The 144179-nt window shown below is 37.6% G+C and overlaps 1 protein-coding gene and 1 pseudogene across 1 annotated transcript; one reads left to right on the top strand and one right to left on the bottom strand.

Moving 5' to 3' along the window:
• Positions 1-20947: 20947 nt before the first annotated feature.
• On the bottom strand, positions 20948-107254 carry KITLG (KIT ligand). Its single transcript, XM_049783968.1, has 10 exons — positions 107086-107254; positions 67499-67612; positions 56609-56671; positions 43584-43754; positions 40283-40442; positions 39518-39601; positions 30581-30690; positions 29218-29285; positions 28118-28194; positions 20948-21284 (listed from the first exon to the last, which is right to left on the bottom strand). The coding sequence occupies exons 1-9, from the start codon at positions 107098-107100 to the stop codon at positions 28155-28157; spliced, it is 825 nt and encodes a 274-aa protein (XP_049639925.1). The 5' UTR covers positions 107101-107254; the 3' UTR covers positions 20948-21284; positions 28118-28154.
• LOC126022956 (reactive oxygen species modulator 1-like) lies at positions 32335-32573 on the top strand (annotated as a pseudogene).
• Positions 107255-144179: the final 36925 nt, after the last annotated feature.

Raw genomic sequence — 144179 nt, forward strand, 5'->3', positions numbered from 1 at the left:
ATGTTCTAAAAGAAACAAGCCCCCAACGTGCCCCCCAATAATCCCTCTGCCTCATTGCAATTGGATGACCTTCCTGGGAACTCTTTGCTGTGGTCTCTCTGGACGCCAAAAGCTGGAGAAAGCTTGCTGGGTTGTTCTCATTCAAATATTGAGCTTGCTGGGTTCTTATTCAGGCATCTTTAGACACACTTCCTTCTTGCTCAGTGAAACTGCTAATTGGCACAGGAAACATCCCTTCTTTGTCCATTTTCTATAGCAGTTGGAAATGCTTCTATCTGACTGCTGCTAGAATTATATTTTCAATGCTAAGAAGGCCCCAGACATTTCAATAACTTTGGGGGTAAAATAATGCAGAGAATGCACTTGGTTAGTCTTAAACAGAAGCAGTTCCAGGCAAGAATGTTCTAAACATGGGGGAAGGATGGGGATGAAGAAATAAAAATGGGTACTTGGAATATAGACATTTAAATTCGATTTAAAAAAAAAAAGCCTTCCTGTTCCTGTGCTCTTTGCCTTTAATGGTCCACTTGCACTATTTGTGTTTACTCTGTTTGCTTCTAGTTATAAATAAAAGGGACTATGCTGTGGGTTTCCAAGGAATATTTTTCTGTTAGTTCAAGAAAACATACTGCATTGCCTAGAAGAAAACATAGCCTTTGTACATGTTGTTGTCCAACAGCTGAAGTTTCTGAAAATGTTTGAGGTAGGAAAAAATACAGGATTTCTCTAAGTCTGCTCTCTTCTCATCAACTAATGCAGAGTCATTGACCAAAACGATTACTCATCAAAACTCATGGCTGCATATTGAAATGATTGAACAGGTTTAAGTCAGTTTTAAAACTTTAAATGGTTACTTATATAAGATTTCCAAAAGCAACCTTCACTTTTTTTTTTACCTATGAAGATGCATTAATTTTCTTTAAATTTAAGTAAAAGAATGCAAAATTCTTTTGTTGAGCCACTTGAGAATAATGATACTTTTTAACTATGATGTTCCTTGCTTTCACTGATAATTGACATGAAATGTAAAACCAAGTGCATATTTCATTCAAAGAGTATCAGTACAAGTGAGGTATTATGCTTTTAATTGAGTATTATGAAGGGAATATTCACTGAGAATAAAGGACAGTTTTGACTTCATTGTCCTGGAATTTAAAATTCACAATAGGATAATTCACTAGGTTGTCGGTGATATACTGAAAAATCCAGTAACATCTATTTGCTATTTAATGTACATGGAGATCATTCATGCTACTCTTTTCTCAGTATTAGGTCTTAAATTAATTAAAATTCAGTGTTCATAATATGTCCGGAACTGTGAGAAATAGTTGAATGAAGAAAATGGAAGTTTCCTGGAGAACTATTGTGTAGATTCTCTTTGAATTGTGATTTCTAGTTCTTGCCAAGTAGTTTTGTTGGAATTAACCTTTCAATGACAATTTCAAAGGTTAGTATTTTATGCCTCCCTAAATTAAAGGCCCATTAGTTTGTGAAACCAAACTAAAAGCAACTTTCAAGATCATAGCGTGTCAAAGAGGTTGGTGCTGACAATGAACAAAATGGCAAATTAAACAGAATTGACAGTTCTAGAAATAGAGCCAAAATACACATGGGAATTTAGTGTAGTAAAAACTGTTAGTTCAAAGCAATGCAGAAAGATCAATTATTTAATAGGCAGTGCAGAGAGAGTCGATTAACTACTTGGATGAAAATCAAGTTGGATCTTTCTATTAGAGTCCTAATAAATTGTTGACAAATAATAGTAGTTAATAGGAACCCTAAAATAATAAAATAGCTTATGGATATATATTTAACATCAAGTGAACAAATTTGTTTGCATGTAAAATATCATGGATTGACTATAAAGAGAAAATTGGCTATTATTGGAAAATTGGCTTTAAAAATTTTAAATACCTAAATACATAAAATACATAAAAAAGAAGAAAATGAGGAAAAACATTTGCTGCACATTTATAAAATGGTCTAATTTCTTAGGTACATAAAATTGGCTATCAACGAAAAATTGACTTAAAAATTTTTTTTGGTTTTTCAGGCCACACCTTTTGATGCTCAGTTGTTATTCCTGGCTAAGTGCTCAGAAATGGTCCCTGGCTTGGGGGGGAGGCCATATGGGACACCGGGGGATCCAACCGCGGTTCTTTCTTGGCTATCACTTGCAAGGCAGACAGACACCTTACCTCTAGCGCCACCTCGCCGGCCCCAACTTTAAAAACTTTTAAGCTATAAGCAAAAGTACACAAAATATAAAAATGCACATCTAATAAAAATACTCTAATTTCTTATGTACATAAAAGATCATTTCTTGCCAATTTGTAGAAGATGTTGGTGATGAAGATACCAGGTGATTTTGAGAAGACATCCAAGTTGGCTTAGGGTGGGGTGAAAAGTGGAGAACTGGAGTGTAAGGAATCAAATGTCAAACCTCTGTGAGGAACTGCATGAGATGACTCTTTTATTTTTAATGAGTGAATAAATTTTATTTGAATAACAGTAAGATATAAAGTTTTCATGATGGAACTTCAGTCATACAATGTTCTGACAGCTATTCCTTTACCAGTGTAAATTTAGAGCAAGGCAACTCTTTATTACCATGGGGGAAGCATATTTAAACAGTTATGCAGACAAAAGGGAAAGCAGAGTTTACCTGTGTCAAAGACTTTAATTGTGTGTAGATAATAATATTTTTCTTTTTAAAAATAATATATTTATTTAATCACCATCATTACAAACATGTTTGTAGTTGGGCTTCAGTGATAAAAAAAAAAAGACACCCCCTTCATCAGTGCAATCTTACCACCACCAGTGGCCCCATCTTCTGCCTCCCCACCCTTTGCCTTTCTTTAAGATAGGCATTCTATTTCATTCACTACCAATGTCATGATATTTGTTAGTGTAGTTTTTTCTCTAACGGAACTCACCACTCTTTGTGGTAAGCTTGATATCACAGGCTTGACATTCTAGCCCACATTTCTATAGTCTCTGGGTATTATTATAATGTCTTTTATTTTTCTAAAATCCCACAGTAGAGTATGGCTATTCTATGTCTTTCTCTCTCCTTCTGACTTACTTCACACAGCATTATAGTTTCCATGTCCATTCATATATATGAAAATTTCATGACTTCAATTTTCCCGATGAACTGCATAGTATTCCACTATGTAGATATACCTCAGTTTCTTTAGCCACTCATCTGTTGTTGGGCATCTGGGTTGTATACTGATTCTGGCTATTGCAACTAGCATTATAATGAATATAGGTGTGCAGAAGGCAATTTTGTATTGAGCTTTTGTGTTCCGAGAGTATATACCTAGGAGTGATATAGCTGGATCATATGGGAGCTCAATTTCCATTTTTGAAGAATATCCATATTGCTTATCATAATGGCTGGATTAGATGGCATTCCCATAAGCAGTAAATCAAAGTTCCATTTTTCCTACATTTCTGCCAGCACTGATTGTCCTTGTTTTTTGGTGTGATGTGTGCCAGTCTCTGAGGCATGAGATGGCCCCTCACTGTTGTATTGATTTGCCTCTCTCTGATGTTTAGTGATGTGGAGCATTTTTTTCACGTGCATGTGCCTTTTGGCCATTTGTATTTTATCTTTGAGGAAGCATCTGTTCATTTCTTCTCCCCATTTTTTGATGGGGTTAGATGCTTGGTTTGTTGTTAAGTTCTGTCAGCACCTTGTATATCTTAGATGTTAGCACCTTTTCTGATGGATATTGGGTGAATATTTTCTCCCATTCTCTGGATGGCTTTTGTATCCTAGTCACTATTTCCTTTGAAGTGCAGAAGCTTCTCAGCTTAATATAATCCCATTCGTTTATCTCTGCTTCCACTGTTAGGACTGTGATGTTTCCTCCCTGATGATGCCTTTAGTCTCAAAGTCATAAACTATTTCATCTATGTGTTCTTCTATATAACTTATGATTCAGGATCTGATATCAAGGTATTTCATTCATTTGGATTTCAACTTTGTGCAGGATGTTAGATGAAGGTCTGAGTTTGCTTTTTTGCATGTGGCTGACCAGCTGTGCCTGGACCACTTGTTGAAGAGGCCTTCCTTGCTCCATTTTGTGTTTCTTGCCCCTTTATCAAGAATTAACTGATTGTCTGGGAAACATTCTCTGAATACTCGTCTATTTCATTGATCTGAGGGTCTGTACTTATTCCAATGCCATGCTGTTTTTTCTTATTTTTTTTTGTTTTGCTTTTTGGCCACACCCGGTGATGCTCAGGGGTTACTCCTGGCTACGTGCTCAGAAACCACTCCTGGTTTGTAGGCCAATGGGACATCAGGGGATCAAAACACAGTCTGTCCTAGGTCAGCCACATGCAAGACAAATGCCCCACTGCTGTGCTACTACTACAGCCACTATTTTTTTCTTTAAAATTTTATTTTGTTGAAAAAATTGTGATCTAGAGTCCTTCATAGTTGAATTTCTAATATACAGTAAGTCAGGGCCCATCCCACCACTAGTGTCAACCTTCCTTTACAAATGGACTCAGTCTGCATCTTATCCCACCACCCTTTGCCCTCTGACCTGCCAATGTAACAGGCCCTTTGATTTTAAATTTTTAAAGTTTAATAACTTAATTGATTTTATTATTATTGATTTCTGCTTGGATATTTAGTTCTGTCCTTATTTATTTCCTAGTCAACGCATCCAGACCACTGGCCCCTAGCCTTTCTTTATTCCTTTCCTCTTAGTTTTATAGAAAAATGTGGGAATAAGTGGTAAAATTAAGCAATCTGTGTCCCAAGGGTCTATAAAACAGTGGGAGTCCTGATTTAAAGGATAGGAGATTTAAAATTATACAATAAATAATAAAGAAGGTGTGTGTGTGGCAGTGTTTTTTTTTTGCATAGGTGTTGTTTTAATTATAAAATATAAAGTCTAATGTCCATGTATATATATGGGGCCTTTCTCAGCATGGTGCATTTAACAACCTTCTGCTGGTGGGTCTGGAGAAGGGTAGTAGCGTCAAAATAATTTCACATGCAGTCAGTTAAAGTTTCCTTGGAGTCAGTTTGCTTTATTATCTCACAGCCTTTTCTCTGCCATGTGCAGACTCTGTGCCATTTCTGCCTAATTCATCTCTTTCTCTCAGTAGTTCTCGTTGTCTCCTTTTATGCTGCTCTCCATGCTACCTTGCTTGCTCAGGCAACACCTTTTATTTTTTATTCAAAACTACAGAACCCTCCAAGGTGTGTGTGTGGATCTGACCATTCAGGTGAGATTAACATGGGATATTGTAAGATGGGTTCCTTATACATAGGCATAGCAAAATATGGGGGAAAGAGAAAGGAAAAACCTTTGGTATAAAAACAGGAAAATATTAACCATGAAACATCCTGGCATAAGACCAACTACAGGCTTTGGGCATATTAAGTTGTCTAGCCTCAAATTCTTTCTCTGTGGTCACAGTAAAAGCTCTTCACAATCACGTTTGTTGTGGTCAGATTTCTGGAGATTCTGGTTTTGTACTGATCCTATATCGAAGTAAGGGTGACATGGAGCATCTTCTAGTCTTACCTCACAATCAGGTGGCAATGCAGAGAACCCTGCTCTGCATGCAGGTTGTTGCTGTTACCAAGTCATCAGTGTGTCATATAAAGCCACTCTGGAGCAAACTAATGCCAGGGCAGCAGTAGGGCCTTCCTTGGGAGTAGTCGGATTCCTGGTGCTGGTGTTGAAAACCGTGCTTTTTCCATAGATGGGGTCCAAGGTTCTGGGGTGGTCAAAGTTTGATCTTCTGAAGCCAAAGCCAAGTCACTATGACAAGTGTTCAGGGTGTAAGGCCACCCCCTCCAATATAAAATTTATGTATGCCTATCTTTGTTAGATAAGAACTTGTTTGCACATGTAAGATTTCCCCATTTTTTTTTTTTTTTTGGGTTTTGGGCCACACCCGGTGACGCTCAGGGGTTACTCCTGGCTATGCGCTCAGAAGTCGCTCCTGGCTTGGGGGACCATATGGGAAACCGGGGGATTGAACCACGGTCCATCCAAGGCTTTCGCAGGCAAGGCAGGTACCTTACCTCTAGCGCCACTGCCCGGCCCAGATTTCCCCATTTTAATGAGCCTATGCAAAACCAAAACCAAAACCAAAAAAACCCAAAAAAACAATGCCACATGGTACTACTGGTGCATAAGGGGTAAAATGACAAGCTAGACAATCCTTATAACCTAGTTTGGCCATGAACTCAGAACACTAGAGAAACATATCTATTAAAATTATTAGAATTATTTAGAATATCAACCAAATAGATTTTTAAAAAGGAATGGTAGAAAACTGCTGCTACCTAAGAAAATAGACAATAAGGGTTATACCTATTAAGGAAATATATCTAAATAAATATTCGAAGGATATATACATGTCCCCTTTAAGTCTTTTGAAATATGCTGGGGTGGGGTATAAAATCCATATCAGCCATGATATGGTCTTCTCTAATCTGAAAAATGGCTCCCAGCAGTCACATATCAGAAAATGTCCTAGAATGAGGGGCTTCTCAGAAACCAAATATGGTATTGAACAACAGTTCACAATGAGGAGATGTGGGGGAAAAAAGGTCATCAAAAGCAAATCAGCTTCAGCAGCAGTAGCAGCTTCATTTTGGGCTGAGGCAAGGCAGGCTGGGAATCTATCTTTTCACTTTGGGAGCTGTTTGGCAGCTGTTTGTGGTATGGGAATGTTCCACTTTCTGAGGAGTTAAGAACTGAAAGTAATATATGTTAAGTGAAGGAAAATAACAGATCTGGGCTGAGAGAGAGATGGGATAAAAAAGAATTTGTAAAATGGTAAGTGAAGGAGGTTTAAAGGAGTTATATTTAGGTTAGTAGGTGGAAAAAATAAAAAGGAGTTATATTTAATAGGGGGAAGGACAGTATATAACATAAACATCATTATGTATATTACAGATAGATATTAGAAAGGCATTGAGGTGGCCAATACATACACTCATGCACATACATAGACAGACACTGGGGAATGATCCACAGGTAAAAGTTGAAATACCCACATGAAATGGGTCAGAATGCTTAAAAAAATTAAGTTAACATGTCAGGTGTAAAGGTTCTCCTTTTTCTATGCTAATCAACATTGATGAGCTTAAACTTTACTGAAGAAAAACTGCATGGTTAGATTGCTTATAGAGCATTCTTAAAAACAATCATGATTTTCCAGAGGTGCTTGGCAAAGAGGTGACTCTTTGTCTGTGAATGCATGAGGAGTCTGCCCCTGCTGTGAGGTTGGCGACTGGGAGAGACTGAGGAAACCTGTCGGCTTTGCGTGTTTCTATTCTCTTCTATCTCCTGAAGCTCTCCTGAGAGGGAGACAGCAAAAACTGTCTCCTAGAGGCTCCAGAAGAGCACAGCCACTTGGATTTGCTTCACAGCCGTGCACTCTTTCTAACTAATGAGCCCCACCATAACACGCAGAAAAAAAATCACACTACAAATGTAACAATGGGGAAATTTCACAGGCAAACACTATGCACAGAAAATGAAGATGATAGCTCTGATGACCCAAAAAGAAAAACCAACTATCTGATTAATCTCTCAGATAAGGAGGTTAAATGGAAATATGGAGATCCTCAGGGAAATCAAAGAAAACATTGCTCTAGCTGAACAGAACACAAGAATAGAAATCAGAAAACTCCAAACTGAAATAACATATCTGAAAAATATGGTAGCTGAACTGAAAACCTCAATGGACAGCCTCTTCAGCAGGGTAACAGCAATCAAGAACAGAATCAGTGAACTGGAAGATGAAATGCAGAACAACTTCATACAGCAGAAGAGAAAAGAACCTTAAGGGAAATGATCAGACAATGGAAAAATTACTCAAGGAATGTGAACAGATGAACATAGAAGTTTTTGATAAACTCAACAGAAACAACATAAGAATCATAGAAGTCCCAGAGGCCCAGAAAGGAGATCCCCAGGAAGAATCAACAGTCAAAGACATCATCATAGAGAAACTCCCAGAGCTAAAGATTGCATGCAATCAAATCCTGCATGCCTGAAGAGTACCAGATAAAAGAGACTCGAAGAAAAACACCCCAAGACACATCCGAGTCACAATGATGAATCCCACAAATAGAGATAGAATACTGAAAGCAGCAATATTAAAAAGGGAAATTACATTCAAATGACCATCGTTAAGATTTATAGCAGACATGTAACAAGAAACTTTCAAGGCCAGAAGTGGCCAGAAGACAGTGGTGAGATATTGTGACAAGACTGAATGAAATGGAAGTTTCACCTAGAATACTGCACCCAGCTTGACTCACGTTTAGGTTTGAAGGAAGGATACATAGCTTCACTGATAAGCAACAGCTCAGAAATTTTACAGATGAAAAACCAGCCTTAAAAGAAAAACTGAAATGTCTACTTTAAGAAAAGACAGACCAACAGACACACCAAACTTATACAAAAAGATGACATTAAATCCCATGACAATCATCTCCCTCAATGCCAAAGGACTAAATGCACCAATTAAGAGACACAGAGTGGCTAAGTGGATCAAAAAGATAGATCCAACCTTCTTCTGCCTACAAGAAACACACCTGAATAGTCAGAACAAACATAGACAAATCAAAGGCTGGAAGAAAATCATCCAAGCAAACAACACCCTTATAAAAGCTGGGGTGGCCATAATAATATCAGACGACACAGACTTTAGTCTTAGAAAAGTTGTAAGGGACAAAGATGGACACTTAGTACTAATGAAGAGATATGTGCAACAGGAAGAAATCACACTACTAAACATATACAGACACAATGAGAGACCAATAAAATATCTAATACCTTAGCTGACCACAAGGCTCTGAAATTAGATGTGAACTATTGTTGAAATTAAGAATTTAAGAAGAACTTAAACATCTGGAAATTAAAGAGCCTGCTACTGAACAAACAGTGGGTCTGTGATGAAATCAAAGAGGAAATCAAAACTTTCCTGGAAATAAATGACAATAAAGACACAAACTATCAGAATTTATGGGACACAGCAAAAGTGGTACTGAGAGCAAAATTTATAGCTTTGCAAGTACACATCAGGAAGGAGAAGGGGCATACCTGAATAGCTTAATGATGCAGGTTATAAAATTATAAAATGATCAATAAAAGGAAACGAAAGTAGGGAGACAAAAGGAAAAAAAATGCTCAGAGCAGAAATCAATGAAGTGGATCTCCAAAAAGCAATTCAAAAGATCAACGAAAGCAGAAGTTGGTTCTTTGGGAAAAATAAAAACAAGTTTGATAGACCATTGGCAAAACTCACAAAGAAAGAGAGAGAGAGAGAAATTGATAACCCATTATAAAAACGAAAAGAGGGAGATCATTGCAGATATTGCAGAGATTTAAAGGGTAATTAGCGACTATTTTGAGAAACTATATGCCACTAAACATGAGAACCTGGAAGAAATGGATAAATTCTTGGACTCTTATAACCTTCCACAGTTGAATAAGGAGTATGTAGTATATCTAAACACCCTCATCACTATTGAGGAAATTAAAATGTTAATAAATGTCTATCCCCATATGAAAGTCCAGGCCCAGATGGATTTACTAATGAATTCTTTCAAACATTTCAAGAGGAACTACTACCAATCCTGGCCAGGCCTTTTCATGAAATTGAAACAACGGGTAAAATTCCAAATAGCTTTTATGAAGCCAACATCAACTTGACACCAAAGCAGACAGAGATGCTGCAAAAAAGAAATTTACAGACCGATATCCCTGATGAACACAAATGCAATGATCCTCAACAAAATCCTGGCAAACAGGATCCAATGCCTCATCAAGAAGATCATTCACTACAATCAAATAAGTTTCTTCTCATGAATGCAAGGATGGTTTAATATTCATAAATATATCAATATAATACACAAATCAACAACAAGAAAAATAAAAATCACATGATCATATCAATAAACACAGAGAAAGCATTTGATAGGTCCAGCACCCATTCTTGATCAAAACTCTCAGCAACATGGCAATGAAAGGAACCTTTCTCAATATAGTTAAGGCCATCTATCACAAGCCAATGGCAAATATTATCCTCAATGGAGAAAAACTAAAAGCCTTCCTTCTAAATTCTGGTATAAGACAAGACTGTCCTCTCTCACCACTCCTATTCAACATAGCACTGGAATCACTTTAGCGATTAGGCAAGAAAAAGATATCAAGGGAATCCAGATAGGAAAGGAAGAAGTCAACCTCTCACTGTTTCCAGGCTTGTGGGATGTGAGAGATCAAAACTGGGTCATCTGAGTGCAAAACAATCATATAACCAGTTGTATTATTGCTCTGGTTCCATATGTTTAACATTTTTAAGTAAAAATGTTTTATTTCATGAGAAATAAATGTCTTAAGAGTTTATTTAGATAATAGCAACAAAGGACTTAATTCTTTTTTAAAAAGAAAAGAAATAGTACAATAGATACGGTACTTGCTTTGCATGTGGCTAACTTGGCTTTGATCCAATTACTCCATATGGACCCTCGAGCCTCTCCAAGAGTAATCACTCCTAGGAATATACCCAAGGAACACAAAAATACAATACAAAAATCCCTTCCTTACTCCTATATTCATTGCAGTGCTATTTACAATAGCCCGACTCTGGAAACAACCAAGATGCCCTTCAACAGATGAGTGGCTAAAGAAACTGTGGTACATATACACAATGGAATAATATGCAGCCATCAGGAGAGATGAAATCATGAAATTTTCCTATACATGGATGCACATGGAATCTATTATGCTGAGTGAAGTAAGTCAGAGGGAGAGAGAAAGATGCAGAATGGTTTCACTCATCTATGGGCTTTAAGAAAAATGAAAGACATTTTTAACTGTATCTCAGAGACAAGAGAGATGAGGGCTGGTAGGTGCAGCTCATGACATGAAACTCATTACATAGTGTGATGAGTGCAGTTGGAGAGATGACTACACTGAAAACTATCATAACAATGTGAATGAATGAGGGAAGTAGAAAGCCTGTCTCGAGGACGGGTGTGGGGAGGTGGGGAGGAGGGAGATCTGGGAAATTGTGGTGGGAATGTTGCACTGGTGAAGGGGGGTGTTCTTTACATGACTGTAATCATACAACTATAATCATGTTTGTAATCATGGTGTTTAAATAAAGACAATTATAAAAAAATAAGGTAAAAAAAAGTAATCGCTGAGCACAGAGCCAGGAATAAATCTTGAACATAGCCACATGTGTTCTCTAATCAAAACAAACAAAATAAAGTGAAATAGGACTCCTTCCTCCATTTTGTGTAAGATTAGACGTTCAGTTTCAGACCCTATGACTGAATTGACAGCCATCCAAGAGGAAAGTTATCTGGACTTCATAAATTACTTGGTTATATTCACGATACTTTTGTTTTGTTAAGATAGTAGACTAAGATAGCCTAAAATTAGTATTTTTATTTTTTGTGGGGTGGAGGTAGTGTCCACATTTTGAGATGCTTAGAACTTAATTCTGGCTCTGCACACAGGGTTCACTGGTGGGTGCCTCAGTGGATCATCTGGAGTGCTAGGGATATAACTCAGTTTTGCTTTGTGCAAGATCTTTTGCAAGCCTATATGATATACTATTTCTACAGCCCATTTTTGGCAGCTGAGAGCTTAAGACTGACACATGGAAGTTAAAATGACAAGAGACTTATAAGTATATTAGGGGAAGTAGACCAAATGAAGACTCTAAGCTAGTTATTAAATTTTATAAGGTAGAAAGTTTATTTTCATTGGAGAAATAGAAATAGAACTCTAACTTTAACAAAGAATAAAAGATGGAGAGAATTTTGACTTTAATGATCTTATAGATAAATTAGACAAATCTATTTTTTAAGGAAAACAAGCTACTGTAAATAAATGGTCAAAAATCAAAATACTGGTGTATTTTTATGAAATAATGAAAATGAATTAGGTGAGATCCATAGTGAGTCTATATCTATATATGAGACTTTGAAAAATGTTTTCAGGTACCCTGAAAAAAGCATTAATAGGAGAAAAGCTTACGAACTGATAGATATCTGCACAAAACACATATCTAGCAGAGAATTTATATCTAAAGTAGTTAAAAATATCCTTCAAATATAGAATGAAAAAAATCATATAAATCAATTGAAACTGAAAAAACTCAAATAGATGCATACCCCAAAGAAGTCATACAGATGCACATAAGCATATGAAAAGATGTTCAACATCATTTGACATAGAAAATTACAAATCAAAGTAATAATGATATATTATTATCATCCTATTAGATTGGCTAAAAGCCAAAAACCTGACACTAGCAATTGCTGGCAACTATTTGGAACAGCAGGACTTCGTACTCAGAGCTTCTGGGAATGCAATGTGGTGTAGCCTGTATATACGTTCTTACAAACGTAATAAACATACAGTTTGGCAGTCACATGCCTGGGAATTTACACAACTCTTTTGTAAGCCTATGTCCACACATACGCATGCAAGGAAATGATTATATCAGCTTTCTTTATGATTACCAAGAATGTGGAAACAAAATATATGTATTAGGTCAGTGCGTCCACAGTTTTGTCAAGCTGATACATTCATATAGTGGAATATTATCAGTAATAAAAATAAGGACATCAAACTATAACTTGATAAAATCAGATTATCAAGCCTTGAGAAGTGAGAGAAACATTTTGGGGAGTAAAGAGGGTCTCTCAGAATGTGCTCAAATGGCCCAATGGCCTCTCCTGGATGGGGTGGTCTACTTAAGCCCTGTAATACCAGGGAATTCCTTGGTTGCCTCAATTACACTTAAGGACCACAAGAAGTTTTGAGGATCAAATCCAGGAGGGCTGCATGCATTGCAAGTGTCTTCAAGCCAGTACTCTTTCTTCAGCATAGCATAGGTGACTTAATGCATATTGATAAGTGAAATAAGCCAGTCTGTGAAAGCTAAATACAGTAGGGTTTCCAATTTTATGACATTCTAGAAAAGGTGAGCATTATAAAGGCAATAAAAATGAGCAGTTTCCAGAGAAATGTGAAAGAATAGGAACCTAGGGTATGTAAATAACAAGAGGGTTTATTTTTTTTTGGTTAGGTTTTCTTTTTTTTTGGCTATGCACAGAGACATTGCTCTTGACTCTGCACTAAATCATTCTTGGAGGTGCTTGTAGGACTGGATGGTAAGCTGGAAAATGAAGTTGGGTCAACTATGTGCAAGATAAGTGCTCTGCCCACTCTATTGTGCTATTATTATATTATATATCATATTATATAAACCACTCTATTATATTGTGCACCTGTATATTCTTCTTTGGAGTATGCATCTATTTGAATTTTTGTTCAGTTTCAATTGATTTATATGATTTCTTCATTCTATATTTGAAGGATATCTTTAACTACTTTAGATATAAATTCTCTGCTAGATATATGTTTTGTGCAGATATCTATCAGTTCGTAGCTTTTCTCCTATTAATGCTTTTTCCAGGGTACCTGAAAACATTTTTCAAAGTCTCATATATAGATATAGACTTTGTATCTCACCTAATTCATTTTCATTATTTCACTCTGGCTTGTGCTTCTATTTTTAATTTATATACAATTTTTGTTGTTTTTGTTTGCTTGTTTGTTTTTGAGGGAATAGAATGATTCTAAAATATGATAGTGGTTATACTATACATTTGCCAAAGTCATAGCACTGGGAAGAATAAAACAAATTTGCACATACTGGATTTTAGTGCTGTAACAGAGTTTTTGTAAAATTTTATTATTATACTATCATTAAGAAGAAAAAGTTGCGATTTGTTTATTAAGACATACTCCAAATTACTTTTTTTCTGATCAGGGAAAAATACTGTTAAGGTTATGCAATAATAAAACCTAAGGTTTCTATTTATAATGTTGCATACTAGATGACTGATGATTGTAAGAATTTTTTCAAAGTCTGGCTTTTGGACTCCTTTATTTCAAAACTTGTTTCTCCTTAATCATTGGCACCTGAATGATAATGACAAATTCAAAAAATGACAACATGTACCTTGGTTCATATACCTTGGGTCTTGAGGCCCTGGTGAATAAACACAGTGTTGTTGGAAGTTATTTTATACCATAACCAGTACTAATACCATAAAGATAAATATAAATGGTTTCCTGTTTTGCAAAACTCCATGATCTTCTGAATCATATTGCAAGCATCCCTCTTGAATCTTATACAGAACCTCTACCCATGAATCCCTATACTTAATCTTCAAATAACATCATGGAAAACCTGTCCATGTTATTTGTTCAATGGACAGTGGGGTGAAAGGGTAGGATTTAGGCAAGGTATGTTAATCTTTTCATTTTCATCCTGTGATGTTCAAGGTTTCTTCCTGGTTCAGTGAATGGAGGACTAGATGTGGTGCCAGGGAGCAAATCAGGGTAAGCCATAAAAGAGACATCTTAAACTCTGTATTGTTTCTCTGACCTGATTTTTCTTAAGTGAAAGAGCAAATAAGAAAATAAGATATCCAGCTAAAAATAAAAATGGGAAGGTTATATCTGAGAGAGAAAGCCATGTATGAAATACTTATCTAGACAATGCACAGCAAGTAGAATAGGGAAATATATAGCATAGTTGTTGAGATGCTTTAGGACTTACTTGTAACTCAGGGGAAGGAATTATTGAGAAACCAATAGGGAGGATGATATATTCTACTCCAGTTATGTTTAGCCAAGTAAATGTAGAGGAAAAGTGGATGGAAATTGGATTTGAGGAGGAGTGCTATTTACCATGCAAATACTAGGAAATGAGAAGATTCAAGGAAAAGATGTTTATAAGAGCATGATTATAATACTGGACCATGGATTTGAACCTTTGTAGATGAGATGAAAGAACATCAAAAGTTGCTACGGGTCAAGTGATAAATGATAGTCAATAGCATGAAAAGCTCATTAGGTTGAAGGGCTGTTAGGATTGGGACCATGAGGAAATTAACTACAAAGATACAAAAAGGTAAGAAATTATTAGATAAATTGGAGGCAGTTAATAGCAATCATTTCTTTTAGAACTTATTATTAGACTAATTGGTTGAATGGTATTGAGAATTGGGTCAGTAAGAGAAAAGTCCTGTCCAAATCTGAAGTGCTGAGAGGAATAGTGAATTGAGTGACTATGAACTAAGTGATAATATCATTAAGAAGTGAGGAACACATTTACGGATCAAATATATTTAGGCAATAATATGAGAAGACAAATAAATAAAAAGGTAACATATAAAACTGGGGACAAGAAAGATAATGTAGTGGGCAAACTATGTGTTTTTCTCACAGAGAACATGGGTTCAATCCCCAGCACTTCCTATGACTACATAAGTTCTTCCAGGAGTGATTCCTGAGCACAGAGCCAGAAGCCCTGCTGGGTGTGTCGATCCCAAAACAAAGAAAGCAAAAACAATTTCATATAGGAATTGAATAAGGTTGTGTGGTACACATGTAGGCATTTATTATATATTGCATATATTTTAAATTGCCCATAATTACCCATAATAAAATACTTTTCATAAATTATATATAATTACTTATTCATTTTGAAGGAAGGATTGGTTGGGCCATATTTGGCAGCACTGGGGCTACCAGGAATCCAACTGGGGTTGGGGTATTCAAGGCAAATATCTTAGCTCCTGTATTATCTCTTTTGTCATATACTTTAAAATATAATAATATAAAATACGCTAGTGAAGAAAAGTAAAAGAATACATTCATATAATATACTTTATCACTACCATCAATTGAAATTTATGTGAAAAACGTGCATAAGTGAATCTATGCAGTTCAAGTATTGGCTGTTCAAGGGTCAACTTGAATTTGATATAGTGGAATAAAAATTATATAACTTCCAGATTTGAAAAATGCTGCTCAAATGCCATAAACTTTCTCTGTTTTAATTTTGTCTTAGCCTTATAATTTGAAGTCTATAACTCTTCCATCATCCTCCCTGGTTGTATCAATGATCAATTTCTCCTTCCTGTATCACATGTTTTAAAAAACTTAAATACTTCTCAGTTTTGCATTTGGATAGTTAATTTTGTGAATCAATAGATATTAGAGTAGTTTTCATATCTTCTGAAGTAAACTCTTGAGCACAATCTATTAGTTTATCTTTATATTCTTGATTACATTATCAATTTTAGTAATTTATAAATATAAATAGAAACAACATGACTTTACATTCCCTATATTTAATTCCACAAAATATACATGAATTATAAAAGTTTCTTTTTTTATTCCCCTCCCCATAGATTATAAAAGTTTCTAAAGAAAAGCTTTATTTTACTTTAGAAAATGCTCAACACAGATATCTGGAAGATATCAAATAACAGAGCCAGCTGGTGAGAGTGCATAAAATTCTTTATTTAGAACAATAAAGTATATGTATATATAATGTAATTTAAAATTCAAACCTGTATAAAAAAAGGGTCAGGACATATACCTATTTTAAAAAGTACACGAACAGTATATACAATCCACATCACATTTTACAACCCTTTTTATTTAATTAAATTTCAGTCATAATAAAACTATTTAGAATAGTGTTGACATACATTTACATGACAATATGCAAACTCCAATCTATGACTGAACTAGGAATATATTTGTGCATTCATCTAAATGTCTGAATATTTCTCAAGTCCACTGATTTAAAAATTAGTGGCAAGGGACACTATCATCACACATTAATCCTTAGCATATAGGAGTTCTTCTTATATATTATTGATATTTCCATTAGAAATTTTAATTTAGAAGGCCTGATAGCTCAGACAATGGGTATTTAAAAATATTGTGGTATTTTGTTTAAACAATTTTACTTTTAAAACCATCATAAAGATGTTATTGGAGATGACAATCATACACTTACAACACTTAGAAAAATGTTTTAGGATCCTGAATGCTCATTTTAATATGGATCATTTCTAAAAGCTCATCTTGTTAGGAAAGAAAAGTACCATTATCTTCCCTTTATAAACCAAAGGGTTTCCAAACTTGTCAAAGCAAGGTAGCAACGTTGTCAAATGTCTGATCAAATACCACAGATGAAGAAGTTCAGGTTTTCAATCAAATATTCTACCAGGTAAGTATGAATGTTTATAGTTTAATGTGAAATATAATTATAATAGTTTTACAATAGTTTTAAAGAACAGCAGCTTCTTCAAGACTCACATCCCACTTTACAATTTTGAATATAATGTATGGATGAGCCCTTTCCAAATGGATTCTAAACGATCTTTTGGCATTCAAAAATACTCTGAGTACTTTTACATTTTTCTGCTTTAAGCTTTTAATAAAATGAGAACATTTAAGTGCTTAATTTGGTGCATTTCCAAATGTTACACATATCTTACAGCATCTCTTCCTGACTAAAATGTACTTGTAGTTTTCATTTTTGGGAGGTAATCCAAAACATTTACTCACGCAAAGGAAAAGCCATCTCCTGTATAAATATATCCAATTCACCTTACATTACTGTATTTTACTTTTACTAATGGACTATTTACATTAGAAACAACACCAGCAACAACTTTGATGTTCAAATTACTTATAAAGTGTTCAGAGAGTTCATTTTGTGTTGAATAGTTTGGGCTCGATTTTGCTTTTTCTGCTACTCATTCAGCAATAGGCTTCATACCTAAGGTGTGACCTCTGAGTTCACAATATAAGCTAAAAATGAAGATCCATGGGGCCAGAGAGGTGGTGCAAGCAGTAGGGCATCTGCCTTGTGTGCAGTAGCCTAGGACAGACTGTGGTTTGATCTCCCAGCATTCTATATGGTCCCCTAAGCCAAAAGTGATTTCTGAGCGCATAGCCAGGAGTAATCCCTGAGCGTCACCGGGTGTGGCCCCAAAACAAAACAAAAGAAAAAAAATGAAGACCCATAAGGTTTAATGACTGACCAGGAACAATCAAATGGTAGAATGGGGTCTTCTGATCATTTTTACATCCTAGTTTTATATCCCATTATGCCAAACTATCCCTTTGAAAATATAACTCTTTGCTTAGAAGGATATGGAATGAATAAGCCTTGTGTGGGAATAATTTTTTTTACCCAAAGCTGACAGGAAAACCTTAATATCTATGAAGTTTTCATAATATTTTTGTTAATTTAACTTAAGAGAACCAAAACATGCTACTGTTTCTTCTAGTCAAAGTGATTAATTCTAACCAAAGCAAACACTCCATAATTGACACCTTCTTTTCCACACATTTTTATTTTTCATAGGCCCAATCCTTTTTAAGAGGCCATTTTCTTAGGGCATTAAAAATTACATTGTTATAGGCTCATTAATAAAATGGCAGAGAAGGGCCAGAAAGATAGCCCAACAGGTTGGGTACCTACATTTTATGTGAGAGGCCCAGGTTTAATCCCTGGCACTACATAGTTCCCCAAAGCAGCACCAGGATTCACTACCAAACACAGAACCAGGAGGAACCCCTGAGCAATGCCATGTGTGGTCCCCAAACAAAACAAACTCCCCAAGATGGCAGTGTGGTGGTAATCATAGCAGTCATTTTTTTGGGGGGTTGTTTTTCGGGCAACACCCGGTGATGCTCAGGATAACTCCTGGCTTTGATCTCAGAAATCTCTCCTGGCTTGGAGAACCATATGGGATGCCAGGGATCAAACCCAGGTCCTTCTTGGGCCATCTGCATGCAAGGCAAATGCCCTGCCACTGTGCTATCACTCTGGCCCTCATGGGAGATAATTTATAAAAAAAAATTCAGGATCACTTTTCTATTGCTGTTTGCAAGCATTGTTCATCACAGGGCCTTTTGAAGATATGGTTTCTACCAAAGGGTGCAGAACTCTGAGTATACTTATTATATGAAGATTTCTGAGATCATCATAAAAGGAATTTTTGAAAAAGCAAAAGAGAACCATCAGATACATGGCACCAAATGAAAAGATAATTTTATGGTTTATGATGTACTAAGATGTTTTCCATGAGTTACGAAGGATATTCAGAACACATTTCAGATAAAATAAGCAAAGATATATATATGTGTGTATATAAATTTAATCTGCAAGCAGATATGACAGTTAATGCCCAAGCACCAGCATTCAAAATAATGTTCAGCTTTTTTTTATTATTTGTGCACTTTATTGAACTTCAGTGTTTTAAAAAACTGATAATCCAAGTAACTCTCAAGAAATGAATACATTTAGTTAGGCAAAACACCATGCCAGATTCATAACTTGCTGAATTTAAGTCTATTGATTAGGATCATGTCCTTGAGTGTTAAGACCCAGCATTGAGAACAAAAGTACATTTATTGTACTTTAAATTCAAGCTTCTAAAACAGCATTTCCACATGCCTAAGAAAATTTAAACCACTAGCTAAATAAAGCAAACTATTAGACTGAGAAGTACCAATCTTCTTAGTCTACACACACAACTCATATTCATTAATCTATATCTACTTCCCTCACAGCCATCAGTGTTACACATTCAGACATGTTCTTTTCACACTTAAAATGACCTCTAGTTTGATTAGGGAATATCCAAGGGCCTCGTTAATGTAGCTTCCCATTGTATCTTAGAGAAATCACTAGAAGTTGGAGACTCACAGTACATCAGAGAAGGAAGTGGTGGTAGAAATCATGTGGGCTCTTTAGTACAAAAAGAGAGCAAAGGCCACTTATGTATTTGCATTAGCTTTGAGCATACGCTAAAAGCTAACAATTCTAGAAATTGTTGGACTTTTGAAATCAAAGGAAAGGTCTCAGTTTTTCATGTCCCTTTGTATCACATTGAAATGGTCATCTAATAATATAAATGGAAATATTGTTGACACAAATAGTAAGATAGAATGAACAGGAATTTCTTTATGTGTATGATGATTGAGTGAAAAAACCTTCATCAAAATACAAGCCATAAAAAATCATTTTCTGTGTTTAGTCAAATGTTTCTTTGACTCTTGAAAATAATTGGCAAAGGGAACTCACATAATATCTGACATGTTCTAGTTTCCAAAGCTTAATGTCCACCTTGAGAATTCTTTTCAAGTTCACTCAGCACATGACAAACGCTGTGAGACATCTTAAATAACGAACTGACATGCACAACTACATAAAGCTCTCTTTTTATTCTTAATTCATAGACCTTAATTAATATAGAGTGCCTGATTTTTTAAATAAATGGATTCTTTAAACAGATATTGATGAATACACTATAAATAGTTTCCGATTCTTTGCATTCTTGTAAAAAGCCAAGTAACCTAGTTCTCAATACCCCTTTTACCATGGTTTGGTTCACTAACCTTAGTTATTAAATATAATTTATTTTGACTTTCTCCCATGGAAATGAAAAAGGGACTTTCAGATATTCCAAAATTTCTCCAAAGTCCCTTTATTTCACTCTGTAAGAACAGCTGTAGAATATACATATTTCATAATAGTGTTTTTTGCAAGCAGGAGTTATACACTCTATAGAGGTCAAAGGAAAAGGCTGACTTTGCCAGGGATGCCACATCTTTGCCTCAGTGGCTTGTCCTGCAGTTTAAGGGCCAGAACATCTTCCTGGGATTAATCTTTCAGAAAGACTTTCCACTTGGCAAAGTCATCCCTATTCTAATACTGGCTCCCTTGTAAGGACAGATAGAGCCATCACATCCATTTGTTTCATAAGAAATAGGGAAAATGAGAAGAGTTCAATATCACATCCAGATTATCCATCAGCTGCTTTAGGCTGATGAATCTACTCCAATCATATTGACCTCACTGCTCTATGGACAGTGGTTGATGCTATGGAGTTTCTGTGTTTATTTTTTTTTTAAACTAGATCCCTTTGAGAAAACTGTATTACCCACCCTCCCCACTATTCAGGCTGAAATCTAATTTGCAGAGATCCAAAGACCTAGATACTGCAATGTTAACTGAAAAATAAAGCTATGTGTTTGTTTGTTGTTGTTTGTTTTGTTTTTCAGCAATTAGACATTTCTGGAGGCATGCAAAATGGTGCGTGCAGTCAGCAACACAGGCTTTCTCTACCAGCATCAGTGGCAACTTGGAAATGACACAAGTTCCCCAGATCCTTAAAACAGAGTCTGCTCCATGCAAAGTCTTCTTTTTAGATGATGAATTCAGTGCCAGTTTCACAGTAAAACACTTGGTTCCAATTTCTGAATCATCCAAATACAGTCATGGGTAGCACGAAGAGAAGATGTGGTCTGTCACTCCAGACAGAATATGAATTGGTTTAAAGCGGCTTCATTTATGAAGCAAACATGAACTGTTACTGCCTAGAGACAAGAGAAAGCAAAAAAAGAGAGAAGAAATTATGGCCTAGTTACTTTGGGATCTGCCCTTTCATTCTCCAAAGCTAATTCATAAGACCAGAGAAGCACTAATAGACTTACCACGTAGGATGCAGCAGGCTTAAAGGAACAAAATAAATGTTTTCCTACATTCTACATGCAATCTCTTTGTGAGCTCTCTGGTAACACATAACATGATCTTAGATAACTATACTACTTATGGATCACTTCCTTCTATTAGAATATAAGCTCCATGAAGACACCAAGCCTTGCCTACCTTTTCTACCTTTTCTACTGCCATAGACAGTCTTCACAACAAGGTCTGGCACAAAATAAACACATAGCAAAGAGTTTCTTGAACATCAGAACTAGAGTACTGTGGCTGTCACACCTCTGGGTACACTAGATGATTTGTTGGTGCTAGAGGGTTCTAGTACCTTGTTGGGTTTTCCCTAAGAAGCATGAAAGATTTAAAAGACAAAGGCAGTTTCTAGCAAGTGTAGAAGACCAGGAAGTTGGAGGGGGCGAAGAGGTGGGAGGTAGAGGAACCTGGGACCATTAGGGAAGTTGGTTAGGGATCACCAAGAACTTTTGATCATTGAACAGTACTAGTGTCTTGGTAGGGGTAGAAATTGCTTCTCTCAACTGCAGATCAGCAATAGGAAGATCTCATTGGATACTGTCAGGCAGAAAAAGGAAAGACAAATGTTGGCACAACACCCCAATAGAGCCTCTGGGGAACTGCAGTTGGCCTCCTCACAGCTTATGCTTGTTGAAGCATGAGCAAACACAGACTTCACTGGAGCCCTTTGTCAATGGAATTATACCACTGAACTTTTAGATAAAAACTTTTAGGTTTCACATTTTTCAACTTTCAAGTAAAGCTGACATATTGCCATGTCTATTATTATTATTGATAATACCTTTACACATTTTCTTTAATCACAAGTCCTAAAAGATATGCTGATTTAGTGTTTCTTTCCAATCTCTTTCCTTTGCTCCCTAGCTTTGTCTTTATTAATCAATCCCAGATTCATCTATCACTGGTTATAAAAGATTTCAGGTTGTTGTATAATCATATAAAATCCCACAGTATGAGCAAACAGAGCTACAATATTTCTTTTGTCTTTCTAAATAGAATGTACTGAAAACTGCATCATGTAGCAACCTAAAATAGACCTCAAGAAATTAAGAAAATCTGTGTTTAGGAAGCAGATTAAATTCTGAAAGAAAAATAGACAGTTTCCGAAAATTTAAAATACAAGTCAGATATTCTGCAAATTAAGCTTGGTTAGAAAAGTAAAAAGAAATGCCAAAAAAAAAAAGTTTTTTTTTTCATTAAAAGCTATGAATAAGTTGAAGTTCTAAATTTAATGGTGGAAATTTAAACTTATAATTTTATATTTGGTTTGTCTCTGGTCATAGGTATTATAATAAAAATGCCTATACTTAAAAGCTGACTACTATTTTTCACAGAACTGATTTTTTTAAACAATAATAACCTACATTGTATTCTTACAACTTTATGAACTAATCAGGATATTATTTCCTCATTAGAATTAAAAAAAATTAAGGCCTGACAAAGACCTGTCTCATACAAGAACCTACAATTAATTAATTTGTAAAGCCAATGATTGAGCCTAAATCTCATTCATTAGATCAAAACATATTTTTCAAGAAGAAATCACTAAAACGAAACTTCCAAAATTCCAGAAATGCTAAAATCCAATCCTTAGTTTCTCCATTCTTAAATCTATTAGAAACTTCCAGACTATGGTGCCTTTTTTATTGTTATTGTTTGTCTGTTTTTTGTTTTATTTGTTTTGTTTTGTTTTTCAGGCCACTCCTGGCAGTGCTCAAGGGTTACTCTTGGCCCTGCCCCCAGAAATTACTTCCACTAGTGCTTGGGTGACCATATAGGATGTGGAGGAGGATAGAACATAAGTTGTCAATGTGCAAGGCAAATGCCCGACCAGCTGTTCTATAGCTCTAGCCCTTGAATGTGTTTCTTTTCTGAATTTCTTTACTAGTCTATCTTGTTAAGAATTATTTCTGAGACTGTAGAAATACTACAGAGGTTAGGCACTTCTCTTGCACTTGGCTGAGCCAGGCTTGGGCCTTGGCACCCTATATGGTCTCTCGAGTCCTGCCAGGAGTGATCCCTAAACATAGAACCAGAGATAAGTCTTGAGTACCACCAGATGTGGCCCAATACAAACAAAATATGTTTTACGATTCTGGGCTAACTCAATGCACACTGATAGGTATCTACAAACTCAAACTGTCCTTCAGACAAGACCTTTTCCATGACTAACTAGTCTTTTTCCTTATGGTTAAATCAAAATTCTTTGTAGCTGACTCCCAAATAGAACTTTATTATTTCTAACCATGATATTTCTCTGAAGATCTAGTCTTGGCCACTCATCAGTATTTCTTCCACCTTCCACCATTCACTGCACTGCTGATGAGTCCCTAGACTCCAAATCATCTTTGAATTCTGCTGGTGATGATAACCTCACATCCCATGAGTAATTTGGGCTATTGATTCATTTCCAAGTAGCGTTTCCAAAATGGCACATGATTTCCTGTTTATATGCTCCTGACCCTAGTTCAAGTCATCATTTTCTCTCATTTGTTGGAAAATTGGCTTCTAAGTCGACTTTCTGACTCCAGTACACCACTCCCCACCATCTGGCCATACCACAATCTGATCACTTTCCTAAACCTTTGCTTTTATTGTCTCATTCTCACTTTTTCAGAACCCTCCAGTGACTCCTTATAGTACTAGAGTGTAAATCCTAGTCCTGGAATTCAGTCCCTTTTATAAATAGATACCAGCTCTTTGCTCTCATCATTCTAACCCTTCTGTGTCAATAATGCAGAACGCCAATGGTCTAAACCAATTCTTGTAGCTGGATAATTCCTTCAATATTTTTTAATAACATTTACCAACCACCCAATACTTAGTTCAGTACAAAACCTACACCCTTCTTCTGTTGGTAGTGATTTCTCTCTTCAAACAAGTCTGAATGGCCAGCATCAGTATGTGAGATCTGTGTAGATGCACTTTGTTCAACCAGAGACCTATTCAACCTTCTCTTTGATCTTTTATTGTAGACAATTTTGGTTGCTTCTTAAATATTGTAAGCTTTAAGTTTCCTTATAAAAAGATTCTTAAGGCATATATCTTATTTATTTTTGTAGGTTATGTTATTTGGGAACATAACTAGTTTTCCATTCAACAATGTATTTGTTAGAATGCTATTTATGGGAAGAACAAAATGCTAAATTTCCTGATTTAGTATACTCAATTTCTTTCTCTAAAAAGATTAGGGGAGAGAGCAGATCACTGGGTCACACCTGGCAGAACATACTCCTTGCTCTATGCTCAGGATTACTCCTAGAAGTGCCTAAGGAAATATATGTGTTGCTGGGTCTTTGAAACATGTCAGCCATAGGGAAGGCAAGATCTGATCTCCTGTCTGGTATGACAACTTTTGATGGTATGACACAATGACTACTTGACATACATTAAGCTACTAGACTAAGTGGTTTCTGCACCTTGTATATGCGTACTTTTTTTTTTGTTCTCTACCAAATATAATAATTTCTTTTGGAATAAACAAAAAAAACCTTCCATTAATTTTATTCTAACATCATTCTAATTCTGAAAGACTCATAAAAGTATAGGTCCAAAATATAACCTATAAAATGTATTTGAATTCTTAAAAAAGAGAGAGATAAACACACTCTCTCCCCTATTAGCTTATGGTTTAAAGGAAGAGAGAAAGTGTGCTGTGTATATCTATCCTACTAAGAGTTATATGGCAGGTAAGCAGAGGGACATGAAGACATTGCCTTCATTTGGAAAATCAGATTTTGAAATATGGCAATATTAGAAAAAGCTTTGTAGAGATGAAAATTATGTAGACTTAGGAAAGAGAAAATCCCAATTTCATTTGTTCTTTCATTTATTTTGCACCTACTCCTTGTTTTCAAATAAGGCAGGGTTTCTTTAACTTGTAATATATTCATATTGTTCATAAATAGTACTTAATATTTTAAAAATAAATTGGTTATTTCTGATATGATCATAATGCCCCTTGCTATTGATCCAAGTATGCAAAAATAAGAAAAAAACAAATCCTATTGTTAAAGATATTTTAAAATTGCTTTATTGTGATAAAAACTTTTAACATGACCTTTACCCTCAACACTCTTTTCATTTTTATTGGAGGAGTGGAGCCCAATTATTTCTCCTGACTCATCACTGAGATTGACCTCAAGCCTCCAACATGTAAAACACACAGCCTATTGAATGATCTCTTGGCCCCATTCAACACGTTTTAAAGATAATACATAACATAGCATAATAACTATGGGCCTAATGTATATAGGTTTCTAAAATCTATGCATTTTTGGAAAAAAACCTACATCAAAGTGATTATCTTCCTATAATTTAATTATACTTTAATTTCAGATTTATTCATTCACTCAGTCAATGATTACTGATTGCCTATGAGACATAAACAACAAGGAACATGCTTAGGAGGAGATTTAGCAAGAACCAGAAGGGCTGAGGTTTGGTCCTGACTGTAGCCCAACTAGTACACATCAAGTGTAAGCCACCTGACTGTGGTGACATTAAAATACCACAAGGAAAAAAACCACATGATTAAAGAGCTGTGTGGCCAAACAGGAACCCAGTCATACAATCCAAAACCAAATACCAAAAGACATTACATTTTCCTTTAATACTCAATTAACCATTATATGTGTGGTTTGTAATGTCTGGCTTAGGGATACCAAGAAAACCAATAGCAAAGAAATAGTGAGGCTTGTATTTCAGCAAAAAGGCAAAGACCTAGAAATAAATTTCTAGGTAAAATTATTTCAGCTTGAGCAATGTTGCTCAAGATGAAGAAAGAAATGACCACATGGTCTTTTCATTTACATATTTTTTAAGGAAAGATGATCTTACAGCCTAGCGTAGGAAAAAGAGAGATGCAAGCTTTGGAGACAGAGGCAAAGGGCATGACCAAAGGACAAAAAGTTCTAAATTGAAGCATTAGAAAAATGGGAGGCATTGTTACTACAATGTTTTACCATGGAATGTTGAAAATTGTGTTCTATAAATAAAGGGAGCTCCTAAGGGAGGTAAGACCTTAATGACTCAGTTCTTCTACAAGAGTTTCTATCTGAAAATCAGAATTTGGAATATAGGATAGAAGTGAAAAGCAGAAGGATGCACAAGGAAAGAAAGGCAGGTTCAGCACAGGTCATGTGTGGAACTAGCTAAGAGGGACCATAATCTGTGATACATCATGGTCAAAAACGTGAAGATTTGGCGGAGGAGAACATTCCTGACCATCATTGTAAAAATGTGTGCTTGGGATACCAAGGGGGAGTTAGACCACTAACTTCTATTTAGCAGCCACTAACTCTTATTTAGCAGAAGTGATAAGAGCAGATTTCAATGTTGTTTGAGGTTAGCAGCTCTAGAGAGCCCCACAACAGTATTCAGATGTGGAAGTGGAAAATGATTGGAGATGAGGTATAAACATCCATGATGAAGACTGTAGTCCTTACTCTCTTTCATGAAACACATACTCCAAGTCAGTTCCCTTTTTGTTTTGTTTTGTAGTCCCTCCTGGAAGTGCTTAGGGTTTCCTCCTGGCTTTCATTATTGGAGGGCTTCAAGGGTTAGAACTCTGGTCAACTTTGTGCAAGGCCAAGTAAGTGCTCTACCAGCTGTAGACTCACTCAAGTACCCATCAGTGCTTTACATCCAGTGTGACCCACGCTCTGGAATGTGATGACACTAATTTGCTACCTGTTCCATGGCAAGTAGTACTTTTATCTTAGCAGTTTTTTTAAGATTTGTTTTGGGGTCATACCCAGAGATGTTCAGGGGATACTCCTGGCTTTACACTCAAAAATGACTCCTAACAGTGCTTGGAGGTCCACATGGGATGTCTAATCTAGACACCTGCTGTGTCTCAGACTCCAAGTGTGTTTTTCTTTCTGTTTCTTTCATCAGTCATACCCAAATGTGCTTAGGATCCTGGCTCTATGCTCAGCAATCACTCCCAGTGGGACCTAGGAACTGTATGTGATGTTGGAGATGGAACTTGGGTTCTCTACATGCAAGGTAAGCACATTACCCACTGTCCTATGTCTCCAACTTCTGCTAAGACACTTTGATTTCTTTATCTATTAGTTTATTGGCTCAACCTAGTGATACTCAGGGCTTATACTTGGCTCTGGGGTTACTCCTGCCTGTGCTTGAGGAACAAAATACAGTGTGGTACAAGGGACTTAAGTAGGGTAATCCTACTTAGGTAAATGCCTTAGCAAGTGTACATCACTCTGGCTCCCTTTTTTCCTTTTATAAAAAAAGAAGATAAGTAGTGTTGGTTTTCATTCAATTCAATATAAAACAAGTGGTATATAATTTCTATAATCTTAGTCATGTCGAATTAATATTTATTTTATCATGGTATTATTTTAGCTATAATTTTCTTTAGTCCCCTTGTCTAATTTGGGTTTCTCACTCCAAAATTAGTTAACACTCAGCAGTTAATTTTTTGTGTATTTCCCATAGAAGATAAATCCACTTGGTCAGGTCTAAACTGGCTTGCCTTTCAAAACTTGAAAAAAACACAATGAATTATACATGCACCATCTAGTTAGTTATGGAACAGCTTCAGTTAGCACACTGCCATCAACCTCATAGACTTCACAACTGCTCTTTCTAAATTTCTGTGCATATGATGCTGTTGTATTTCACTTTTTTGGCTTAAATCCTGAAAACTTACCAATGCACGAAAGCAACAGTGTTGATAAAAGCCACAATTACACTTCTTGAAACTCTCTCTCTTTTTCTTGCAACATACTGAAAAACAAGAGAAAAATCAGCTTATTTGCTTTTGGACAGAAGTACACCATGATCTGGGCATATCAAAGGGAGCTTTTCTGTAAATACAATAGCTAAAGATTGCAAAATTGAGTGGGAAGGTGAGAATACTTCCAATAAGTATTGCTATAGGAAAGTGGGAGCTACTTTCTGCAAGAGTTTGCCCAAGTATTAAGAACAAATTATCCTTCTACATGCAAAAACAAATACTAAGATGCTAACATATCTCTATAATATGCATATGTGTACAAACAGATATGATATGAAAAGAGCATTATAAATGAAAATAATCAATGAGTGGAAATCAAAGTACTAATGATAAGGTAATACAGGGCTAGGGAAAGTTACCAAAGATGGCTATAGTACATGGCAAGACATCCTAAGCAATTTTTTGTCCTTAGCTTTGAGGACAATATTGAATATGTTGAGCTGATTTTAGGTTAACATAATTTTATTACATTATATTAACTACACAAAGGAAAATCACTGAAAGTATCTTGGAGAAATCACTTCCATCATAATGTGTGAGCCAGGGTTCATACTGAAATAAAAGGAACCAGTGGAAAAAAGAGCAAGCAAAGTTTTGAAGGCTAGAGAAAAGCCCAACCCCATTTCTGCAATGCAGTCAAGTGCCAACAGGGACATGGATGAAGATAACTAAAAACTGCCAAAGAAAGAGGTAAATCTGGAAAGAAAGCCAACAGAGGAAGAAGGAAAATTAAACCAATACTCCTGCCATAGCTTTGCCACCAGGCATTTCTGCCAAATTCTATAAGTAGAACAATGAAGAAAACAATGATGATGAATTGGATACCTAGAAGGGACTATAAAAACAATTATGTAAAGGTCATCTGCAAGGAAATAGACAAGTAGGATGGAAGGAAGAATGAGTTCAGAAACTCAGACACACACAGAGTAGGTAAATGCTGCCTGGGAACTGAGAAGGTACTATGAGAAATGGTATCAAGCTAACATAGGCGGCCAATTAGCTAAACGAAATACCTTATCTCATTATCCTCTTCGTGAATCTGTATATTCTCAACTGTCCTTGTAAGATTTGGTTGTTTCTTCTAAAAAAAAGAACAATAAGAGCATCTGTAAACATATCAATGAATGGTGTAATAGTTAACATGTCTAATCTCTACCTTTTTGTGCTGATTTGGGGTCACACTCAGAAGTAACTTGGAGATTACTGCCACTCTATGTGTTGGGGAATGATTCTCAGTGGTGCTGGGGCAGACCAAGTGATAGGTACCTAGAATAGAATCTGGGGCTCTCATATGCGAAGCTGAACTCTAGCCCTCTGAATCATTTCCTGGCCTATTATGCTTTTCATTTTAGGTAAATAACTACAAAAATATTTCAGTAGACAGCAAATAAAATACTCTTAGAATTCAAAAATGGGGCCCGGAGAGATAGCACAGCAGCGTTTGCCTTGCAAGCAGCCGATCCAGGACCAAAGGTGGTTGGTTCGAATCCCGGTGCCCCCTACGGTCCCCCGTGCCTGCCAGGAGCTATTTCTGAGCAGACAGCCAGGAGTAGCCCCTGAGCACTGCCGGGTGTGGCCCAAAAACCAAAAAAAAAAAAAAAGAATTAAAAAATGATTAAAAATTGTACAGTATTACTAAGCTGACATTTGGGAGATGTGAAGCTGAGAGAATACTAAAGAAATAAAAGATTTAAAATTGAAGGGACATTTCCAAAAGTTGAGTCACAATGACTTAGCACATTGAAAAATTTTAGACAGGCTTTTAATGGGAAGAGTAGATATCCCAAATAGCAAGATAATGAAAAAGTCAACTCTATTTTATTTTAAGCACAGGATACAACTTTCAGCACATGTGCTTCCCCTTAATGTTCAGTTCATTCTATTAAAACCAATTTCCCAACCTTAAAGAATGCATTCTCAGCAGTAAAGTTATCTTTAGAGTGTTAACAAGAAATTGAGAGAACTTTCAAAAACCTAAAATTTTGGAGACTTAAATTTAGGTAGGTCTTAATATTTCTTATCATTTTTTTTGAAAATTATTTATCAGAACTGATATGTAAAGATAGTAAGAACACAACAGGTTAGACACAGAAAGGACCACTTTTACTAGCAGTCTAGGGGCAAAGTAGGGTCGATATGGGATGCATGCTGGGAACAAGGATGGAGGGAGGACAACATTGGTGGTGGGAATGCCCCTGATTCAATGTCACTATGTACCTGAAATACTACTGTGAATGATTTGTAATCCATTTTGGTCAAAATAAAAATTATTAATAAAAACAAAAGTAAATGAAATAAACAAACCAACAAAAACAGATAGTTAGAACAAAAAATTTCAGAATTATTGATCAAAGGAAGAGAAGAAGGGATACTTACCTTCCAGTATAAAGCTCCAAAAGCAAAGCCAATCAGAAGAGAAAAGAATGCTGGCAAAACCATGGTTGCCCATTGTAGGTTGGAGTCTTCTGAGAAATTTGATCCCTGCCCTATAATTTAAAGAAGATGGCACTGAGCACAGTTAACACAGCATATTTAGTGTTGCTTTTACTCTGTGGTTATTCCCAACTGTCTTCGCAATGAACTTGATCTATGTCTGAATAAAATATGTGAAATGCCGATTTTTCTGATTAGTACTGTTTTAGGGATGGCAATACAAATCGATGTAGTCTCAAAAAGATAAAAGGGGAGGCTGTGGGGGAGGAGCAAGAGGAGGAGGAAAGAGAGGGGGAGGAGGAGGAGAAGTATGGGCACAAAAGATAGAAGGATATTGGTCTTAGTTAAATGTTCAGACACAATGTCCAGAGACTTAACATATTCTTGGAAGAAAAATTATTAATGCCATCTTAAGAAAAGAGGTAGACTATGTCATGTCTTTTAATATGTTCTTACTTTATCTTGGTGAGAAATTTTAAAGATAGGGTTTTGAAACAACAGTGAAGGGTTTGTATATAGTAAAGTGATGTTTGGCTTGCCACAGTATATAGTTCTATATGGTAGTGAGGGTAATTGTAGGTAATCATGCTTAGAACTGTGACATTTCTTCATCACATCTTCAGTCCACATTGATTGGATGGCCAGTGGTATTTGATACTGTAATATGAACTAAAGGTTTGAATTTTTGACTTTCCAAGTTAGAAAGAAGAGGTCTGAGTATAATTTTGGGCACCTCTGATCCTGCTTTGCTCTTCCCTGAAAAGCAGAATGATTAGTGAATTAAAACAGGGTCTCTGACTCCCAACACAAAGCTTAACATTTAGAGAGCTTTTTCCCGCTCTATTTTTTTTTTACAAGGAACAACTTAGATACTGGAAAATGTCGACGCACATTGTAAAAATCTGCAAGAACTAAACCATCTGTTTTCTTCTGAAGATGTAATAAACTTAGGAATTATCCATTTTCAACAACTATGCAATTGAAAAGTAAACTCAGAGAAGATGACCATGTTGGCTGTATTTTACGGTGCTATTTGAGTTACCAAGTCAACCGTGAATAAAATAGTCGCTTCTTTTTAATGGCGGAGCCATACCCATAAAGCTTCAGGGGTCACTGCACTCAGGAATCAATTCTGGCAGTTCTTGGGGGATCATATGGGATACTGGGAATGGAACCCAGGTTGGTCAAATGCAAACCAAATGCCCCACCCTCTGTACTATCTCTCCAGCCCCAAATAGACACCTATTTAACATTTAAGTACCTAACGTACATAATATAAAAACATATTACTGTCTGTATAAACACTGACAAAGGATTTAATCTGAGGGGTCAAAACCAAGTCTATCTATGGTAAAAAGAATAAGAATGATCTATTTCCTAAAAAGTGATCAGACCTAAATAGCAAACCCAAAGTTAATGACAACATAATCAAAATACCCAATCTATAACAAGCTATACACAAACGGGACCTGTTACACTAGCAGTCCAGGGGCCAAAGCAGGGAGTTATGGGATGCATACCAGGAACAGGGGTGGAAGGAGGACAACACAAGTGGTGGGAATGGCCCCAATTCACTGTTACTATGAACCTTAACTATAACTGTGAAAGACTTGTAATTCACATTGGTCACAATAAAAATTATTTTTTTAAAAAAGAATTATCCGACGTCAAGCGGAGCCACCGAGGCCGAGAACAAGATGCTGGTGGCCATGGGACCCTATGGACAGTCCCAGCCGAGCTGCTTCGACTGCTTCAAGATGGCTTCGTGATGGGCTGCGCTGTGGGTATGGCGGCCGGGGTGCTCTTCGGCAACTTGTCCTGTGTTAGGATTGGAATGCGGGGTTGGGAGCAAATGGGCGGCATCGGGAAAACGATGATGCAGAGTGGAGGCACCTTTGGCACATTCATGGCTATCGGGATGGGCATTCAATGCTAATGGTTGCCTGTTACAACAATCCCCTTCCATCATTCCCAACCCATGTACTATAATAAAAAATGTGGGTATTAGAAAAATAGAATTATCCATTTCCCACATAGTTTTTAAAATAATTGTTTTGGCTTTGGAGCCACACCTGGTGGCACTCAGGGAGCTATACCTGGCTCTTTGCTCAGAAAATACTCCTGGCAGGCTTAGGGGACCATATGGAATGTCAGGAATTGGACCCTGATTGGCTACATACAAGGCAAATGCCCCAAGTGCTGTGCTATCGCTCCACCCTCCTGTTTCCCACATCTTATACTTTGGAGTAGAAATTCCATTAATTTTATGATTCCTGTATTTCAAAAGAAGCTCTAATAATAGGGACATGTGGGGTGTGTGTGAGAGAGAGAGAAAAAGAGAGAGCAGGAGAGGGATAGAGATAGAGAGAGTAACAGAGAGAGACAGAGAGAGAGAAGAGAATGAAGATCTGGGTCAATAAATGGTGCATGTATAATGTAAAGGCAATAGAACCAGGTCTTTAAATAGAGTTTTCCACTCACATAACCATGATTTAAATCCTTAAGACCAATAGTTTCATGGCCCACTCCATAGTCTACATTTCCAGAGTAAGTTTTAAGCATCATAAATTGGAGCTCACCATTAATTCTCTCACTGAAAGGAGACTGAGTTAAAAGTTAGATTTAGCAAAATAAAAATAATGCTAGTCTTACAATGAAATGATTGTTTTAAGTTTATATGAGATTATATATAGTCTAGCATAGAGCTACCAGTTGTAGTATAATATATATATAGCATACTATAAGAAAATGGGTTCAGAGATACAAGCAATTCCTATTATTTTAGGCATCTTTATAACACCATCTATAAATAATTTGTCTATTAAAGTTTAAATGTTCCTTGTCAGTCAATCTGCTTGGTTCTATCATGTCTATTGAGATTGATGACATGTAATTCAAATAAGATCTCCTTTGGGTCCTCAAATATATATAGAAAACACAGGGGGTCGGAGAGATAGCACAGCGGTAAGGCTTTTGTCTTGTATGGAGAAGGACGGTGGTTTGAATCCCGGCATCCCATATGGTCCCACGAGCCTGCTGGGGGCAATTTCTGAGTGTGGAGCCAGGAGTAACCCCTGAGTGCTGCTAGGTGTGACCCAAAAGTCAAAAACAAACAAACAAACAAAAAAAGAAAAGAAAAGAGAAAACACAGGAACTCAATGGATATTATGTCCTCAAACTCTAGAAGCAAGCTAATAAGCTGGGAGAGAGCTGTGGAGAATCCCATCACCTATGCGTTGGTAACCAAATAACTGAGATTCAAAATATCCAAATATCTTGTTCTGTTGGTCCTCTTCAGAAGCAAGATGGTGATTTGTTCTGATCAGAGAAAAAAACCACAACCACTAGCAACAAGTAGAAGGTGCCCACCAGAGCAATAGTTTTTGACCACAGGTCTTTAGACGTAAACTGATCTGTAAGATAAAAAGGTCCAAAAGCACTGGACCAGAGAGGCATTCTGGGATTTTCCAACTCGATATCTTTCTCATATAGGGAAACATTCCCCAAGAAAAGCTCTCAAACTAAGTGAAGGATTAGCCCTCTGTGCTGAAGGGCAGATTCAAGGAAAGCTCATCTTTCTCTCCCTTTTAAACTTTCTAAGCACTACCTTAGCCCAGAATATTGGGAACTAGACTAACAACTACAATTTCCCACGCACCCATGATATGTCCATTCATTTAGAGAAAAAAAGAAAAATAGTGCCATCAGGAAAGAACTGTAACACCAAGCCTGATCAATAATATTTAATACTGCTGCCTCCAGGAGGTATTGAACCATATTTCTTAAGGTTTGTATGAATACAACATAGTACTTTAGACCAAAGCAGAAAAGAAGTTTTAATTTAATGTAAGATATTACCCACAGTATTCTTACATGGTGGGAGAGCTCATCTGGAGATTTGAGTTAATCCCAAATTCCTTAGTTTTTATTTTAACTATACCTTATTATTACAAAGTATGTAGTAAGAACTGACTTGTTTAGCTTTACTAATACCCAACATCTGTACAAATACAGGACAAACACAATGTTATGATTTCTTGGCTACTATTCAGACTAAATTTTCTGGATATCATATCTATCAAATGGAATCTATCTAGGAATATGAATCCAGATAGTTTGGAGAGGGATTGGATCACAGTTGGTATTACTTCTGGCTCTGCACTCAGGTATCACTCCTGGCAGGTTTAGGGGACTATATGGTGTGCTGGGGATTGAACCTGGGTCGACCATTTGTAAGAAAAAGTGCCCTATCCTTTGTACTATAACTCTAGCCCCTCTAATAAAACGCTACTGTATTTTAGAAGATATATAAGGTTATAGCTAAGTGAGGACTTCTTTCCATATGTTTTCAATGCCATTTGTAAGAATACCAAACTTAAGCTTTTTCAATATATCCTAGTAGCACAGTATGAAGGACACTGCTTTGAAAGTATAACTTCCTTTTGACAATGTGTATGCTTTAATATTATCCTATAAATCTCCTATCTGTAATCCAGGAAGTAGGATATTCATATCTCTGAAATACTCTACACATACGCCAACCCTTTGGCTAGAAATAGTTACTTTTATAATCTTATCTCCGATAACTTACATGTTTTCTTTTTAATTTCCTTGATTTACTTTAAAGGAGCCTCCATAATTATGTTTCCAAGATCATCAACAGGATCATGCAATCTCACTTAAAGCATAAGAAATGGAACTGAGGGGCCGGGCGGTGGCGCTGGAGGTAAGGTGCCTGCCTTACCTGCGCTAGCCTAGGAGACGGACCGCGGTTCGATCCCCCGGCGTCCCATATGGTCCCCCAAGCCAGGAGCGACTTCTGAGCGCATAGCCAGGAGTAACCCCTGAGCGTTACCGGGTGTGGCCCAAAAACCAAAAAAAAAAAAAAAAAAAGAAATGGAACTGAGGGAGACAGAGCTGGAGCTCATGCCTTGCACTCTCAGATTCTGACTTGATCCTTAACACTATATAATCCAAATTTAGAAGCAATGAATGTAGCTTTTAAGTCCTTGAGCATCTCTGGATGTTTTTTCCCCAGGAAACTTAACTCAGAGTTCAATTTCCCCACCTCAACAAAAAAGGAATCAGACATTGAATTTCTAGACTTTTGACAGGAAAAGGGTGTATGGACAGGACAGGATTATTTTACTGTGGGGTGAAATTTGTATAGAGAGGAAGAACTTTAATTCACTGGAGAAATCTTCATAAGTCAGTGGTTGAATAAAGTTTATACACACATGGACAAACTTCAATAAATAGACTGTCTGATTCTAGAAAGAGACCTTGGCCATTTTTCAGAGTCAAAGGAGTTCTGACAAGCAAAACCGAGGGACTAGGGTTAGGGATAGAGTTCAGTGAAAGAGTTCATGCTTTGCATGAGGCTCTGAGTTAGCTTCACACACAGGCAAACTCTCTCTCTCTTTCTCTCTCTTTCTCTCTCTCTCTCTCTCTCTCTCTCTCACACACACACACACACACACACACACACACACACAGAATGGAGAGACTTCTTTTTTTTTTTTTTTTTTTTTTTTTTTTGGTTTTTCGGGCCACACCCGTTTGATGCTCAGGGGTTACTCCTGGCTACGCGCTCAGAAATTGCCCCTGGCTTGGGGGGACCATATGGGACGCCGGGGGATTGAACCGAGGTCCTTCCTTGGCTAGCGCTTGCAAGGCAGACACCTTACCTCTAGCGCCACCTCACCGGCCCATGGAGAGACTTCTTAAGCATTCAAGAGTTAGTTTCATTTCATCTATAACTTAGGAAAAAAAACTACTATTCTCTCCAAGAAGGCAAAACAAACTTGTACTGGGAGATTCTGATCTATCAATAATTAATTTGACTATAAGAAAAAAATTCAAAAATCTAGATACTTAACAGCATAGTATTTGTACTATCTAGCACCGAGTCACAAAAAATCAGTTATCAAAAGGGAGATATAGTTCATAATCAAAAACAAACAAAACCAGACAATATAAGCCAACCCTAAAATGAACTACATATTTAAATTAGGAAACAAAATCTTTAGAACAGCTATCCAAGAGATGAAAACAAAATATGGTCACAAAAGGTATGTGATAGGAGATTTCAACAGAAAAAAATGTATAAAGAATAAAATGGAAAGCTGATAATGCACAGCATCCAAGCCATAAACTGTATTCTATCAAGAGAAAATTCTAGATCATCTATGGGTTTTCGGTAATAATTTTATGTCCTTGTATATTCAGAAGTTGTACTAAATTAGCTATCCATGTTGGGCATGCAGGAATTTATACATGCATAGGGAGAATGTGTAGGAAAAATCTCAGTAGCTATTTCTATCAATCTTTTTTTTGGGGGGGTGGGGCCACACCCGTTTAATGCTCAGGGGTTACTCCTGGCTATACGCTCAGAAGTCGCTCCTGGCTTGGGGGAACCATATGGGATGCCGGGGATCGAACCGTGGTCCATCCTACGCTAGCGCTTGCAAGGCAGACACCTTACCTCTAGCGCCACCTTCCCGGCCCCTATTTCTATCAATCTTGCTGTGAATTTAAGTGCTCTAAAGGATGTTTAATTAAAAAAAAATGGTTAGAAAAATGGATGAAAATTATGAATTAGAGAAAGCAGAAGAGTATCAAAGAAAACAGAGCCTGATAGATAGCATAAAGGTTAGGACACTTTCATATGTTCAGCCACTGTTAGATCTCAGCCACTGCATATGGTGTCCCCAAAAATGCCAGAAGTGATCACATTGTATAGTCCAAAAACAATAACAATTTGAAAAAAGAATTAAGGAAGAATATAAAAAAATTCAGTTTTTTGTTTTGAGGAACACATAAGATAGATTATCTTAAGAAAGATAAAAAATATGAACATGACCTCTGTGATCTATGATACACTACTAAACAGCTAAATATAAGTGTTTTGGGTGTCACAAAAGAAGAGAGAAAACGAAGAAAAAATACTGAAAAAGTTATAGCCAATATCATTTCAAATTTGAAGTAAATTGAACTGAGAAATCATCCCAAATGTGACAAGGGACAAGAAAGAAAATTGCAAAGATAACCACTCCTAGGTGGATCTAAGTTCAACTGCTTAACAGAAGGAAATGTTCAAAGAAGGCAGGAGGAAAAGTGAGCCAACACACAGTAGAAAAAAAACAAAATACAAACATTAGCTGCCTTTCTGTCCCAAATAGAAAAAGGAAGGCGATGACTGAAAGAAAAAAAACCTTACTACCTCAGAATTGCATATCTAGTAAAAGTATCTATAAGACTAAAGACAAAGATAATATTTTGTAATTAAAAGATCAACCATTGGGGCCGGTGAGGTGGTGCTAGAGGTAAGGTGTCTGCCTTGCAAGCGCTAGCCGAGGAACGACGGCGGTTTGATCCCCTGGCATCCCATATGGTCCCCCAAGTCAGGGGCAATTTCTGAGCGCTTAGCCAGGAGTAACCCCTGAGCATCAAACGGGTGTGGCCCCCCCCCAAAAAAAAAGGAAAAAGAAAAGATCAACCATTTTGATCAATATAATAATTGCATATACATAAGTCTCAAAAATTTATAAAAGATTACAATTCATGCTCCTTGACAAAAACAGAATTTAGAACCAAGATATCTAGAAAAGCCACATTGTATCATGGATGTCAGTCCAATTTTATTGATTAATCCTAGAAATTACAAAGAGATTTTTAAAGAAATGGTAAGGGAAACACATAAAAATGTGTGCGATGTAGCTAACTATATACTTTTAAATTCTTCTATCAGAAAAGAATACTTTAAAGTCAGTCAGCTATTTTCCTATTTAATAACATAGAAAACAAGAAAATGTATAGCTAATTAAATCCAAAGTAGGAGAGAAGAAATTAAAAAAAAATCAATAAACTATAAGTAATTTAAGAAGCTGCAAGTTGTTTCTTTCAACATGTTAATAAACTTTGGAGTTAGAAGAAACTCAATTGGCTAACATTTTTATAGTCCTTTTTCAAAACTTTATGAATCTGATATGTCATGTAATTAGGAATTTGAGATTATAGTTGTCATGAGACTTGAGGATCAGAATATTTATCAATCCAATGACCTCATAGTCTACTTTGAAAAGAGGATAAAAATATTCCTAAAAATCATTTATTGAGAAGAAAACAGAATTCAGGAAATAAACCATTTTTTCTGAAATATATAATTTTGTAGTAAAAAACAAAAATATATTTTCAAGCAAACAATAGTAAATAATGAAATATTACAAAATGGAGAACATCTTTAGAATTGTGTGCAACCAACATGTGTTCTTTGTCCATTTTGAAAGTGCCATATTTTTGTTAAGAAAATTTTACTTAAATTTTCATTTAGCAAAACAAAACAAAACAAAAAAAAACAAAACATGGGCCCGGGGAGATAGCACAGCGGCCTTTGCCTTGCAAGCGGCTGATCCAGGACCAAAGGTGGTTGGTTCGAATCCCGGTGTCCCATATGGTCCCCCGTGCCTGCCAGGAGCTATTTCTGAGCAGACAGCCAGGAGTAACCCCTGAGCACCGCCGGATGTGGCCCAAAAACAAAAAAAAAAAAAAAAAAAATTTTTAATTTAGTGGTACCATAAATTCACTTACATCATAGCTCTAAAAGTAATTCATGCCTTATTTCAAATAATTTAGCAGAACATGTATTGACTTCATTCTCTAAACATTATCTCAAGCTCTTATCTCAAGCTAAACATCTCAAGCTATCTCAAGCCACTCTAGATTCCTAAGATTTAATTTTTCCAAAAGATCATAGGAGGAAGAACAGTAATTGAATCATCTCATATTGATAATTTACAAAGGTGCCATTGAAGCCCATGCAATACTCCCATAGAAGCTAATTGGAGCCATGCATGCATTAAATCAGATATATGTACTTACTATTACTGCTACTGCTGTCATTCCTAAGGGAGCTGGCTGCAACAGGGGGTAACATAAATGGTTTTGTGACACTGACTCTGGAATCTAAATAGAAAGCAATAATGTGTCAGTGTTGGATTGGTGAGTTACAGATATTACAGAGTCCCCAAAAGGCTAAGTGCAATTGCAGAGTTAGGTTCCAGATCTGCCTCCCAAATGGAGATTATTCAGATCCTATTTATTTCATCTTGGGTCGCCTTCTAGTCACCAGAGATCAGAGAATAAAGATTTATTTTGCCTATAATTGCTAATAGTCATGCATAATGTGAAGTATTGAAATTGTTCATTAAAATCATGAAATTAAGATTTTGTATTATAAAGATCTTGTGAAGAAAAGAAGACTCTAAACATAGAGTAATTGGTAAAGGTGAGAATTCATGACTAGTTTAGAGCCTTAAGGAAAAGGTGTGAGAGGAGGACATTAAGAAGATGGGAAATAAAGATAATATAATTTGGTCCATCATAAGCAAACATCACATTAAAAAGAAATGAGCAATTATCTCATTTTTATTTACACACACCATTCTTTAATTCGAAGATGATGAATATTGATTTGACAAACCAATTACCTATGACCTTTTTTGTGCCTTTGACATTTGATTTTTATGTTAGACATACAAAAACATGCATCTTTCTCTAGCTACACATATATTTGAGAGAGAGATTTTTCTCAACACAGACACCATTCTCATTTGCTTTTCCTATTTTAATTCAAATGACTATTACCTTTTTCAGGACTTGATGTTGAGGAGAACACACATTCACTAGCTTTAAATGGCCCCATCTCCAAGTCCTTGAAGGCATCGATGGATATATTAAAAATTCTAAAGAAATCTGCAGGAGTAAATTGCTTGGTTTCTGAGATCTTCAATGATTTCTTTACATTCTAAAAGAAAAATAGTTTGCATTTCTCAGTCTACAGACATCACTGACACCAAAACATTAGACTTTAAACATGTTCTTCAATGATTCAAATGATCCTAACACTTTAGACAACTTTTTAAACATACAGAATCTAGATGAATATTACATTAGAATGAGCTCATCCAATTCAGTCTAAGTGTCAATAACAAAAGGAAAGGGATGGCAATGGCAATGAGCAATGGTGAAGACAATGGTGTTGTGGGTGTACCTATTTAAGACCCTAGACCCACCCTTTTCTGGGAGGGGTCTTGGGAACCGGATAATAGGTGTAACTTTACCTGCGAGCCCCTCCCATTCCTGGGAGGGGTCTGGGAAATGTTAGATAAGGCGGAACCAAAGGGATTCGGGCCCTTTTGGCTCTTGGCCCTTTCTGCGCTGCTGGGCGCTCTGAGGAAGATGGCTGAAAGGAGTTTAGATGCAGGGCCAAGAATAACTAGTGCTTAAAAGGTTATGAGATAGGCCACACACATGTGGTGAATAGGGTATAAATAAAGTTAATGCTTCCTGAAGCCTGCCTGTGAGTGAGTCTTGATTACGCCGATCACCTGGGCCTGGAACCCGCCAGCTGGATGGGGGATAAAGCCACGTGGCTGGGGCCTAAGCACAAAGGCCTCCATCCATCGCCATCCAGCCCCATCGTTAATTATTTAATACTACAGGTGTAAAAGTAATTCTAACAACAAATTAGATCCTTTCTCTCCCTCCTTCCCTCTCGTCCTAATTCTCCCTCATTCCTTCCTCCCTCCTTCCATTCCTCCCTTCATCTTTCCTCCCTCACTCCTTTCCATCTTTTTCCATCCTCTTTCTCTCCCTCCCTCCCTCTTCTATTTATTCCTTTCTCCCTCACTTCTTCCCTCTGTTCTCCCTTCTTCCCTCCTTTCCATATTCATCCATCTTTCCTTCTCTCCTTCCCTTCTTTCCATTTCCCTCCCTCCTTCCTCCATTCCTCCCTCCTTTTACCTCTCCTTCCCTTTTGCTTTCCCACCCTCCCTCCCCTTCCCCATCCTCTCTTCCTCCATCCATTTCTCCTTTTCTCCCTTCCTTCCCATCCTCTCCTTTCCTTTCTTCCTTTTTTCCCTTCTGATTCTCCCTCCCTCATTACCTTCATCCCTCTTCAGTTTTCCCCTTCTTCCTCCTTCCCTCCCTCCTTCCCTGTCTCTCTCCCTTACTTATTTCCTTTTCTTCTGTGTGAGGGCCTCATACATGCAAGGCAAATGTTGTACTATGTACCCATTAGCAGCAGTGTTTATAAACACATAGTTAACAGAAGAGTGAGTTAATAAATAATGGCATAATTAACCAAGAGAATGTTCTTTAAGCAATAAAAATTGAAATTGGATAGCCATGTACAAATAGGTTTATAAACACAATGTTGAGTAAAAAATGTTTTAAAAAATGATTTGTTTTAAATCAAAGCTATGCTTAAGGAATTCACAGATTCAAAATTATATTTAAAAGTAGGTTTAACATCTATATAACACCATGTGCTTTTTAAAGTATATTATGTTTATATTTTAGAGATAAATAATGATAAATATTTATATAAAACTCAAATGTCCAATACAACTGAGAAACACCACATTATGTCAATTTCGGAGGCCTGGCCAAAGTGACATAACTTGTAAATGAACACTTTTCTATTTGAAATTTTCATGCTACCATTCTCATTTACTAAATATCAGACATTATTTCTTTCCTGACACCTTACCTTATAAAACCTATATTTTTGTGACCTTTCCTTCTTATCAAATATCATCAGCATAGTATATGTACTAATATATCAGAAGACATGTTAACTGCAGCAAAATTATTGATTATAAGATGTTGTTTGTTTGTTTTGGGCTGCACCTAGTGGTACTCAGGGATTACTCCTGTTTCTGCTCCTGGCAGAAATTGCTCCTGGCAGGCTTAGGGAACCACATGGGATGCATGGCATCAAACCCAGTTTGGCTGTGTGCAAAGCAAACATCCTACCTGCTGTACTATTGCTCTGGCCCTGATAAGATATTTTTGACTCATAAATTAGAAAGCAAAACAATAGACCTGATCATATGTAGTGATTAGACTCACTAGCATGATATGAATTTTGCATTCAGAGAACACAAATAGAATTGAAGCTGGATCTTAGAAGAGGAGCCAGAATTTGGACAAGGATAGTGGGGTTGGATACAATACTAAATCATATTGAATACCTTGAGGTTTCAAATTCTAGAAGACTACAAGCTATACCTTGGCTTGTAAATGCAAGGTAAAACATGTCTCGTACAACAGTGTTATAAAATAATAAATCAAAAAATTAACATTTGTTTGGCCCAAATTTTGTTTTCAACATGTTATTTACTATAATCCATGAGATGGAGTTTTCACTGTCCTCATTTTAAGCATAAGGAAAATGAGCATGAGGGGGTTATGGATGTTGACAGGGGACTTAGTGAGAGGACTGAACTTTTGAATCTTTCTCTGGATTTCTGTGACCTATTGCTTCTTCTGTGTAATCACTGCCTCAATACTGCTTTGTTGAGATCCTGAAATCGGTCACAATTACTCACCACACTACTTGGTGAAGATGAAATGCCCTTTTTGTGATAGAGTTACTGGAGATCAGATGTCAAGTGTAAGTGCTCATCATACACAATCCCTCATTTAAAGATAAACATTAGAAAATGAACAGGAAGGTTATGAAAATGTCATGTATAAAATAAAAAAGACAAGCAGGGCAGTGTTTGCTCATGGTGTACATAAATTTTATTTTCCTTTTCTTATGAAATAACATGTAAGTCCTGATATACATTTCAAATCACAAGCATTTATTTTTTTGTGTTCTTTTTTTAATTTTTTTAATTTAATTTTTTTTTAATTTTTTTGTGTTCTTCGTAAGCCTTTCTTATTGTTTTATGGTGGTATTGGCAGGGATTCAATGATGGAATCTAGGTCTCATGCATGCACAACTCACACTTTATTACAGAGCTCCATCTCCAGGCTATGAATATTCTTAAATTGTAGGTTAGAAATAAATAACCACACAAATCCAGATGCCCTCTCTTCTCCCACCCTGACCACACAGTGTAGTCCATGACAGAGTAACACCCAAACACAATATTACCTTAAATGAGGACCTATTCATACACAGCACAAGGTCGTCCACAATTTTTATAAGTTTGTCGATGATAGAATAATTACTCAGGCCTTCAGAAATATTTGAAAACTTCTCCAGAAGGTTAGTCAAGCTCTCTGACAATTGCACCACCATTTCTCTTATCCAACAATGACTAGGCTGCAAGAAATTCAAAAAACAGAGTTAAAGCGTCTATTTTAAGTTCAATCCGCTTGGTGTAGCCTTCAGTCATCTGTGACTCAAGCACTGACTACTATTTCCTTCTATCTTAGCAGGTCACTTCTCATGTTTTAACTCAAATCTCACATCCTGTTTCCAAAGATATGACTGCAGAAGAAAGCACTGATGGAAAAAGATTTGGTCCTTCCATGGACAGAAATCAAGATAAGAAAAGGACACTCTTACCCTTGACAATGTTCAGGTATTCCTGGAATGGAATTCTCTACAAGATTGTTTATTTTTGTACTTAAAAGAGCTCTAGACAGAAAGATGATACTGAAAATTTAGTGTAGAAAGAAGTCCTTGTTCTCAAAAGAGAACTTGCCATAGTTTGATGAACAGGATTACCAATGGAAATGTCAGATAAAAATCAGCTTATTTTTATCCGAAAGGCTTGATTAATTTCAAGACATTTAAAAATGAATTAAAAAAACAATACAAAATAAAAAAGAATGTCTGAAAGAGCATTGTATTTTTGGTAACAGTATAAGATATATATCTTATACATATTAATGTAAATATATATTTATATTTTTATATATGGTTGAATTCAACAGGTTATTAGAAACAAAATTCTTACTGGATTAGAATGACCTAATACTGTAAGGTTCACATGACCATATCAAAGGTTCACATGACCATATCAAATTTATATATATACACACACACACACACACGCACACACACACACACACAGTATATATACTATTAAAAAAGTTGTTCAAAAAATGGTTACAGAGTTCAAAATATTTGTGAGCTATTAAATCATGTATAAAAGTTGGCCTTTGAAACCAGAATTGTCCATAGGTTAGAAGTTCAAGCCAGGGAAATAGAAATGGCTTCAATTCTGGGCCAAGATACTCCAATCAAGTTTCATATAGTCTCTGGATCTCACTTTTTCTAGCTGCAGAATGGGCATAAGAAAATCAGGCTATTCAAAGGAGATAATGTATATAATTCAAATAGGTCTGATGAAATATTTTAATAAAGTTTTTATATAAAATCTGTTCCCCACCATATCATTACCAATGGTGGTAATTCTATGAACATGTAGAGTTGCTCAAAACTATTTGCCAGACTAATGTACAGTGAATAAAGCAATGAATAAATGAGAAAAAAAGTACTCTATCAGGGATCCACTTTCTAGCCATGCAAGGCCAGCTATAGTAAATAAGCTAAGCTTGGGGCCGGCTAGATAGCATGAAGGTAAGGCATTTGCTTTTCATGCAGAAGGTCATTGGTTAGAATCCCAGCATCCCATATGGTCCCCCGAGCCTGCCAGGAGTGATTTCTAAGCGTAGAGCCAGGAGTAACCCCTGAGCATTGCTAGGTGTGACCCAAAAACCAAAAAAAAAAAATAAAAAATAAAAAATAAGTTAGGCTTAGCTCACCAAGAATCAAGTCACAAACATCACATAGCTGTATTTATAGGTAGGCAAGGACAATTTTGCTACAAAATGCAAAATGTAATAGCTAAAATAATTTTTGTGTAATGTTTAAATATAATTTTCTGTGTCATAAGAGCCTACCAGTTAGAAAATAATTCTTTATTACTGGTCAACCTTTTGCTTAGCTTGGTTCAAAGTTACCCTTTACCATCAAACAAACAGATTGCAAAGGTTTACTGACAAAAAGCCAGTCTCCATTGTGGTAGCCCATATAAAATGAGGTAAAGAATGAATCTAACTTGACTAATTGTAATTTGAAGATTTTCTATTCTAAATGGCTGAGATCAACAGAAGATTAGATGATTAGGAACAAAATTCTAACTAAATTAGAATGACTTTGAATTTTGTAAGGTTCACATGACCATATCAATATTTGTATGCTGTCATACATTCCCATTTGTATTTAAATTTTTTATTGCTTTTTTTTTGGGGGGGGGTGCACACCCGGTGTTGTTCAGGGGTTACTCCGGGCTATGCACTCAGAAATCACTTCTAGCTTGGGAGACCATAGGGGATTCTAGGAGTTTCAACCACAGTCCGTCCTGGATCAGCCACATGAAAGGCAAGCGCCCTACAGCTGTGCTATTGCTTTGGCCCTGTATTTTAAATATTAAGTGAAAAAAAGATTTATTTGAATGCTAAAGGGTTACAGTGAGATAAGAAAAATTAATACTAGGGACAGCTGAATAAAAATTGACTTGGCTTTTTCATGTCCTAAATAAGTCTAATGATAATAAAATATAAAATCAAAGAATAATGAATAACATAAAACAATAAGACACCCTTGTAATAATAATTTTCAGACACAAAAGAGAAAAGAGCTGGAAGTTCCAGCTCACCTCAGGAAGCTCACCACAAAGAGTGATGAGTTTAGTTAGAGAAATAACTACATTTTGAACTGTCCTAATATTGAGAATGTATGAGGGAAATGTAGAGCCTGTTTAGGGTACAGGCGGGGGTTGGGTGGGGAGGAGGGTGATTTGGGACTTGGGTGATGGGAATGTTGCACTGGTGATGGGTGGTGTTCCTTTTATGACTGAAACCCAAACACAATCATGTATGTAATCAAGGTGTTTAAATAAAAAAAAAATTAAAAAAAAAAAAAAAAAAAAAAACAATAAAACAGAATTCTTCTGTAGGGTGTGATCAAGTAATCTGTTTATCCTAAATGATAAAAAGTGCATTTTTGTATTCATTTCATTGAGCAGTCTTAATTAATATAATACTGCCCCCAAAGGAAACTGGTTAATCTACAGATAGGTAAACCTCAATTCCTGGAAGCATGAAATGCCATTCAAAACTGTTGGGATTGTTGGCTCTGACTTCAGATAAAAAAAATAAACAAAATCTCAAATTGGAATTACCGTAGTTCAATTACGCCATTGCATTCAACCCCTCAACGAGGCTCTCAAAGACTTTGTGTTTCCAAAGACAGTTTCCAATGGGTTCTTTGTTTTGTCAAACCAATGCTTATCTCCAGTTCTTATATTTGCATCATTACTAGGGTTTTTTTTTTTTCAAGCTGTCAGTCTTTCCTTTGCATTGATCTGCTTTCCAAGAACCCCTCCTTTTACACAGTGATAATTTCTTTTAGATAATCCTATCAGCCAGGGCAGGTTTCCGAGGCTGTGGGATACTGGAAATACGGTTTGAATGGTATTTATGTGAAAAACCAGCCTCTGTCAATTACTTCATGCCTTGTTGTGCAAATTTCTCAGTGAAGAGCAAATACACATAAATGTTGCAAGCCTTTGCCTTGCTCTACTCATGCCTAGCCCTCTCATTAGTCTTCCAAACACAAAAGAAAATTCTTCAAAAATCTTGTTTTATGGAACTAGCTTGATAGTACAAGAGGTTGAAGTAGGGCATATGCCTTGCATGTGGCTAACCTGGATTTGATCCCAACATGCCATATGGTCCCCCAAGCATTGCCAGAAATAAACCCTGAGCGCAGAGCTAGGTGTAACCCCTGAGCACCACCCGGTGTGACCCCAAGCTCCCCAAACAAATAAACAAACACCTTTGCTTCTTAGAGTTAACGCAAGTAAACCCCACAGTCCAATAGCCAATATCTGTCCTTTTAAATCATGACAATTGCTGATGCTTTATATGAACTTTTGCATGACCCTGATCAAAAATATACACTGGGAAGAAAAGTCTTGGAATCATAGCTCATTCATCACTCATCCTTACCATATTTCCTTGGGAATAACTACTTTCAATATCAAGTTTTATTGTTTTTCTTTTTTGTTAAAACAATAGTGTTTGCTTTTAAGGGTTCCAGAATGAACTGGGGAATTTTTGTGGTATTAGGACTGATGTCGGGGCCTCGAACATGTGACGCATGTGCTCAACTAGTCAGCCACTTTTTCCTCTAAGCCCTAAATCCTTCTTGGATTTTTTTTTTTTAAAGATAAAACTAAACTGAATAATATTAAATATCAGCCAGTGCTGACTTGTCTGCCAGCAAGAAAGGGAACCAGTTTTAACAAGAACATCCAGCAGTTTTGTATTTTCTTTTAATTAAATCTAGTCAATGATTTGCAAGGAGAACAAAATACTGTGAATTAAATTATTTCATTTCTGGGATAAGAGGTGTTTCTGTTTTTCAACTCTTCAGAATCCCAATTAAGATATGGATGATTAATGGTCATACAATTTACAAAGTGTTCTTTCTTTCTTTGTCTTTAGAACATTTGTAGTTAGTGTAATATTACTGTTGTTTCTTCCTAAGATTGTTATTTCTTATCTTTAAGAGCCCATTTCAAATTTAAATAGTTCTCTGTAAATATTAACTCACAACATTCATTAGAGAATGTAAGATATAAGTAATGTTCTCTGTTGTGCTACTAGAAGAATGCAAATTGACAAAAGAAGGATGTCGAAGAGGTGATACAGAGAAAGAACTTTCTAGATATCTGAAGTATGTAACACTTACAGTTTCATTTACTCAAATGCAGTCTGGCTTTGACAGGGATGCTTCATTTGGACTTTGCTTAGCTCCATATTTTCAGTCCCTTATTTTCTTTCTTGGAAGCTTTTGTTAGATTTTATTTTTCTTAGTTATTGAGTCACACTCTAATTCTCAGAGCTTGCTCACTGCTCTGATACAGATGTCACTTTTGGTGGGACTCAGGGAATCCTATGGGGTTCTGGGGATTGAACCTTGGTCAGCTGTGTGCAAGGCAAACATCCGCACTATCTCTTTGGCTTATCCTGGAGTATTCTGATTTCTTACCTTCTGTGTAATTAAATTTTAACTAGGATGACTAGAACAATGAACAATTTCTCTTTTTACGTATTTATAACAGGTATTACACTCTAGAAATGCTCACTCAAACCATGATGCTGTTGACTCGATCTCCTTGACTTACTACTATAGCATGAGAATTAAATAGTTGTAGATTCGAAACTAGTGCCTTAGAAATTTTAAAAGATCAGGGAGCCAGAGAGATAGCACAGTGGTAGGGCTTTTGCCTTGCTGGCAGCCAACCCAGGAGAGACAGTGGTTCCAATCCTGGTATCCCATATGGTCCCCTGTGACTGCCAGGAGCGAGTTCTAATGCAGTCAGGAGTAACCCCTGAGAATCTCTGGGTGTGTCCCCAAAACCAAAAAAAGAAATAAATTTGAAAAGATCAAAACCATCAAATTATGAGTTATCTAGATGACTAAAGATAAGAAACTAAAACTATTATAAAAGTTTCTAATAAATAGGACTGCTTTCAAAAAGCAAAAATAAATTATTAATGCTCTAAAATTCTACCTAAGTTTAGGAGAGATGATACCTGACTTTCCCAAGTTGTGTGATACAACAGTCCTGTCTTCCCAGAATGAGTAATGTCCATTTAAGACACTGGCTGAAATCAGTTGTGTAGTTGATACTCATTTTGTACAGTTGGCATAAGAACCCTGTTTTTTCACTCTTTCACCCCATGCTTCATTCTATAAACCATTCTGGTTTATTGGCTAAAGCATTTGATTCCTCCTTCCACTTTTGCTTTAAGAGAAGAGTATCAAAGAGCACTCAGCATTAGCTCTATAGAATTAAAGTCAAAAGCAGATAAAAACAGACTTAAACATACACACACACACATATATTTATTGATTTAATTGCCATGATTTTCCTTCAGTAGCTCTTGCTTCCTTGGTGGCCCAACAGTATAGATATTCACAAAGAATTTTCTCTCTACAGAGGACTTAGAGTAAATTATTCATTAGAGACTATAAGGGGGAAAAAAAAAAAAAAAAAAAAAAGCTCATACCCTGTGAGGCCACTGAGGCATATTCACAAGGACTGTTTATTTGTCTTCTAATCCAACTAATCTAATTATCAGCAATACCGCCCAGCTTGATTGTTTTTGTTTTGTTTTCTTTAATGTGTTTTAATCCTCAGCCTTGCCAAAATTAGAGGTATGAATGCCCAGGGCACAAAGCATTCCTTTATTTTTCTGAGCTTTTCTAGCTATCTCCTGGCTGAGCAATCAGAAGAATCGAGAGCCAGAGCATTCCCCAGGATAGCTTGGTTCTGGAAGCAACACCAGAAAGGCTCCCAGCCCTGCCCCACCAGTTTCAGATATGGGAAAACCAAGCCTAGAGCAATGAATCGGGTTCTCAAAGGTTGCACAATCGATTAAAAACAGATACAGTAGAAGCCAAGTTTCCCAAGCACTTGTCTATTTTTCTTTTATTTCTAAAGCCAAGTGCTAAAGAATTTTTTTTTTCTATTTGCCCACCATGACTCATTTGGTCTCAAGTCTGAACCAGGCACCATGGCCCTTCAGATAACTAAGGGAATCAATGGCTCTTGGCCTCACTCCAGCAAGCTCAGAGTCAGGCACACTTCTCTAAAATATGTCTCATATAGCAAGTGTAGGCTGCTATTAGTGGGCTTTGTTTGCCTCCTGGCTTTGACTCTTAGGCCTAAAATATTGGTATTCCCTTGGACAAACTTCTGATGGGCAGGCCAATCTAAAACAGTCCTAGAAACCCTCCTTCCCTTCCATCCCACACTCTTTTCTCCCTCCATCTCTTCCTTCCTTCCCTCTATCCCTAACCCTTTTTCTCCCTTTTTAATCCTACTCAGTCCCTCCCTTTCCTCCCTCCCTATCCCTCCTTGTACTCTCTCACTCTTTATCCCTTGCTATCCCTCCTCCATTTTCCTTGCCCCCCTTACTTCCTTCCCTCCCTCCCTCTCTATCCCTCGTACTTCCCTCCCTCCATCCTTTTCCCTTCTACCACTCTCCCTATCCCTAGTCCCTCCAAATCCCTCCTTCTTTCCCCTCTTCCTTCTTCCTTCTCCTTCTTCACTCCCTCCCTTCCTTCCATCATTGTTAAGTGGTTATCGCTTATTAGTAGGCACTGAGAATAAAAGACAGAGCCAAAATGCACAATTTCTGTTCTCTGTTTATAGATTAGTAAAACATCATCAATTAAAAGTTTAAGAAATGGCAAACTGCTCTTTAAGTTGAGAAAAATTTTAAAATTGGCTTTCCAGAGAGGAAAGGAAAGATGTCCTTCAAGTCCCCAAAATCAAGAGTTTTCTAAATAAAATGAATGACCAGCATCACAGATACAGAGAAAGTCATTTGTGGAGAAACACAATAAAGAATATAAAGGCTAACTAAGAGAGTGTCTGGAGTGACTCTCCATCACAGGATGCTTGGGGACCTTGTGGAAGAAGTACTTCCTGGTTCTGCCATTCTTCAGCACAGAAATAAGGAACAAAATGATCAGGTGTATGCATTTGTTTAAAATATATATTGTAGTTTACTGAAGTCAATACCTCACATTAGAAGACATGGCAATGGGGTAAAGCTACTGCAGATGCCCAAGCCTTGCAATGAAATTGTGTTGTAGGCTCTCCTACAGCACTGTGTAGAGGCCCATTTGAGAGTGACAGTCCCCAGCTACTCTTATCCGTTTCCTCACTTCAGCCTTGAACAAGAACAACTACCGGTCTACAACCATGACAAAGTGGGAAAGGGCCCTTACCTTAAACTTGGCTGGTCGGGGTCACCCAGCATCCCTAGCACAATCAGGAGGGATCCCTGAGACCAGAGCCAGGTAGCAGTCCTGAGCACCAGTCCCAAGCTCAAGAATAAACAAATTAAAATAACTATAAAGAGCTGGCATGACAGTAAAGACCTGTTCAGGTGGGACTCAACACTAGACACTAAATCTGTGATAGAATCAAGAAGTATCTAAGACATGATCTTGAGGCATCACTCTAAACATATTACTGAGTTACTTAATGATAAATCCATAGAAATAGCTTCACTACTTAACTAAGTAATTAAAAAAAGTGCTTCCATGAGAAGACTATAAAAACTGTACCTTGGAATGAGGCTACATCATCATTGTTGTAGCATCAATGACTTGGATTGCATAATTGGGGCATTATTGTAAAGAAACATCCATCAAGAGAGAAATATTTATCTCAAAAGGAGTGCTCTATTATTCAAAACTCATTAGTTTCAGTAAGACTAAGAAAGCTTTAAAGCAGATGGGATGATATATTAATTTTCCTAAATTTATTGGGGTATCTATAACCGAAAAAATGATCCAATGCTATTATTTTACACTTATTAGAAATCAAAAATCCAAAATAGTTCTTACTAGAGAAAAATTTTTAAAAATCAGGAGTCTTATCTACAGGAAAATCTGTTTCTAAGTATTTTCTAGAGTCTTGAGGCTACTGACATTCTTTCACTCGTGACCTCTTCTTTCAGCCTCAAAGGCCTCTCGTAATGTCTTCAAATCCATCCATATGGCTCTGACAGTTTGCATGTTTCTCAGGATTTATATGAGTAGGCTGGTCCCACCTGGATAATTGAGACTCATTTCTCTCTACCCATACCCTTAATTACACACACGGAATGCCCTGTGCCTTATGAGGTTATATATTCACAGCTTGAGACATCTTTGAGGAGTTATTATCTCACCAGCCACACATGACATGTAAATGCGAATCCTGATCCTAGATGGAATCTTGTACTAGAGAAACAGAAATGCAGAAGAACATCTTTTTGCATCCATTTGAAAGACAGCCAATGGACTGAAGTATTTTAGACATTGCTAAATTTATCGAAGCTGGCAACCACACCATGGTTATGTAAGAGAAAAATCCTTTACTTAGGAAATACACATTGAAGTATTTAGGAGTAAACTCAACAGCCATGGTTTATACACTGTACTGAACAGGCTTGAAAATAACAGTCACATGCATGAAGAGGAAACACATCTTTATAAAGGCAAATGAGGTAAAATGTTAAAAATACATGAATATGAATTAAAGGATATATGGGTAGTCTTTGGCTATTCTGACTGTTGAGTCTGGAAAAGAGGTGACTTTTGATTTTGGGGTGTAACCTTTAAACTTTGGATTTCGGTGTGTAACTTTTGATTTTCAAGGATCTTGTGAGATTTTTTTTTTCAGTTTGATTCAGAGCTTTAAAGAATATAGTTTATAGGAAGCTGTGTTTTTTCCTCTTATATCTTGTTTTAAAGATTTTTTTTTTTTTGCAAGTTATTTCAAAACCTCTGACGGGCAGGCAGAGCCACTGCCTGAGGTGGACCTCTGAGTTAGCGGCCTGCTGCCTCACAAAAGTAGTTTTAAACATCAGAACACAATGAAATATAACAAAACAAATATGGGGCAATAGTAAACATAAAATAGTACACTCAAGCATTAAGCAGGTGCCCAGGGAAAACAGACTTGAAGTTTAGAATTAATGCTAATTTTGCTTCTGTCACCAGCTGGCTGAAATTCATTAATAATAAAATAACTCCATGACCTCCCGCACGGCCAAGCCCAAAATCCAAAGTAGCACCTCCACTCTGACACAAGATACCTCCGCCCTGTCAGCAAGGGACATTCCCCGAGCTAAATCAGTACACACCCAAGGAATCACCTGGGAGGACTATCTAAAGAGACATCAGGCCCCAGGTGGGATCCCTGTAAGGTCATGAAGGGGCTGAACAGATGGTTATCCACGCTGTAGATTAGGAGACCACCTGAAGGGCTCAACCCATATCTCTGCATGCCATCAGTCTAGGAATTGGGGGTAAATTATGTCAGGAAGAGGCTGAACAGTCAGAAAATTGTGCCTTTTCTGTAAAAAATCATTGGGTGATTCAAACTGTATAAACCTATGAAATGCTTTGACCTGTATGCTCATTATCATATGAATTCCCTTAAAGGTTTGTAAAGTTTGATGCTGGGGGTGTGTGTCTCAGAGCAGACAAAATTCCTGGCTTGCTGTGACATCCAGAATTTTGAAAAGAAAATAAACCTGCGTGTGATTGCATCCTCAAGGTTTGTGGTTCCTCATTCGGTGGCGGGCGTTTTTCTTCCTGGGACCCCTGGCATCCCTGAACCCTGGGACCCTCCCTGAGATCGAGGGATCTCCAGCCCCTGATCCCATTCTGGGGCTAGGCCAGTTAGGTGGATTTAACATTACAACTTCACTTTAAATCTGAAAATATTTCTAAAGAAAAGTTAAAACAGTAATTCATTAACATAAAATTTAATTTGATTACAAACTGTTCACGTTTCATCAAAAACAAGTCAGTCATAGTCTATATGATTTTATAAAGTTTATAATCGGGGCCCAGAGCAATACCACAGTGGATAGGGCATTAGTCTTACACGTGGCTGAGCCCGGGACATCCTCTGTGGTTCCCCCAAGCCTGCCAGGAGTAATTTCTGACTGCAGAACCAGGAGTTATCCCTGAGCAGCAGTGAGTATAGCCCATAAACAAAACAAAACAAAAAAAAAGGTTATAATATTTTCAGAGGTGTGATACAAATCAGCAATCAAATTTTGGCCTTTGTATAATATTCCCAGTAAATGAAAAGAATCAGATGTTTAAGATTTCTTAAATCTAGGAACTTTTAAAGGAAATACTAACAGCCTGGCAATGTTAAAGTTTGCTGGAGTTGAAAATAGTTGGTTATTATCCCTGGATTTAAATACTAACTGGCCAGTCTAACCCAGCTATTTGTGAGAGAGGTAAAGAGAACCTTTAGAAAAGCAGCCTTCTCTTTTCAAGAGTATTTTGCTGCCTTTTAAAATCAAAGCAGAAAAGAAAAAGAAAAAGAAAAAAAAAAAAAAAGAAAATCAAGTACATTCTATTCAAGAGCTTTCTTCTGCCCAATGCCTTGGGCACAATTTTATTGCTTTGGCCCAAGTGAAGCTTTTGGTACCCAGCCTGACTCCCACTCCACCCTGTATTGTTCCAGACAAAAGATAAAGCAGCTGGGACCTTGAACAAATAGTAAGCAGCCTCTCCACTGGGAAACTCCTGTGGTTTTGGCAGAAATGAATATTTCAAAATGAGGTGAAACAAAGCTGAAGACCCTGCTCTGCCCAAAGTGCTGTGCACGGGCTTGTTTTTATTGCCAACTGTGGTAGCCAAGAACAGTTCCTCCAGCTATGCCAGGACAGTGTGCCAAGTTTAAAAAAAAAAAAAGCATAGTGGACTTTTCTCAATTACAGAAACAAGCAAAAATAAATATGTGGCAATGAATCAGAGTGTTTTTTTTTTACAAGTTTGGCTCTTACTATTACCAGTCGATACTCAAATCTAGGATCATACCAGCACAAAATAGTCTTTTTTTTTTTTTTTTAGAGCAGGGTAATATTTGTTGAATAAACCTGGAAATCTTAATCCAAAAAGGATAAGCCTTTCTTACTTGGATCCTTTATTTACAACACTTTCTTTTACTATTGTCATTACTTAAACCCATAATCTGTGACCCCAGGTTAAGAATAATGATTTAGAGTTTTCTTGTTAAGACTGTCACTTTCTAGTTGGAGAACCTTGAGTCAATTTTTGTATAGAAAAGAGCAGTATGTTATGTCTCCCTAACTCAGAGGGTTTTACTAGTTGCCCCAAAGGATAAATATGTGAAACCTTTTTGAAAATGGGAAAGTGTTATAGAAAGAGCAAATATAGTTCCTTGGTTTCAAAAGTCAAAGAAACAAGCACACATCAATTAGCCTGATCAACAAAAGTTAGTGCTGGTTCCCTATATTTTTCCTGAACAAAAAGATTTGTTGATAAAGTGATTGATCATATGAATTATTTTTCAGTTTGATTTATATACATATATATGTAGACATGTCTATCTATCATTTAAATATTGTTTTATGCTACATATATGTTCAATTTTAAGATCACACCTTGTGTTGCTCAGGGATCAATACTGATAGCACTGATGGTTCATATGGGATACAAGAGATTAAATCTAAGTCAGCCATATTCAAGGCAAGCACCCTTCCTGCTGTACCATCTCTCCCAACACCCAGCTATAATTTTGTATTTCTATTTTCTCCACTAAACTTCAATAGGATCGACAGTGAGCCAGACTTGAAGATAATTTCTTCAGCACAAAGAGATATATATGCTCTAAGGAATTATATATAAGGAACTTTACATAGGTCACAATGAAGTGCTTTTAAGCAATAAAAATAAATATACCATTGTTATTAATTAAAATTATAAAAATATTTACATCATCTAAAGTCTTTATGAAATACAATAACAGTACCAAAATAGAGATATTCCTAAAAAACCTGACATAGGAAACATGGTGATCGGTTAACTCACAGAAATAATGCAAAGTTTTAAAAACATGAACAAGGTAGATATAAAATAAATAATTTGGTATTTTATGAAAAAATATGGACTTGCAGAACAGAGAACAATTTAAATTGCTTTAACTCAAAGAACCTGAAATAGTTTATAAACTTAAATCGATCATATACTAGTATTTTGTACCAAAGGCACGGAACAAAATACACACAAGAAGTTGCAAAGTGGTATATGAAGCATATTGCTAGCAGATAATATAAAATATTAAAATTCATATATCAGGTGTATATCACAGGTAAAATTATACGGTTATAAGAGAACTATCAATCATAGCTACACATTTGAATACGTTCCTAAGAAGTAACATATTGCTAAAGAATTTGGAAATAAATCATTTTGTGTTCTCAAACTAACCATGAAAGAACCATGTGTTACCTTTTTAAGTACAAAAAAGAAAAGTTATATAAGTTTTTATGAAGAGTCTCTTAAAGGGCTAAAGTAAAAAGAAACTATAGTTAGCTCTAAGGACTATGACACTGGCAGGGAATACTGTCTGAGACATATAAGCTGAAATGTCAATCAATACTTAAAATTTAGCTGTATGTTCAAAGAAAAATACAGTTCAACTCCCAAAAAATATCCTCTTCAAATAGTGACATTAAGTAAGCTTCTAAATGTCAATATCCTTACAATTATAAATAATTCTATTTCTTTTGTAAACAATTATAATGAGCTCAAAGTGTACATACCAAAACCTCCATCCCGGGGACATATTTGAGGTTTATCAAATAGTCTTTTGGAAGATTAGCCACCTACGGAGACAACAAAATAAAAGAGAAATATATATATATATATTTAAGAAAGTCCATACATATAAAATAATCATATTGTTTTTAGTGATCTAGAAAAAAAATAACCTGTTATGTTTTTAAGTACCACTAAATTTCAATACTAATATAAAGTTTTTCATTCTTGACAGCTTTTATAATCCAAAGTACAATCCAAATATAAAGTGCATGAGAATACAAATTTCATGAGTTTCAAATTCATTATGAGTATCTCAGTACAATTTATTTAATTTTGGAAATCATCTGAATTTCAGTTTCCATCTGTGGTCACAGAATTCCTTCCCAGGACTGTCTTTCTATCTTCTTCTCCTTACTATCATAATACAATATATATTCCTTGTCAGTACTTCTTAAGGTAATGTCTCAATATCACCAAGGAGCCACTATTTGAAACGCCATGACAGACCTACTAAACCTTCTTAATAATTCCTAGAAATAACTGCAATGCATGTTCGTATTTGGGGTACATATACATTTTGATGTTGGTCCAGGAGGAAAAGATGCCGTGAAACATCAAAACAACAATTCTGTATTTGAAATAAAGGTACTTTCTCATTCAATAGCTTATATCTGGCTCTGTATTATTACTCAATCCACTTACTTAAGACTGAACTTTATTTGGTGGAGGGGGGGTTTGCTCTTCACTCAATGCTCAATGATCACTCCTGGTGGTGTTTAGGGACTATATTTGGTGCTGGAGGTTGAACCCAGATCAGCTACATGCAAGGCAACTGCGTACATGCTGTACTTCTTTTGTGACCCAAGCCTAAATATTTAAAATACCTAAAATGTTTGCTTCATTACTTAAAGAATTAAAAAATATATATCTAATGTTTTCATCAGTTATTGTGACATAAAGTGAATAAGCACCTGATTCTGAGATTGGATTGTGGAACAATTTCTAAACTCTAAGTCCTAGTTTCCCAAATATTGTAAAAGAAAAATAAAATTAGCGATGTAAAACAGTCATTTTATAAATAAAATAAAGGAAGGTGCCCAATAGATTCTATAAATACTGAATTCATCAGGTACTCAAGCTATACTGGCAACTGATTATATATATATATATATATAGGCATCCCTCCTTCTAAGTTATGGAATTCTAAGGTCATTTACTTCCTTTCCTACACACACCACCCATGTCATTCTACCCTTCTAGCATTGCCAGAATTTCTATCCAAATAATACAACCCATGATCAATTTAGCTTACTGATTCTCAAAATAGAATGTAATGTCAACATGTGGTTATACTCTTGTCTTTATTGTGCCCACCACATTTTTGAAGATTTATTTTTCCTCTTCCATTTAAATTTCTCCTGTCCCCATAGTATATTGGAATCTTGCACATGTTGGCTGCAGTATGTCATCTCCAATGACACATCATCCATAAGTTTCCCATTACATAGCACACTTTTTAAATTTTTCTTCAGCCTTGTAGATAGTTCCTTGAGCCTAGGAACAATTTGGGGTAAAATATTGACACAAAGACATAAAGTCAACAGGAGGGAGCCAAGTAAATCATTCTTTTGTGCTTTTACTATGCTTCTCCTTCACTGGCACCATCTAACATCAATCAACTCAGTCTTGCACCTATGAGTGACTGTATTTAAAGGTGTCAGGTAGTATGCAGATGAAAAGCTTAAATGCATAATCACATCTGATCTTGGAGCCTTGCTGAAGAAGAATCCAATAATGCTTAAAACAGTGCTTAACCATGGCAAGTGAATAAGGACAAACATACATTATACATTACAAGGGAGTGGGACATAGACATATACAAAGAGGAAAGCATATAGTTTGTTTGGGAGAACTGGGGAAAGATAAAACCGGTTCTAGAGGATAAGAGGTAAGAATACACACACATAGCTGTATCAGAGAGGGTTAAGGCAATCTGATGGGTGAAAGTTAAGTCCAGTGCATAGATAGCATAAACACTATAGTTCTGAGTCTGCCTTCAGGATATCATCAATTTCTCTTGGTGACTCTTCTATTCATTCCTCTTTCATCAGCTAAAGAGTTAACTAGGAAATTATTGTAAAGTTTTTAGTTGGACTTTCCTTTCTCAAAAAAAAAACTGCTTCACTTATTATGTTTAAAGTAAGATGCTTCACTGATTTTGTTTAAGCAGGTAGGACAGCTACATAGGAAGGTTAGTGTAAATTCTGAAAGCATCAATTGAAATAAGGGGAGAATAGAGATAAGGAGTAGAGATATCTAGAAAAGTACTGCTCTTATCTTTATTTTTGGAGGGTGTAACACCAGGCAGTGCTCAGGGGTTACTCCTGGTAGGCTCAGGGGACCATATGGGATGCCAAAATTCGAATAAGAATTAGCCGCATGCAAGGCGAGCTTACTCTTGATGACTCTGTGCTCAGGATCAACTCCTGGAGTGGGATGGGGGACTATATCTGGTGCCAGGGATGACTTTTCAGCTATGCTATCATTCTGGCCCTGTTCTTGTCTTAAATTATATCTAAAAACTAAGTTTGCAAAAGCAGAAACATAGTGGAGTTTCCTACACGTAGAATGAAAGGGCTAAGCAACCAAGGCTGTAAGACTGAAAAGGAGGTACACCAGCTCTGTTCAGAGTTTATTCCTGGTTCTGTACTCAGGAACTATATCTGATGATGTTCAGAAGACCATATACTGTCCCAGGGATTAAACCAAGGTCAGGCAAATACCTTACCTGCTGTACTATCTCTCTAGTCCCAAGACTACCAATTTTGAAAACAAGCAATTCTGCTGAAATGATCAAATAGTTCAGAACTTAAAAAAATGTTAAAGCCTCTTATCAGATTCCACTTTATTCCACTAAAATTTTTGGTTTGGTGTATGAGAATACTGATATAATGTATGATTGATAAAAGTGTGTAGAACTATAGAAAATCTTTTGGTGATGGACTGACTATCAAACAGACCTAATTTGCTAATTCTTTGTTGTAGCTTCAGTATTGACCATATTCAGTGATACTGGAAAGAATCAATAAGGGAACCACATGTGGAAGTGGTGAAAATTGAGCCAAGAAAAGCTTTTGCAAGCCAAACAGGCACTGATTATAAACCACAGCTTGAAGGAATTTGGACTGAGAAGAAAAAGAACTTGGAACACTATTAGCATCAACCTTTATTCGCACCAACCTCTGATCTATTCTATTCGCATCAACCTCCGATCTAGAATTCTATTGGTATAAACCTCTGATTCTATTCACATTAACCTCTGATCTAGAACCAGGCATACATCACTTAACTGTCATTGACATCTCTAGCTCTTAGGAAACTAGAGGTTGCTTGGACATACTTGATCAGACATTTAATTATCTGCTTTTTCTCATACATTCTAGATATGAAAAGAAGCAATGTAGTAGAAACTCAGGAGTCCCTTTTACCACTGGTTCATAAGATGTTGTGAACCCCTCTGGGGAAAGATTTGCAGTCAACAGCTTTCAGTCTCCTCAGACTCAGAGAAGTCTAAGAGAAATAAACAACCATGATGCTGGTTTTAAATATCACAGTTGACAAATGTGTAACTGCTTAGCGTAATGTTGGTAGTTCTGTATTCAGAAGCTAACCCTGGAGACATTTTCTGATAGTTTTCCAAGTCACCTTCTGTAAATACTTTATATACTAAGTAGATTAATTATCTTTAGTCTTCATATGATCTCACTGGGTTACCTTCTGTCAGTGAAGAATTTCCACATAAAGTAAGACGACCCTTTTCTCTCATAAAATAGAGTAAATCAAAACATTTTTGTTTGTTTCATAGACATACCTTATGAGAAAGATCTAATGGAAAGTCTACAATATGATTAGTTTCTAATCATTAAGTGACTACTGCCTAGGAAATCAAATGTAAAGGTACTATGGTAACTTAAACTGTAATTGATATTTAACACCTTACATTAAGGTGATCCTGCTCCAGAGACAAGCAGTTAGGGGCTCAAACTCTACTCAGCTTCCTGTTTCTAGGTTAGGATAATCTTGTCATCACTAGATCCCAATTTCCTTCCAGAGGCAAAAGCAATCGCCTCCTTGTAGAATTGTGAGGTTTAAAGGAATTCAAAGTAAATGCTTTGCATGGTGACTGGATAGTCACTCAATGTCCAATAAGTCCAGAAGCAGGAGACAAGGGATCCTCTCTCTATAGGAATAAGAACTATAAAGAAATAAAAATGTTTTCCTCAAAACATTTATGTACTTGACAATATAACAAGTGATCTAGTTGTCTGTGTTTAGAAACACTATATTTGATATATATACATATATATATGTACACATCTGTCCTTTCTTTGAATATTAAAAGTTCTAAAATTAGGTTCAAACAGGGAAAGAAATGTCTCTTGATCTCAGGAGAAGAAATAAATATGCTAAATATTGCAAACAAATAAAAACAATTTGGATCAGATGCCTCAAAGAATTGAGCTTATGTTTTGCACTCAGGGGCCCTGGATTCAATTCCTGATATCGCAGGCTCTCTGAACAGTGCCAGGACTGACCTCACACCTCTCAACACAGAGCTGAGAGTAGTGCATGCTCATCACTGGTGTGACCCAAACACCCAAGGACTGTGCTGGCAAGATAGCTGAGTGCATGCTCTTCATGCAATGGGCCCAGTACCGAATGATCTCAAGGGCACAGCCGTGAACGAAGCCCACCTTCATCCCAGCACAGAGCCAGGAGTGGCCTCAAGGCACCCTAAGGGATGTGTCTCAAATCAAACAATATATGTTCAAAAATATTGTACTATATTATTATTATTATATTACATTATATTATATTATTATAATAAGTACTAGTACTTCTTCCTTGCATTGGCTGACCCAGGTTTGATCCTCACCACCACATCTGGTCCTCAAAGCCAAACCAGAAGTGATCCCTAAGTGTTTAACCAGTAGTAAGCAACCTCTAGTATAACTGAGGGGGACTCGAACAGCAACCCCCCAACCCAAGAAAAAAATATCCCAACTATCAAATCACTGCCCATCCAAAGTCAGACAAAGCTAATACCTATGCTTGCAAAGAAAAGATGTCCTTAGAAATGCTTAGATTTCACCTAGCAATGGAAAGACTCAGAATCTCCAAACTTAATTTTAATGTAGTGGTAAATCATCTAAACCATATTCTCTATGAAGAATTTTTTTCTTTAAAAAAGCACACTGTATATGAACCATTAGTCTAATGTACAAAGACTTGTTATTGACTTCTTATTGGGCACATGTTATATAATTTCTTATCCTGTTAAACTACAAGAGTTGTGTAAGAGCTACTTAAAATATGAGCCTACCACAAAACCAGAAAGCCATTTCTTAGTTTTAATTCTATTCTACTGACTGAAATACACACACACACACACACACACACACACACACACAGAGTAATTTCACTCTTACCAAACTCTGAAAGCTTGGCAATCTGCCTGAAGCATTTGGAGGAAAACAAATAATTACCAGTGGATATTTAAAGATTAAAAGAGATTTAAAAAAGCAACAAAGTCACATTTAATTAATTCCTTAAATGAAAGAAAAGCATGGCAAATGGAGAGTATAATAGAAAGAACAAAAGGGGAAACTGATTTGAAAGGCTTCAACAAGTGGGTTCCTCCATATATTAACAGAACCATTAAAAGCTGAACCCTAGTCATTCTCTGGATAACTAGTTTCAAAAGTTTGATTCTTCCTCTCCTCAGCTATTAGACCTTTTCTTTAGGTAGAGATGGCTTCCCATCTAAAACAAGTCTTGCAACATTTTTTTTTTAGAAACAAAGCAAAATGTTCTGTAAATAGATGAACCATTATGCTGAGTAAACATACCAGAATGATTTCAAGGGAAACCATGGGGATGAGAGAGGCAGTACAAAGTGTTCAAGGAGAATTAAAAAAAAATGACAGTAAAGTTATAAATCATGTGCCTTTGACATGAGAACCACCCCCAAGCAAATAAACTTGGGAATTTGTGGGCCTAGTTCACACTACCCCCTAATGTAAAGGCCACATTGATAGAGACAGCAAATAAATGATGGCAGAAATGATGGTGAGGGCCAAGGCAAATAGGCAGTGTCAACTGACTGTCCTCTCAAATAAACTATCAAGATCATCCCTACAAAGCAAATCCCTCTTATTTCAGTCGAAGCATTACTTTAGTCGAAGCATTACTAAATTCTTTCAAAGGAGTAATCTGAAGAAATATCATTATGGAAATTAAAATCAAAACTTCAGAGCTAAAAAGAGCCTTCACAGTTATCAAATTTACTAGCTCTTATCGTTGTGGGATATGGGAATGGTAGACTTTTCTGGGAAGCAGATGAGCTGTAGGTCTTCTCAGAAATGCGTAGAAACAAAATTTGGTGTCAGATCTAGAAGGGGTTGATGTTTGGGAATTGTAGATTAAGAATTATTGATCATGCCCTTGGTCCTCATTTTCAGAAACAAACAAACAAACAAAAAAACCAGGATGAATCCCAAGAAGGTTCAGGGATGATTTATCTGTGGTCATCAGCTCACTGCTTAGCAAAGCTGGTCTTTGAACAACCCAGGGTTTATGTTTCGGAGTTTCAGCCCACATGCCCAACAGAGGAGTGGGAGCATTTTCATCTGGAACTCTACAGTTACTTACTTTCAGATTAGTGACATAAATATTAAGCTAACAAGAGACATAGTTAGCTTCATCACAAACAAGAAAATGCAGAATAGGCACCATCGACAAAAAGGTGCTACTACCTCCAGGCAAATAATTATCCTCCTGGAATGGTGCCTACAAAAAACAACAGTTTCTCGAGCCCATCTCTACACGCTATATGCTGCTGATACTGTACTGTAAAGTACAGCTCTACATTTAAAAAAATACCTTAACAGATTACGATTGGACAGTATTCAAATGATGATGACCCATGCATGCTGGTTGAAAACAGTGTCTTTCCGATAGTTTTTCACAGCCTTCATTCTGTTTTTAAGCCAAGTCTTCTTTGGAAACCAGGAGACATAAACTAAAGGCAAGCAGCTGGGTGGACTTTAGGAGCTAGTTTGAGAGAAACCATAGTTCTAGGAGATAAGAAGCACATGGATAAAGTCCCATGCACCTTCAAGCTTCACAGTTCTTTGGCTTGAAATTCCTTATTTATAAAATACTTAGTCTAGATTGTCTCTGAATTCCCTTCCAGCTCCAAAATATTTGAGCAGGCACTTACTTTGTTCTTGGCATTGCTCCCTTGACTTACTTACTTACTCCTTATAATCACTTTATGAAGTTAGGTATAAATTTTTTTGTTGCTGTTCATTTTGGTTTTAGGCCACACCCAGCAGTGTCTGGCTTTATACTCAGAAATTACTCCTGGTAGGCTCAGAGGACCACATAAGACACAGTGGGGGAGCGGGTTTCAGAGCTGGGTTGGCCAAATTCAAGGCAAATGCCCTATCCACTGTGCTATTAATCTGGCCCCTGAGGTTATTAGTCAATAGCTGATGAAGGAACTTTGGCACAGACATGTGCTGAATTAGTATATGATAAAAATTAATACTTATGATTATATAGATGAAGAGATATGCACATAGATGCATAGATTAATCTGTGGCACAAAATTAAGTAGAAATTGATATTTAGAAGGGAGTAATAAGACAAGGTCCAAGAGCTGGGATTTAAATTCAAGTCTGAGGATGTGGGCTGGAGTGATAACACAATGGTAGGGTGTTTGCCTTGCAGGCTGCCAACCCAGTATGGACCTGGGTTCAATTCTCAGTATTCCATATGGTCCCCGGAGACTGCCAGAAGAATTTCTTTTTTTTTTTTCTTTTTTATTTTTGGACACACCTGGTGATGCTCTGGGGTTACTCCCGACTATGTACTCAGTAATTGCTCCTGGCTTGAGGGACCATATGGGGGATGTCAGGGGATACAACCACAGTCTGTTCTGGTTCAGCCACATGCAAAGCAAATGCCCTACCACTGTACCATCTCTCCAGCCCCAGGAGAGATTTCTGAGTGCAGAGCCAGGAGTAACTCCTGAGTATTGCCAGGTGTGGCCTCCCCCTCAAAAAAATCCAGTCTGAGTATACTCAAATCCCTTCTCTTCAGCAAGGTATTGACACAGTCTAAGTCTCACCTTATATCATGAAATCTTGAAATGACACCCATTCGTGTGTTGCTATTATGGTGATAGTGACCCACAAGTATTTTCTTTACATAGATGGGTTGTTTAGGAAACTATAAACACACCCATATCAGGGATTATTTTCTAATTTTCATTTTTCCAATTCATTGAAAAATGGGCTGAAAACCATGAAGGACTCACGTCACTTAGAAGTAATTTTCTCAGTAAGTTTTTGATTAACTTGATATTTGGAGGAGGTTCAGTAATCCCTAAAAAACATACTAATATTTTTAGTCACTTTTGAAATTGAAAATTTCCCTTAAGTCAGTTGCTGCAAGAGAGGGAAAATTTAAAATGTTTCTCATGAGTTGACATTTTTCCTTGGGGTGAAGAACTACAGTTTAGTGTTAATATTAATCAGTATCCCTTTCCAGGAACCTCTTTCTCATTAACACTTGTGGCTATTTCTTGTCTCAATTGACAGGTAAACACAGAAAATAAGCAGAGGGTCAGAGATACTGGAAAATTCTTCTACCTTATTTCTGCCATTAGCTTGACATTCCATAGAAAGAGGAGCTATCATTAAACAGCATTTCTCAAACAACACTTAGAGCTTACTAACATGCTACTTGAATATGCTTGATCAATGGTCATACATTTTATATTCTTTAAGCTAACATCATAATTGAACCAAACTCCATTATGTCTTCTGTATGTATTAAATGTATAATTCTATGTATCCCACCTCAGCTCTGTGGTTATACAAAATGCCCCCCAAAAAGCTGGCATTGTCCAGTGATAACCTACTATAAGAAAATTTTGAATGCTACCATTAATCTGACATCTTTATGTAGTGATACAATCATACATAAAACTGCTCATAGTGAAAACAGGTTTTCAAGATAGGCAAGATAGGCCAGAGACATACATTATACAGAACTGAAAGCTTATGCCTAGCCTATGCTATATGGTTCCCAAGCACCTGTCAGCGTGATTTTTGAGCACTATTTTGTCAGCCCCAAGCAAAATTAAAATGAGGGCAAGACACTTAGGCCTCCAAACTTTGACAAGATGGATTATTCAAAGCAAGAGTTCTTAAATCTTTTCTGAAATGTCTTTAAAATAAAGATGCCTTGGATATTCCTTAGAGCTACTGAGTCCATTTCTTGGATCAGAGCCCAGCTGCTTGTAATTTTACTGTGTCTCCTCTCACATTTGGAGGCTTAGGAAGAAGATATATATCCTCTGCTTGCACAAGGTACAGGTTCAATCCCTGGCATGCCAGTGCTTTCAAATAAGGCACCACTGATGACTACAATGTTGGGAGCACATCATTATTTGACTCATCAACATGTAATGAGTATTTTCACTTCTACAAAATGTAGAAAGTAAACATATTGTCTTGTTTAAATAAACACATTGCATCACAAGCCAGAAAGTCTAGAAAAGGGTAAGGGATCTATGTTTAAACCAATACTTTATCCAACATCTACCTGACTATATGGTAAACAAGTGTTGAAAAGCATTGGTCACTAGCCCCTCATTTCAAATATGTCCCTATATTTCAGATAAAAGTCACCAAAATTATGTGTGTGGAGAGGGGGTGTCTTCCTAAATTCTGCTCTAAGACTATGTTGGCAAAACTGATGATCTTAACATTAAAAGTCTATTTGTTCATTTGGCAAAGAACACAAAAGAAAATATAAAAACTAGGTAAGGTGTACCAAAAACTAAGAAGATGAACAAAGCCCAACCTATTCCATTATTATTATCTCAAGTAACACACATGCCTTTATTTTTTGTTTCATAGAGAGCCTTCACAACTCTTTCCTGTCATCACATCACCTGTATTCTCTACTCAATATTCAGATAACTTTGGCCATCAAATCTAAGCTAAGGGTTTACAGATGCTTCTTTCCTCCTAGATTATGAGGTGGCCAGAACACATTCCAATGGGAACATGTTTCCTTCCCTTCTTCCTGCTCAGCACCACTAAGAGAAACACAGCATGGAGCTGGCTGTTACCACAGGATACCAATGCAAATTGCTTTCACTGAGGAAAAATTTGCAACATGACCTATACGGGTGATGAGTCTGTTGAACATGGGGACAGCAAATCACACTCCCAGTCATGAACACTCTCAGGTTAAACCCAGACACAACACTTAGAAAGGAGAGAAGAGCCATCTCTTATTTAATTCTTTCCCTTGGGATTGTTAGAAAATAGCAGGGAGGCATAAGGAAGTGGGGTTTGAATACTAAGGAACCCACAAAAAAAGATCATGGGGGAAAAGTACAGCAACACCAAGAAAACCCTCCAACCATTCCCACACATTTGTGCTCTGGGTAAGCCTCACCTACTAATTCTCATCTCCCTACTTTTAATGTCTAGAAATAAGATATAAAGAAATATCAATGATCTGAAAAACAGACCAAAATCCACTGAGTTAAGACAAGATAAAGCAAAAATTCATTTCATCAAAAAAATTAAGAAGGAACTAATGATAGATCTCAGCAGAGTATTCAGTACCAACTTCCATCATCAGCATATTTTCCCCTATGTCCCCCCACAGCATTTCTGGGGTGACCTCGATAGCTCCCAATACTGCTAAGCTTGTGCACTGAACCCTCCAGATGAACCAAGCAACCAAATATCACAAGGAATAGCCCCAAGGGAGCCAGAGAGATGCCTGGGAAACAGTTCACTTACCAGCTTTCTGATGTCTTTCACATCATCAGTCACACTGTTCTCACAGATCCCTTTAGTTTTGACAAGAAGATTAAATAGGAGCAGTTGAAGATAAATGCAAGTGATAATCCAAGTCTACATGGAAACAAAAAAAACCACAAATAATTGGTGGGTGATCAGTTCAAATCTATAATCAAAGGGCTCACACTAATATGAAAAGGCTCATCAACATTATTGTTCCTACTTACCTAAATCTAAGCAAGGGTTAAGCATTTCAACTATACTCACTGGTGTTTTGTTGCAGTTGGATTTTTTTTTTTTCATTGTTAATTCTCAGTTTAAATTCTTTTTTTTTCTCACTTCAATGACATTATTATTAACTCTGGTCAAATCATTTTAACAGTCAATTTCCTAATGGCAATTTGGTATGAACTTGTAGCAACAAGTAAAGGATTTATCACTGAGACTGTTTTCTAAAAACTCAAAAAAGCATCAAATTCATGCCTCAAGGTACAGAAAGCAAGTTTCTCTACTTTACACGTGGATTCTGCAAGAGGCAGCCTCACCTCAGCCAACCTTAAATCCAGTCTCTGACACTATCCAACCAAGTGAAGGTGAAGGAGAGATTTGAAAAACCAAAAGAGAATTTAACCTAATTTGTGAAACATCAAAGAATCAAGACATTGAGTCACAGCCTTTAACCATTTAATAAGGAAAATTATTTCCTTAGCCAAAGGGAAGGCGTTCCTTTCTGAACCCTAGCAGAAATCATGCCAGTACACCCATGCACGCACGCGCGCGCGCACACACACACACACACACACACACACACACACACACACACACACACACACCCCTCATCAAATATAACACCTTCAACCATCTATCAATTACTTTTAAGCATGTCTTATCTTATTATAGTATAGCTTAGGTTTTAAAGAATTTGAATATCTGAGTTGTTGTTTCTTTCTGAACCCTAAATAAAAGAACCTGCATATTAAAATAAAGAAATTCTTTAGCTGTTGGGACAGTTCTAAGGATAAGTAAGCATGTTTTGCAGGACAGAAACTTGGGTATGAATCCTGGAACTAGCATGGCACCAGTGGACCCCAGAACAGTCCACAGGAAATAGCCTCAGAGCACAAAAATAGTGTAAACCGCCCCCCCCCAAAAAAAAAAAAAACCCAAACCAAAAAACCTCCAATAAACCTTTCTGAATAGAAAAGCAGTCTAATGTTTCTAATTCAATACCAATTGACCCAGCACATATTCTGAGACACAGACTGAGCCAATCACTGGAAAAATAAAGATGATGAAGTTGCCCTTGAAACTCTGGGGCAGGCCCATCAATATTGATAAATGCTTTGGGGACACAAAGGAGGAAGCAATATATCGATAAGCCTTAAGCAGGGAGAAATTCTGGCAGGAAGACAGTGTGCCAGGAAATACAGAGAAAATGTAACTTCAGCTGAATTTTGGAGGGCAGAGCAGAGTTTGCTAGAGAGAAAAAAAAGCAACAGTCATTTCAAGAAAAATAAAGAGTGGAGCAGATTTGTGGAAATGTGAAGGTGTATTTTAATATGGGTGAGATTTCATTTAGGAACTAATATTTATGATTCTCATCTAATAATTGTGGAATCTCATCTTCAGGACTAGAAATTTGTCTTATTACTGTGGGTAGCCATGTATTAAAATCACTATATTCTTTTTTCAATTCATATCTAGAAGCTAACTTGATATTAAACTAAACCAAATTTGTTAAATTTGTTAAACTAAAATTTGTTACAATTTGCTAAGGCTACAATGTGACCCACACAGATTTACAAGTTTTTAAAATTAAAGTCCTTTAAATTTCTTTCTATTTTCATCTTTTAGCAGTTATCCTGCTTAATTTTATTTAAGGCTACTTTCAACTTAGTGGAATCAGATTTTTCATAGCACCATCTCTCTTGAGCCAAAACAAAGACTAAAGTAGACAAATGCTTTGTATTGTGAGGTTTCTTTTTTGAACAATCCCAACATATAAAATAGCCTCTATTAAAAGTCTTCCTCCCGGAATAAAAATATGATTGATTAAGACCAAACATCCTTTCACAGTATAGTTCCCAAGACATGTGGCCATAGCAATAGTACAACATGTAGGGATTTTTGCCTTGCAGTCTGCTGACCAAGGTTTGATCCCTGACACCCTATATGGCCCCTTGAGTTTGCCAGGACTAATCCTTGAGTGTAGAGCTGGAATTAAGTCCTGAGGACCTCCAGGTCTGGCTGAAAAACAAAACAAAAATAATTGCGAAGACCTAAGCTCTCTTGAAATATAGTTCTCCCTAATTATTTGCATTAAAAGCCAATTTCACTAATAAAATTTTGCACACTGTAGGATTTACAAAATATTAAAGAAGAAATTCTGTTACTATTCAGGGAGCTGCAGTGATAATATAGTGGGCAGGGCACTTGCTTTGCACATGGCCAACAGGGGTTCAATCCTTGGTATCTTATCTGGTCCGGTTAGTTCTGCTGAGAGCAATCCTTGAGCACAGGGCCAGAGTAAAACTTGAACACTACTGGAGGTAGCCAAAAAAAATTTTTTTTTGGTTTTTTTTTTTTTTTTTAAATAAGGAAGTATTACCATTCTAAACTCAAACACATTCAATGCTTAGTATAGTACATCAAAGGTATATCTTGTTCTTTACAGAAAGTTCTCTGAAAACATTATAACATAATTACAGGATACACACAAAATTAAATATATCAGCCTGATGCAACTATTCAGTACTGCATACAATGCATTATTTATAAGACACCACAAGGACACAATTCTTATAAATTAACATGGATTGTTGTTCTCAGGTTTGTGCTATTTATACCTGTTAGTGATAGTGACCATTAACTTTTTTTTAGGTTTGGAGTCAAAGGAGCACTGTAAGAAAACAATGTTAGTATGGCAATTATCGTTTGCATGGGCCCACCAAAGTATGGGGGTCATGGAAAGGAAAAACTCTGGCCTAAGTACAAGGAGACCCTACCCCTGAAGTTTCCTGACAGAAGACCATTTCTAGGCTCCAGGCAAACCAGTTTGTCCAATCCCGGTCATTGTCTGGAGTGCCCATACAGTTATATCTTTCACAGTCTCTGTTGTTGATCTCACGCCTCTGCATTAAAGGTCCTGGAATCTGTACATCCCACATTGAAGTCAGGATGGTGCAAAGCGGCGTCTAATTTCATCTCATAATTAACGAGCAATGCAGAAAGCCCTGTCCAGTATGCAAGTCGTTGTTGTTGTTTAAATCTTCTCAGCGTTAAGGGAAGACTGTCTTGAGTAAATCGATGTCAGAGCAGCAGTCGGGTCTTCCCCGGTAGAGGATTGCTTCAAGGTGATGTCATAAACAACGTTGAATATTTCATAGATGGCTTCCTTGGTTCAGGGGTGACTGGAAAATGCCCAAACCTCTGAAGCCTGTTCCAGGTCATCATGTCAATGTTCAGGGTTTGTAAGGTTCCACTGCACCACAAGATTAGTGTGTTCCCATCTCTATTAGATAAGAACTTATTTGTATGTATAGTATTTTCCATTTTAATGTGCCCATGCAAACAAGAAATAATGCCACCTGGCGTTATCAGCACATAAGGGGGCTGCAAGAACAAGTCCAACAATCCCCGTGACCTGGTTCAAACATAAGCATTAAACTGAGGGACTCTTTCACCAAAATGTCTTATTGAACAGTTCCCAGCAAGATTGGTGCCTATGGGGATGCTAGAACAAGTCCAATAATCTAATTGACTTGGTTCTTATATATATGTTAAGTGGAGGGACACTTCTACAAACTTCCTTATTTAACAATGAGCCAGGTCTTTAAGACAATGTTTAGGGTGTAAGGTCCTACTGCATTACAAGATTTGTGTGTTCCCATCTCTATAAGTTAAGAATGTGTTTGAATATAATTTCCCATTTTAATGTGCCTATGCAAAGGAAGAACAGTATCACATGGTGAAATTGGTGTCTATGGGGATATTAGAACAAGTCCGACAATCGAATTGACTTGGTTCTTATATAAACTTTAAATGGAGGGACACTTCTACTAACTTCCTTATTTAACAAATAACCAAGAGATAAAAAGTGGGGAAAATAAGCAATCTAAGACAGTGGACTCAATAGTCACCGTATATGGGAACTAATCAGAAACCTAGTATGGTAGCAAACACAGTTACACAGTGAAGAAAGGAAGAGGCCAAGAAGCCATTGAGAGTGAATTCCTTTCCTTAATCTTATTTTATGCCCACTAATAAAGAGAAATTAACTAAATATTCATTTACTTATGTGTCAACAAAAATTGATTGTGCAGTACCTAAAACAATAGTCCAGTCATAGCTTATCTACTTTGCAAGTATTTTTGCCATGAGTTCAAAGCCCCATGTGGCCTGAGCTCAATCTTGGCAGTTCAGCTCTTTGAACCTGGTTAAGTCTGTAGACTGTGAGCCAAATTCATCACCCTAGATTCGATTGATTCCCCACAGTCCCACATCCAGGGGCGTGGCTCTTGGTAAGTGCCTCAGCAACAAATATGTGCTATTTTAGGAGCCAAGAAGCTGACCCAGTGGATCACACAGGCGAGACACACAGCAACACCCCACAAGCACCATAATGATGACTTTTTCCCTCAACGAAGTTAGCAACACCCAGAAAGCAAGTGTGAGACCTCTACCACTAAAGGTGGGCATATCTTGGGTGCACTATGGCAGAGTGTGCACGGATTAAATCTGAATGTGCGTCCTGCAGTAAAGACCCTCGTCAGGGCTTGTTTCAAGCTGGGCCATCATAGCAGGATCCAAAACAAAAATTCAGGAGGGAATAAAGGAAAATATACTGAGCTGCTGGGGTGTGTGTGCTGAGCATTGGTGTAGAGGTGAGGAGCATGTTTACTTCTGGAAAGGCGCAGAGCCCCACCCTTCCAAAAATGATCTTTCTAAAGAGCAAAGTTCTCAGAGACTCACCTGCAAACAAAAGTGACTAGGTTCTATTGCTTGTCCAAGGGTGTTAACATGGAAAGAAAAAGGATATGGTATGAAGAGGATTGAGGCTCTGATGTTTTAGGAATAGCAGTGATGTTGTTCAGGTAGATAGTTGCATGCACAAAGCAACCTAGCCATCATGCAGAGCCAAGCAATTAGTGAGCGCTGAGGAAGTTGAGGCAGGAAACCAAAGAACTTTCAGGCAGGCAGTGGTCTGACAGAACCATGTACTAGCAGTCTCAAGTGTCCTCACAGCACTGCACAGTTGGGGTGCAGGGCAGTGAGAGATGATGGTGGTGGAGTAGGACCATTTTCTTGGGTCTAAGAAGCTACACGCTGGCTGGACAGCATCTTCAGGTACAGGTACTAATGAGTTAGTTCCCTCTTACTTCTAACAAAGCCATCCTCCAGAGTTCTCAACCTCAATATTTAGGGGAGAGTTCTACTAGCTAGTAACATTAGCAGGACTCTCTTTGAAGCAGCAAAAAGTATATTCTTCTAAGTTGCTTGAGTTCCAGTTGCAAAGAGGTTTAGAGAAACAAATCTCTGAGCCATTTTGAGTCTGGATATAGGATCTCAGAACTAGGCTGAATACCTTTTCTTTATTGTAGGGCATGTGAATGGCTGGATGCAGTTGCAATTGTCATCTAACTGGTGTTAGAGGGTTCATTAAGGAAGCAGTTATTTGAGCAAAAATGTCAAGAGTTATGGCAGTGATCCACAGAGATACCCATGAGACACATACTGCAGACAGAGAGAGAATCTAGTGTAAAGTTACTATAGTTTATTTAGAAATGGATTTGATCTAAAAGATCAATAATAGTAACTAATGCAAGAACACTGGAGGATAATGATGTCTGAAAGGAAATGGAGAGAGCAGTACTCGAAGAGTGTTGTTTATGTTGTTGGGGTTTTTTTTGTGGCCACACCCAGCTGTACTCAAGTTATGTTACTGGCTCTATACTCAGGAATCACTCTACTCCTGGAAAAGTTCATGGGACATACAGAATGCAAGGAATAAAACCCAAGTTGGCTTTATGCAAGAAAAGCCACTTACCCACTCTAAAATTTTCTGGTCGCTCATATAGATTTTATTTTTATTCCATGTTATAAAGTTTTGGATTTCATCTCTAATAAACTATAAATATATTTGTGTTCCTACTTCTAGGATTCTGAACAGAGGAGAGACATAAACATTTAAAAATTTTAAAAGATGACATGAAGGTCTGGGATGTTCCACAGAATTAACAAACCAATATTTAAAGTGTGAGCTCTGGGTTTGAGACTCAACACTTCACACAGATAATCCTGTGTTTCTTAAAAAATCAGAGCACCTTTACCATTTTCTTCTTGATGTCTACCCAAAGCAAATGCAACATGTTGCCACAAAAGCTTCTATTCTGATTTTTATTGCAGCCTATTACCAATTGTCAAAACTTGGAAACCTTTGGTAGGCGAATGGATTAGACTCTGGGAGACAGAGACAGTTGAGTATTATTCAAAACTAAAAATAAATAAGTTATTGAGCTATGCAAAGACATGAAATAATTTTAACACATATTAAGTGAAAGAAGAAAATATAAAAAACTACATGGTATATGATTCTGAGTATACATATATAGAAGATATGAAGATAGGAAAATCTATCAATGGTTCTATGGGCTAGAAAGAAAGTTATTAGTAAGATAAATTTTTTAATCAGTAAAAATAGTGCATGTGTTTCTATAAAGGTGGAAGCGTCACTGTACCAAAAGAATATACCAAACACCAAAAGTGAATCCTAATACAAATGATGCTCTTTTGGTGATTCAGATGTTACCAACATGGGACCAGTATGATAGTACAAAGGGTAGTGCATTAGCCTTGCACATATGTGGCCAATCTGGGTATATACTTGGTATCCCATATGGTTTCCTAAGCACTTCCAGGAGTAATTCCTGAGTGCAGAGGTAGGAGTAAACCCTTAGGACTACCAGATATGCCCTCTTCCCAAAAGAGATGTACCAATATAAATTAATCACATTAACTCAACCCAAATGCTCACTATAGTGAGGGATAAAAGAGGAAACTATATGTAGAGTAAGGAGATATCTGGGAAATATCTGTGCCTCAGTTTTCCAGTAAAACTGATTTGAAAAATGTCCTATAAATTAGTTCTTTAAAATATCTCTCACTGTGGTAAGAACAGACTTTAGGGTATATATAGGTAGTGGAAACGGATCAGTGAAGGGTTATTACTGTAAACCAAGTAAGAAAGGTTCTATCAATGCTTTGATTAGCCATGATTAGATTTGGGATAGCTTCTAAAGGCAGAATCAATAGCTTTTTCCATTAGTTTCCCATTGCTTGGAGTCTGAAAAGCATAAAGACAAGTCCCAGGATATTGGCTTAGGAAATGGAAATGATGGCTACCTCAGCAGATGTAGGGAAGGCTGAAGGCAGATCAGGAGTTAAGTTCTGGGTATGTTAAGTTTACAATGCCATTGGCATAGGACTGTGGAGAGACCATCAGGATATTTAAATCTAGATTTAGGAAGGCAGTTTTGGCTGGATATAGGTTGATACCCTTTGATATATAAATGGAATTTTTAGCAAAATAGTGGATAGGACCACCCGAAGAGTGAGTACAAATAGATAAAAGAACAGAAGATTGGGTCCTATGGTGTTCTAACCTTCAGTGGTCTGGCAAAAGATCTAAAATTCACAAAGGAGCCTGAGACAGAAGCCAAATGAAAAAAGAGGAAGCCAAGTGTTTTTTGTTGTTTGTTTTTAAACACCTTAAAGAGGAAGAGGTCAAACAATGACAGATGCCAATAAAAAGTCAAGATGAGAAACAAGTACTTGCCATTGAATTTAGTAAAAGGGGCGTCAGTGGTGTCTTTATCAAGAATATTTTTATGCAGATATGCAAGCCAGACTGGAGCAGGCTTACAAATAAGAAGAGCATGAATAAAACATTAATTAGAAACACTGAGTATAAGAGCTCTTTAAAATCATTATCCTTCAAAGAGGAGCAAATAAACAAACAAATTAAAAAACCAGGGTGGTAGATGGCAAAGAACAAGAAAGGTGAGAAAATCCTATTAGTAAATTGGTAGAAATTACAGGAGGCTCATCTATATGTCCATCTCTGGGGATGATTCAGTAAAAAAAAAGGCAAAAATCAGTAAGAGGTATAGAACAGAAACTGGTTCTTTTTTATATTTTTGTTCCATTTTCATTTGTTTGATCTTACGCAATGCGCTTTATGAAGTTGTTGATGGTGGGTTTTCATACATAACACATTCCAGCATCACAGTCTCCGTGCATGTTATTTCCCTCTACCATTGTCTCAGGGCCCCCTTTGCATCACCTCCAAGCTTCCACACCCCCAAGTAAACTTCCTTTTGAAGATTAGTTTGCAGGAAACTGCTTCTTGAGCCTTCTCAAGGCAGGCTGAGACCCACCTGAGTAAAAAGGGTCTTGGCTTTAATGGAGAACATGTCTAGTTAAGAAAGTATGCATCCACTCTGAGTGTATCGAGGTATGGAGCACTATTTTTCAAACAAGACAGTGTCTCACAGGCACAATAAACAGCATGACTTTTCACACATTTTTGTCTATTTCATAACAAATAAAATGCAAGTTTCATCCCTTCTCAATGGAAGATGAAGAAATTGAGATGCCAAGAGACTTAGGGACTTTCCCTCCTTTTATTAGCTTTAGTGACTTGTATGTGATGAAAGCAGGATTAAAAACTCAGGGCTGTTCAATTCTACAACCTTCCCTCTTCACCACCCTAGTCTATCCAGCATTATTAGAAAACCATTAGATCCTGAGTAGGAATTTCTTTAAATTTTTTGGCATAATTTTGTAAATGATTTTGCAAATAATATGTCTTTTATTTGCAAAATCATTTACAAAATTATAACTTTCCCATTAGTAAGATTTCTAATATTTGTTCTTTGACAGTTTGTTTAAAACTCACTACTGCAAGTATTATGGTATTAGCCAAACAGTTTCACCTGGGCAACAATATCTAAGAACACCTCCAAAGAGGAGTCTACCAAGTTTTAGGAATCTATTTCATCAAGATAAAAATCAAATCTAACAGTCTAATATCCTCGAAGTGTCCTTAAATTTTAAAAACTTTAACATCTTGAAAGAAACTCACATAATTGAACTTCCTCAGTGTTTTGCTCCTGGTATGGAATCTGCTTTTCACAAAATTAAGCAATTCACTCTAGCATCACTCAGCAATAGCACAGTGGGCCAGCATGTCACAGCCCCCAAATTATCTGCAAGAGTTCTAAAAGTAGAGCTTACTTCTTTATATGGAAAAGTAACTTTTCAGGATAAATGATTCTATACAAAAATATTTCTATTTTTTTTCATCTATCACAGACAGTCTCCTACCCGCTTAAACAGTAGACAGATAAAACTTTACTTTTCTTTGAGGATTCAGGTTTATCAAATAAAGTGGAAGTGAAATGAAATAAGCCAGACATATAAAGACAAATGTTCCATGATCTCACCTTAGTGGGGAATCTAAAAAATAAATAAGTGAAACTCCATAGTAACACAGAAGAATAGGCTGGTAGTTACCAGACATCTGAAGGGGAGAGAGACTTATCCACTTTCTGGACTTCTGAATCAAAGGATACAAATATCCACTTGTATAGTAAGAATTTTTGAAGACCTACTGGAGAGTCTAGTGAGTATAGACAATATACAATATTGTATACTTTAAATTGTTGAAGAATAATTGTGTTCTATGCCCATCCTATCCCAGACACATGGGTAACTCTGAGATATATTTGGGCTTTGAAGATGGTAACCAACTCAGATGTACGCATATCAAAAATCCAAGCTGTAAAATAATAACTTTATCTTCACAATAAATAATAAAAATGCAACTACTGTAAAATATACAATGTTTGGTGAACCTAGCTCTCTAAAGCTGGGGGAAAATGGAATCTCATTATATCAAACATCTTATTGTACATGGTGACCTAAAGCTCCCAAATCCTGCCCTTGTTCAAAGGTCTGGTTTTCATTTTTCCTTTGACATTTCTTCTCTTTGTGTGCCTATTACTTCCAGACTGTCAGGTCATAACTTGTCATTTATTCTGATCACTAATTTGATTATTTCTAGCAACAACATATGGCCTACTGGGTGCTTCTGGATGGCAGAATAAGGTTGATCAAAGCCCTGTGAATTGATCACCTTAGATGGCAAAAATGGACTTAGCCTTCATGCACAAAGGTTCTGAAACAAAGAGATTGGCCTGGGTCTTTTAGAGCTAATTTGATAATAAGGGTCTTAGAAAAAGACGAAGTGGAGCAGCTTAAGTCAGAGGGTTGTGAGTAACTTGGGCAGGACTTGATTTGTAAGGCCAAGCAGTGAGGACTGAGAGTAGGCCCAGCAAAAGAGGATGCAGATTCAACCCTCCTTGGAGCACTGTGAAAGGGAAGTAGTTCCAGTGACAATTGGGCTTTGAACTCCAGCCCCAGTTTGGACTTCTAAATCATTCCCTCAGAGTGGAATCATTTGAATGATCTGAAGTAGATACCTGCATGGCAATTGGGTTTACCAGCAATAGAAAAATAACTCAGAGTTCAAGAAACATACTTTCTAAAGGAATCCTTCACTAGGTCAGACACTGTTGTTATGTTGGCATTTTCCTGGTTAAAAAAACATGGGGCAGGGGAAAATTGGGGGCCGGAGTGATGCATAGTGATAAGGCATTTGCCTTGCATGTGGCTGACCTGGGACAGATCCAGGTTTGGTCCCCGACATCCCATTTGGTCCCCGAGCCTGCCAGGCGCAACTTCTGAGTGTAAATCTAGGAGTAACCCTGGAGCACTGCCTGATGTGAACCAAAACCCAAAATAAATAAATAAATAAATAAATAAATAAATAAATAAATAAATAAATAAAAATGGCCTAGGTAAGAATTCTAAGCCCCCAAACTCTAAATGAAACAAGTTTTTTTTTCTTTCTGTTCTACTTGCTCATGGGGGAAGATTCTGTTTGAACAGATGTTTTCGAGGGAAAGTGATTAGTGATGTGAAGCATTTTTTCATGTGTGTTTTGGCCATTAATATTTCTTTTTTGAAGAATTGTCTGTTCATTTCTTCTCCCCATTTAATGGAATACTATGCAGCCATCAGAAAAATGAAGTCATGAAACATGATACCAACAACAGAGACTGTGAAAAATAGAACTGTATTGGCACTACGGACAATGACTTGGATTGGACAAACTAGTTTGCCTGAAGCCTAGAGTTGATCTTGTGTCAGGAAACTTCAGGTGTAGGGTATCCTTGTATTTTGGCCAAGGCTTTTCCTTTCCATGTCTCCCATACTTTGGTGGGCCTATGCAAACGATAATTGCCACTCTAACACAGTTTTTACTGTGTTCCTTTGACTCTAAACCTTAAAAAAAAACCACTTAAACTTTTGAGGTTAACTTAAACTAATATGCATGTGCATGGAAATATAAAAAACTAGTATGCCTTCAAGTTTAAGGAGTTACACAAATTTTATGGCTTTAGATTGCTTTGTGTACTGCTAAGAAATGTTATAATGTACTACAGTCTGGGGTCTTGAGGGAAAAATTAATTGTACATGGGTTCTGTTTCATTTTTCTTAATGTTCTTTGACTGTAGGTTCAAAATTGGGGTGTCAGCAGGAGGATTTCTTCTGAGAACTCTGTTTTTAGGTGATTGTCCTTTCACTGTAACTTTACCTTGTCTTCTTTCTTTGAATCATTGTTCACATAATTAAAAATTAAAAAATACAAAAAAAAAAAAAAGAAAAATGAAGTCATGAAATTTTCCTACACATGGATGGACATAGAAACTATTATGCTGAGTGAACTATTATGCTATCTCAGAGGGAGAGAAATAGACACATAATAGTCTCACTCATCTATGGTTTTTAAGAAAAATAAAAGACATTATTGTAATAATACATAGAGAGAATAAAGATTAGCGTTGAAAGGTCTGGCCCACAATAGGAAGCTTACCACAAAGAGTGTTGAATTCAGTTATGAAATAACTGACAACTATCATGACAATGTTAGTGAGTGAGAGAAATAGAATGCCTGTCTCAAGTATAGGCAAGGGGAGGGGAGGAGGGACTTGGGCATTGGTGGTGGGAATATTGCTGGTAAAGGGGGGGGTGTTTTTATTCATAACCCAAATTCAACTACAAACATGTTTGTAATCATGGTGCTTACATAAAGATATTTTAAAAAGTAAAAAAAATTAAAAAGGTTGTAATAAAGAACACAGAATACATGCCCAGAAAATCTGCATTCCTGTACACTGTGTGATCTGAAGCTAGTCAGTGATGACCCTTAGGATCTGCTTACCAGTGTAGAAGATGAGTAACAGAATCATATATGTTTCTTTTTTTTTAGGTTATTCATTTTTGTTTTGTTTTGTTTTAGTTTGGGGCCACATCTGGTCGCCTCAGGGGTTAAGTCCTGGCTCTGTGTTCGGGAATAACTCCTGGTGGGCTCGGCCGACCATATGGGATACAGGGGATCGAATCTAGGTTGACTATGTATAAGGCAAATGTCCTAAATGCTGTGCTACAAGTCACTTCTTAGTGCACACAACTGTGCTGAGTTGTACATATTGTCAGTTAACAGGCAATGCCATCTCTATTAAGTGAAGCACGGTGTTAACAGGATATTTTTCTTTGTTTTCTTTCTCTTCCTCTTTCTCCAAATGTGGGACTCTCCAACACGAGTGCCTGTGTAGGATCCATGCATGCACACGCACACAGACACACACACACACACACTCATACACACACAGTGCCCCAATGGAGACAGAAGACAGAAGCAAACTGTCCCTGGGTTTATGAGTTCTGCTCTCAAATGTATCCTTTCAAAGCTGGGTAATCTTGTCCCAGTGGCTCCTGAAACAGTCTCTGCTTCTGGATATGACATTTTTTTCTTTAGCTACTTTGTTTTCAAATCGTACAACTTTTCTCTCTAGGTCACGCTCATTGGATGATAACCTCCTATTTTCTGATAACCTCTCACTGCACAGACACATCCAACTAATCTTCTTGTCAACAGTTCTTGATGTTTTTATTTAGAGGCCTGCGTCAATGTGTCCCCTCACCCCCACCACTCCCCAGCACACACAAAAGTCCAGTAACACTTTCATTGCTGGAAGTTTCCTTTAGATACTTTATTATCTCAAAGACAAATGAGAAAACTGGATACATGACTAGACATAAACTGAGCAACAGAAACAGTCTGAGGGAGAAGATTCATGTCTAAATGTCACTTAACTGTGAATGCCAACAAGTCTTTTACTAAGAGTTTGTTTGAACAGTGACTAGAGCTCAGTAACAAGTTCCTCTGGAGGATGAGTCAATAGTTTGAGAAAGACCCTGAAGGAGAAATTCGTAGTTTTAAGAAGACAAGAGTGGATATACAGGGGGGGAGGGGGGGAGGGAGTGATCTTGCTCCAAACTTACTTTTGTAGTGAAACCATCCTCACAAAACTCACTGAAATATTCAACTGGGCAGCAGTTCTTCTTCACCTTAACTACCTTCCTCAGTCATAAGTGAGAAAAAAGCAAACTACATACTTGACTTGAACATGTGTCACAACAGGAAAGTTAAGTGGTGAACCCTTTACCTCAGCGAAGATTAATATCATGTAGCTCCAGATACTTGGGAGAAAAAGAAATGCTCTTTAAGAACATTTCAATCACCTTAAACTGAAGGAAAAAAAGACTGATCTCCTGACTATGAAAAATAGTATTAAAATCTGCTTTCCAGGGTTCACATCACTGATTGCCCAAAATCACAAAGGTAGGAGTGTCTGTCTAGCTCTTTTTGGATGCAGAGACCTTCGTTAGGATTGTCCTGCACAAAACAGCAGTGACAGTCAAAAAAACAACAAATCATCTTTCCTTTAATCTCCAAAGCCTGCTCCAATGTTCTTCAGGAAAGAACCAACTGGCTCAGCTTTCTGAACTAGGAAAGAGAGCTCCCTAGACACATGGATCAAAATTTGTTGTGAGTCCAGGTCTTAGCTCAGGCCTTCCAGGGTCCTAGGAACTAGATTCTCCCAAACTCCATCTTCACTCAAACCATCAGCAGGTTATTCTTTCTGAGAACCATTTATTCTAAGGGAACTTCTTGCTTCAGAGTCCTTAGTGTTGACCAAATATAAGAGAAATATACCAAATATACAAAAAATATATACAAAAATACTTCCACCAAATCAACAGGAAAGACTTTCAATCATTCAACACCCACTGAAATTCCTCAGTAGAGAATATCCAGTAATCTCAAAAAGCCCCAAGAAACTCGAAGTAGATGTGTTCATCTTTCAAACTTAACTGCTCTCAGGAAGCCAGATGTTAACAGTAATAATCACTCTATGCAGCTTGAATTCCCATCTGGGACATTCAAAACTTGTAGATGATCATCTTCAACTTCTCTCCAAGAGGGTTCTTTTTGCAAAGTAAAACTACAAACATGTTTGCAATCATGTTGCTTAAATAAGTATGTTATTAAAAAATTAAAATATTTTAAAACTGTAAAAGCTAAACATACCCTTTAATCCAAAGCAAACATCCTAGAAAATAATTACTCAATATAAACTAGCAGATAAATGCTTTGCTATAAATGGAGAATTTAAGGATTACAGAGTATACAATGGGGAAGAAGTAGGAGGGGTGAAAATAAGTAAAAATAGTCCTTCCCTAAATATATAAATGCTGATCAGAAGGAAATTAACTCTCCTATATTGATTCCTAGACTAAGGAAAAGAGGTTAGTGGATACTATTTCATAAAATCTTCACACCAACCAGGTGGCTAATATTACCTTGTTTTACAGATGAATAAAACAACATTCAGTGTGACTAAGTCACAATGTTTATAACCATATTTTTCAGTAAATCCATGAAGCAGGGTAATCTGGTGGCTACAGTAAAAAAAAAAAAAAACTATATAGAGCTAATGAACAAATAATTTTTATTTCAGATACTTTTGCTTGGGGTCTCTAAAAGGCAGCTTACATAGTAAAACACAAACTCTACATGTGTGAAAAGACGTAAGTAAGATCTTTGATATCACATGCTACCACTACCCTTCCTCAGTACCACCAGCTGTGATCCCCTAGGAATGAAAATAAATAAGCAAAACAAACAAAAAAATGAAATAAGCTAATATTCCTAAGCTGTGGAAAGCAAGCTTCTAGGTGGCTGGAAGTGCATCGAATTTCTAATTGAAACCACAATGTCAAGTTATTATTGGGCTGGGCGAACAAGTAGGGCAGGTAAATTAAGTTACACTTCCCCTAGGCTTAAAAGATATCACCTAGCTAGAGAAAAGGAGCGACTCCAAAACCAAAGTCATAAATGCCTTCATCAAACTGCAGTTTTCTGAGAACTTGCAATCCTCTAACAAAAGCTTCCTATCCAGTCAGCAATTATATTTGAGAGAGCTGGTCAACTTCAATGAACCAGAGGCCTTGGGAAGAGCGGGGCCCAGGGAATGCAGGATGTTCATAGAGGCCTGGCAGGGACAAAGGTCTCTGGAGAGCAGAGAAGGGAACTTGAAGGCCAGACTCAGAGTGATTTTCTTTGAGGACACTTATTTCCAAGGTGAGGTAAAGGGAGCCCAGTGAGAGGGAACTGGTGGTGGGAGAGCCCCAATAACAACAGGTGCAGATTCCCCCCTTCTCCAAAGGAAGGAGCAAGACTTGTGCACAGAGCTATATGACCAGGATCAGAGTGAAAATGAGTCTCCAGGAATAAACAATCAGGTTTGAGGCAACTGTGATCTGGAAGGGGCCCTAACCTGGTCCACATATTATCTTCAAGGTTCCCTAGGAGTTGCCGAGGGCTTTAGGCAGGGGTGTTTCAAGTCTTCCGTGTGTCTGAATAAGTTACTAGTCTTCAGAATGAAAGAAAGACTGGAGTGAGGGGAGCAGATGGCAATGAAGAGGACTCTAAAGACTCCCATTGGTGATAAGGACTTCAACCAGGGGTCCTGACAGAATAGAGAGAAAGGACAAGGACAGGAGGGTCCAGAAGGAGAATGTAAGGAACAAAACTAGGTAGAGTAAAAGGGAAGTTACTCATGACTGGGGCAAAAGTGAAAGCACTGACTGAGCCCCAATATAGTAGATGAATGACAGCTTGAAATGACCAGCCCAAACCCTACAGAATCTGACCCTCAGGGAGGAGAAAAAGTATCTGTAAAGACAAAGGAGTGAAAGAAGGGCTGGAGCCCGTTTTGCCTATAGGAGCTCTGGGAGAGATTTCTGGGTATATATGGGCTCTGAGCACCAGTGCGAGCATCTGGAGAGAGACAGAGTGAGAGAGAGACAGTCAGAGAAAGAGACAGACAGAAAGGCAGAGAGAATTGGGGTACTGGGGCATAGGGAAAGAAAATATAAATACAAGACAGGTACTGCAATATGCCAAAGCCAAAGGCTGAAGAATAATAGCCCCACTCAACTATGTGGAGAAGGATAGTGCCCATGGAGCAAAAGTCAACATCAGGCCAATGAGGATGGACTGTGGGGGCAAAGACGTCAGATGAAATTTTAAGACACCGAAGTATCACTGTTAGAGTCTAACAGACACAGACATGACAATATAAACATTTGTGCCAGAAGAACAGATGATTTCACTGGAAACAGTGGTACTAGCTTGTCATAGTTTTTAGTCACACTTATTAATCATAGTTAACCATTCAAAGGCATATTATCTTTAGTAGTTATATATAGAAGCAAAAGGAAAGAATTCCCTAAACTATATACTCTACTCTTTCCGAGAATTGCTTGCTGATGACTAACTGTAGTCGATGGTATGTTACATAACACACCAACGTTGTTTAGAAAATTAGTGAGTTTAGAAAAATTTAAATCACGGTGAACCTAGATTTAAATCTGTATCCAGTTCTTTTTGCTTTATTTTCAAAGAAGATGGAGAAGCAAGCCATGGAATGACCAAAGTATAGAAACATAACAAAAAGGAAAGAAGGAGAAAGGAAGGAAGAAAGGGAGGAAGGGAAGGAGGGAAAGAGGGATGGAAGGAGGGAGGAAGGGATTCAAACACACCCCAAAACCTCTCTGCTGGTTGTTTTGGATGACACTGTTCACTCTCTTACAATAACTGCCCTGAAAATTCAGCCACCTTGGTATATCACTGAATAGCTGGGCTTTCCCCCAAAGAGTTATGAAAACTGGAATCACTTAGAATCTTCCAGCAATGGGACGCACTTCGAAAAGGGATAAAAAAACTCAAGCACATCAACAAAATTTACAGTCTTTGAAACTTGAAACAATTGTGCTGGAATATGAGTGGAGGCTCCAGTGATTGCCTATTTCTGTGCCAAACTGATTGCACAAACTTTTTAAAAACTTCTTGTGCTTTCCCCCACCCCCCAGTTTTAATAAAGTGTGTTCAGATATCTTGTCAGATCAGTGACGGGTGACTGACAAATCTGTTCTCATTGGGCCTTTGAAATCAATTAATTTTTTAAGAGAGTTTAATCTGAGGAAGTGCTCAGGAAATTTCAAAAAAATAATTTCCCCTCCTTCCACCTGTGTTTCTGACTCTACTGGAATAAGCAATCTTTATTCTCTGCTTCTTTTTTTTTTTTTTTTTGGTTTTTGGGCCACACCCAGCGATGCTCAGGGGTTACTCCTGGCTGTCTGCTCAGAAATAGCTCCTGGCAGGCACGGGGGACCATATGGGACACCGAGATTCGAACCAACCACCTTTGGTCCTAGATTGGCTGCTTGCAAGGCAAACACCACAGTGCTATCTCTCCGGGCCCTATTCTCTGCTTCTTAAGAGAATCCAAACTAGTGGCATTATGTGTCTAAGCTAAAAAGCAAAACAGAAAAATATTCACCATCTCAATCCCTCACCAGTCTATCAAATAATGACAAGCCTCATTTGCAAAGGACACAGCAAGAACTTTCCTAATTATGTGCTGGACACAGCAAACACCTTTGCTTGAGCTCAATCCATGTAGCTCCTTGCACAGAACCTACCCCAATGGAAACAGGAGTATAGATTTAGGATGCAGGATCCTGGGGTGAGTGGGATCCCCATGTCTGTGTTGGAGGTATCTCAGGCATGTGATGGCTTTTCCGTAATCCCTCCCTGTGAACCTCAGGTGCCTCCTAAAGTCAGAGACCTACTACTTTAGGTAGTACTAGCTTACCGACACTGTATCATTAGGAAAAACCAGTGTCTAAAAAGGTTATTATGGAGCTCAAGGGCGCCCAATTTAGAGTAAGTTGGAAAAGCAAGAAAGTTAAAGGCAGGAAAAGTGGAAACCACTGTGACCATTGTCTTCTAATGCTTCCAGAATATTCTCTCCTAGTCTATTTTTTCTAACCAGGATAGCTAGAAAACAAATAAAGAAAAAAAATCTCCATGTTTCAGAACAACTTTGCAATTAGTTACAGTTGCAGTTGGGCATAACTCTGTAGGACTTGATATGAGGAAATCCTTGAGCCTAAGATGCTGGGAATGCATTTTTCGAATTTGGGGGTGTTGATTTGAAAGCCCAAAGTCCACAGAATTTGTGCACTGGCTGTCATGGTTTCACAGACTGCTATGATCTTAACTGGTTTCTGGGCAATCTGCATGTTTAGGAGCCCAATTCCCCTTCTTATGGTTTCTATAAAATATCCAACATGCTTCACTGTTTTCCTTCCTACACAAACTACCTCGGGTGGACTACATAGTCTGTAAACTGGACTTCAAGCAACATTAGATGAAAAGAACCCAAACTATGAAGGATTGAAATCTTTTAGATGTTAGCCAAAACTCTTTTGATCTTTTCCATCCATAACTATTTTTAAATTCAAATTTAAAATGCAAGTTGATTAAAAATTTTTCTTAATAAAGAAGGCAATGTTTAGCAAGGCAGGAGATGCCTCATATAATTCATTCTACCTCTGGAACCTGGCAAAGGTATTTGGCATGTGAAGTAGCAATATTCAATGGGAAAGTCACTGCTTCTGAGCTTGATGTTTGAAAGAATGTCAATGAAGAAAGACAGACATTCAGATCCTGGTTCTGTTACTTATGTGGGAAAACTTGGAACCTGTTCAAATCTCTCTGGTCTTCCCAGGTTGATAGCACTGTTTGATATTATGGAAAAGGTTAACCAGGACAGCCTTATGTAAAGAGAACTGGCACACAACAGACCATGACAAGACAGGGAACGCCACAGTTATTATGTTATCATTAATCCTAATCCTTTTAATGTTGGCTGCAGCACAAAAGACAGGAATGTTACAACCCAATGTATAGTTAGCCTACTTTTATAGATCATCAGAGAAAGGTTATAAAATGGGGGAGAGCGTAAGAGAGGGAAAAAAAAGAGGGAGAGAAAGAAAAATAAGAGGAGAGAGCTGAAAAGACACAGGATAAAAAAGAGAGAGCTAGAAAGAGAAAGGAATAAAGGGGGAGAGAGCTAGAGAGAAGAAAGAGAAAGAGAGGGAGACCTGGAGGCAGACAGAAAAAGGAAAAGAGAGGGATACAGGGAGAGACAGCTCTTGAGAGGGAGAGAGGCAGAGAGAGAGTGAGAGTGAGAGTGAGAGAGAGAGAGAGAGAGAGAGAGAGAGAGAGAGAGAGAGAGAGAGAGAGAGATTAAGAAACTTCCCCCAAGGGCTTGGAAAGGATCAGCTCTCTAAGAGCAGCTAGGCTCACCTCTTCCTGGTATAAGACTGTTTGGCAATGAGTGAATGTTAACCTTAATTGAAGTTTCCTTTTTTATTTTTTCTTCCTTTAAATTTGTTTGAATCGGAAATCCCACATCTGGTGATGCTCAGGCATTTCTCCTGGTTGTGTGCACAGGGGTCCCTCTTAGCAGGATTTAGGGGACCACAAAAAGGGAGACCATATAGCCTTACCAGCTCTACTTTCTTTTTGGCCCCGAGCAGAATTTCAAAATTCAACTTTAACTCCTATAATATCCATAAAGTTAAGTGTTTTCCCTCCTGCACAGAGAAGAAGTTGGGATAGCTAGAAGGCCAGGGAGGAACTGGATTTTTTTTTCTTTTTGTTTTTGGGTTACACCCAGCAGTGTGAGGGGTTATTCCTAGCTCTGCACTCAAGAGTCACTACTGGTGGGCATGGAGAAATATATGGAATAACAAGGATTGAACCTGCCGCATGCAAGGGCAATGCTCTACCCACTGTACTACCTACCTGCTCCAGTTTAGAACTGGCTTCTGAAGTATGCCATTCACTCACTACCACAGTGGCATTTGGAAACTCCTTTCATCTGCCTTGGCTTTTGCTTCCCAATCCATAATCCAGCCATGACAATAGAATTGGACTCAAGTATGGTAAGGATTCAGATGTTTCCCAAGGAACTCTGTCTAGGACCTCCCCAATGCACCTCACAAACATTACTCAACATGATCTCTACAAACTTGAAAGATGCCCATGAAAGTCCAAACTGCAACTCCTGGATTTTTTCTGTGTCCCCACCTCTGATGTGTAAAGTTGGATTTTGTCTGCCAGAAATCCACCTTGAATTTTTTCACTCTATCCCTTGTCTCCATGTCCGTCATCCTGCAACTAGGGTCAAGTTCTTGCCTGAAAGAATGGAAAGTACCCCTGAAATAGCTCTCTGAGTCCTCACACTCCTAGCCTTGTGGGAATGCAGAGAAATCGTCTCTGCCAACATTTTATATGATGCCCCTCCACATTGCCATACTAAACCTCCAAAGGCCAGACCCAGGCTTACATTTCTTAGGCAACATAGACTTGTCTGTAGACTGGAATTAGCTGGACAGGGAAGAAGCTGAGATAAGAATAAACCCTAGATGTTGTTTGAGTCATATGGATCTAGACTTCAGTGGCTGGTGTCCAAGTCCTCCAACTGGAATTGCACAACCAACCATAGCAGGCCCATTCTATTCTATTCTATATCCCCCCAAATATTTTTACCTTAAGTCTTCTGCACTTGACCCTGCAAACTCTACTTCCCTGAGTCTGCAAAAAAGGCAAGTTCTTCCCATCATTAAGGATAAACTTGGGGGTATCATCCTCTCAGAGTAATCTGTCTTTTGCAGAGGAGGGTTGGGCCACATCCCGTGGTGCTCAGAGGTTACTCCTGGCAGACTCAGAGGAGCATAAGGCAAGCCGAAGATTGAACCTGGGTAGACCGTATGCAAGGTAAATGCCCTACCTGCAGAACTCTCTCTCCAGGCACCTTTCTTAAATTACTCCAACATTCTATCATCCTTTCACATCCACAGAAGACCTTTTCCATTCTCAAATAACAGCTTGGGGGGTGGAGAGATAGCATGGAGGTAAGGCGTTTGCCTTGCATGCAGAAGGACAGTGGTTCGAATCCTGGCATCCCATATGGTCCCCCGAGCCTGCCAGGAGTGATTTCTGAGTATAGAGCCAGGAATAAACCCTGAGCACTGCTGGGTGTGACCCTAAATAAATAAATAAATAAATAAATAAATAAATAAATAAATAACAGCTTGGTACCCCATTGAGTTTCTTCTTTTATCACTTTACCCTTCCAATTAGACTGCAAATGGAAGCTTAACAAAGCTTTAATTCTTTGTTTTCACTTGCCCTGCTCCTCACTTCTGAGAATGTACTTGGTTCCATTTATGGCTTTACTGCATAGCTAAATGAGATTGAAATATCCTTGGGACAGAACATTAGTAGTGGGAAGGTTGCACTGGTAAAGGAGGGTGGACTTTTTAATGACTGAAACCCAATTGCAAACATGTTTAAAATCATGGTGCTTTACTATATATATATGTATATTTGGTTTTTGGACCATACCCGGTGATGCTCAGGGATTATTCCTGACTATGAGCTCAGAAATTGATCCTGGCTCGTGGGGACCATATGGGACACCGGAGATTGAACCCAGGTTTGTCCTGGGTCAGCTGCTTGCAAGGCAAACACTCTACTGCTGTGCTATCATTTTGGCCCCTTTAATAAATATTTTTAATTCGCATTTTTATAGTAGTAGTGGCCAGTCTGGTATTAGCTGAACAGGGAAGAAGCTGAGATAAGAATGACGCCCTAGATGTTGTCTGAGTCATGTGGATCTAGACTTCAGTGGCTGGTGTCCAAGTCCTCCAACTGGGATTGCACCATGACCTGCCAAGTCTTGCTGCTTTTCCTTGAGCTTGAATTTGAACACCCTAAGAAGGGTCCCTTCAGTCCCTCACTGTTTTATCATGAATAGGTATGGCAATGGAGAAGTTTCTCATAAATAGATTTCTAGCAACTGAATGAAGGCTAAGAAGTGCTTTGCTGAGTAGTTGGGAGAGGGCCAGTTCCATAGACACTCTTCTTGAATGAGATGTAAACAGAGCTGTGAAAAATTATGGCTACACATTGGTTCATGCAACAGAAAGCTGGCCATCTTAGGAGGGGAGGGCGGGCCAAACCCCTGCCTTTCAGAAGCCATGATTTCTGCCTCCATTACACAGAATCACTGTTTCCCAGATGGCTTTGCCTCATCATTGACCCTCTAGGAATCTCTTGGGGAACAACAATCTGACCAAACTTCAGGAATGCTGCTTTTTGGGCTGATAGCACCAAGGTTTTTTAAAGTGAGTGTGGGCATCCTCCCCCATATTTTCCTTCTTCTGGGAAAACTGGCAGCTGAGTACATACCCCCTAAAAGTCATAGTATCAATAATAATGCTTTAAATGTCTGGACAACTTCATTTGCTTAATGTTGTCATCTAAAGGAGCATCCCAATTTTTAACATTAACAGCTAAAAGCAAGAGCTTACAAATTGTCTGCAATGTATAAATGATTTCATTGGAGATATAATAATTTTCACAAATGTGCTTGCTATGTGCTTTTTCTTTTCTTTCATTTAATGTTTTTATTTTTATGGAAAATATGCTTTAAACAAATACATTTTAAAGAAAAAATAAATATGATGAAGAACAAAAATCTAATGCTTCAACTCACTTTATACCTTGAGCTGTGAATATAGTGCCTTGCTTGCAGTAAGGCTAAATAAACTATTTCAATTAAACTATCCCTAGAAAATCTCCAAGCAGATGTGTTTAAGGTGTTATTGTTGCCTTACTCTTGACCTGACAGTAAAAATCCCCAGAACTCCTTTCCTTAAGGAACTAGACATTTTTCTTTATTGATCCAATAGGAGACTAATAAACAAACAAAAAACAACTAAACAAAAAAGCAAAGCAAAAACCAGTTCTGGAAGAGAGATACTTTCCTATAAGGAGTTCACTTGAAATTTCTCTACGATCCTAAAAGGCACTGAAATATGCAGTGAACCATTTTCTCCCCTTCTCTCCAATGAATAGCCATTCACTGAACATCTAAAGCAGCCACTGATTGGAAATTAAGTCCTGGATGTTCTGTAACAGAAACACAAACTGGATTATAACTTCACTAGGGAGCAGACATATGCAGAAGTGATGACACCGATTAAATCTTTAAAGCTAACCTTACAAGTTACAAGTTTCCTGCCAAACAACTCATTACTAGAATCCAGTAAACATACATACATACACACACATACAATGTACATTCATGTTAAGAATAAATGAAAAGTTCTTTTATTCCAAATTTTCATCAAGATAGTCATAGACAAAATTGAGTATTCTGCGGCTGGAGAGATAGCACAGCAGTAGGGCATTTGTCTTGCAGCCAAACCAGGATGGATGGTGGTTCAAATCCCGGCATCCCATATGGTCCCCCGAGCCTGCCAGGAGCAATTTCTGAGTGCAGAGCCAGGAGTAACCCCTGAGTGCCACCCGGTGTGACCCAAAAGCAAAAATCAAACAAACAAAAAAAAGAGCATTCTATAAAATGCCACTATGTAGTAGACTATAAATTCAGTAGGGAAAAGACTATGTAAATGCTGGCATTAGCCTTTTTGTCATTATTTTTAACAAAGTTATACAAATACAAGGATATGGCTTGTGGGACTTGCATTTGTCCAGCACCAAAACACTGGTAGTTCTCACAAGCAGGAAATTGGATTAAGCTCTTGGGCATAGACAGCTATGGCCCCAAACCAAAAATAAATCATACATGTTTCTGAATTTGAAATCTTCAAAAAATGTAAATCATTGTATGTTAAGACATTCTTCCTCACTGAAAACTTGGGAAGATGTCCAAGTAAGTTTCCAACTTAAAAAAAAAAGAAAGAAAATATAGAAAATATGTTTTATCCTTTTGGTCTCTGAATAGTGCTAGAGGAAGAAGAAAGGAGCAGAAAGGAGTATGAGTGGGCAGCTGTAACAGCATAATCCTTTGAATTTTTTTCTCAAAATATCTACTTTGCTAAGAAATCAATGAGGGATGAAGGAGATCATTTACCAGGAAATGGCTTGCAATGGCAAAGAGATTCTGTGTTTCTATGGGCGAGAACAGAAATCTACTTCCACAGGAAATGCAGAGAGCAGTAAATCAGCTAGCTGAAACTGAGAGTTATGCATTAGCTGCTATAGGATTTTAGTGCCAGATTTTGCACATACAATTATGCCCATCTTTCTCATTGCTCAACTTCTGTACTCTATCTCCTTTTCACATATATGGTACCTCTTGGAGTAAACCAAAGTAGGAGTTAGACATTATGGTAAACTATTTATTTAAAACATGATCATTTTGAGAGTCTAAGAAATGTTTTACATTATAAATTAATAGTTAAGAGCATCTTATTAGCACGCAATAGGAATAGTTTACTTTTGTATAGCAGGGAAAACCTGTATTTCTTCTTTCTGTCACTTTCTAAGTAGAGATTATACATATCAGTGTCTGAAATAACACAACAGCCTGCTTCTCTTATCCTCTGCACTAAATATTAACCAGGCATAATCTGCAAAAAAGAAAATCTGAAAAGAAGGAAGCCTCTTAGATGTGAACTAGGGAGGAAGAAGTCATTTATGGAAACAGTCTTAGTTTTTATTCTATATAAAGATAAACACCTCTTCTAGGAAAAACAAACATAAAACCATGATAGCAGTATTTAGTTAGACCCAGCTGAAAATAATTAGGTGTTTAAGAAAATTTGGTGTAAGTGGAGAAATGGCAAAAAATTTGCCCAACCTCTTAAATGTACATTCCTCTTTTGTAAAATGGAAGAACAGCATTCTCATGTTGGGAGACAATGCAAAAGATTCCAGACTTGGCACAAAGAATGGGCATCAAAGCCTAATTTCCATCATCATCAACAGGAGTATGTTTAAAAGCCTTTCTGGCTCTTCAACCCACTGTACATTTGGAACGAACAAGCACCAATTGGCACTTCCCCTTCCACCTATTAGATCATTTCCATCAAGATGGCAGATACATATTTCTTTTCTGAATCCATTCCCTATTCTCTCCCATGACCCAACGGCTTTCTTTAAAGTTCTCTCTTCAATAAAGCATTTACTATTGAGCACCATTTATATACATATGTGTGTGTTTATGTAGTCCTCAGGATCATACTCAGGGTCTCACATATGCAAGGCACAGTCCACTGCTGAGAAATCACAACTCAGTTCAGCCCTCTAGGTCTTTCTTAAAGGCATCAATAAGTTATTAAGATTATCCCTTTTTTCCAAATCACCTTCTTGGCAACACTTTACGTATCCACTGAGGTCCATAGATAACATCAACAAATAACCCAGATTCATGCATATATAGCCATGCTTCAAGTACTGAAAGAAGATATTTCCCTCCTCAAAGTTACAGTTGGCAGGATTCTTTTGCTTATAGTTTGGTTCAAAAATTCTTTACCAATATCTTTATCATTTTCTGGAAATGTCCACATAAGGTGATTTAGCCAGACAAACTAGCAAGTAAAGAGATTGCTTCAATTATTATTAGTTTTCAAACTGTGTATAGCATGTTTACTACAGCAGAAGTTCAGGTTAAATGACATACTAGGGGAAAAAGGGAGGGAAGAAGGTGAAGAGATAGCTGGGAGGGTTTTTGAGAGTTCGATCCACCAAAGTGAGACAGGGAGAGGAGGAAGCGGAGGAGGAAAGGCTGAAGTGCCTCTTGGGAGTGCCAGATGGTGGCTATATAACCATAGATGTAGGTGGTAGACTTGGCACAGGAACAGAATTGAGTGCCCAGGAACTAATCATGAAGATAAGCAACAGCCAAGTCACAGAAAAATTTGCAGGGTGTGAGGAAGTTTTGGACTTTAACCTGCAGGTAAGGCCAAGTCAGTGGAAGGTGTAGTTTAATTTCTGCTAGGGAATTAGATTCTTGTCTTTTGTTGCCTTTTGTTTTGCTTGTTTGGGTGTGTGGTAGTGGAGTATTTATGTGCATTGTTTGCACACCTGTTGTGGAAGTCCTAAGACAAGAATGACTTCTTTTTTGTTTTAAAGTTGTGATTCTTTGCAGACTGCACATTTTGTGGTAGCATGGGGGAAGCCCAGAAACAGTGTTTAGCAGGATCATACTCTGGGCACAAGCTTGCACTTCACTGACATTGACCACTGGGCTATCTCCAGGTCATTGGGTTAGATCTTTAACCAGGTGACTTATCTCATCAGAACTCTATTACTAAATCTAGATTGTGTAGATTAATAATGCAAGAACACTTTTAGAAATTTAAAAAAAAAATTGGGTCCACCCCTGTGGTATTTAGAACTTTTTCCTGGTTCTATGCTCAAAGCTTTAGTCCTGGTTCTACGCTCAGGGTTTATTCCTCAAGCTTTGTTCAGGGCTTATTCCTGGTTCTAAGATCATATAAAAGCAGAATGTTAGAATCAAGTGAGAGTCATTAAATTTTATTTCAGTTCATGTGTTGCCAAATGAGCACAGTGCTTTAATTTGAAAAGATGACTCCAGATACATAAATTTCCAAAGGATTTAAGCCCCATGTGACAAACAGCATATTGGTGCTCAGTCTGGAAGACACTAATAAACACCAACTTTTGCTTCAGGAACTCTGAGCAGATGGTCTGGCCCATAGGACACAGCTCCATCCATGACCTCTGGACTTTCACAGTGTGTGAAAAAGCTGTGACATGCACCAGCACCCTTAGTTTCAAAGTGCAAGGCTGCTTCCCCCATCCAACACTTAACTCATCTCAGTTCTCCAGTTTTCCACAGTCCCATTTCCACTACTATAACTTCATTGTGTTTAAAAGGTAGGTTGAAGATCATTACAAGAAGCCCCCCCCCCAAAAGAAGCAAAATAGGAAATTAACCCTCTGGAGATTAACTATGAATCTGCAATCATAAAACTACTCCCAAGGGTCAGAGGCCCTTTATTGAACATTGAATTTAGATAAACAAATGTCTACAAACTGCCTCTTTTATTATTTTCTTAATTTTCTTAATTTTTTATTAATTCTATTCATTTTTGTTTGTTTTGAGGGCCACACCTGCCAGTGTTCAGGAGTTACTCCTGGCTCTGCACTCAGAAATCATTGCTGGCAGCCTCAGAAGACCATGATGGGGATCGAACCTAGATTGAGCACATGCAAGGTAAAGTGAACTACCCATTGTCCTATCTCTCTGGCCCAGAACTGTCTCTATTAATTTGTGTATCACCCCAATTATGCACTATTTACATGTACTATTAACATAACTATGCTCTATTAACATGCATGATTAAATTCTATGTATGAGTAACATATTAACATGTTCACATGAGGACATTAGGCAAGGCCTTCAAAATAAAACTTGTAGCATGCTCAGGATCATGTTAAATAATAGAGCTAAGATTTAATCCTCCTAACTAACTAGTTCTTCTGTGTGTCTACATGAGACCAAATTGTGCAACAATACTCTTTGCACAAACTTTACCGTATTTACCAGTATAGCAAGAAAGTGTGAAAAGTCAAAATTCTCCTTATGATGGTACAATTCTGAGAGTGACCTTCACAAAGGAAGTATACAACATATTAGTATTACTAGTTTAAAAATTAGAATAGAAAAAAAAAAAGAGGGAAAGGGAAGAGATAGAGAAAGCATCAAATTATGACTGTATTTTTTAAAGAAGGAAAGTCAAGATAAGAAAAATCCTAGGCATAGTAATTTCTAAGTGCAGAGCTATAATTCCTGAGTGCCTCTAGTGTGGCCCCCCCATAAAGGAAGGAATGGAAGGAAGGAGGAAGGGAAGAAGGGAGCAGAGGAGGGAAGGAGGGAGCAGAGGAAGGAAGGAGGGAGCAGAGGAGGGACGGAGGGAGCAGAGGAGGGAAGGAGGAAGGAAGGAAGGAAGGAAGGAAGGAAGGAAGGAAGGAAGGAAGGAAGGAAGGAAGGAAGGAAGGAAGGAAGGAAGGAAGGAAGGAAGGAAGGAAGGAAGGAAGGGGAAAAGCCTTAGATAAAGTTAAATAATTTGCCCAAGATCTCGACAGGCAAGAATCAATAACCAGGGGCAAAAAACTCGGGTTTTCTGACTCACAAATCAGGCCCTTTCTAATTTCTCTTTATAAGTGACTATTTCTGAATTTCTGATGCTGAAAATGACCTGTCCAGATAAGAGAAAATAGGAAATAGTTCCTGGGAAGGATGCATAGTCTGGCCCCCTCAATTCCAGGTAAGCACCCAATTTGAAAATACAGGCTTTGATTCCAGCAGCCTGATTCATAAACCAGCTCCATCCTATATGCATTTTGTAATATTGGGCACAAGATAGTAAGAAATAACATTGGGGCAGAGAGCGAGATAATACTATGGAACAAAATGCTTGCCTTGCATGTGAACAACTCAGTTTCAGTTCCTGCAACATATCTCGTACCCTGAGCACTGCCAGGAGTAATCCCTGAGCACAGACACAGGAGTAAGCCTTGAGTGCACATGAATGTGGCCCAACCGCTCCCTCAAAGCCCCAACATAGGAGTAACTTTGTTCTATGCAACCTATCTTGCAGATATCCACTTAGTTCTCAGTATTTGTAGGTCATGAAAAGAAATGAAAACTGAATTACTTAAATGACTTCCACCCTAGGAGACTTTGCAGTTAAAGTCACTTTAAGAAAAGATTTGTCAAGAACTTAAAGCTTAGGATCATCATGGGCATTGATAGTGCCAGACACGAGAGTAAGGGCTTATTTCTTGAGTACTTCATTTTCGTTTTATAATTCCATCTAATCTTCAATACCTTCAAATTGACACTGACTTCTTTGTTGGGGTGCTGGGGAAACTAAGGCTCAAAAGCATGACCTGCTTAGCCCAGCAAAGTACACTTCAAAGCTGAAGTCAGCCAGAGAGTAGATTATAAGCACCTGCCTCCTTCACCTGCATACAGGTGACATCAGGGCTTTGCTGCTGACGTTTCTTTTCCACCAAACTGCCACTAATAAAATTGAATAGTAATACTGCAGCTGAGGTGTACTGCCAGTTAGTCCCTGGTTTCAAAAGTCCTAATAGCCATGCAGAAAATAAAGTGTGACTATGAATGTAGTTGCACCAACAAGGAATGGAGAAAAAGAAAAGGTCACCACCATTTTAGCAGTTTTAAGATCCAGCCATGCTGCAATTGTTTTCTAAGATCCATGACAGGCCATATAACGGTCTCCACAAACATCCTGTGAGTCAGGTCAGAGTGAACTGATCAAAGCCATATCTGAAGCATCTGCTTTTCCAAAAAGTTATTTGGAAATGCACTTTTCAAATATTTTTGCTTCTGCACTTGGCTAACAAAAGAACTCTTTTTATTTGAAAGGCATCAAGGTTTTGGCAGTTCTTCCTAATTCCTGGGAGTCAAGTGGCATTCTGACCGCCTTGCAGGAGTTTTCATCACAGCAGTCAAAGGGGAGAGGAGTGGTGTTCTCCTGGGACATGGTATTAAGAAGACAGAGGTTAGAGAGGCTGCAATAAAGCCCAGGTATCTTGACCTGAAAGAATGAAGATGCCAAGAAAGAGCTATTGTCACATATGTGTGGTTCTAGTAGTTGGGCACAGAAACAGACCAATCATGACAGACCCTCAGATGAGTATACGCTCAGTCTCCCGTCTTCTCCACATGTCAAATAATGTCTTACAGGTTGCAATAAATATACTCACACATATATTTTTCTCATCTAGCTAGAAACACACTTGGGTATAGTGGTTAGGAGCAATCATATTTTTAGAATCAAAAGGATAAAGCAACAGAACAAAGAGTATGACACTTGCCTTGCACATGGCTGACCTGGCTTTGATCCCCTGCACCCCACAAGATCCCATGGGCCTTGCCAGGAGTGACCCTTGAGTACAGAAGAAGGAGTGAGCCTGAAGCACTGCCAGGGTTGGCCCCATACAAAAACAAACAACAAAAATGACCTAGGCTACAAATTTCAATTTTTCCATTTGCATTTATTTTCAAATCTTGGGAAATTTTCTTTATCTCTGGACTTTATTTTTATTATTTGTAGTATGTACATACTATTTACAATGAATATCTACTATACACCATATTTGTTAGAATTAAGAGTGATATACCTACATTGTTTGAGGCAAAATGTTTCTTCCATATTAGCCATCAGTAGATATTATTAATTAGTCTTATTATTTCTTTATTCAATAAGTAGCACTCTCTCAAGTAGCTTGCACTCAGAACAATTTTATACAATAGTGTGCTTTCAGAGAAAATAAATAAAGAAAAAACATTTTTTTTATTTATAAGTATGCTCATGAGGTGGTAGGTATTGTATAAATAAGGGAAGCGTGGCAGTAATCTTTACAGCTATTTTTATTTATTTATTTATGCTAACATTATAAATTAGAAAGTGGCAAAAATGAATTCGTTTTCTACAGCAGGTGGATTTACTGCAATGTTCTTTGATTTGCTACTGTAGCAGAGAAAGAAATGATTAATTACAAAGTCTAAGTTTAATGTAATTTTACAGCCATGTTCACTTAATCATCATATCAATACCACTAATGGGCAGTTATTTCTGCCCCCATTTTAAAGATGAGTAGAGTAAAGATAAAAAAAAAAAAAAACAAGATAAATAAAAGCCACACAGCCAGCTCATGGTAGAGGCAATATTACATTTGATCGGCAAATCGATTCAATGTTTTACTCACTACTGCCAATCACTGAAAATGAACACTTTAAATAATGAAGCAAATTTTTCAATCATTCAGTAAACATATTTTTGTATGTAAAACTCAGTCCTCTAGTTAAAAATTTGCCTTTTGCTAACCAAAATAAAAGCTTCTAAGAAATATATAACAGCACATAGGTTCCGAGTTCCATCCCCAGCGCCCAAAATAAAATAAGCCAAAGACAGAAATATTAACTAGCTAGCACCCAGCAACCTGAATCAGCCATTCATTTATTCCAAATCTTCAATATTTATTTTTGACATGTACGAGCCATTCTGCTAGGCAACTGAAATTATGAAACTCTTATCCAAATGATATTCCCAGCAGCTGTTTTTAATATCCAAATCGCATTTATTTTGGAGTCAATGTTCCTGTAAACAGTGTGCAGCTCTGAGGTTTTGAACAAGTCACAATTCTGCAGTGTGTGTGTGTGTTGTGTGTGTTTGTGTGTGTATTGTGTGTGTGTGTGTGTGTGTGTGTGTGTGTGTGTGTGTGTGTGTGAGTGCCAGCCCAGCTTCTCTGGCAATAAACACTGGATTTGGCAGGAAAAAAATAATTTTATCTCCATTTCCTCATCTGTGTAATGGGTTCTAACATATAATGCCTGCCCTGTCTCTCAGAATAAAAGTCCTTTCCACAAATTAAACTTGAGACTTAATTCTATCAGGTGCCATTTCGGAATGGTTCACTATTAGAATGCATTTCTACAAAACAATGACTGGAGCTGTTTAAAATCACTACACATTTAAATGTCCAATGTTTGACACATGTCAACTTTCCTTTCAGCTTAATATTTCTGTGTGGCTTCTGTACTGGAGAGCAGTCAGTCCACTCAATTTTAAATCATTCAAATTATTGAAGAATCAGAAAAAAAAGTCAAAGTTTCAGGAAATGTGTATGTTTTCCAAATTTTGCTAAGATGCTGGGAATCAATACAAGATTTAAGAAACACTGTAACCTTCTAAATAAGGAATTTAATATTTTTATTTTACAATTTTGTTTTAAAGTTTGAAGCAAAAACAATTAAAAGAATATATAATCCCTATTTTCTAGTTCTTGGCTTGCCTACATTAAATTGCAACCAAAGAGTGTGTGAATATCTCCTTTCACTTTTTGCAGAAATTGCTTCTACCTCAGGCCTCATTTGGGACTGCCTAGAGGCAAACATTGCAGCCACACCCCTGTGCTCTGATCATTTATATAACAAGGGCAGAACGGCAGGTTGGAGGCAGTTTTCCTTCCAAAAGAACATGTCAAAGATCGCTGGATAAGGAAGGCTGAATAGTGTAGCTTTCTAACCTCTCCAGAGATCTCAGTTGGTCATCACAAATGGGAATTCCTCCTGTGTGGACTATCTCAAGTGCGCTATATTTTACACTTACACCACAACAGAAACAAGGATAGAAAGTCACTGCTCAGGTTTGCTTCTGCCATTACAGAGTTTTCTAGGCAGCCTAGGTCTCATTTTCTGTGAAGAGTTCCCTTCCCCTCTGCAGACTCTTATATGCAAACATCCATCTGTGTGGACAGACAGAACCTGGGAACAAAGCAACCAAAGTCTTTGTAAGCCGGTTCTCACTTTAAAATGCAGCAATCTGTGTTTTCAGAAGACAGTAGTTGGGGAGGATTTAAGAGTCAGGGACCCCAAGTATTCAGTGAAATAGTCAGCACAGTAGCGTCCGAAGCATAAGTTACTTCTCCTGCCAAGCTGGAGGCAGAGACTTGCTTTCTTAAGCAAAAGGCTCTTGAGATATTCTTTTGAAAGGCCATGCTAGAGAGCACAAACATTCTTTGGAAGGCAACAGGACAGATTTTTTTTTTTTTTTAGCAATTATGAGTGCACTGGGAGCACACACAAAAAGGCACACCAACTGCCAGTCTTTCCCTCCCCGCATCCTCAAGGTCACATTCTAATCTAAAAACCAAAGTAACAGAGACACCACCTGCAGAGTCAAGGGCCCTGTTCTTGGGCACCAGATCTACCAATGGTCCCTGTGGCAAGATTCTTTGTTTCAGTAGGGAACTCACTGCACTCTACCTGCACTTACAGCAGGATAATGACTTTGTGTCATTGTTCCTGCTCTGTGCTCAGAGGAATCCATGGTGTCTTGGCAAAGAGCAAGATTCTGATTTCTAAGGAAAGAAGTCTGGTTTCAAGACTTGTCCAGGGCTTAGGTGTTGACCAGGGGCTAATCTCTACACAGAGCTCAGCAAAATGTCAGGTTGAGGAGAGGCACCCAGAGAATTGTCTATGGGACTGCCCTTACCAAGGCACAAGTGTGCCACTGCCTCCATTTTCCACCCATTTCTCCAACTCTTGGCCCTGCAGATTTGTCTGTGCAGGATTAAATCTTAAGTGAGATTCTAGATGCTGCTAAGACTCAGTGAGTTGCCCAAGGTCCCAGAGTGGGTCCCTTTCTATGCTTCTTCCTGCTAATGCTCTTCCTGCCACATGATGTGCATCTCTCAGTTTCTCCTCCATGCACATAAATTCTGGAGGCTGGGAGCAGGAAAAGAGAAGGGTTCGTTCATCACCTTCTTCAGCCTCTTTTTTCACTATCTAACTTGCTCTTCTGAGTCCTCCCCATTTGGAGGTTTTTTAAATTTGATTTTGTTTCTGACTTTTGGTGTTTCAGATCACATCCTGCAGTACTTAGAGCTTACTCTCAGCTTTATATTCCAGGATCACGTCTGAAGGTGCTCAGGAGGCTAAATGGAGCGCCTGGGTCAAAGATGTGCAAAGCAAGCACCCTCTGCACTGTCCTATCTCTCTAATCCCCTCCATCCACTCTGAGATTGTAAAATGGGAGGAGGAAAAAATAAAGATTCTCCTCAACTATGGATATGGCTAAAATAGGAGCACATAAATGCCATCTTTGTTACAGTGAAATATCAAATAGTAGTAGGTGAAATTGCTTAAAGTAGAACAGTCTAAATTTAAATCACCATTCCCTTTCATGCAGGGGAGGGAGGGAATCCATTTATCAGAGTATGTATTCATATAACAGCACTAGCTGTTATTAGCTGAATACCATTTGGTGCAAACCTGTATTTGACCAGTAACCTAGAAATCTCCTCATACTCCTTTCTTCATTTATAGTTGAGCAAACAGAAGTTCTGAGATGCAAATATCTTTCCCAAATCATAGGATTACATACCCCAAGTCAGAAAAGAACTCTGACCTTTACTCTCTAAGTCAATGGACAGTCTAAGAGAGCATCAAGCTCATTGGAGATAAACAATTATATCCATTATGATTTTTCAAAACAGAACCAGGAGGGCTAATTCTGGAAAGTCATCTGCTTGCTCCTCCTCTTTCTGGACCTGAGGAAAAGTAGAGATGGGATAATAACAATTCTCCTAAAGTGCCAACCCCTGTACACAGTATTGAGAATGCATTAATTAAGTGAAAAAGCAATAGCCTCTCTCGGCATCTATAAATCAGTGTCATTGCTGTGCATGGTTTCTATGAGACCAGAATCTATGCGAAACAAGCTTGAAAATAGCAGATATTACATAAAAGCGTCTTGATGTTCCCTCAATTTGTTTTAGAAGTGGTTCTGACTAAAGAGGTGACTAACACTAAAAAACTGAGGCTCCTGCAGCTGCTTGTGAATCATGTATGAAAAACAACAAAGATAAAAGACCACTCCTCCAAGATTTATATCTAAATGCCTTATTCTAATTTACAAAGGAAAACAGTAAGGTAATCAAGAGAGAGAAAAAATTTGCATAACGAAAAGAAGAAAAAAAAAGAAGAAAAAGAAGAAAATTCAGCCTGGTAAAGCTTGCAAAGATCCTTGTGTGGCCTCACCCAGCTACTGGAGAGAGAAAACGGAGCCAGTCTAAAAGCCAAGGAAGCTTCTGAATCCAAGGGAAAGCAAAAATGTGAGAAGCGGAAAGTGACTCAGAGACCTTTCCATTTTCTCCTTTCCCTTCTCATTTTAGAAAAGAAAACTTTTAGCCTGTAATATTATTCAAGGTAAGGACCATTCTTTGATTGCACACACTTCTGGTTTCATGTTTTATCATACAACTGATAAACAGCAATCAAGCTAACATGGGCAGGATGAAATCCACTCTTATGAAAGTTTTGTCTCAGTGCTTTGCTGGCTAGACATCATTTACCCTGGGATAGTTTTATCCTGGTTCATCAAAATTAGCAGGCCACTATCTTCTCAAGAATAATCAATTTAGACTGCATTGACTAGTGAGCCTCTGCAACATAACATTTCAATGAGTCCTGGTGAGAAAAATCTTTTAAGGTATTTTAGAATTATCATTCAGAGGACCAGATAGAAATCCTAAGTAATGTAAGATTGAAAGTTTTGACTTGCTGGTTTAAAATCTAAGGGTTCAAAAGCTAGAATCTAGGTTCTTCGTACAGAATTGCAGATGATCCCCAGACATGGACCAAGAAGGATATGCCCTCTACCCCCACAGTCAAGGGACCTCAGAAGAATCACCCATTACTTAAGAACAAATTGAGCTGATTTAAAATATATGCTCTTTATGATGATGGGAATGTTTTAATCATCTATCATGAAGGAAGAAATATGACTCAACCATTTGTTATCTCCAAATCAGCAGTTAGAGATCAAGAAAATTTAGCTTTTTTAATTAGTTTGGCTATAGTCTTCAGGTTTCCATATGGTTATTTTTCTTGTTTTATGTTCAATGTAATCGACATAGCACTGGAGTTTTAAAAATCTAGGCAGAATGTCTCAATTAAAAACTACAAAAATTGGAATTATTCAAAGCATACATTCCATGTGGAGTGATTTTTAAGGACAAGATTTTTTTTAAATGCTCTTTTTCATAAATGCTAATGTACTCCTATAAAGTAAACTTGAATCACCACCAGATAACAAACTTTTTACAACCAAGAGGTGTTTTATTTCACAAGACTAGAACAATAATTCATTTGCTTGTCTGGGGACAAATGTGTTTCTAACAATGCCTGTTCTATGCTCTGTAAGATGGATCTCCCATTTTAGTATTTCTAAAACTGTCAACAGTAGTAAAAAATATCATAAATTTTCTCAAAATTGAAATGCAAGTGTAATATGGGGGGGGGGAAGGCACCCTGTCCACTAAGTCGATAACAATGTTCTGCTGGCGTTACACAATATGGTCTGCAATTGCTATATTTTCCCAGTTGTTATTTAACATATCAGTATATCATTGACTATGTTAAGATATTTTTTAAAAAAAATAAATCATACATGAAAAGAGATGTTCTTTCTAAGCCAAAGCCACAAATCCTTCAGAAACTGTGAAACCACACAGTATGAAGAAAATATATTCCAAAAATCTGAATAATGCAAAAATCACTTTGATAGTGGTAGCTGTGCTTAAATTTATGGGTACAATTGCTCCTCGTGAGAACTGCCCTTGGAATAATTTTCCAAATTCTGAAGCCCATCGCATGTGCTAAATGTGTGTGTGTGTGTGCGTGTGTGTAATTTTTGTCAGACTCCAAGTGGTTGTTGATGGAATTTTCACACTTACTTAATTTGACTGAAAGGCCAGAACGCCTAGTTATGCCTGAGATTCTTGGAGAGCTGTACAAATTCAAGTCACAGCTTGCTATATTTTCCTTGTCACGGGTACTATTGAGTACTCACAACGTGGCCAAGATAAAGGGTACAAAATCGTTTGCCTGGTGATGAAAGCTGGTATTGGTGCCGATTTTCTACACGAGAACTTCCAGTATTGAGTAGCCATAGATATTGCTTCCAGGCAAGGATAACATCCTAGTCAACATCATTGATTTTCCTTATTCCTGTCTAATTGCCCTACTCCATTCACACCGCAGTTGCACAACACCATTTCTTTGCAACTTCTGCCTTGGAAACTTGAACAATATGGAAGAGGATGCCGGCCCCTCCCCCGTTTCCACAGATTATTTAACAGACGTGGTGCTATTTCCAGTGTCCTCTTTGTCTGCGGTAGGAATGTGAGACTGTTAGAAGTAGCCTTAAAGGCAACCTTGGAGGTCATTAGATCCCAGGCGATGAATGCCTGCATTCAACTAGGGCGCAGCCCTATTTCCCTGCTAGCCCTTCACCATCAGCAAGTCCCCCGCTCCTCCCCAAGGGGCCTGCACTTTAACTGGGTGGGAGCGGGTCACATTTCTAAAATACTTTATCCCGTCTCAAAATCTGTCACCATCGAGTCACTAACGCCTGCCTAACGCCTTGGCCGCTACGTAGTGGAAGCCATCCGGCTTTCTCTGGCTGTCCATACCATTGATTTCGCGTAATCCTATTTGCACAGGCGTTTTTTTTTTTTGTTTTTTTTTTTTGTTTGTTTGTTTTGTTTTGTTTTTATCAAAGTGAGAAGAAAGATTACAGAGCTCTCATTTTGGGTTTGCAACGCCAAGGTGCAAGGATCAGGAATCCTACTGACTCTCGGTGACTTGCTAATGCACCGGCCCCTCTGGAGTGTTGGACATTAACCTGAGCTGTCTCCAGCTCTTGTTTAAATAAATAGGAGGGTTGAGGCGCATTTCTCTCTCTCTCTCTCTCTCTCTCTCTCTCTCTCTCTCTCTCTCTCCTCTCACTCCTCTCTTTCCCCTCCCTCTCCTCTCTCTTCTCTTCTCTCTCCTCTCTCTCTCTCTCTCTCTCTCTCTCTCTCTCTCTCTCCTCTCTCTTCTCTCTCTCTCTCTCCTCTCTCTCACTCTCTCTCTCTCTCACTAAAGGTAGTTCTCCTCTCGACCTCTCTCTCTCTCTCTCTCTCTCCCTCTCCTCTCTCTCCCCTCTCTCCTCTCTCTCTCTCTCTCTCCTCTCTCTCTCCCCTCTCTCTCTCTCTCTCTCTCTCTCTACTCTCTCTCTCTCTCTCTCTCTCTCTCATCTCATCTTCTCTCTCTCTCTCTCTCTCTCTTCACTCTCTCTCTCTCTCTCTCTCTCTCCTCTCAGCTAGAAGGTAGCGGTTTCTCCTCCCAGGTAGGCGCATTTCTCTCTCTCTCTCTCTCTCTCTCTCTCTCTCTCTCTCTCTCTCTTCCCTCTCACTCTCTCTCTCTCTCTCTCTCTCTCTCTCTCAGCTAGAAGGTAGCGGTTTCTCCTCCCAGGTCACACCGTTAACACTCGGGGAAGCAGATGCGCCTGCCGCAACCTTGGCTGGTGAATATTTCATAGAGTGAAAAAAAAAAAAACTCCCACAAATCAAGTCTTTCGACGACAACTTCGCCAAAATTTTCAACCATCTTTGCATCCCAGTCGCACACGGTGGGGATCCCAGGTGTGCGGGTTCAGACTCTAAAAGAAACCGAAATGCCTGCAAAGTGACCTAAAACTCGACCTGTAGGCAGCGGGGCTAGAAACCTCAGCCCAATGCATTGCCCTTCCTTCCCACACCCGTGCTGTGTGGGGGTCCCTTTCCTCCTCCTTCCTTCTTCAGATGGCCTGGGAGTTTAACATATCACACAACACACATGTCATTTCACCAGGTATAGCTTCTTGCACGCTTCGTTCTAAAGTGACCATCGGTGTCGACCCCCGCGTCCCCCCAATCAGCTCTGGCACCTCTTCTAAACCTGAGAAGTGAAAGGGCAGCTTTACTCAATCCGACTGCAGATACGCAGGGGAGGGGAAAAAATCCTTAAGGGAGAGAAGTGAGGCGAGGGAAGAAGAGCGGGGTGAACTACAGAGAGGGGGTACGGTGGAGATTCCAGTTCACCAACTCTCCAGATACTTGCTTCAAGGGAGGAGGAAAGGGTAGATCTAATTGTACCCCTGGGCGGTACTTTTCCCCCACTGTAGTTATGCATAATGCACAGTTTAGCAGCCCCGGGGAATGAGCTCAATAACTATCATTAGAGGATCCCATTTAAAAAGAGGAAAAGGGAAAAAAAAAAAAAAAAACTTTTTCCCTTTCGGGAATGGAAGAAGGTGGGTGCACGCACTGTGCAGGACGGGTCCATCTATCTCCAGCTGCCCTGGGCAGCTCCCCAGGGCGGGACTTGCTCTGCCAGGATCGCGGGGAGCCAAGTTTCCCAGGCGGGGCTGGCAGGTTCCCCGGCCCAGAGCGGTGCGGCCTCCCGGGAGGAGGAAGCAAGGGTTTAGCTGCGTTTCGGCGGCGGCACGGGAACTTTGCAACGAGCCCCACGCCCGCCGCTCCAGGCACGCAAAGATCAAGTCGCTGCAGGAGCGAGCACTTCGGGGGAGCACTCGGACGGCCCCGCGCGCGAGCAAGAGTGCACCGACCTGCCGGCCTGCGTGCAAAAAACCCAATCCAACGTGCATCTCCGAGGGAGCCTCGGCGGCAGGGGGCCAGAGCCAAACTTAGCAGCGGCGCTTTCCAACTTGACACCGGCTCGCTCTCTTCCCGGAGGCCAAACGACTCGGGTTCGCCCGCCACGCCCGAGGGCCTCCCACGCACCCTCTTCGGGGGGCCGAGCGCAGCCCGCAGGCACCGGGCAGCAAAATGGGGGGGGGGACACATGGGGGCGCACACCGGCCTCCCTCTGAGCCCTGAAGGTGGGGGGGGGACCCTTTTTTTTTTTTCTTTTTCTGTCTGATTTTATTTTCTGTGCATTCGTCCCTCGGCACTTCTTGGAGAGTTGCGTCCTACTAGGCGCGCGCGTCCTACTCACTTGTGTCTTCTTCATAAGGAAAAGCAACGCTGAGATCCAGCCCAGGCAGCGGTGTGGCGGCGACTCCGTTCAGCTGCTCGGGCGCTCCAGCATATTGCACGGGCAGCGGCTGCGGATAATCCACGCATTGGGTAGCCAGAGCGCAGCGCCCGTGCCAGCCAGCCAGCCTGCCCGCGGCTCGGTGGAGTGTAGCGCTTGGCGAGGCGGCGAGGGAATGAGTGAACCCGGGGCCGGGCCGCCGCCACCACTTTTATATAGCCCTACCCGCCTGCTCCGGACACGCCTCCTTCCCTTCCGGAGCCCCGGGAAGGCGAAGCCCAGGCAGGGGTGCGCGGGGGAGACGCCGCAGGGCGGGCAGAGCGCGCGCACTCCAGGCCCCGCAAGACGCGCAAGATCCGGACCTCCCCGGGCGGGCTCCTCCGGGCTGGCGGGCCACCTGGGAAAGAGCCTTTAGGGGCGAAGCTATATCACCACCTGCAACCCGGCTTTTTAGGGGTTCGGCTGGCACCGGGCAGGGCAGTATTTCTCTCCCCCCCCCCCCCCCCCGCAGCTCTTCCCTGATTTAGGCAGCAGGACGCGAGGGGCATTCGCTGGGTGCCCAGCAAAGAATTCACAGCGCCCCGCCTTAGGGACAGAGGAAAAGCTTAATTGGAATCGACCTAAGGAAGAGCCATTGTCTTCAGCACCCCCTTTCTCGATTGTTTATTTTATTATTTTTTTTGGTTGTTGTTCTTTAAACAATGATTTCGTCAATGAATGTGGAATCATTGAAAGAATTGTTGATTCCGGGGTTAAGTATTGTTCAGGGAGATGCTATTTTCAGCTGCTGCTGCTGCTGCTTTACAAATTAAGACTGAAACAAGAAAAAAGACATATCTTTGACGTGCAAGTCGCCCAAAAGCACAGCAAGGATTTTGAAGACTGGACTTTTTTTTTAATTTCTTCGAAAAGGTTTTGAAATGGGAAAGATAATGCAATGATAATAATAATAGTTCACACCATTAAGGGATGCACTAATTAGATGGCCGGCGCCAAACCTAGGACTTTCATAGATTATCTCATTAAGGCTTTCCACAAACCTAGAAGGTATTGGTTCTCTCCTCTTTATCCCATTTTATAGGTTATAAAACAGAGGCTTAGAAAGGTACATTTCCCCAAACCACAGCTAGTAAATGGCAGCGCTTCATATGAATTTAGAACCCTGACCTTACAACCTTTCAAAATTGCAGCCAACTCCTCTTCTGTTTCTGAGAACTGTAAAACATTAAAAAGCATTTAATTAAAATAATAAGAAAATATTAATTTTGCAGCAAGAATCAGGGGCCAATTAAAGCATTCAGTATTATAAGAAAAAAGATTACAAATTTACCTTCATTCTTTCGTTCAGTGTGCCTTTGTAAAGAGATAAGCCAAATTTACAAGGACAGAGAACCAGAAATTAGGGGGAAAATAAAGCTCGGTTTTGTTGGTGTTCTTCTGTTCTGGCAGTAATCAACAACTGCAGACTTAGAAGTCAAAAACAGCACAAATGTATTATCTGACCATTTGGAAGTCAGCCACCCAATATGGACTTCACTGGACTGAGAGTTTGCAAGACTGTTTTCCTGTTAGAAATTCCAGGGGGAAATTCCTTGCCTATTTTTTCCCAAGATGTAGAAGCCGTCCACTTCCTTTAGCTCCTAGCTTGCATCATTCACTGTCCTCATGGAGAGCAAAGCAGTCGCATCTAAGCATGAAGACCCTCTTTCAGATTTCCCTCTTCCTTCCTCTCAACGTTATGGTTACATCATTGCCCACTTGGATAACCTAGTCTAGCCTCCCTGTTTGAAAGTCATTTGTTAAGCAATGTTACTTAAGTCTGCCATTTTCATTTCTCTTTGCCAAGTAACATAACATTGTCTCTGGTTCTGGAAATGAGGTCAATGGCAACTTTGAGGACCTTACTACACTTTCATTAAGTTGCCAACCAGTGTAGGGAGAGCATGGGGGTAAAAAAAAAAACATACTGTGCATTATTTTTATTTGGGGGTAGGGCTCTGTGCTCAAGAATCACTACTGGTGAGCTTGGGAGACCATATAGGCTGAAGATTGAACTCCAGTCAGCTGCACGTTGTAATAGCTCTCCAGCCTCACTGTGCATTTTTCATCAGGGGTTTTACTCCAAATGGCATCCAAGCTACCATGAGAAGATAATCACCCCTCCATAGTCAGAGAAATAGGTATGTAGGAGAAAACCCTATTTTGAAAAGAATTTTGAAAAGAAAATTCAAATGATTAAATAATTGCAAGCAAAATGGTGCTGCAAGTCATTTTTAAGTGGAAGTGGAAAATAGTCTTTAAACAAAAGTATGAAAGTTTAGAAAATTTTCACTCCTCTTTGGTAGTTTCATTCTTAACACATTTGCAATGTGCAATTTGGAATGTGCAAATCTTCCAGGAGATACGATGGGGCTATGTCCTGATAAACCCATCATATACTGAACATATTGTATGTTGAAAAGCTTATAGCAATATACTACAGAATATTAGCCATTTAGTCTCCTGTCTAGTAGCACTCTCTGTTATCTCTCATATCTGTTACTCTCTCATCTCTGTTACTTTCTCATATCTGAGAGAATGTCATAGCACTATGTAGTTAGGCCAGCAGACCAAAAGAATGCTATCAGTTTGGCACAAGTATAAAGCTGAAAACTTCAAATTAACCATTATCAATTGGAACCCTCTTATAATTTTGCTCTGCAAGAAACTTTCAAAAGTTGCATCTCTGGTGTTCTCAAGGAGCGACTCTCCAAATGTAGCATTTTCGATTCCAATGGAAAGAGAAGAGTTGGAGGAATAATCTTTATTATAAGTGGATCAGTGATATTACCTTACACAAGTGCTTAGCATCATGGTATAGTTGACTGTCAAGGTTCCCAAGAACATTTTAGTGGTATACAGATCTTTTCATTTTATCAACTGGATATAAATTTAAATGTGTATATTTAAAATATACATTATATACAAACATATATAGCATAGTCACACCAAACTCTTGATTATTTCTCAATGAATCATTATGAAAGATAAGTTTAAGTTCAACAAGTAAGTAGTAGTACCAAATAATAAGTACTAAATTAAACAAATTAAACAAGTAAATAAACAAAATTAAATACATAGCAAGTAGTACCAAATAATTTTTCATAATAAAAATAATGAAGTTGGGACCGGCGAGGTGGCGCTAGAGGTAAGGTGTCTTCCTTGCAAGCGCTAGCCAAGGAAGGACCATGGTTCAATCCCCCGGCATCCCATATGGTTCCCCTAAGCCAGGGGCAATTTCTGAGTGCTTAGCCAGGAGTAACCCCTGAGCATCAAACAGGTGTGGCCTGAAAAACCAAATAATAGTAATAATAATAATAATAATAATAATAATAATAATAATAATAATAAAGTTGGTAGAATAGCTGGTTTGGAAAATATCAACATATTCATAGCATTTTTGTGGTGAAATCATTAACAAGAAAAACTTAAAGTTATATTTTAAAAAATTAGTTTAGTTTTTGTCAAATTCAAATTCAGTTTAATTTTTTCAGGTCAATTCATCTCAAAATTTAGTGTATTCATCTCTTGGGATATATTCTTTTCTCTCCTTTCCTTCTCTTCCCTCCTTCCCACATATCAATGGCTCTATTTATATTAATATCATCACTTTTTCATCTCTAACTCTATATCTTGTTTCCCTCCTATTACTGAACTAGTTTTGCTTTGCAATCATGTTACTTGAAATCAAATTGATAAAATATACAAACATGTCCAAGTTAGAAGAAGCTAGTGCCGAATTTGGAGATTGTCTGTAAACTCATCCATAGAAGTGGATCAGAAATCTTGAACTTTTCCCTCTAAAGTAGAGAAAAGACATAGGCTAGCAATTACACTCTTGGAGAAGAAAAATCAGCAACAAGAGGCAGGCTGAAAGCCCAAATGGATAAGATGAGAGAAATAATTTTCTCTGTAAAAATAGTGGGTTCTCATTATTGGTTGCAGGGAGGTCAACATTTGATGCCTTGTGGAGAAATATCTCTCCAGTCTTATATACATTCAATATTATTTGATTTTTGTTGGTTTATTAGTTGAATAAATAAACTGTTTTATTAATTGAATTATTGGAAAGTCTTTCTTCCACACACTGATTTTCGTGTAATTGATGATCTACCTGGCAAATTATTTCTGTGTTGTGACTTCCTAATTCTTTTAACGCCTTGTGGTTGCCCTTTGATATATCTGCATGCTATTTTTAATGCCCATCTTGAATATGTTGATGCCAGCACAGATCGTCAGGAGCTTACTCTTGAGTGTAGTTTAAAGGCATCAACATGTTCTAAAACAATAACAACAAAACCAACAACAACAACGGCAAAAAAACCAAGAACTGGAGAAATCATACAAGAGACTGAATTGAAGCCAAAGTTTGATCCTTGACACCATATCCTCCCCTGAGCAGCCCAGAACACCACAAGTATGACCCCAAATTTCAACAATTAACAATAATAATAAACAAAAATCCAACACCTCAAACTGAAACAGATTTTATCTGACTACTTCTTATAGGGATGTCTTTTATTCCAATCTTTGGGGAAGATGATAGAAAGAAGATGTCATTGTCCCCTTCTAAGATCCCTCAGGTGAACTCACACTGGAATCCTCTATACTCTTGAGAGACCTAGAATGCCTTTCAGTTTCTCATTCTTTCTGCCTATTTCAGAGTATTTGCACAAATGCTTCCTCTACCTCAGCTTTGATCAATGTGCTAAACTTCTTCTTTTTTTAATTATTTCTTTATTTAAACACCATAGTTACCAGGTTGTTCATAATACAGTTAGATTTTATTCCCACGGTTTACAAAGTTGTTCATGACTGAGTCTCAATTATAAAATACACAATACCCTTCAATGTGCTAACCCTCTTTGCCTACTAAATTATCTTCCCATTGTTTATGATATTCATAAATTCATATAAAATATATTATCATTTATATCACAATTGCTCTCTTTCAGATTCCTTTCATTGTCCCCTGTACTATTTCCACAGACTTCCTCGTGTTCCTATTTCTGATCTCTTGCTTTTCTGTCCAGTTCAACATCTCTGACAATGCCATAGAAACATCTACTTGAATCTGATCACACTTACGTTATCTACAAGTGTTTTTGATTACCAGAATGTAGCTTGTGAATAGAGACTAAAGTCCTAAACTATTCCCAAGCCTGCCACAATATTTAGAGCTTGTTATACTCATCCATATCATTAGCCACTTCCTTTTACCTGTTCATATTGGGCTTCTCAGGGTTTTTTCTCTGACACCTTTGTTCCTGCGCTCACATTGTCCCTTTAGCATGGAGTAGCCTTTCTTTTATTTTCTGCCTGAAATCTCCTTTTCATCATTTAAATCCAGGTTCAAATAACACTTCCTTCTTAGAAGCACAGTGGTCATTTATTCCTTACCAACTTTAATTGGGTTTAAAATTAATGGGAAAATTAATTTGTAATACATGAGTCCTCGGTGAAGAAAGGAAAATTCACTCACAATGTGCTCTGTGAAAAGCTAAAACAAGTTGGAGACATAAGATGTGAATATTCTAGATAAAGTACATATGTACAGAAAAGCTATTTTTATATTCTTTATACTAAAATTTATTTATGAAGTGTTTTGACTCACCTTAACTTTTAAAACAAGTACAGCCATTTTACTTAAAGTAGGAAGATTGTAGTTTATGCTTTTTGTATTACTTATAGATTTTTGAAACTAAGTCATTTCACGAATATACAGCTTTGAAAACTTAGAAGTTGGATTAAGTCTAGTTGACAAAGTTAATTTATACATTAATAAACTAAGGCTCAAAAAGACTAATTGGAAAAAGGGGTTTGAATCACATAATCCTGAACTGAGATATAAGATACTATCCTGCTATTTCAGAAGCTCTCCTTCCAAAGAATCAAGATATAAGAGTAAATATTTCATCTTAGTTTACATAAAAGGGTGGTTAATTATCTATAAGCTGGCAATGTCATTCTTATTCATATAATTTCTAAAGAAAAGGTATCATCAGTTTTCGAAATGGTGGGCAATTCATAAGAAGACTTTTGTTTTTTATATTCCCAGGATATGGGACAGTGTTGACTGTATATACAGGTACATAGGCTTTAAAATGCTCTAAATTAGAGTTTCCAAACATTACCTTTGTGACCTTGTTCTTATCTTATTTTCTTCCTTGACCCTCCTTTTTATTGATATCCCCCCATCTCATGCTATATTCCCACTTCCATTTCTGCTCATTTTTTACTTGTGGCCCACCCCCCGAAGACAGGGGTCTGTCTATTGGAGCTTTAGATGGGAGCACTATTTTGAATCATGAACTAGTTCAACTTTGATGGATTTGAAAGTGGATCTTTCATGATATTGATAAGGCATAAAGTTAACTTTGTACATTATATTTCTGGTTATGATTTTATGTATATGTCATAATTATACACTTAATAAATTTTTTTCTTTTTTTTTAATTTATTTAAACACCTTAATTACATACATGATTGTGTTTGGGTTTCAGTCATGTACAGAACACCACCCATCACCAGTGCAACATTCCCATCACCAATGTCCCAAGTCTCCCTCCTCCCCACTCGACCCCCGCCTGTACTCTAGACAGGCTCTCCATTTTCCTCATACATTCTCGTTATTAGGACAGTTCAAAATGTAGTTATTTCCCTAACTAAACTCATCACTCTTTGTGGTGAGCTTCATGAGGTGAGCTGGAACTTCCAGTTCTTTTCTCTTTTGTGTCTGAAAATTATTATTACAAGGGTGTCTTTCATTTTTCTTAAAACCCATAGATGAGTGAGACCATTCTGCGTTTTTCTCTCTCTCTCTGACTTATTTCACTCAGCATAATAGATTCCGTGTACATCCATGTATAGGAAAATTTCATGACTTCATCTCTCCTGACAGCTGCATAATATTCCATTGTGTATATGTACCACAGTTTCTTTAGCCATTCGTCTGTTGAAGGGCATCTTGGTTGTTTCCAGAGTCTTGCTATGGTAAATAGTGCTGCAATGAATATAGGTGTAAGGAAGGGGTTTTTGTATTGTATTTTTGTGTTCCTAGGGTATATTCCTAGGAGTGGTATAGCTGGATCGTATGGGAGCTCGATTTCCAGTTTTTGGAGGAATCTCCATATCGCTTTCCATAAAGGTTGAACTAGACGGCATTCCCACCAGCAGTGGATAAGAGTTCCTTTCTCTCCACATCCCCGCCAACACTGTTTATTCTCATTCTTTGTGATATGTGCCATTCTCTGGGGTGTGAGGTGGTATCTCATCGTTGTTTTGATTTGCATCTCCCTGATGATTAGTGATGTGGAACATTTTTTCATGTGTCTTTTGGCCATGTGTATTTCTTCTTTGTCAAAGTGTCTGTTCATTTCTTCTCCCCATTTTTTGATGGGGTTAGATGTTTTTTTCTTGTAAAGTTTTGTCAGTGCCTTGTATATTTTGGAGATTATCCCCTTATCTGATGGGTATTGGGTGAATAGTTTCTCCCACTCAGTGGGGGGCTCTTGTATCCTGGGCACTATTTCCTTTGAGGTGCAGAAGCTTCTCAGCTTAATATATTCCCATCTGTTAATCTCTGCTTTCACTTGCTTGGAGAGTGCAGTTTCCTCCTTGAAGATGCCTGTAATGTCCTGGAGTGTTTTGCCTATGTGCTGTTCCATATATATTATGGTTTGGGGGCTGATATCGAGGTCTTTAATCCATTTAGATTTTACCTTCGTACATGATGTTAGCTGGGGGTCTAAGTTCAATTTTTTGCAAGTGGCTATCCAATTGTGCCAACACCACTTGTTGAAGAGGCTTTCCCTGCTCCATTTAGGATTTCCTGCTCCTTTATCAAAAAGTAGGTGATTGTATGTCTGGGGAACATTTTCTGAGTATTCAAGCCTATTCCACTGATCTTAGGACCTGTCCTTATTCCAATACCATGCTGTTTTGATAACTATTGCTTTGTAGTACAGTTTAAAGTTGGGGAAAGTAATTCCTCCCATATTCTTTTTCCCAATAATTGCTTTAGCTATTCGAGGGTGTTTATTGTTCCAAATGAATTTCAAAAGTGTCTGATCCACTTCTTTGAAGAATGTCATGGGTATCTTTAGAGGGATGGCATTAAATCTGTATAATGCCTTGGGGAGTATTGCCATTTTGATGATGTTAATCCTGCCGATCCATGAGCAGGGTATGCGTTTCCATTTCCGTGTGTCCTCTCTTATTTCTTGGAGCATAGTTTTATAGTTTTCCTTGTATAGGTCCTTCACATATTTAGTCAAGTTGATTCCAAGATATTTCAGTTTGTGTGGCACTATTGTGAATGGGGTTGTTTTCTTAATGTCCATTTCATCCTTATTACTATTGGTGTATAGAAAGGCCATTGATTTATGTGTGTTAATTTTGTAGCCTGCCACCTTGCTATATGAGTCTATTGTTTCTAGAAGCTTTTTGATAGAGTCTTTAGGGTTTTCTAAGTAGAGTATCATGTCATCTGCAAACAGTGAGAGCTTGACTTCTTCCTTTCCTATCTGGATTCCCTTGATATCCTTTTCTTGCCTAATCGCTATAGCAAGTACTTCCAGTGCTATGTTGAATAGGAGTGGTGAGAGAGGACAGCCTTGTCTTGTGCCAGAATTTAGAGGGAAGGCTTTTAGTTTTTCTCCATTGAGGATAATGTTTGCCACTGGCTTGTGGTAGATGGCCTTCACTATATTGAGAAAGGTTCCCTCCATTCCCATCTTGCTGAGAGTTTTGATCAAGAATGGGTGTTGGACCTTATCAAATGCTTTCTCTGCATCTATTGATATGATCATGTGGTTTTTATTTTTCTTGTTATTGATGCTGTGTATTATGTTGATAGATTTACGGATGTTAAACCAGCCTTGCATTCCTGGGATGAAACCTACTTGATCGTAGTGGATGATCTTCTTAACGAGGCATTGAATCCTATTTGCCAGGATTTTGTTGAGGATCTTTGCATCTGCATTAATCAGCGATATTGGTCTGTAATTTTCTTTTTTTGTAGCATCTCTGTCTGGTTTAGGTATCAAGGTGATGTTGGTTTCATAAAAGCTATTTGGCAGTGTTTCTGCTTGTTCAATTTCGTGAAAGAGTCTTGCCAAGATTGGCAGTAGTTCCTCTTGGAAAGTTTGATAGAATTCATTAGTGAATCCATCTGGACCTGGGCTTTTGTTTTTCGGCAGACATTTGATTACTGTTTAATTTCATCAATGGTGATGGGGGTGTTTAGATATGCTACATCCTCTTCCTTCAACCGTGGAAGATTATAAGAGTCCAAGAATTTATCCATTTCTTCCAGGTTCTCATTTTTAGTGGCGTAGAGTTTTTCAAAGTAGTTTCTGATTATCCTTTGAATCTCTGTCATATCAGTAGTGATCTCTCCTTTTTCATTCCTGATACGAGTTATCAAGTTTCTCTCTCTCTCTTTCTTTGTTAGGTTTGCCAGTGGTCTATCAATCTTGTTTATTTTTTCAAAGAACCAACTTCTGCTTTCGTTGATCTTTCGGATTGTTTTTTGGGTTTCCACTTCGTTGATTTCTGCTCTCAACTTTGTTATTTCCTGCTGTCTTCCTATTCTTGGGTCCTTTTGTTGAGCATTTTCTAGTTCTATTAGCTGTGTCACTAAGCTACTCAGGTAAGCTCCTTCTTCCTTCCTAATGTGTGCTTGCAAAGCTATAAATTTTCCTCTCAGTACTGCTTTTGCTGTGTCCCATAAGTTCTGATAGTTTGTGCCTTTATTGTCATTTTTTTCCAGGAACCTTTTGATTTCCTCCTTGATTTCATCTCGGACCCACTGGTTATTGAGCATGAGGCTGTTTAACTTCCAGGTTTTAAAGTGTTTCTTCTGAGTCCCTTTGGAGTTCACAAATAATTTCAGAGCCTTGTGGTCAGCGAAGGTAGTCTGCAAAATTTCTATCCTCTTGATCTTATGGAGGTATGTTTTATGTGCCAGCATGTAGTCTATCCTGGAGAATGTTCCATGTACATTGGAGAAGAATGTGTATCCAGGTTTCTGGGGATGGAGTGTTATATATATATATATATATATATATATATATATATATATATATATATATATATATATATATCCACTAGGCCTCTTTCTTCCATTTCTCTCCTCAGGTCTAGTATATTCTTGTTGTGTTTCAGTCTGGTTGACCTATCCAGTGTTGACAAAGCCGTGTTAAGGTCCCCCACAATTATTGTGTTGTTGTTGATATTACTTTTCAGATTTGTCAACAGTTGTATTAAATATTTTGCTGGCCCCTCATTCGGTGCATATATGTTTAGGAGAGTGAATTCTTCCTGCTCTACGTACCCCTTGATTAATATAAAATGTCCATCTTTGTCCCTTACAACTTTCCTGAGTATAAAGTTTGCATTATCTGATATTAGTATGGCCACTCCAGCTTTTTTATGGGTGTTGTTTGCTTGGTTAATTTTTCTCCAGCCTTTTATTTTGAGTCTATGTTTGTTCTGACTATTCAGGTGTGTTTCTTGTAGGCAGCAGAAGGTTGGATTGAGTTTTTTGATCCATTTAGCCACTCTGTGTCTCTTAACTGGTGCATTTAGTCCATTGACTTTGAGAGAAAGAATTGTCCTGGGATTTAACGCCATCTTTATTTCGAAATTTGGTGTGTCTTTTGGGTAGTCTTGTCTTAGATTAGGTCTTTCAGTTTTTCTCTTAAGACTGGTTTTGTGTCTGTGAAGTTTCTAAGCTGTTTTTTGTCTGTGAAGCCATGTATTCTTCCGTCAAACCAGAAAGTGAGTTTTGCTGGGTATAGTATTCTGGGTGAAGCATTCATTTCATTCAGTCTTGTCACAATATCCCACCACTGCTTTCTGGCATTGAGTGTTTCTGGTGACAGGTCTGCTGTAAATCTCAGGGAAGCTTGCTTGAACGTGATTTCCCCTTTTGATCTTGCTGTTTTCAGAATTCTGTCTCTATCTGTGGGATTTGTCATTGTGACTAGGATGTGTCTTGGGGTGGTTTTTCTGGGGTCTCTTTTGGTTGGTACTCTTCGGGCATGCAGGATTTGATCACATATATTCTTTAGCTCTGGAAGTTTCTCTTTAATGATGTTCTTGACCGTTGATTCTTCCTGGAAGTTTTCTTCCTGGGTCTCTGGGACTCCAATGATTCTTAAGTTGTTTCTGTTGATCTTATCATAGACTTCTATTTTCATCTGTTCCCATTCTTTGACTAATTTTTCCATTGTCTGCTCATTTGCTTTAAGCTTTCTGTCCAATCTCTCCTGCTGTATGGAATTGTTATGTATCTCATCTTCCACAGCACCAAGTCTATTCTCAGCTTCTGATACCCTGTCCCAGAGCTTATCCATTTTGTCATTCACTTCGTTTACTGACTTTTTCAGTCCTGTTAGTTGACATGTTATTTCAGTTTGGAGTTTTGTGATTTCTGTCTTCATATTTTCTTGGTTCTTATTAGTGTTCTGTTCAACTCGATCCATGGTTTCTTGGAGTCCATTGAGCATCTTCCATATTGCTAGTCTAAAGTCCTTATCTGAGAGGTTGATTAGTTGGTTGGTCATTATCTGGTCCTCAGAATTGTCATCTTCATTCTCTATGTCTGATGCTGGCCTGCGTTGTTTCCCCATTGTCACACTTGTATTGTGGGTTTTTCTACGTGTTGTGGTGGTATTCATTGTCTATATGATGCAGGCAGCACACTCCTCTGGCTCTTCCTTTTCTGGATGGGCTGACTTGCCTCTAAGGGAGGGGAGTCCTCCGTGGATGAAGCCTCACACTGGGTCAAATATTAAGCCCAATCATGCAACAGAGAAGACAGTCCGGAGAGAAATGTTTGCTTCTGTGATATAGCACCGTTCTTAGTGTAATTTTTCCTTCTTGTTGCAATGGTGTTCTTTCCTTAGAAAGAAGTGCATGGCCACGTAGCGAAGCGGAGCGGCCTTGTTCCGCTGGAGCCTCTTTTTGCCCCACTCGCAAGAGTTTCACGCAAGAGGACAGTAGACAGACATATACAGGTCAAACTTACAGTTTTTCACAGTTGGGCCCTACTGGGCTGGTGTACTTTCGTGGATTTTCCTCGCCTGCTGTCACACACAGGGAGCCGGCTTTTGCAAAGTTATGCCGGTTTTCATGCTCTGTAGTCCCTCCCTGAAAATGGCGTCTGGGCGAGCGAGTTTTCTGGAGCCTCTTTTTGCCCCACTCGCAAGAGTTTCACGCAAGAGGACAGTAGACAGACATATACAGGTCAAACTCACAGTTTTTCACAGTTGGGCCCCACTGGGCTGGTGTACTTTCATGGATTTTCCTCGCCTGCTGTCACACACAGGGAGCCGGCTTTTGCAAAGTTATGCCGGTTTTCATGCTCTCACACTTAATAAATTTATATTGGTTTATATGTTAGTTTAGCTCGGGGCTTTTGGAGCCATGCTATCCTTTTCACTTTCCAATTATTTTGGTTTGTTTTGGACCCACATCAGCTGGTGCTCTAGGCTTACCCCCCACTCTGCACTTAAGGATCACTAGTGGAGGGGTTAGAGGAAAATTATGGGGTGCTGGGGGTTCTAACCTGTGGGTGTACCTATTTTAAACCCTGAGACCCACCCATTTCTGGGAGGGGTCTTGGGAACCGGATAGTAGGTGTAACCTTACCTGCGAGACCCTCCCATTCCTGGGAGGGGTCATGGAAATGTTAGATAAGGCTTGGACCAAGGGAATTCGGCCCCTTTTGGCTTTTTGCCCGCTTTTGGCTCTTTGCCCTTTCTGCGCTGCTGTGCGCTCTGGCTTCTGGGTTTCTGTGTTCTGGTCTTTGACCAGCATGGAGCCCAAAGGGAAGATGGCTAACAGGAAATAAGATGCAGGGCTAGCAAAATATTGCTGTGCTTGAAAGGTTATGAATAGGCCACACACACCTGGTGGCTAGGGCTTAAATAAAGTTGTTGCTTCCTGACGCCTGACTGTGAGTGAGTGATTTCACCTGGGCCTGGGACTCGCCGACTGCATGGAGGTTGCAGAGCCACGTGAACTGGGATGGCTCGGAGAGAAATCCACCGCCATCCAGCCCCATCGTTAATTATTTAATGCAACACTAACCTAGGTGGGTCTTGTATAAAGCACCTGGGAAGGTGTACTATCTCTGCAGTGTCACATGCATTTGATTTTAATAGAGATTTGTGGTTCCAGCATTAGCAACACTGTTTTTAAGATTCTACTTTTGAAATGTGTGTTCACTAATGAATTGTTTAAATGTAAAATTTTTAGAGCATGTCTTGTTTCCTAATTGGCATGTTTGTTCTGTGCGATCTTGAATGGCAAAGTTAATGAAACCTGTTGGGCTATAGATAATTGTCCTATTTTGAGCAGCTCTATCACTCCCTTGGTTCTCTCTCCCCATAAAGACTATAAAAGAGGACTAGTAGAGAAACCTTCATATTCTTTGAACTATTTTCCTCATTTTCAGGGAGGTGGAAGGGATTGAGAGAATTTGACACGAAGGTAACTAGAGAAAAGATCACTTTTCCTCTTGTGGGTTCTACACTCTGAAAGCACTGGGGATCTTTTTGGTTGTTGTTATGTTTAATAGATGTACAACTTGCTTAGACAAGTAGCAGATTTCTCATGTCTCCCATTGATGTCATCAGAACACTTATCAAGTTTGGATAAAAGACATTTATTGGGGCCGGAGAGATAGCATAGTGGTAGGGCATTTGCCTTCCACAAAGCCAACCCAAGACGGACCCAGGTTCAATTCTTGGCATCCCATCTGGTCCCCTGAGCCTGCCAGGAGGAGCAATTTCTGAGTGCAGAGTCAGGAGTAATCACTGAGCTCCACCAGGTGTGCCCCCACTCCAAAGACATTTGTTAAATTTGTTAACAATGTACTTCATTGTGTGTGGTTCCCTCAACTAGAAACAGAAAATTTGCTATAACCCTAATATTCAAGGTGACTGGGATCTTGACCAATTTTCAGCCTATTCTCCAGATAACTTGATAGGTAAATTATACTTTAGAAATCTGAATTAGAATAGTTAGGAAACCCTAGACATTATCATTAGCCATATATCAACCCTCACTATTTTCTGTTTCTTTATTTTGTTTCACTCAAAGTTGTTATTCATCCTGTGGACACTCAGGAATTAATTTTTTTTCTAAGGAATCAACTCAAAGTGAGAAAGTAGAATTAGATGACCATTGACATAACCATTGATTTATATATATTATATATATACATACATATATACATACATATATGTATACATATTCTTTTTAAAATGCAGGCTTAAATTAGATTGATTATTATGTTAGCTTTCATTTAACCAAAATTCTTCTCATTCAATTTAATGACTCTCAGTAAGGCATGGTGAGATATTTTGCTCATTAAAAGTTTATATTATAAAGTATACTATTATTAGCATTTCTATTATTCAATCTATAGTAGATCAAAATAGCTTATACATGGTTATAAAAGATAGGGGCCGGCGAGGTGGCACTAGAGGTAAGGTGTCTGCCTTGCAAGCACTAGCCAAGGAAGGACCACGGTTCGATCCCCCAGCGTCCCATATGGTCCCCTCAAGCCAGGGGCAATTTCTGAGTGCTTAACCAGGTGTAACCCCTGAGCATCAAATGGATGTGGCCTGAAAACAAAACAAAACAAAAAAAAAACGATATGTTAAAGCCAGGAATGCCCAATATTATTTATAACAGTATGCTACATAGCAAAATAAAATTATAAGGTGAACCCGGTCACTTATACTTCAACATCTTTAATATAAGAAGAAAGCTTTCTCTATAATCTAACTATCTTATAATGTATGGATTGCCTGAAATTATTTTACAAACATAGACATGAGCAAGAGATAAGAATTCAAGGATATTTGCATTCTTTAGCAGAGCAATAGAAATTATGTTTAAGACTCCAACCCTGGTTCCAGGGTTCATTGTGTTAGGGAGAGTTCTAATTTTATGTTTGCCTTGAATAATATTTCATGCAATATGTTTATAGGAACACTTAACTGTACCATGGACTGGGACTCTCAAATTTTAAAGAGTATTTAGTCATGTAGTTTTGTCTTTTTGTCAATATATAGATAGGCTTGTGTGTTTGGCAGAACTTGTTTAAGATTTGTTTTTAGTATTATCTGGTGAGCACCTAAACTACCATAAAGAATGTAAGAGTTGTTCATTTAAATTGCCCTGAAGTGAGAATGGAAGTCTACAAGTGCTGTCCTTTTCAATATGTATTTTCATGCTATTCCATAAAATGATTTTTCTGATGCTCCTAACACATATGTAACCTTTTTCCTTATTAACAACCTATGCACACTTTAATGATTATTTAGAGAAAAATAATTTGATCAAATTCACTGGTGAGATGCATAGAATTGCTTGTTATACAGACATGAAAAAAAACCATAATGTATATGTGAGTGTATATTCACTATCTTACTCTTGCATTTAATTTGTATCTGAGTGACTCTAAAATATCCTTCCAAGCATGATGTTTTATCACATCCTTGGCCAATTGAAAGGTTTTATGAGATAAAAATGAGTTAAAATTTTTGCATTATATATGGTATTTGAATTGTAGGCTTTTTATCGGGTAGAAAAGAACTTGTCATGTCCTAGAGCATGTTCTGTAGCTAGCAGGAAAATAGGATAATAAGATACCTTTCAAAGCCATGCTCCCAGCATGGAAAAAAAGTCCTTAAGGATTTTGATTCAAATGAGTGATTTTGTGACAATGCAGGTTCTAAAGCAGAACAAGGTTCTTTTATGTAGAGCAAAGTAAAGAGTTTGGCTAGCACTGAGTCTTTTCAAGGCAAACACTGGAAGCTGAAGATTATCTGAGCTGATTTTCTCCTTAATCCCTGTTATTTGGTCACCCAACCTTAGTCTAGCTTGTACAATATCATCTCTGTAACTTTTGTGTTGGTTGGTTTATCTTGATCAACTATCAGTGCAAAGTGAGAAGCCTTTCATCTGGTTTCCAATAATGCTCACTAGCAAAAGAGAAACTCAAAAGTTTGCATTGAGCAGAAATAAAATACTCAAGGTATTAAAGTGCCGACGGTGAACTTAAAGAAAGTATTTGAAGAAGGAAGGTTTCCTAGGGAGAGTGTTTCACGAAAGAATATCGGCACCATAGGACATTGTGAACAGAGACTTGACTGACATTTTGATTATATGCAATAGTAAAAAGTTCTTGTCTTTGAACTTCAGTGAAGAGGGTTTCTTTTGGTCAATGTCTCCGATGCTATAGCTGCTCTCCTAAATTTATTGCATCAAAGATCTGCCATTGTTAAGGAAGATAATCCTTAAACTCTAGAAATATAAGCAGAATTATATTTGAAAAGTCTAATGTTAATAAATCTTCTATGGGTAAAGAATATAATAGGTCTGACTTCTGAAAACCAGTATTATGAGGTGGTTAAAAGAAAAGACTCCCTAGAATGGAGGTAGGAGAAAGTGAACAAGGAAGTTGAAAACACAAAATGATTTATATTACAACTGTTGATTTAAATGAAAGGAGGAGGTACATTTCTCTTATCTACTAGGATTTCTTTCTACTGTGTAGAAGTCAAAGATCCACAGGAATGGGTTTAAACCCCTAGGCCTGGGTTTAAATCCTGTTTTAACACTCCCCTACACCCTGAACCCTCTGAATCACAGTTTTTGAGATGGAGATAGGACTTTCATTTCCTGTCTCTCAGAAAATGTTGGGGCCTTTTTCTATCTTAATATTTTCTTTATCTTTGGCCACTCAGCAACTCTGGCTTCAGAAAGTTTATTTGTAAACTGAGCACTCATTTAATGAACTCCTGTAAAGTCAACAAAACATACCTAGTAGTAGCATTTTAAAGATTAGTAACTGATGCATTTCAGGACCCTAGTTTATAGTAGACAGGCAATAGATGTACACAGCAGACAAGAAGACATATAACTAATATTAAAATAATACAATTAAATTTATACAAGACCTATTGTTAGTACTAGTTTATTCAATATGTGTCTTTAGAAAGAGAAGTGTGGCATAGTAGACAACATGTGACAACATCTGCATTTTACCAAATATACATGTCCTCCTGGAGAATATACTTATATCCTATTTCCTATGTTCTAGAAAATAAGGCTGATAATTTATAAAAACAGTGATTTTTAGTAGCAATAGTATGACTTCTAGCAAGGGGATTAGGGATATATTCTGGATTTCTGAATTCTGTCCTAGTGATCTCTCCCTGACACCACATCTCCCCACCCCCTTTCTGGTTCTAACACACTTTCTAAAAACCCTTGTTAGGGCAAACTGTACCTGCAAGATGTAAGCAATCAAGTTAGGCTTTCTTATGATGCTTTCACAGTGTTTAATAGTCTGGGCTTTTTATTTCTATTTTTCTAAAAATAAAACCTTGAATAATGAATCCTCTGTAATATTTGGGGAAGAGCAGAGAACATACTTCTGCTAATTTGAATGCTCTCTTGCCATGATCAGTTTTGAGTTTTAACTGATTTTGGACTCTTGGAAGCTGAAAATAGCTCTACTTTTTTTTTTCTCAAAATAAATGGAATTTTTTTTAGTTCCAGAATCAAATTAATCAACTAAATAACTAAGAAGCCCATTATTTGGTTTTGTTTTGTTTTGACTTTGGAGGTGCTCAGGGCTTCCTCCTGGCTCTCTGCTCAAGGATCATTCCTGACTGAACTCCAGAGACTAGATGTGATACTAGGGATCTAATTCAGCTCAGCTGCATGCAAGACAGGCTCTAACTCCCTTCCTGGTTTGGTCCTAGGAACAAATATTTTGATCAAGAATCCAAATTGGAATAAGCATAAAATCATTATATAATTGACAATATATTATTTAGAATTATTAATATAAGAATCAAGCCCAATATGACTAGATTATTATACCTTAATATTTGCTAAATTTTTATTGCAAGATTAGAATATGTTTAGAGAATGATAAAGACATAAAAAAGCATCATATTATGTGCCATTTAGTGCGATTTAGTTTGATTAATTTGATTAATGAAACTCTGATAAGAGTTTCATATATATTCCTATTTAGCCTTGGAAATCACTTTATTATCCCCTGTTTATAGATGAGAGAAAATTGCTTAGGATAAGGAATTTATCCAGAGATAGACATCTTATAAGTGGCTTAATCTATTCATTTACTTGTTAAACTAATGCAAATATAAAGATAAAGGTCAACATGTATAAATATCGTTGAAGCTTTTGTTTTAAAAAGTAAACAAAATTTCCTTTTAAGTTAAACCAAGGTTTCTTTTTAAGTATTTTCTTTCCTTGCCAATTTCTAACCAACAATGATTATATGGTAGAATTATCATTGTTGTGCAGAAAAGGCCAAACATTCCCAATCAAAGAAGAATGTAATAGTCTTTGAGGGCTAGTAACTCAAGTCTCAAATGCTCCAACCTTAGCATTGTATTTAGTTTATTTTTTAAAATATAAATTATAACCAAGAAATATTTTAATTAGGTTAACTTCATAAAAAATTTCTCACTTTAAACCATATTTATAATTTTTTTTTTTGTTTTTTTGGGTCACACCCTGCGGTGCTCAGGGGTTACTCCTGGCTGTCTGCTCAGAAATAGCTCCTGGCAGGCACGGAGGACCATATGGGACACCGGGATTCGAACCAACCACCTTTGGTCCTGGATCGGCTGCTTGCAAGGCAAACGCCGCTGTGCTATCTCTCCGGGCCCCATATTTATAATTTGTAGTCAGCTTTGGTAATACTATGCTTTTAGGGAATGATGAGATAGTATAAAATTAAAGTGCTTACCTTGCATGAGGCTAACCCAGAATAGGCTAAATGAGAATAGATTCTCAGTACTTCAGGTGGCAAAGTGAACACTGCTAGGAGTGATACTTGAGTACAGAATCCTGAGTAATTTCTAAATACTACTAAATATGACTCAATATCCTCTTGGTCTGCCTCCAAAACAATCTACTTTAAAAAATTCAGAATAGGGGCCGGGCTGTGGCGCTGGAGGTAAGGTGCCTGCCTTGCCTGCGCTAACCTAGGACGGACCGCGGTTCGATCCCCCGGTGTCCCATGTGGTCCCCCAAGCCAGGAGCAACTTCTGAGCGCATAGCCAGGAGTAACCCCTGAGCGTCACAGGGTGTGGCCCAAAAACCAAAAAAAAAAAAAAAAAAAAAAAAAAAAAAAAATTCAGAATAGTAAATTTTATAGTAAATTAGTAATAAAATTATCCCAATATTTTGTACAAGTCCCAGGTCCTTAAACATTTGAGACCAAACATATGTAAGGGGAAAATTCAGAGAATAAGAGGGATTTATAAAGAACAGACTTCTGCCCATTATATTTAAAATTTGGGAATAAAAATTTCTTAATAGGGGCCAGAGAGATAGCATGGAGGTAAGGCGTTTGCCTTGCATGCAAAAGGTCGGTGGTTTGAATCCCAGTATTCCATATGGTCCCCCCAGCCTGCCAGGAGCAATTTCTGAGTGTAGAGCCAGCAGTAACCCCTGAGCGCTGCCGGGTGTGACCCAAAAACCAAAAAAAAAAAAAAAGAATTCTTAATAATATTTTTAGAAAAAAATAGAGACATCTAATTATGTTTATATACCTTTTTTTTAGAGTGTCAAACATGGAGCCTAATACCTCACATGTGCAAGGCAAATATTTTATTGCTGTTACACCTCCTTGCCCCTTATTTTGTATTGAAGGAGTAGGTTTAATTTCTGAGGCTACCATAACTAACCATCGTGTGTGTGTGTGTGTGTGTGTGTGTGTGTGTGTGTGTGTGTGTGTGTGTGTGTGTGTGTACGTGCTCGTATACCTCGTGGTGCTCAGAGCTTTCTTGGCTCAGAGATCAGGAGTTGCTCCTAGCTGTGGTGGGATTTTAACCACAGCTGCAAGCAAAGCAAATGATTGACCCTCTTCACTATCTCTGGCTCTACAACTGCTGCTTTATTCAAACAACAGAAATGATTGTCCTCGCAGTTCTAGAGGCTGGAGTCCAAGATCATAATGTGAACAGGGTTAGATTTTTCTGAGGCATCTCTTCCTGTGACCTCTCATGGGAGTTTTCATATGAGCACATCCCTTTGTATGTTCAAATAATTTCTTCCTAAAGAGAACAGCCAGACTGCACTAGACTGGCCTTATTGGCTGCATTTTAACTTAATTACCTCATCAAAGATGTTCTTTCCAACTTCAGTTTTAATAAAAGATCAGGGACTGGAATAATAGTACCTCAAGGAAGATGTTTGCTTTGCATGATGCTGATCTGGGTTTCATTCCCAAAACCACATATGGTAACCACAAGAGCACTAAAAGTCGTCCCTGAGCACACAGCCAGGAGTAAGCCAAGCCCCTAGTGTCTACTGTTGTGGCCCAAAAAGCCAAAACCAAAACAAAAAAATAACAACAAAAAATATGACTACCAGTAACATTCTAAGTACTGGAGAAATGGGCCTCAATATACAAATTTGATGATACAATTCAGTCCTTAACTACCTACAGCTGATTTTCTAGGTCTAAAAGTTCATGTGTTTTCTTCAAGAATATTTTTACTCTATATAAATGGCTCATAGCCTTAATTTGCAGTCATAATATTTTTGGACCACACCCAGGGATGCTCATCCAGTGATTACTCCTGGCTATGTGCTCAGAAATTACTCCTGGCTTAGGGGACCAGATGGGACGCTGGGGGATCGAAACATAGCCAGTCCTAGGTCAGCCCTAGGTCAGTGCGTGTAAGGCAAACGCCCTACCATTTTCACCACTGCTCCCACCCCCACTTTTTTTTCTTTTAATGATAAACAATACTCCCACTTTTTCATACTGCCATAGATGTGTCTGTCCAGAGTCCCTCACTGGTGTAAGTTCAAAAGTAACTTTCACCATGTCCAGGATTTGTGATATCTAGCAAATCCATGGATTTGGAATCCACTTAGGGGCCACCCACCTTGACTTCTAACCTAGTCACACAAAACATACCCCAGGAGAAAGAAAGGCATATACCCCAGATCCAAAAAAAAAATGCAGGAGAATCTTTTGCAGAAAACTCTCTGTTACAGGCAACTTAGCTGATGTCAATGAGCTTCTAGGAATCTTGGCTAGTGGGACCACTGTAGTTTGCTGTTGCCTCTGGATCCTTCAATTCGGGCCTTCCCTGGGACACCTACTAGCCAAAACCAGGCTGCCTTCTCACAGCCATTATCTCGAAGCCATACCTTCGGTTACCCCAAAATTATCTTTGATTAATCTGCTTAGCATGACTCTGTGTAGCTCAGAGTTTCCGCTGCTTGTCATCATGACCATGCACCAACAACAGCTCAGCTGCTTAGAGGGATGGTGAATTTTGGAATGGGTCTCTCCATCTTCTAGAAACCCCTTGCTGGAATCTAGCCCTGGGTGAACGGGCCTGAAGTAGAGGCACCGCGAGAATTAAGTAAACATGACAGACGTAACAGAGAAACGCATGAAGTCAGGTGGCTCCAAGATTCGTGGACTGAGCTTCAACTAACCTCTACTTAGGATATTTATTGTTCAGGAAGAAGAGCTTCGACTAACCTCTACTTAGGACATTTATTGTTAGGAAGAAGGGTGGATTCCTATCTAATGTCAACTAATGCTAACTAAGGGAGGGAAGTGGGCTTACATTTCATAAGGAGAGTGTAAGGAAAGAGGTAGCTAAGGTAAAGTCTCTGAAAATTGTCTTCCTCCCAGAAGGGTGACAAATTAAAGACTGTATACAGAATTAATACCGCAGGAAGCCTATGTTCATAAAATTTACATTAAGTGCCCTCAGATTTTTTTCAGCACTTCCCTTCTGACTATCAGCTCTCTAGCTAAACATGTTTTCTTGGATGTTTTCATATCCGACATATGACCCTTTCTGTTATATTCTTCATGGGCAAGTAGTTCTACTAAGGCTTGTCTGCTCAGACTCTGCAGTGGCTCCTCCAAACTACAAATAACAGTGAAGATAGAATTATAAGATAAAAAAGAAAATCAGGGGCCGGCGAGGTGGCGCTAGAGGTAAGCTGTCTGCCTTGCAAGCACTAGCCAAGGAAGGACCGCGGTTCCATCCCCCGGCATCCCATATGGTTCCCCCCAAACCAGGGGCAATTTCTGAGCGCTTAGCCAGGAGTAACCCCTGAGCATCAAATGGTGTGGCCCAAAAAACTTAAAAAAAAAAAAGATAAAAAGAAAACCTACTAAAAATGATTATAAATGGGAGATGTTTTAATAAATTAAGATCAGTGACACCACCTGCCATGCTTTTAATAGCTGTCAGAGAGAACTTTTATTTATGAGAGAAATTATCAAAAACTTCTTGTTGCAAAAGCTATATAGCATGAGAAATATTTCCTTGATTAAGCAAATGTGTTTTTTTTAATTGGCTCCCATGAAAGCTGTGTTTGATTATATATTTTAGGAGTTACACAAAACTGGGTAAAATTCCAATCAGATTTTAGCAAGCTTTGGTTTGTAAAGATTTTTTTATCTTGCCCCCTAGAAAAACAACTGCTTATCGCAGATCTTCTAATTGAGTAACAATTTTAGAATTAATTTGTTTTTGCTGGTGCCATAATAAACTAGCATTTGGGGCCAATTTTCTACAAAATGGACAGTTTGGACACCTAAGAAGAGGGCAGTTTTAATAGCAGTAGTAGTGGCCGTTAATGCTATTATTCCCGTGATTTCTAACATAATCAGTGATATAAATCTTCAGGATATTTTCAGTATCTTATCTAAAACTTTCTATAATATACATTAAGGGGATATTCTGCCATGTCCTTGGAAGTTTAACTGGCGTCCATATATCTCCTAGGGCTTTGAATAAGTAAAAGGAATCTTTTAGAATATTCAGATTCAAGCAAGTGACTAGTCTGCAAGATGTACAGACCTTTTTCCTTTTTCTTTATTAACTATTACCTTTCCTATCAAGAAAACTTAAGGTATTTTTACATGAGTTCATATTGCAAGTTTCATTTTTTATGAAGCTGAAGCCAGATTGAACTCAATCACTAAAATTCTGTTATTTCCCTATTCATCCCATTATAGGCTTTAAAGCTGTGGCAAGCCTCCATAGTCCCAAATAGTGAGGCCTGCCTGAGATACTGAGCATAACTGATACTGAGATAACCCATAGTCTATTGTTACAGTATAATTAGAATAGCTATAAGAGTTTTATTATGGCCATCAGACATCCTTTCCCATTTAACTGATTTCCCATTGACATGAGTTGAGCCAAAAGGAATGCAATCAATGACTTTTCCACTAGAAATATTTGTGAGAGAAGACCCACATTGCCTATGCACTATTCCCATTGTATCCAAAATCCCAATGGGTAGCTAGATAACAGTTGAAATTCTAATTTTCCTTCTGTAGTGTTAATGGCTGGAAGCCAAACCTGATTTCTGGCAATGGGGGGAAAGAGGAGTTTAGGAAGGGACTGGCTGACTGACACCCCTGAGCTGTGAATATCAGACAGATGGACGGTTGACTTCTGCATCTGGAGCAAAGTCTCATGCAAGTCCCACCTGGGAAAATATCCCCCAGGGACCCAGGGAGAGTGAAGGGTCTTCTCACCACATTGATAATATTCCAGAGGCATCAATAATATTCTAGAAGGATCCACATACAGCATCCTAGTTTGAGTCAAAGTTCTCCTTCCCCAAACAGATAGAAAAAGCAGAGAAGCCAAGGCCATAGTTATTAAGGAATGTTCCTTTCTGGGGCTTTTTCTGAGCCTCTGGGACTCCAAGGACAGGGCATCTGAATAATTTCATTAAAAAATGCTAAAGGTGGTTTATCTCCCCATTCTAAAACCAACATTAGTGATGGATGAGAAATGAACATTCAGTAATGCTGCTCACCAGCATTACTTACAGATACGTTCAAATGGCAATCATAGCTAAAAACATAGTAGTTGGTGTTTACTGCTATAAGTTTGAATCAATAATTTTTTTGACTCCTGGATTAATTTCTTCATTTGTACCCAGGTAAGCAGTGAAGCTGGATGGGTCAGGTTGGGCATCTTTTCCTGTAAAAGAACAAGCATAACTTTCATCCATTCTTTTCTCCATTATCCTTTGTCTTCATTCTTAAATCAAATAGGTTTATTAATCTGGATTTTATTACTAGCCTTTTGCCAATGCTTTTCTACTGCAGAGATATTTTTCTTGTCCTCTAAGAGCAAAAAAATTAAAGTTAAAAAGGCTCTATGTATTTGTTGCCTGAGGGATTACTATTCATCTTTTTTTAGTTTTCATAATAAGGCTTTTTGTGAAGCTTTGGCTGTTTCTACATAGCTTTATAAAGGTTGCCAATAGAGTGTTATATACCACGGTTGAACAAATATTTTAAGATTTTTAGACACAAATGCTGGGCCATTGTCTGTCTTTATATGTTTAAGGACACCCATAACTGCAAAACAGGATTATAAAAAGTTAATGGCATGTTTTGCTTATTTTCTAGATAAAGGTTGGATCAGTAAAAATCTTGAATATCCTGTAGGCCAAAAGATAAAACGTGAGTGACATCTATCATTGATATTTTTTCCTTGAGATTAACCCCAGGGAGCACCTGAGGACAAAAGGTAGGAGTACAAATTGGGCAAAGGGCAACAATTTCTTTTGGTTGTACTTTGGTAACTGAAAATCAACGACAGAAACTTTTACTATTTCTATGCGTCAGTTGGTACCATTCTAGCCTTTTGAACTTTGTCAATTGTAATTGGTTTATTACAGCATTCCCTTTGACAATTTTCCTGGTAAGAAAAAATGGGCACAAGGATGCATAATAAATATTTTAGCTTGTTTCCTCAGTATTCCTTTTATACTGTTGTATCTGTATAAAAAGTTCATCTATTTACTCCATGGGCTCTTAAGGTGAATAGTTGTTGCATCTTGTACTAGTTTGACTACATATTTGCTATAAGAAATAATATTTAACTCACCTTATACATCCTTCAATAATTGATTCACTACTTCTAATTCCACTCTATGGGCAGAAGAATATGGTGTCTGCCACACTTTCATAGTGGGTACCCTATAGCCCACTTTTCCATTACTTTTTTCCTCAGTAAAGTAGGTGGATGTGTTGGTTAAAGGTTGGGATGATATAACTTTAGGTAAAATCCAATTAGTTATTTTTAAAAATTGAAGCAGTTTAAAATGAGGATAATGATTATCAATTTGCCCTATAAAGTCAGAAAGTCCTATTTGCCATTTTAAATTCATTTAAAGCACTTCTTATCGTATTTGGATCTCAACCAATTAATTGGCATAAATGATGTCCACTATTCTCTACTGTTGGTTTAAAATTCCTGTGTGAGAATATTTATATGGAAAAACTAGCAGACTTATTTACTCATCTGAAGACATATATTTTAATTGTATACCCATTCTAATTCTAATTTAGCAGCAGAGGTCAGTTGAAGGGTTATTCAAACAGGGACCTTCTTTTAAAATGTTAAATAAATTACTTAATTCTTATATAGAAAATCCCAAAGTAGGCCAGATCCAGTCTATATCTTCTAATAACTCTTGAAAATCATTTCAAACTGTTTAAATTATCTATCCTCAATTGCACATTTTGTAGCATGATTATATTCCTATTTATTAAATTACCAAATCTGATGTTTCTTTTGAGTTTTATCAGGATATATGCAAAGCCCTGGTTGATTCAATTTTTCTTTTAATACAAAAATAACAGCCAGAAGTTGTTTATTCATTTGGGTTACTACTAGATAATCTTCCATGTAATGGATAATATAGGCATAAGGATACTGATTCCTTATTGGCTCTAAGACCTGGCCAATGAAATGCTGACAGATAGTGAGGCTATTTAACATACCCTGAAATAGAATTTTCCATTGGCATCTACCAGGGTGCAAAGGCCCATGGGTTGAATAGCTACATTTATTTTTCTCAAATCAGTTGCCATTCTTCATTTTCTTGACTTTTTTTTATTACAAAAACAGGAGAATTCCATGGGCTATGGGAAAGTTTAATTCATTCCTTTTCTAACTGTTCTTTCACAAATTGTTTTAATGTGTTCAATTTTTCTTTATTCAGGGGCTCTGTTCCACCCAGATGGGCCAAGTGTATTTCCACATCAAAGATATGTTGTGGAAGCAAAGCAACATTAGATTCTCCAGTCATGTATGATTAATTCTATGAATTCCTTGATTGGGCTGTAGAAAACCTGAATGGCCATATATGCTCCCCATTGTTCTAATAAATCTCTTCCTCACAGATTAATATCTACTGGGATAACATAAGGTTTCACAGTTGCTTTTTGCTATCCTGGCATATAAGATAAGAACATATAAGAATTTAATGACTTTTCTATATTCCTCTCATATTCCCAAACCTGACAAATTTACAGGCTGGGTAGGCCATTCTGGGGCCAATGTTGTTCAGATATAATAGACATCAGCCCTATGACTAGTACACCTTTAAATTCAGATGGTGAGAGGCACATGTGGGCCAATTGCTCCCAGTCAACAGGAATCATCTCCTCTTATGAAGATAAACCATTAAAAAGTCCCATAGTATAGGGAGAGCCTTTTTCATAATGTATGCAGGTCTGTTTAAATTATTTTAGTCTTAAAAGGGAAGGGCATAGGCACAACAGATCACCTCCTTCTGGGAACTCATCACTTGAGCTGACATGAACAGAGAAGTCTTTGGGCACAGATATATTTCATTGTCACCTTCTAGGTAAGAGTGGCCAGCAGCTCTTGGTCATTACCATTTCTTTTTCTGGCAGAGCAGAGGAAGTAGTGGATGATCTGGGAGGTCTAAATCACTTTTTCTTCTTTTTCTTATCCTAGGCTTGTTCTTTATAAAGAATCCTTGTAACATGGTTATTAGGAGAGTTTATATTTCATAACTGGAACTGTAAGAAGGTCATTTTCCTCTTCTTCCTTGCTCTTCCCAGAGTATTTTTTTTTCACACTCACTTTTTTAGTTCTTTGCCTTTTACTTTATTCTTTCCTCTTTAACTATTTTTCTTTTATTTTCAGTTTCTCTGCTTCTGTTTGTAATGTTTCTAATAAAAGATCACACACAATTATGTATAGATACCCCTTGTCTAAGGGCTTTTCTTAATTCTTGGCTGACTTTCTTCCATTACTTCATATCTAAAGTCTCTTGTAAAGACAATGAATTACAATGCTGCTTAATAGCCTGAAATATTTGTTGAAAGGCTTTCTTTATAATCTTTGCTCCTGTATTGTGCTTTAGTAATTTTAGTAGTTGTATATACTCTTCTTCATTGAAAGTACTTTGCCCATTATTACCCTGTTTAATAAAATTCCAGAACATTCACAGTTTGAGCTTCTGTCACTCTCTTTCAGTTCTGGGTCCTCGTGGTTTTCTGGCATTACCGATTCCAGTTGTCAACAAACTTTTCCTACTATTTTCTGTCCCTGGATAGATGCCAATTACCAGTGTTTTTCCACTACTGGAGGCATGTAGGGTCTTCTACAGTGATCTCAAGGAGAATGCAGATGAAGAGCATAGAGCTGCTGACAGCGGTGACACCAGGAGGAATTGCAGGGTGATTGGACTGCCCAAGTTCAACCCAAAGAAGCCTAGAAATTCCTCAGTGTCTTGACTGCCTATTCAGCTGTTCTTCATAAAGAGATTTAGGGTTCACAACCTGCTGTGAACTCTGATCTTTGCTTTCACTACCCAGCCTCTGCATGGGTAGCTACAACCACCAAAGAAGCAAACAAAAGATAGATAAAGGTGGTTAAAAATTATGAGAGATAATATTAAAATATTAAAATTAATGCAGAATCACAAAAATTTTTAAAGAAGAATATGTAGGGACAAAGAAGAACTTCCCCTCTACACACATTTTGGGGGAAAATTATTTATAAGACACTTTATTCTTCCCCAAAGTTTTTTCTCCACTCTTAACCCTATGCCAGGGTCTAACCCAGGACCTCACATGTAAAAGTTCTGTTTCAAGACTGACCTACATACCTTGACCACCAGAAGTTTACTTTGGACATCAGGTTTTTTTCTTGGACCTGATCAATAATTAGTTACTTTTCTATCATCTTCACTTTTTCTTATCTAGAAGCTTATATAAATGGGATTATGTCATGTAGATTCAACAGTCTGTTGTGTTTGACTTCATTTAGCATAATAACCAGAATAATTTAGGTTGCTTCCTACATCAGAAATGTATTTACTTGAATTATCAAATAATAGTCCATTATATTGATGTGGCACAATTTTTTTATCCATTTAAGCATGTTTGGATTTTTTTCATTCATTTTGGCACTATAGTTTTGGTACTTTATGGCAAATTTGCCTTTCAGGAATATAATATTGCCATATTTCATCTTCTCAATAGCATTCTGAGATACTATTTTTCATTCTAGCATAGCTAAAAAAATCAAGATTTAGATTAGGTTACATTGGGTGTCTAAGGAATTGTACACAGTAATTTAGGAATCCAAGTTCCTACCACTCCCAATGCCTTACTCTAGCAATAAACCTAATTTTTTTAAATTTCTTTGTGTAATTTATACAGCATCACTCTATTAGGTAATGCTAATTTCACAAACTGAATTATATGTTTTCAACTCATTATATTGTAAAGCAGATGACCTATTAAAATTATGTAGCTCAAGCTTCCTAGAAAATTCACTATTTTTTCTATCTTGTTATCTATTTTTATTTTTTCTTCTACCTTTTTTGCTAATTAATTTTATTTCACAAACCAACTGTTTTATTAAAATTTTTTATAAAAATGATTTAGAAGGTGTAAGAGGAGTAGTCGCCATGAGTCCTGATCTCCCTGCCACTGCATCTCAGGTTTATTTGTCTGCAGAAAGATGGATCCTCTGCTCCCTTCCATCAACTATCCTTTTCCCAAAATGCATGGATGCTAGTGCATCTGTATGAAGAGATTTCAACTTATATCATACATTTTCAATCAGGTTGTACTTAATACTTCTTTTTTCTAGAAAATATACAGATCAAACTTCTGTAGAATCAACTAATGAATTAGTTTGCAAAATTTTATCATACTTAGTTAACCTTACCTGTTTAGAAAAATAACCTCTAAAGCAGATATACCTCTAGTCAATCAATTCAATAGATTACTTTGGATTTTTGGGGGGCTCATCTGGCAGTGCACAGGGATTACTCTCGACTCTGTGCTCAGAAATCAACCCTGGCAGGCTCGGGGCACCATATGGAATGCCAGGAATCAAACCCAGGTCAGCTTTGAGCAAGGCAAACACCTTTTCGCTGTATTATTGCTCTGGCCCCAATAAATTACTTTCTTAAGCACCCTGACACTCCAGCATTCCAACTCTGCAAATGCATAGAGAAATGGAGAAACTAAGAAAACACCTGCAGAAGAGATATATGGAAAGAAATCCTGGCAAGTTTTAACAGCTAAGCCTTATAGATAATGATGATGTAAAATCTACACTTAATGTTTTAGCAATAGAAATCAAGGAATCATTAGTCTGCAAAATTCAGCAATCTATAGATAACCAATTCAACCAGTTCAAAGAACTTTTTCAGAAGATAAGAAAATTTATAAAAACAGAACTGAAAGAATAAAAATCATATTAACAAGTCATAGTAGCAGAATTACATAGGTGGAAAAACGCATAGTTGGACTTGAAGACAAATTACAAGCCACCATTGATAAAGATAGCAAAAAAGAAAGGAGAGACAAAGCAATGGAATGGAAGAAAATGTAAGATACTTAATGAACAAAGGCTAAAGAAATCATCTCAAAATTATAGGAATACCATAAGGAGGGGGGAAAAGGAAAGGGAAAGAACAAGTAATGAGGTAGATAATAGCAGAGAACTTTCCCACGTTCTGGAAAAAGGCTCCTGTACAAATCCAAAAGACAAAAAGACTTCCAAACAAAATAGATCCTAACAGAACAACACCAAAACATATAGAACATATAGTAATTCAAATGGCAGAAAGAGAGAGAGGTTATTTAAAGCAGGAGATGAGAAATAAAACAGTATAAATGAAAAAACCTGAACATATCTTTCATTTAAAACAATCCAGGCAAGAAAAGAAGAAAAGAGTGGAATAACACATTCAATGTATAAATTCATAAACATATTCAATGAATAAAAGAAACTTTCATCCTAGAGTTTGATATCTAGCAAACCTCTCATTTATAATGGAAGAGAAGGATAAATCATTCTCAGACCAAAAAAAAAAAACCAAAAAAAAAAACACCTTGCAATATTTGCACTAACCAAATTAACTCTAAGCGAACTACTCAAAGATCAATGATATCAACCCAATTGTAACAGCAACAACTGTACACAACATAATGGTATAACAGCCCTTTATGTCAATAATATCTTTAAATGCCAATGGACTAAACTCTCCAATAAAAAAGGCAAAGAGTAGCAGGTTAGATCAGGAAACAAAACCCAGCAATCTTTTGCCTTCGGGAAACACACTTACAATTTCGGGATAGACACAGGCTCAGAGTAAAAGGATGGAAAAATAATTACACAAACTACTGGAAAATAGGAAAGAAAGCTGGGACAGCCATACTTATATCAGACAAAATTGCATTCAACCTCAAGAAAGTACTTAGAGAAAAGGATGGACACTACTTATTTATCAGGGAAACAATAGACCAAGAAGTAATAACTCTGTTCCACATTTATGCACCAAATGTAGAGTCAGCAAAATAAATACGTTTTTTCCTCTCAAACCTAGAGAAATATTTGGATGGAAACATGATAGTGAGAGATTTCAACATGCCACTATCGCCAATAAATAGATCCACAAGGCAGAACACTAGTAAATATATAAGTGACATAAATAAGAAACTAGAGGGGCCGAGATATAGAATGGAGGTAAGGCATTTGCCTTGCATGCAGAAAGATGGTGGTTCAAATCTCAGTATCCCATATGGTCCCCGGAGCCTGCCAGAAGCCATTTCTGAGCATAGAGCCAGAGAAACCCCTGAGTGCTGCTGGGTGTGACCCAAAAACCAAAATAAATAAATATTTAAATAAATAAATAAGAAACTAGAACTAAAATTAATGGTTATATGTTGTACACAGGACCTTTTATCCTCAAAAAGCTGAATACACATTATTCTCAAGTGCATATGAACCCTTTTTTTCTAGGATAGACCACATTTTAGGACACAAGTCTAACTTACATAATTACAAATATAAGAATCATACCAAGCACTCTATCAGACCACAATGCCACAGAGTTCAAGATTGACTGAAGGAAGAAAATGTGGATAAAATCTATCAGCTGGAGACTAAACAACATGCTGCTCAACAACAGCTGGATCAAAGAAGAAATTAAGGAAGAATTAAGAATAAAGAAATCCGGCGTATAAGACCACCCTTCAACCCCTGAAAAACTTCCTAAAAGTCTTAAAAGTAAGTTACTTATTAAAAGTAAGAGGGGGTCAGATCACAAATCCCTGAAACTGGAATAAGTTTCAGCATGCCGTATACGGTCATATAAAACGACTCCCGACTTTTAGGACGTTTTTCATGGGTTGAAGAAGGGTCGTCTTATACGCCAGAAAATACGGGGTAACAATAATGAAGAAACAAATTGCCAAAACCTATGGACAGCAAAAGCAGTAATTAGGTAGGAACTCATGGCAGTACAGGCCTACATTATGAAAGATAAAAAAGACAGTATTAACAACCAAAAGACATACCTTAAATATCTGAAAAAGCAACAGCAAAGGAAAACTCAAACACAAGCAAAATAATAATAATAATAATAATAATAATAATAATAATAAAAACCAGGCAGAAATCAACAATATAGAAACAAAGAAAACAATACAAATAATTGATGAAACCACGAGCTGGTTTTTTGAATGAATAAACAAAATAAACAATTTGCAAGACACACAAGGAAAAATATTCAAATAAATTGGATCAGAAATAAAAGAGAAGAGATTATAACAGAACCCCAAGAAATCCAAGACATCATGAAAGTTTATTATGAATAATTGTACTCTGTTAAACTAGAGAACCTAGACGAAATGGACAGATTTCTAGAAACATAAAATCTTCCAAAACTATATGAGAAGGAAGTAGAAAGCCTAAACAAGCCAGTCATAAGTAATGACATTGAAACAGTAATTAAGAAACTCCCCAAGAATAAATGTCCAGGACCAGATGGGTTTATGGGAGAGTTTTATCAAACATTCAGAGATGAATTACTACCATTGATCCTTAAATTATTCCAAATTATTAAAAAGATGGGAATCCGTCACAAAACCTCCTCTGAAGCTAATATAAGTTATTCCCAATGCTGTAAGATATACTACCAAGAAAGAAAACTACAGACCAATTTCACTAGTGAACATTGGTGCACAATTCTTTAATAAAATCTTAGTAAACTGAAAACAAAAACACGTGAAAATGATTATATATCATGACTAAGTGGCTTTAATCCCAGAGGTGTAAGGATGGTTTAATATACGCAAATAAATCATATACCACATCAGTAAAAGGAAGGATAAAAAATAAATTAAAAAATAAAAAAGGAAGGATAAAAACTACATGATCATATCAATCAATGCAGAGAAAACATCTGACAAAATTCAACATTCATAATGAAAAAACCCTCCAAATTTGGTGTGGAAGGAACCTTCATCAAGTTATTAACAGCTATCTATAAAAAGTTCAGAGCCAAATTATTTTTAAAGGCACATATCTTTATGGCAGAATGCTTCATGGATAAGGTTTCCCTGTTTTTAGTCAGTCCGAAGGTTTTTACTTTCTATTTTCCCCAGCTTTTGTTGTGCTTAGGCAAAACAAAACAAAACCAACAAATAAACAAACCCCTGTTTTCTTTTCATTGTTCTTAAATTTTTTTTTATTTCTTAATTTTTAAATAGGGGTTCCCACCTTTTTCATATAACCTTGGGACACGGAAACTTTGTTTTACCACATATTTCTGCATTTTTCTATAAAACTAAGAAGAAAGTAAAAAAGAAAGTCTGGGGGCCAAGGTCCAGGTGGTCTCATATGCATTGGTAGAGAAAAATTAAGGACAGAACTAAGCATCCAAACCAAAGTCAACAACAACGGAATCAAAGACCTAAACTTCAACAATCTAAACTTAAATGGGCCTATTATACTGGCAGGCCAGGGGGCAAACTGTGGTGGATAGGATGTGCTTTGGGTTCATTGGTCGAGTGAGGTCAACAATGGTGGTGGGAATGGCTCTGACTCACTGAATATCTGAGATTCAACCCTGAGGGACATTGTAGATCACAATGGTTTCAATAAAATAAAAATTTTTTAAAAAGGCAAAGAAACCCTGAAAGCATTTCTACTAAGGTCAGACACAAGACAAGGATATACAGTATCTCCACTCTAATTCAACAAAGTATTAGAAGTCTTAGCAATAGCAATCCAACAAGAGAAGGAAATCAAAGAAACTCAAATCACAAAAGAGAAAGTCAAACTCTATCTATTGGCAGATAACATGATGATGAGAGAAAAAAAAAATATATATATATGACTTAGAATCCAAAAAGTCTCAAAGACTCTAAAGTGTCCAAAGAGTCTCAAAGACTTTCTAAAGAGTCCACAAAAATGCTCCTAGAAGCAATAAAATAATACAGCAAAGTGACTGACTAGGGTCAATACACAAAAGACAGTTGTATTCCTTTAAACAAATAACAACTTAAAGGAGAAAGATATCAGAGTCTACTCATTTAAAATAGTGTCCCAAACTATCAAGTACCTAGGAATAAACCAGCAGAGAGATGAGAGACCTATACCACTAATTTCAAAACACTTCAGAAAGAAATTAAAGAAGATAGTCAAATTGATATTGAAAAACAAGAAAATGAGAGGCATCTCATTACCTAATTTGAAGCTCTACTACAAAGTCATAATAATCAAAACAGCATGGTATTGAAACAAAGACAGACTTTTAGACTAATAGAATTCAAGTGACAACCCCTAAGTATATGGTCAATTACAAAAGAGCCAAGAAGTTGAAATGGAATAAAGACAGTTTCTTCAACAAATGGTGGTGTAACAATTGGACCACATGTAAGAAATTAAAGATTTATCCACACCTCACATCTTTAAAAAAGTTAATTAAAATGGATTAAGGACCTTGAGATTAAACCACAATCCATAAAATTTATTGAGGAAAACATAGGCAGAACACTCCAAGTATCTTAGACCTCAAAGACTTTTTTGATGCTAGGTCTTGAATGGCAAGAGCTATAGCATCAAACTTGAATAAATGGGACTACATCAAACTAAAAATTTTCTGAATGGCAAGAGAAACACAGGATAAAATTGGAAGACTGCTAACCAAATGGGAGAAAAATTTTGCACTCAGCACATCAGATAAAGTTTTGTTATATAGGATATACAAAGTACTTACAAAGATTAGCTCCACAAAACCTAAGAGCCCCATCAAAAATGGGAAGAGAAAATGAACACTTCTCTGAGGAAGACCAACAAATGGCCAATAGGCACATAAAAATGCTATCATCACTTATTATTGGGAAATACAAATCAAGACAACAATGAGATATCATTTTGTACCAGTGATGATGGCAAATATCAAAAATACTGGAAACAATATTTACTAGCAGGGATGTGGTGATAAAGGAACTCTCATCCACTGCTGATGGGAATACTGCTTGGTCCAACACCTATGGAAGCCAGTATGGAGGGTTCTTAGTAAACTTAAAATTGAGCTGCCATATGACCCAGCAAGCCTTCTTTTAGGTATCTATCATCTGGGTATAAAACCATTCATGCAAAAGGATGTATGCATACTGTTATATTCACTGCAGCAGTTGGTCTTATGGCAGGATGCTTCATGGGCGAGGATGCCCTGTTTCTAAGCCAAAGGTTTTTCTTTCTATTTTCCCCCAAATTTTGCTGTACCTATGCAAAGACCCCTTTTTTATCTTTTAGATAGGATTCCCGCCTTTTTCATAAAACTTTGAGACACAAATTACTTTCTTTTACCTCAAAGTTTTGCAATTTTCTATAAAATTAAGAAGGAAAAAAAAAAAAAACAAGAAACAATGAAGGCCAGGGCCAAGTTGTCTCAGGTGCAATACAATTGTGGAGATAACAAAGGACAGAATATCCAAAATATCAACAACAATGGAATCAAGAGATTCAAAATTTAATTAAAAATGGGCCTACTAGAATGGCAGGTCAGGGGCATAGTGTGGTTATATAGAATGCATTCTGGAAACATTAGGTTGACGCTGGTATTGGGATTGGCCCTGATTCATTGTATGTTTGAAATCCAACTACAAAGAACGTGGTAAATCACAATGGCTTCAATAAAATAAAATAAAATAAAAAGATGTTAGAGGAGATAAAGTATGTGGTCTAGAGAGAACACAATTTATCTCCTGAGTGAAAATAGGCAAACAAAGAGAAACAAGTAAGAGAGATATACTCAAGGGAAAATACAAATCCTCCAAATCAGCTATTTTAAATGTATATTCATGTTTATTACTCATCTATTGTGGAATTATAGAAAAGCTTTTAATTGATGATTACTTCAACATAGTTTAGGAATTAACAGTAATTAGCTTGGTAATTAACCAGGTTGTACCCAGTGGAGCTTTGATAGCATTATGGTGACAAATTCAACACCTCCTACTTTATCCCTTTGAGCTATCTTGTGGCTCTTACTCATATAACCTTTCCATCTTCCTGATATATATATATATGTATATGTATATGTATATATACATTCAACATCTATTAAATCTATTGCCACATTATTTTTTATCTATATTTTATCTATATAAATGTATTTTTATCTCTATAAATATATTTATATTTTATTTGCAAAAATTTTGTCTTTCAATGCTCTTCTACCTAATGTAAGAACTTGATTATAGCTAATTATACTTGTTTCAAATTTTTCAATAAATTATTTTTTAAACAATACTTTTTATTTGAGTTTTTTTTAATTCACTCATTTTAACTCTTTTGCTTCCCTTCTTTCTTTTGTTATTGCTGTTGTGTACTGAGGTTGGCACACTAGTTACACTGCTCACATACATATGGTTTGATACATTAGCAATCACATATTTTGTTGTGATGCTAGGGCCCACAGATGACAGTGCTGTAACCATATTCCTATTGGCTTTTGAGGTGATGTCTTGAACTTGCAGCTTCATGTCTATCAAGTAGGCTTTACTGACAAGTTAGTCCCAGACTTTAAAGATGAACTTACTGATTAGAAAATATTTTGTTATTTTCAGTTTCTTAGTTGACCCTGTATATACATGCTCTTTAAAGTTTTGTATGGGTCATTTACAATTTTTATTTATTTCTTCTTGTTATTTCTTCTTTCTCTTTCTTTCCTTCTTTCTTTTCTTCTTTCTTTCTTCTCTTTCTTTCTTTTTTCTTCTTTCTTTCTTTTTCTTCTTTCTTTCTTTCTTTCTTTCTTTCTTCTTCTTTCTTTCTTTCTTTCTTTCTTTCTTTCTTTTCTTTCTTTCTTCTTTCTTCTTTCTTTCTTTCTTTCTTTCTTTCTTTCTTTCTTTCTTCTTCTTCTTTCTTTCTTTCTTTCTTTCTTTCTTTCTTTCTTTTCTTTCTTTCTTTCTTTCTTTCTTTCTTTCTTTCTTTCTTTCTTTCTTTCTTTCTTTCTTTCTCTTTCTTTCTTTCTTTCTTTCTTTCTTTCTTTCTTTCTTTCTTTCTTTCTTTCTTTCAAAATCTTTGCTATGATTTTACCTTTATGTTCTGCTTTGAGGAATCCTACAGGTCTTATATGCAATTATATATTTTATGCAAATATAATTTCTTCTTAAATAATCTGTTACTATTTTAGCCTTCTTAAATTTAGTAGCCATTTTGAGAATTAAAATAATTTTATTTCTTGGTCCACACCTAGCAGTATTCAGGACTTACTTCTGGCTCTATGCACAGGAGTCAAACCTGATTGGACTCAGAAAATTGCGTGAGGTTCCAAGGATTAATTAGTTGCATTGATGGCAAAAG

This window comes from Suncus etruscus, chromosome 11 (genome assembly GCF_024139225.1).
Source record: "Suncus etruscus isolate mSunEtr1 chromosome 11, mSunEtr1.pri.cur, whole genome shotgun sequence".
NCBI lineage: Eukaryota > Metazoa > Chordata > Mammalia > Eulipotyphla > Soricidae > Suncus > Suncus etruscus.

Coding starts and splice junctions, on each gene's coding strand:
- KITLG (XM_049783968.1), bottom strand. Junction 43,755..56,608: donor TCCCCGGGATGGAGGTTTTG/GTATGTACACTT, acceptor AATTTCTTGCAG/CCTAGTCATTGTTGGATAAG. Junction 29,286..30,580: donor TTGGAGCTTTATACTGGAAG/GTAAGTATCCCT, acceptor TCTTTTTTTTAG/AAGAAACAACCAAATCTTAC.